Source organism: Pseudopodoces humilis, chromosome 5 (genome assembly GCF_049639895.1).
Source record: "Pseudopodoces humilis isolate 2021_Gansu_Grassland_sample_001 chromosome 5, ASM4963989v1, whole genome shotgun sequence".
Lineage (NCBI taxonomy): Eukaryota > Metazoa > Chordata > Aves > Passeriformes > Paridae > Pseudopodoces > Pseudopodoces humilis.
In genome coordinates, this window is record NC_142204.1 from 49,737,745 (window position 1) to 49,881,923 (window position 144,179).

Below are 144,179 nucleotides of genomic sequence, written 5' to 3' on the forward strand. Positions count from 1 at the left end.
GACTCACATCTTGCATGAAGACAAGCTTCTGCAACCTAAATTGTATCTTCAGGATGTATGCAAATGTCTAAGAATCCACACTCATTTTTCCAGTTCAAAGCAGAGCACTATATCAGCAGGTGGGCTCATGCTTTTAACAGCTTGATGAAAATATTTCTACTGAAGCAGTCTTTTTGCAGAAAATTAGAGCTTTGGTTAATTTTCCAAGGCCTGTTTTTTCATGCTCCATTGATTTTCCTATGAAATATGAAAACCTGGAAGACAAAACATTTTCCCCAAACCTCAAAATTGTATGTTTGGAAATAAAACCAAGTGTCTTGTGAGTTTCACTATCCCATCTTTTCTTGGAATGCTGTCCTGAGAACACCTCCACTGGTGCACTGTTGTCAGGAACTCCAGTGATCAGCAGTATTTAGAAGTAGGTAGATCACCAGATACAGGATAAATGGAGAAACTGGACAAAAAAGAGAATTAATCATTACCTGCAAAATTTAATAAGTCACTGAAAAACTCACAGATTATTTGTGTGCATGTGCCTGTGTATACTTCTTTTGAAAATGTGACTAGCTGTACTTTACCCAAATAGCTTTAAAGATCATCGTTAGATAACACTATCCTATGTAGCTACCTAATGTACTGGGCACACAGCTATTCAAATATGCATGATTAACAGTGGTAATGCAAACTTTTATAGCGAATGCTTCAAATCACAGAAACTAAAGGAACACTTTTCCCCAAATAACTTGGGAAATTTCATCCACTGAAGAGTCAAGCCAGGTAATTCTGCCATACACCATCTGTTACAGATCTAGCTCCTTAGAAAAATATTAGCTGTGCAACTATCCATCAAATAAATGACTCAGTCCTAGAGAAGCCTTCCAAAACCAGTGGGCTCCTCTGGAGTTTGTGCTAGCTTCTAAGAGCTGTCTGGTCCCCAGTGCCACTAATATCTCATGGGGTACTGCAATCACTACTTGCAGGATGCCATCAGCAAATGAGGATCTCTCAGGATTTCATAAAGAAGAGTTCCTTGAATGGGATTCCCTTCCCACTCTTGCATCATACGCACGATGCTTCTGTTTGCATCCCTTGCCTATGACTCTGATGGCTCCACTGTTACCAACTGTCAGATTAGCTGAGGGACCAACAGCAAGAGAAAAAACGAACAGGACAAATAACATTTGCACAGCCCACTTTCTCCTAAAAGGAAGTATCTGACTTTTCACCCCCACTTTAACAATCTATAATTTCATTTTCCCAAACCTCAGGGATGTCACCTCCATAGGAAAGGGGCTTCATGCAACCTTCCCAGGAGGTGTTGTTGCGATGTCTGTGCTGTGCAGGAACTGGCTGGCCCTCAAGGCTTACTTCTGGAGCTCCTCTGAGACCTGACTTGGGCAAAAGAAGGGCAGCTCTCTCAGCTGGATTTGTGGCCAACAGGATCTGCCCATGAGGACCTATCAGACACTAAAGTCTACTTATTTTGGTCCTGACACACCAGGTTCAGGATTTAAAGGGTGCTGGCACAGGGACAGGCTCCTGCAGTTAGACCTGCTCTGTCACACAAGATGAGCTCAAAGTTTTAGGCTGTTCCACTAGGAGGAAGCCTCCAAAAGTTTTGTTGAAAGTCTTATCTTTTCCAAGGCTTAATGCACAATTCTCGCTGGAGGAAACCCCTTTACTATATCAACATGCTGTATGCCTTGTGAAGTCTGTTTAGGGACTTGTAAAGCAAAGAATGCACATAAGTGTAACAAAAAAGTGTTAGCACAGCTGCACGCAGTTGTGAGGCAAAATGAGAGGGAAAAGTCTCCAGGTTGAGGGCACAGTAACTTCGTAACTGAGATATTATCCACAGCATCCTTTAAATAATGAGCCAAATGCTAAAGACTTTATTATAAACACTGCTTATTATTTCCTTTGAAGCCTTATGCACATAGTGTTTAGAATAAAGCATCAGCTGGTAATGTAGGATTTTTCCGACTGTTTGTATACAATTTCCTTTTTGAAACATAAGGAGAAAAGGAAATAAAGGTTTCATGATGAGAACAAACTGAAATACAAGAACTTCTGTGGGAAACTGAAGGAGTAGCAGGATTAAAACCAAAAAATACATGCATCCCACAGACTCCTTTCTTGCCTCCAAGGCCTCTCATTCAAGCACTGAGCAGGACCACTGTGGCTTTGTTTATGGCATCTAACAAGCTCCATGCCTCCAGCAGTAGGACTGCATTAGGCACTTTTTAAAACACTTTTTGAAGCTCTAGGGAACAATAAAATAGTATTAGGAATCAAATTCAGCTTTTTCATGTTTGTCAGCACTCCATCTATACTGTTAATGTATAAGTCAATGTATTTGTAGGCATGGATAGATGTGTGTGTATATATATATGTTGTATGTATATTAAAATACCTTATTTAACTATAACAGAATTGCTGAGATCTTCCATTTATACACCTTAGAGAACTCCAGACAATTTCAGAAGGACATGTGATGTGATGTTTGTATATTCTTGTTTTATAAAAGTGATCAACAAGATATAAATTTTTTTTAAATTACATTTAGCAGTCATTCATAGCATCTTAGCTTAAATGAAATAGCTTTTTTTCCATATTTAAGGGCTGTGGGGGAGTTTTTAAGAATTTGAGGAAGCAAATGGGTTTTTAAGGGTTTTTTTTAGCACTGGAGCTAATAATTTCCCATCAACCTGAAGACCCAAAATTCAGATGGCTTACAGCTGTCAGCTTGCCCTCTAGTGGTATTTCTTTAAAGCCACAGCTGATGAAGAAAACAGATGGACAACAGTATTTTAAATTTATGAAAAATATAAATTGACTTCTGTTGCTGCTGGAGAAGCAAATAGCTGTAAAAATGCCTAACTATTCTAATTTCCCCTAGCACAGAAGGCAAAATAAAACTGTGACACAAACTCTGAAAACTTCACACAAAAGTTTGAAATTGTAGGTTGGGAAACTCAAGTAGTTTGATTCATTTCATTGTTACACAATACCCTGTTTTTTTCAACTTCTTCTCCAGTATTTCAATGTCCTTCATCTCTGATAAGAACATACTACCATTTTATTTCCTGGGCAGGGACTATGGACTTGTTGGATCACTAAATATCACATAGTTTCACAAGGACTGGGAGCAAAAGTTAAAAACCATCTTGACTGCAGGAATTTCTGCCTTTGATTTTCTGCAGGTAACTCTCTGGCTTGCATAGAGACAATGTATGCATAGAGACAATGATAAGATTCAAAACCTGCAGTAGAGTGGAGAGACAGAGGTCTTCCCAGGCTCATGGGGGAAGAGATGGCCAGGTACTGTTAAAGAACTTCTAGTCAGGCTGAGCTGAAGCTGATTCACAGCAAAATAAAGGGATGCAGCATTGATCTAATTTATTTCTTACGTCACATCTGTCACTTATGTTACATGCTTATTAACTTTTTAGTATCTACTTGCACTGTTCTGTAGGTAAGACCAAAGCAGGCTGGGGGCAAAATCAAGAGAAAGGTAAGTTATTCTTGGGCACAGAAGACACTAGAAATGGAAGGTTAAAGCCCATACCCACCTAGGACTTAAATCTTTTTCTTAAGCCTTGTCACATGTTTCTACCTGGTTTTACACTGGAGTAGCATGATCAGGCAGAGGTTTGGAGAGCTGATCTAACTTCAGCCCAACCCAGCAGAAGAGCAGATGACTTCTTTATAACTTAATCAGGTCTTCAATTCACTAGGAAAGTCACAGGTTTGGTTTAAGAGAGGGAAGAGCTTCCCTGAAAATCTGAACTTTGAACAGCTTTACCTGCAAAGCTGCTGACTGCAAAATCTAGCAGGTTTGTGAGAACCAAACTTTCAAGTGTCTACTGGTAAAAGGTATTCTCAGCTTTATAAACTTAAGATAATTAAAGAGTCTGATCTCTACAGTGTACTAAGCATGTATGCTTAGCAATTCTTAAGGCTGGCAACTTAAATCCGTTGAACCATTCTTTAAAGTACTTTACAGTTCTGTCTGGACCTCTGGACCACAACTGAAGTATGTTACCGTTGGAGGCAATGCCAGTGTATGCACTTTAAATATATGTGGACGTACATGCATATCCATGCATAAGGTATACATGCAGATATGATATGATATATGATATATATGATATATGATATACGATATACAATATAGGATATATGATATGTGATATGTGATATATGATATAGATAGATAGATAGATAGATAGATAGATAGATAGATAGATAGATAGATGAACAATTTCTTATGATGAAAGAAAGTTCAGGTTCACCTTTTGTTTCCAAGTAATGGCAGGATAATTAAAACATTTTCAAAGACCTGTCCGAACACCTGTCCCATGATGTAGATGGGACTAGTGGTATAAATGGAGAAAAACAGTTCCTTGTTAAAAAACAGTACAGTTGCTTGTACTTTGATGGAACCTGAGCAGCAACAGTACTACTTATGCTAAGAGAGAGGAAGCTATCATGCATTTATCTACAGGCTCAGAATAAAAAATATTTTTGAACAAATGTGGACACAATCACATATTAACAAAGAGAGAAAAGGAAGGAATGGAAGTACTATGCCTAACATGTGAAAAGCATAAAGGAGATCTACAAAAGTCTGTGGTTATGTATAGCTGATCTTAAGAGACACCCTACTGATGGATGTGTCTTCTCTGCAATAAGCAGGATTTCACTGAAAGTGATTAATATGCTTCCTTTTATCTGAACTGGTACTGTAGGACTACCTCAATTCCAGTAGAACACTAGCAAAGTCACTGTGAAAAGCAAAGCTCCATGGGTTTTGTGACTCTGAAGGTGAAAGCCTACACAAAAGGGAATAATGGTCTTGCTTGGTCTTTGCTGTAGGACAGAAAGGGCAGCAGACTATTACTTACCACCTAGCCTTTGGCTTGGTTTAAAGCTGAGAAGACACCACCAGTCTCTCATGTCCTGGCCTGAGAGGCGGAGACTGATCTAACCTTCAGAAAAGTGAAGCTTTTAGGGACCTTTGTTTCAGTTTTGAGGGCTGTGTTTCTATGAGCAGAGGAAGCCATTATATAGCACAGAAACACAGAACACGTGATTACTGTGTGCCAGATCTGTGGAGAGATGGTGGGAAGCGTTCATCTGCATGTGCTGTAAGAGTTCATCAAACACAGTAAACTGGCTGCAAAATTTGCATAATGGAAAGTCAACATTTCAGTTTCTCCTCTCCATTTGAAAGACACAGAGAACACCAAATGTATCTCAGCAATCATCATCTTAAAGGATTCTGTTCACTACAGGGGAAGTACCTGGTAACACTTCAGAGGGCTAGGCTTTTGCCTTGTGCTCATCAGCTATTCTCAAATGCTTAATTCCAGAAATCAAAACAATATGTTTCTGAACTAGAAGAAAATTACCTTCAAGGTTTTACACAACAAATCTTCACCATTACGTTTGTTCTATGTAACTTATACACTTGTAGAGTCATGTTAGTGCAAGAGAAAATATCAGAACAGCAACCTTCAAAATTGCTATGAAAAAAAATTCAATTGTCAAGAAGCAGGATTTCATTAACAGCATCATACAAAAAAGCTTTGCCATCAAGTTTGGGTGATTTCAGGTTACGTGTCATTTAACATTTGAACTATGTCAGGAAACTGACAGTCTTTCATATTTTCACTCAGTTACTTCCTCCAAGTCCTTAAGTGATTAGCCTTCTCCTGCATGCATTTGCAGTATATAATGTATTTGCAATATATAATTATTTTAAACCAAAAAGAATACTATGGCCTTGTGCATCCAGTCATCTTGGATTTCAGTGAAAATTACTCAGATTGAAAGGGATGTGTTATTGTAACTCACTCCTGTTTTTACACCCCAAAATATCACCCACTGTGGGTGGCGGGGGAACCTCCACCATCATGCTGATTTGTTCTGTTACTACATGTTCTTTGAAATTATCAACAGCCTGCAAAAAATGAATTTGCCATATGTCTATACTCAGCCATTCTCCATTTGGTTGAATGGACAATTCCTATTTTATAGAGATCTGGATTTTACTCTCTTGACTCATGCTGAATGGAGAGACTTAGTACCCAAGTAAATCCAGTGATCTAAAGCTGAGCAGGACAATTACGATTATCTATCTGACCTTCTGCACCACATAAAATTCTATGTAGTTGTAGCTCAGTCAATTTGTGTTTGAGTCAGGCTGCCTATTTTAGGAAGTTATTTGCCCTTTTAGTCAGCTGCAGAGAGCCTGAAAGTAAGGGACAGAGCATCAAATATATTTCTAAAGGAAACGGAACAAGCAGAAGACATAGTTATGCAGTCTCACCCATAGAAAATTACACTTTTAGGTATACTGAGATCAATCAGAGTTTTTGCAATAGTGCATCAGGTTTAGAATATATCCTTAGCTACTGTGCAGTGCTGCTGAAGAATTTCAGGTTCTCTGTGTATCCTCTTCTTTTCTTTCTCTGGCAGTCACATGAAGACATAACATTTCCTATAAAGTAAAGGAAATGACAAGTACAAAAAGGTACAGGCATGTCAATTGAGGGCAGTCAGCTCAGCTGCCTGCAGGAATACTTCTGGTCCCTTCACTAATTTGTTGGGAGGCAGACTCCCTACAGTCATTGTGAGTACCTTTTCTAGTCTGACATATTACATCAAAGCAGAAATACAAATGTGCCTTTATTATCTAAAGGTATGGGATATACCACATTAACTCTTATTTCCTAACAGGTAAGAAAAGTTATAGCCAAATAAGATTGACCAGATCTTAAACACCACCACAGTGGAAAGTCCAGGTTCTGGAACTGTTTCTCAGGGTTTTGTGCCAATCTTTGATGACATGAGATGGGAATCTCCTTTCCCATTGTTTTTTCCTCTCTTTTCCTGTATCACATCCATCACTACATGTAATGCAGAATTAGTTTCTTCTGTCAAATCAGGACATTATCACAGTGTGCCACAGGCAACTATTATCGTTTTTCAATCCCTGCTGGTCACTATGGCACTCAGACCTGCCTTAGTCCAGTCAATATTATCACTAGTCTATTTTCAAGGCAAGTGGTATTCTTTTTTACCACATAAGATTCTCTTTGGTTCCACACTCATGAACTTCCTTAGATGTCGATATTACCTGAATGACAATGCCTGCCCTTGGCCCTATAAACTGCTTTTGTGACTCACAATGTGCAGCAAACCCCTTCAGGAACCTCCACCTAGAACAACTGCTTTTGTGACTCACAATGTGTAGCAAAAGCCCTTCAGGAACCTCCACCTAGAACAACAGACACATGAACTGCAGGCTGCACTTTTGTATGAGCTATGGCCTGTGAGAACAGTGTGTGCTATTTAATGTTGCAAGGTTTACCTTCAATCTTCTCTCTGCTCAACATACAAGATAGAGCCAGCTAGAAGAGAAAAGCAGCTACACCAGCAGAACATCCCCATGGCTGCTGGGGGGAGCCAGGTGCAGAAAAGAGATGGTCTTTCACAAGAGGATGCTATGTGCACTCCAAGCACAGAAGCAAGGATCCACCAAAGACAGGCAATGGTACCTGGAAGGCAGGAAACTTGTGGGAGAAGGATTGTGGGTGCAGAGTTAGTTAAGGAGAGATATGAATAAGCAAGGCAAATCCAGGTACGGGATTCTGGAGGTGAAAAGTAGGACATTCCACATGTGGCCTGACTGGAGTGGAATTTCTGAGGGGTAGAGGGACAGGAAGCATTTTGGCAGAGAGGTGGAAGATAGAGACAGAAGATCTGGCACAGACCAAAGCATATGACCATTTAAACTATCACAGCAAGGAAACATGGGAACTGCTGGTTTAGTTAAATGACAAAAAAGTAAGAATGACCTCTAATCTTAGTTTAAATATTGATTCAATGTATTGCCTTGGGCAAAGAATTGGTTAGATGGAACTAATGACGTCTATCTACCTATTTCAAAGTGCTGCTGCAAGGATTAATTAGTCATTGTTTGCAGATTTCTTTGAAGATTAAAATGTTGAGCTGTACAATTAAATGAAATCATTAGCCATAAGGTTATGTGACTTTGATGTCTTCCAAAAATACATAAATTAATACCATAACATCTACTACTATTTCATTCTTACGCATATTTGTAATCCTGGATAAGAATTAACCTGTAAAACATGTGCCTGTAAAACATTACTGCACAGTGGTAACATGAATGAATTCCATTTTAGAAATAAGGCTACATTGAAATTATAAAGTTTAAATCCGTAAGACTTAGGCTTAGATATAAAGCTTCCTGTTGATATTCAAAGACTTAGTGAATCTGCTGTTTTAAACTGTTTCATCTATAGAAACCAAATTTCTGGTTGCTTTCCAACAGTCAAGAATTGTAGCTGATGTTCCTCACAATAGCAGTGAAAGTCCACTGAAGAGAAAGGAATTACTGATGTACATGTGATAAGGATTACAGTCTAGCCTTGGAGTTGCGCCTCCTAGGGTGACATGATAGCTAATGTGCACATATTTCACTGTCTTCTCCAGGACAAGCTTGGGCCACAGCAGAAGGTGATAGGCCTTGTCTATCTGCCACTTTAAATGAACTCAAAGACAGTGTTACTCTTTTTGGCACACAGCTTCAGAAAGCATCAACTATGAAAGATCTACTAAGTCAAAAGATGCTGCACAATTTTATGTCATCATCTCAGGCCAGATGGGCTAATAGCTCTGACAGAATCACATCTTTGACATTCAGTGAGGTTTTTTTTTGTTCTGCACACCTATTCACACAAGTGTAACAGAAGTTCCTGTATGTTTTTTCAGCATGGTATCAGTGCTATCACCATAACATCACACTGAGTCACTTTATACATATGGAAGTCACAGTTTCTGCTGATATTTGAATTTGTCAATATAAATTACTCTGAAACCACCATGGAAAGCTGCTGTGGAAAGTTTCTAGGCAAGACTTGTTACTAGACTTTACCTTTTTTTATTTAATGGAACTCTATTAAGTGTTTCTGAAAGGACACAACAGCTTCTCCACAGTTTCCTTCATTGTAGGTGTTGCTTAGCATTCATAAAACTATAATGACACAAATAAAGTTTTGTCTTGAATTGGCTGTTTTCCAAACAGCTTTTGTACACTGTTTTATTGAATTTAGTGGGCAGGGAGAAGTGAAAGGGAGTGTTAAGATTCCTTCAGGGTCCAATCATCCTACCTAACTTTTCACACCTCCTGATATCCATACCACCCCCCCAGAGGACCCATCTGCTGGTACGAAATTTTGCCTAGGGCACTATACTTGTCACTTAAAGTTGCTGAATAGAAACAGAAGTTACCTAAAATGGCTGAACAGAAACAAAAGATGACTGTTTTCACTTACCTATCTTTAGATCACATGCAGAGAGCTTCCTTTACTCTATTATGTCAAACAAGTGCTTTGACCATGGAGTTCAGAATTAGGTCCTTATGCAAATCCATCATATCCTATGGAAGCAAATCTAAAGAAGATCTCAGCCAGAGAGCAAGTACTTCCTCCTTGCCTTAGCATCTGTTTGGATTAATTCTCACCTCTACAGCCTCCTTTGTTTTGTCCTTCTCACTCTCACCTTGACTCTTGGTCTCCCATCAAGAAAGGTATTGATTCTTAATTTATTTAGGAGATAGCATCAATATTCACTCCTCTGAAATTTTCATTGCTTCCACCTCATCAAACACATCTTCATAACACAGTTGTGTCATGTTTGTATTTCAAGATTTTTCAGAAAGTCTTGAAATGTGTTTTAAAAATCACTGCCAGGCAAATTCTTTGAAAAGAATTTTCTTAACCAATGTTAATGTGCTGTTTTACCATACCAAATGCATTTTGGATATTAACAATATAATGAAGTTTTATAAAAAGATCTCCATTATTTATGGAAGCTGCTATTCAAGTGACATTGCTCATTTAATCTAAGTAATCACAGCTCCTAGAGTGAAATTGGGAAGTAATATTACACAACATCTGAAATAGATGAGACTATATACATGTAAGAACTTTGCAATTTAATAGCATACTTGCATTTCTAACACAGAGATAATGCTTCCTAGGTACAGAATAGAAATCAGATTCAAATCATCATGGGTTTGTACATGAACATAATGAACACTGAGTATGTTCTTTGAGAAATAAACATAACATCCTCTTGCCAAAAAATAGCAATGCTTTTTAAAATTATTTCCTCTTTAACACAGCCCCTTTTCCATGTGCAGAACAGATCATCTCCTGTTTAAATACCACAATCGTGACTACAAAATACCATAGTCAGCCAATACTAAAAACACTTACAGGCTGTATATGTTCATAATAAAGAACAAAAATATGGAAGCACTTGCAAAAACAGATTGTGCACATTAGCTTCAGAGCAGCAGAGCCTTGCACAGTAACAGCCTTATCTTGATACTGTGATTTAATTTGCAGTAGCCGTTATTGCCTAAGAGTCATCCCTGCCCCATCACTTGACAAAAAAGAATCTCAAACCATTTTTGAAAGATGTATAAACACCTTAATATGTCATGCCAGTCATCACCAGGAATGGCAATGAATATTATTTCCATTCTAATTATTTCTTTCAGATGCCTTTAATTATTTTTTTGTTTGTTTGTTTGTTTATTTAAAGTTAGACAAGGAGGTGGGGCAGATGATAACAGTTACTTACGCCACATGCAGCATCCATATTCCACTCTGGAACCTCTGAGGCTGAAAGAGAATGAAGGTGATTAGCAAAGTACTGAAGTCTCCGGAAAGGACATGAGAAGGGGCAAGATGGGGAATGATCTTACATAGTCTGTATCAAATTATATGCAGAGGGGAAGCAGGAGCCTTCCTCAAAGACTGAAAGGGTGTTGTAAAATAAACTATTAGAAATTGCCTAGAACATAGTTCAGAAATCTGATGGTTTTTTCTACCAGTGGAACACAGCAGCCCTAGGAAAATTACTTTTCTTTGCATTCTGTCTGTAAAATACTATAGAACAAACCAGAATAGATTATTTTCAGGTGGAAGGGAGCTTTAATGATCATGCAGTCTGTCTAACCACTTCCGGGCTGAAGAAAAGTTAAGGCATGTTATTAAGGGCTTCAAAATGGAGACATTAATACCTTCTTCCCTGTGCATTTTCTCTTGACTATTCACTATGCAAAGTACTTGTAGCCAGAACTTTTTCTCTCTCTTCACATACCTGTGTAGATGGTTTACTATAATGAGGCCCTAATATTGACTGATGCCTTTTGGAGTCATTGTAATACCAATATCTAAAATTAGCTAATTTCTATGTTCAGTTACACCACTGAATTCAAAAGAAATTCTGCTATTTCAGTGAACATCTATGTAGTTCAACTTGCAGATTTAGTACATAATTATAATAATATTTATCAATCATTCTGAGACATGGTAATGCTTCACTAAATGGAAAGACTATGTTTAGTCTCTACAATAAACAAAGCATGTAACTCTCCAGAGCATTGTTAGCAGCACCATGCCCAGCAGAAATTGAGTAAAATATTTAAAAAATCATTATTTTTGTAGATTTTATGCCTTCAAGGTGGGTTCAATATTCAGTGACATATATTTTTGTCGATTACTATAAAGGGAGTGCTTATGAATGGTATTTTGCTCATTCCTCTTGCTATTCAATTAGATGTGGCTGATATATTAAGTGTTTTTCAGTAAGAACATAAGACACCAGCATGGATAGCTTTCAAGAGCATTAATCAATAATGCAATAGCACAGCAGATGATGATGAAAAGGCAGAAGTTACCAGTGGTTAGCACTGTGCTGTCTGAGACACTGCTCTTCCCTCAAGTGAGATACTGTGCAATGATGGTAACCCCTCTACACCACAGCCAGGTAAGCACGTATGACTCCAACAGAAGGACACTTCTCAAGGCCTTTTATCATTCACCCCCTCAGCTATTACAGCACTATCCATCTGCAAAACTAACTGGTACTTTCAGGTCAGGCATTATATGTACCAATTCAAATAGCCCAGAAATTTCAGAGTTTATCTGTGCCATCCATCACTCCAGAGTCACAATTAGGCCTTGGACACGTGATCATGGTAACCTGAGAACAAATTTTTTCTGCAATTAAAAGGGGAGAAAGCCCTGTGCATGGTGGAACTTGCTTTGAAGCTGACCTGCCTCAAACAAAAAGTTTTACCCATCACAATATTTCTTCAAACAAGAAGTTACAATAAATTTCCATCTCATCATGATCCAAAGGCCTGGCTTTTTTTTTTTTTGTTTGTTTGATTGTTTATTTACAAAGGTTTTCCCCAATTTAGACCAAATGTACAAACAGAAAGCAAACCAAAAGGTTTTCTTCTGATGTCACTTGCTCTTACATCTATTAATCTCTGTAATCAGAATTCCTCCTACCACTCCAGATAGCCCTGTGCTGGCTGCAGCACAGATTCCAAGATGCAGCATATAGAGTTATCTTCTTCACACCAAAGGCCTCAGTGCTGAGCCTGCCATTGGCATCAGCAGCCCACCTGAGTGAATTATGAGCTACCACATAACACCACCTTGAGCTGGGACAAGAAAGTTCCTCAGCAAAGCTCAAAATATCTCACTGAAGCTGTTTTTTCTCCTCATACGTTAACCAACCTCAGTATCTGAACAATAGCAGCTAAAAAGACTCATCACTAGAAGGTATCTCAAGTGCCAGCAGAAACATGAACCAGAGGACATGAAGACAGTGCCTGAAACTACAAGCACGTACTCTGACAGTGAACAAGGATGCCAGCTGTGATTACCAAGGAGATCCTGGAAGTAATAAGAGAAAATACCCAGTTGAAGCAGTAATTTGAGAAATCCTACGCTAGAAACTATGACAAAACAGACAGCCTGAAGAAAGAATAGCATCTGCCATTCTCGTGTGCCACCTCTCTTCATTCTGCTGGTGCAATTCTGTTCCTTGTGCTTCAAGTCTTGCTTTTCACAGCATAGCCTACTGATAAGAAAAACAGCCTCCTGCTGCCCTTTGGTCTTATGCCTTTTATCAGAAAAAACAAAGTGCCTATTAAAGGAAATCAGGTAGTCCTATTTATCTTTTCCTGTTGATCATTTTTCACTGACATTTCCAACAAGGATTCCAACACCGCTTCTGGGCAGGACAAAATCTGCAGTATAGTCTTTCTCCACTTCCATAATTGGTTTAAAGGTCCTGGTGCCAGAAGACTGCTGTGTGGTACAATAGATAACCTACTTCAAAAAATATAAATTACAAAGCGGAAATATATTGATTTTTTAGTGCAATCTACATTATATCTGGCAGCAGGCAACATGTAAATCACCTCTGAACAGAGCCCTTTGACCATGTGCTGTTCCTTTTACATGGTGATTATGTGCCACAGAGCATATGAAACAAGAGGTGGAATGGGGTCAAATGGGCATCCCTGCAGAGTATTAGGATAAAGGACTTTATAATTAAAACTGGAAGATCTAGTCATCTTAACACAGACTAAAGATTAGGATCAGTGCTTCTACAAGACAATGAATTATACTTTGAAAAGTAGGGAATCTAACAGAAGGAAAAGCCTGCTTCATGAAAGCAATTTAGCAAATGCAATTTCAGCTGCGACTGTAAAAATGATTCTATGATGTATTAGTAAATGTCAGTTACTTGAAGCTTATTATTTATTCTATTTTCAACAGAATTGTCTTTATGCTCTGCTTAGAGCAACTGAAAACAATAATCCATTTGCTCTGTTATTTTGTAGCAGGTACATGACCCATTAGCAAAGGCATTTTTCCTACCAATAGTTCATAACATCCCCTAAAATTATTAGTTAAGAGGATAATGGTGCTGAACTTCTACAGCTATTATCAGTTTCTCTGGTAAAAAAAAAAGAAGGAAAATTGAAAAGAGTTTGTTTTCCTGCCAACAGAAACATCCAAAATTATTTTTATGCTAACACACTAAGTAGGGATATTCTCATTAAGATTGCTATGGTATTTAGCATATTTTAGCAAAAATTGCTGGAGAAAATATGCACTTTCTCATATAAAGGAGAACTTCAAGTAAAAAAAATAAATTTAATGTTTCCCATAGCAGCAGTTGCTATCATAACAAAAATTAGATCAGGTGTTAGTTAATGAATTTCTAAAGATAAATGAAAAGTACTTTGAGACCTCATGCTATAGATTTATTTCTAATGCATTGTAAAACATTCACAATCTACCAACCCTTTTCAGACTGCTAAGTTTCTATGATATTTTCCAGTTGTTTCATTGCAAATCCCTGTCATTTTATACAATAATATACATCTCAGCTTAGACTGCAGCTAGTCATGCATGAGATGAGTGAGATCTTCTTGCTACTTTTCTCCAGCTACCAGAAAAAAAAAAAAAAAAATCTATGTTCTTGCATTGCTGATAATGGGCCCTAAACTCTCTACAGATTTAAAGGAATAAAGCAGAGGTCAAGGGATGTTTCTATTTTTCCTGAACACATAATCAATCGTGTTTAGCCAGCTTGGGTGTGTATAAACTAAAGACAAGCTAAAGGGCTAAGCTCTTTCAGTGAAGTGATATTCTGGGCAAGTAGGTAAGAATCAGATAGATTTAAAATTTTGAGCCCCAGAAAGTATTAGAAAGGATATTGGATTAGTAAATTAAATGTATGGGATTTGGGGATGCTTAGTTTTCTTGTGGAGTACATACTGCCTGATTCTTCTTCTTTGGTATGTACCACTCCATTATTCCCTACCTCAGGTGCTGTTTTATTCTTGAGCAGCAACCAAGGGATGCAATTCTTGTTGAGCAGGCTGACAGATGTTATTAATTTGGGGAGTTTTGTTATATTAAAATCTTTAAAGCTCCTGTTCCAACAGTTATCAGGTGATGATATTAGATTTTCAGCTTCCAAGGAAGCTGGAGGAGTAAGTCTTTCACCTTTCTTGATCTGATCTGACGGGCATGGCTCGACACAGCACAGCACAGCAATAGCAGTCAGGCACCTCTTCTCTCGAGAGCATCACAAAACCATTTCACCTTTCAGTATGGCTGGCTCTATAAAACCTGGCTACTTCTGAGTAACTAAGGAAAGCACAGCCACCAGCAGCTAGCATGGTTTAGGAGATATAAAACTGATGAGCAATATACAGTGACTAGCAACAAAGCATTTAGTCAGCCATTCTACCAGCCTTAGGCTAGAAAACAATTTTGCACACACACCTTCCAACTACCATTGCAGGGTTTCCTTCCTGCCCTGGCTAACTTTAAGGAAGCCGGAAAGTGTGCAGACACTACAGGACATGATCAGTTGGTCACATACTCTGCAGAAAGCATAACACAGAGCAATCATTTGCCACAGCAGCCTTAACGTATGGAGAATTAATTGCAGAAATAAACTGATTTTAATTACAGGAGCAAATGTATTTAGCAAGTAAGCTATATCTGAACAATGGAATAGAAAAGGAGGTTTTTTAAAAGGGTATTTGTTTCTGCAACTGAGAGCTTAATGGGCTTTATTATTACTTAGCATGTTCCCAAGGGCAGCTCTGCAGCACCTGAAGGGAAGGAACGGGCAAAGGGTTGCTAGCTAGTTTTCTGATCCCAAATGTTACCAACGTTATGAGGTCACCAGAAATAAAATGCATCTGGTCTAACTCAAGTGTGAACCTGTGAAATGTCCGTGTCCGAGTCAGTCACAGTAGGCTCGCTTTGTAAGCACTGGAGAAACACGGGCATCTTTAGTGGAAAACGCATCTCATTCTCCGGTAGAAAACTATTTTTCTGTGTGAAAGAGGCCAAGGCGACTCGCTGAGGCCTAAGACGGCGAAGCCAGAGGCGCAGGGCCGCCCCTCGCTCCGCTCCCCTCAGCGCACGGGCTGCGGGCGAGGCGCGCCCCCTGCTGGGCACCTTCCCCCGTGGATCCGTGCGCTTCCCGCACGGGGCACAGCTTCCACACAACTACGAACATTGTGCCCCCTGGTTGTAACTTAGCTTGCCAATCCTTCTTCCTGAAGGGGAGAGGCAGGCAACATATTCCCTCCACCACCCCCCACCTCAAAAAAAAATAAATACGGGTTTAAATTACTTCTCCATTTCCTCTGTCTGTGGCGGTGGTTTGCAAGAAGAGAGAAAGAGGAGTGGCGGCTTCAAACAGAAGACTGACCTCAAGGCTGTGAGAAGGGCCGAGCTGCCTGCCTTCAGGAAGAGCCTAATAACAGATGAAGCCAGGAATTTTCTTTTCCAGAGTTCCTTTATACTGAGGGTGTTAACTGTTTTTAAGCACCTGGTTTGGCAAAGCCCGGGCAGCAGACTTCAGGAGTCTGGCCTTACTCTTTTGGGTTTAAATCCTCCTTCATAAAATAATAATTAAAAAAAACCTAAAAAGCCCTTCTCTGGTTTTCAGGGACGCACTTAATATAAACAGATGGATCAGAGATCCTTGGCATCAAGTATTGTGGCAATGTCCTGCAAGTATTTTAAGATTTCATCCAACATCCTTGTATCCCAGTGATCTGTTCTTGGCCTTTGAGAATGTCTCTTTACTGAGAGAAAGAAGAGTATGAAAAGGAAAATGTCAACACCCCCCCCCCCCAAAAAAAAAACCCAAACCACAACCCTTTAGCCTCTTACATGAAATATAGAAAAATAATTCCAGTCCTGGTGTAACCATTAGTGGCAGATGTTAAGCTTCTTATAATAAAAGCTTAAGAGGATGAGAATTATGTAATGCCCAATTCCAAAAGTATTTTGTTCTCTGATATCTCTTGTCATGTTTCTGATAAAGGCTGAGCCATTAGACAAATTCTTCAGAGACTACTTTGGTGTAGGTACCTTCAGAGGTGCCAGGGAACACCTTTTCTTTTTTCCTGGGTAATTTGCCTTAAAAAATTTAATTTTGCTTTCCCTGTGGCTGACATGGCTATAGTGTGCAAGAAGACAATTGGCATGCTAGGAGAATAAGCAATAGCATTCTCCTTTCCAGAAACTGTATTCCCTGCAGGAATTAAACCATGGGCTGGATACCAAGCCCTAGTTTGGACCTCTTTCCAACTTGTCTCTTTTCCTGCAATAAAAGTAAGTTGGACTAGTACTGACAGGGGTGATCTAAACTTGGAGGCTGGGAGGAGACACAGCCAGGACAGGTGACCCAAACTGACCAAAGGTATTTTCTGTACCATATGACATCATGCTCTGTACATAAAGCGGGGGGAAGGAGAAAGGGAGGATGTTTGGAGTGATGGCATTTGATTTTGCAAGTCACCATATAGGGCTCTGCTTTCCTGGAGATGGCTGAACAGCTGCCTGCTCATGGGAAGCATGGGGATGACTTAACTCCTTATTTTGCTTTGCTTGTGTACAAAGCTTTTGCTTTCCCTATTAAACTGTCTTTATCTTAACCCAAGTTTTTCCAAGCATTTATCCTTCCAAGTCCTTCCCCTATCCCACTGACTGGGAAATGAGCAAGCAGCTGTGTGGGACTTGGTGTGGAAGGTGCCTGTGTGGAAGGGCAGCAGTTAGGCCTCCTTCCTGCCCCCCTCACACTGGCAGCCCACAGGAAACCAAGGGAGCGTTACATGGCTCCTATACTATCAAGGCTCATATGAATTTACAGGTTGGAAGAGATCTTAAAGAGCATCTAATCCCAACCTTTTCTGCAATAGGCAAGGACACCTTCCAGTAGACCAGGCTGCTCAAGGCCTTACCCAACCTGACCTCGAACACTGCCACAGCTGGGGTACCCACAGCCTCTCTGGGGAACCTATTCCAGTATCTCACCACCCTCACAGTGAATAATTTCTTCCTAATATCTACCTTAAATTTCCCCTCTTTCAGTTTGTGCCCATTACCCATTGTCCTGTCACTACAGTTCCTCAAAAAGGGTCCCTCTCTGGCTTCCCTGTAGATCCCGTTTGGATACTGGAAGGTTGCTGTGAGGTGTCCATGCACCCTTCTCTTCTCTAGACTAAACATTCCCAACTGTCACCCTGTCTTCATAAGGAAGGTGCTCCAGACCTCCTATCAACTTTATGACCCTCCTCTGGACTTGTTCCAACAGTTCCATGTCTTCCTTCTGCTGGGAGAACCTGTGACACATGTAGGATCTCACAAGAGGAAAGGATGACAAGCAATTCTCTTGACCTGATGTCCACACTGCTTTTGATGCAGCCCAGGATATGTATGGTTGGCATTCTGGGCTGCAAGTGCATACTGCTGGGTCATGTTGAGTTTTCATCAACCATTACCCCCAGGTGTTTCTCCACAGGGATGCTCTCGATCACCTCTCCACTCAGCCTGTAGGTGTGTCTGGGATTGCCCCAACCCAGGTATAGGACCTTGCACTTGGCCTTGTTGAACTTCATGAGATTCGCATGGGATCATCTCTCAAGCCTATCCAGATCCCTCTGGATGGTATCCGTTCCCTCCATCCTGTCAATGGTACCACACAGCTTGGTGTCATCAGCAATTTTGATGAGAGTGAACTCAATCCCACTGTCCATGTCGCCAGTGCTGGCCCCAGTACTAGTCCCTGGAGGAATACCACTAGTCACTGGTCTCCACCAACCCCTTGACCCCAGCTCTTGGCCTGCTGCCACCGAGAAAAGAAACGCTACACGACGCAGCAGGACCCTGATGCCCGACCCTTGGCAGCCGGGAATGAACCTTCCCGCCTCCCGGGCGTCCCTGCGGGCGGTGCCATGTGCAGCGGAGGGGGCGCCACAGTCCCCCCGCGCGGCTCTCGCCGATCGCTCCTTGGTACGGCCCTCCCGCACCCCTTGCCGCTCCTTGCCCCCGGCGCATGCGCGCCCCCACACTCGCAGTCCTACTACAACCCCGAGCTGTGCACCCGCGCGCCGGGCTTTACGTCAGCGGCGCGCGCCGGACGTGGCGGCGCCCCGCGGTGAGACTCGGCCGCCATGACCTCCGCGCTGGAGAACTACATCAACCGTATCCTCGGCCGGGACTCGCGGCACGGGGGCGGCGGCACCGGCCTCCCCTCACGAGCGGGGCCCTCACGGTGGGCCTGGTCGGGGCAGCGCGGTTCTGGTACTTGGGCCCGTCCCCGTTGGCGGTGTAGGTTTCTTGTCACAGGAGATTGGGCTGGCAGGCCGGAGGTTACCTGGAGAACGGGGTCCCCTACAGCATCCAGTGCTGCCGAGCTGAGCTTTGCCCGTGATGAGCGAGATTCGCGGCGGGCCTGCTCCCTTAAAGGGCTGCTAACGTACGTTTAGATAGCAGCTTCGCATCACTTGGGAAGTTAGTTGGGGTTCTTGCAACCCTTTTGGTGCTAGTTTTATTTTGTGCTTCTTGTAACCCATGGCCATTTTAAGTTTTATTCACAAACAGTAAGACAATAACCCAGAATTAGTCAAGATGACGAATATACGATCAGTATATGAACTGGCATAATCAGATCTTCAGAAAAAAGGGATGCAGAATACTAGGCTCGATATCACCACTGCAGACCTGTGTTTTAAGGACTTGGAGTGTTTATGGAACTGTTGTTTCAGTTTTTGAGGCAGTGCAGTTAGTAATGGGAAGAGAGGTGAGCTCAAATCTTTATTCTGTTTTTAAGGCTTTTCATGTTTGTCTACAACTGCCCATGGTTGGGGAAGAGGAACTTTCAAGGAGATGTTAATGAAAAACACTATATTGTCAACGGTGCTGCTTTAAAAAAAGTGCTGATAGGCTTTTTAGACTCTGAATGGCTCATAAAACCTGTATTACATATGAACATTTTAGAAAATGTTAATGGTTTTATTTCAGATATGAAAATAAAATTTCCTTAATGAAATATCAGGTACTGTTGCAGTAATTACTTCTGATGGAAGAATGATTGTGGTAAGACTTATATTTTTTAACATTTTATTTTCTCCCATGAAGACTTTCCATCATACCTTAAGTGCCACAAAATCCTGTTGTTTTTGATTTATTTCTTTAAATAATCTAGTAAACACAAGGTAATCTCCTTCAAAGAGATAGCACTTAAAATTTCTTGTTAGGAATGGTTTTAGTATTGTTGACCACAAGAATCCAACTTCGCTGTTCTTTGTTTTATTTAATAATGTATTTAATTTCTGGAAACATCCATACAAAAAAACAGTGTAGAAATGGTAAAACTAGTTGTCTAGAGGAACATCATTGATAAAATGAAAAATTTACTTTTTTAATGCTTAAATTTATTGTGTGTTTTAGCATGAACACACAGTAATATGTGTACTTTTCTTGAATTGGTTATTGCTTTTAAAATTTCATTCTTTAGCTGTTTTGTTTAAGCCAAAGAATAAAATCTGAATAGAACATCTCTAGTAGCTTTATTTTGCCACTCTGTTTAAGAGGAAAAGACAGCAAAAAGGAAAAACGTTAAGGGCTTTTTCTTTGTGTTTTTTTCAGGGAACACTCAAAGGTTTTGATCAGACCATAAACTTGATTTTGGACGAAAGCCATGAACGAGTGTTCAGTTCTTCACAAGGAGTTGAGCAAGTAGTGCTGGGCTTATACATCGTAAGAGGTGATAATGTGTAAGTATAGCATGGTCTTGTTTAAATCTTTTCATACAACCTTTGTGTGTGTATGCACATGTGTTTGTGTGTATGTATATTTACATATCCATAATCTGTATAAATCTCGATAGCCTCAGACACCTTTCATCTTTGTGGGTAGCACTGAAAGTATTGTCAAAGCTGACTCACCATCCCTGAAGGTACTAAAAAGATGTGTAGAAGTGATACTTAGGGACATGGTTTAGTGGTGGACTTGGCAGTGTTAGGTTAATGGTTGGACTTGATCTTGCAGGTCTTTCCAAACAAATTACTGTGATTCTGTATTAAATAGCAAACATCTACACTTTTACAGAAGTGATTACATTGTAATGTTCAGATTGAAGATGATCTGACGGCTGGAGCTACAAGGGCAGGCTGAGAGATGATGAAGGAAGAGATAAGCACTAAAAAATGGGATAGAACTTGTGTGCAAGAAGTCAGCAATCTTGTATACAAAATTGATTTTCAACAATTTTTTGGAGTTTTTTTAGAGCAAATGTTCACAGAGAGCACTTTATAATCTGGAAAATCCTTGAAGGTTCTGACTTGACAGTGTAGCAAGTGTTGAAGCCAATGTAGTGACATGTCAAATGTGTGAGTTGGTATTTGATGTAAAATTCCCTTACAAAATGAGGGTAAAAGCTTATTGAGTGCAGAGAAAACTAACAGGTGTGCCAAACCCATGGGAGGGTTACAAGAGAAGTGGAAAGAAGGCCTGGTAAGTGGGCCAGCTAGGAAGATTACTATTGCAGCAGCATTCTGAAACTGATGGCAGAAGTAAGATAATTTTTTTATCACAGCTGGAAAAAGAGTATGTTGTAGTGACCAACACATGAGCCTGGATAAGAATTTTCATCTTCTAATTCTAATGGATACTTCCGTACAACAAAATGACAATGCTTAAATTGATATCTAGGTTAATCTAATTGATATTAGGTTAATCTAACCTAATTGAGAAAGTGGATCATTCTGAATACTTTCATCATTTTCAACTTAAACTTTTAAGAGAAAGTAATTTGACACATGTACAAAGGTGGGACTATGCATGTCACTCTATAAGTAGCTTTTCATTCAGATAATAAAAATGTGTATAAAAGAGCAAATAATTGTTTACTACTTCACTGTTTCATCATACAGTTGAAATGTATGATGAAAGACATCATCATACAGCCACATTACTCAAATATATTCAAAATATACTTCTATGAAATAAAATTTTTTGCTATCTTAATAAACTCAAACATATTTATTGCAAGTAATAATTCTGTATTCATGCAACTCTTCAAGATGCTGAAATTCAGCATCCTTATAGAAAGAAGTAAAAAGAATCAATAGCTAAGTAACAGTAACTTCAAAATAGGGGACTCTTAAGAAATATGGAAGCTGTTGAAAAATAAAAGGAAAGAAACAGTCATGGTACAAAGTACTTGGAGCATTCCAGTGTGCATCACTAGAAGCTTTCATGGAATAAGCAGCATCCATCAGAAGAAGTTGGTATAGTTCAACAGCAAGTAAGGGTTGTTAGAAGATAAAATTCAGCTTCTGTTTTAGAACTGTGTGATTTGATTTCAACAACAAATAAGCTGATTTTTTTAATTTTTTTTTTTCAGTGCTGTGATTGGTGAAATTGATGAAGAGACAGATTCAGCTCTTGACTTGGGAAATATTCGAGCAGAACCTTTAAACTCAGTTGTGCACTGAAAAGATAAAAATGCACGGGGACTTTGTAAATCTTTGGTTGTACAGACCTATTTAGCAATGTGGACAGCTTTTAAAAATTGTGTTTAATTTGTTTAGTCACTAATTTTTTACTATGAATATGTTGTAGTTTTGCATGTAAATTAAAGTTTCTACATTTTGCTAAAGATACTTTCATTGAATTTCTTTTGGGATTTCACACTGCATAATTTCACTGGTAAATGCAATCAGTATCAGTGATGGTCCTGATACTGTATATATATACATCTTGTTCTCAAAATAAGATCTCATTCCTAAAGGTAAACTGATGTTTTTCATGTTAACCCAGGATTATTTGAAGGTAGATGTGTAAGTCAGTTTAACCATCTCTAAACGTAGTTGTGGCTCTAAGTAGAAAACTGTTCTTTGTAAATCTTTCTGTGTATGTGTGTAGTGTAGAAAGGAAGAATGTTAAAAGCTTTCGCAGTCAAATTAATGACTTAATACACATAATACTTAATGCACATAATACTTTTTTTTTTTATGGTGTCAGACTTTGTTGTTGCCCAAGACTACTGGAGGTGCAGGAGTTTGTAATGCCTTAATCCTTGCAGACAAATTGGAGAAACAGACTTTTGAGCAGGAACAAAAAACCCAAAGGCACTCATTTGTTTGAAGCCCATTAAATTCCAGACCAACTTGTTCTCTATCTTCACCTTTTCAGCAGCTGTCGTGTTGCTCAAAATTAGGGTAAGATCTACAGAAACAGAATTGTTTGTTTGCTAATGTGTAACTGTTGTCTTAGAATATAGTTTAGAAGACACAGAAGTACTTTAGGTAGGTAAAGTATTTATTTTGAAAGAAATTTGCCTTAATATTGAATATAAGGATCCCATGTAACAATGATCACATAAAGACCTCTTACACATCAGCCACAGCTAAGCGAAGTGGGACAAGCTCTGCAGTATAGTGTGAGGCCACATCACCATGAAATCAGTACTCTTGAACAAAGCTGTTTCTGTTACTCTCCAGTGTCCCAGAGGTCCAGTATTTTTCCCCTGTATATAGGTGCACTGTCAAAGCAAACAAAAAAGGAATTTTAATGTGTATATTAGGGGGTTATGTACTGATTTTAATTTTAATATTAAGTGGGTATTTTTCATTGCAAGTTCACTATTTGGAAACCAAATATATTGAAGTGAAAACATTTGTTCTCCATAAAATGTGTCTCAATTCTTGTGAATTCTTCAAGCTTCCACCTTGTTTTCTAAGATTGTTCTTGGTGGAGCATGTGAAACCCAGCAAACCTTTTTTTATCTTTATCCATCTTGTGATCTAGTAATGTGTTGTGTTCTGTCCATATTTCTGGGAACTGCTTAGCAGACATTGAGTAAGTCAAATTAGGGTTTTCCTGTGATTACCAGAAGTTAGTACTAACTCTGGCTATAATTCATTATATGAAGAGAATCAGTTTCATTAAACAGTCAACAAAAAAGCCTTTTTGCTACTGAAATGCTGATACCTGCACAAGAGAAAGGACAATATAGGAACTGAATTGTACTGAAAAAGTGGATTATTAAATTAGGTATTTTAGAGCTTAGCAAAAAATGCAGAGGCAAAGAGTGGAGTCAGGATGAGCAGATTTTTAGTGCACTACTTATTGTTGGATGTATTAGGATAGTTATAGTTGAAACACATGGATTGAATACTTCTAGAAGCACTGGAAAAAATACGGAAATATGTTGTCTTATCATTGAGAAGTTAGGTTTGGAGATTAAACATGGAATGCTAATGCATATGGAGATCACCTACCTCAAACACATCATGTGCAATTCAACTCCTTGGTCCTGTCCTTGCTTGAGGATTTAAAATACAAGCTACTGGTGTGAGTTGAAACTGTTTTCTCTGAGCTTGAAGTGCTGATCTCAGATGCAAAGCTGTGGAACAATGACAGTGAAATTGGTCAGTAAAATCAAAGGACTGAGTAGATGAGAATTCCAGTTGTTGAAGCTGGAAAACCTGGATCTGGGATGTGATAGTTTCACTGAGTAAGGTGTTTAAAACACAGACTGCTAACCCTGTCTTTTTTTCCATCAAGTGGGTGACCTCAGTTGCATTTTCTTTTCTGAGCCTGTGTGTGTAGGGTGGTGGAGAGCTACAGCTTCAAGAAAATGTGTCTGACAGGCTGACCTAAACCTAGGGCATTCTCCAGGTGATGAGTAAGAAAGATAAATGCCCTTTTAGAAAAGGATCCTGATAAAAACTTGTGCAAAGCCCAAATGAGTTGATGATACGTGGTTGATTGTAAAATTGACTGTTCTGCAATGGGATAGGCAAAGGATGGCCAGCTCAGGTCTGCTTGGGGTTGTCTCCACCTCTGCCAAGATGGAGCCTGCTCAGAAGCAAAGCTCTGTCTAAAACCTTAAAATTGACACCGTGGAGGTTGCTTACCTTCATGCTTAGCAGCAATGTAAGGCTTTTCAGAGCTGTGATTTTTTTGGCTTATGCTAATGTTTTGTTTCAGTTTCTGCTCCAACATTTCTTTCAGTTTGGTCTCACTGGCTTTGGTCTGGATTTGACCAAAGCCTCTTCTGGATATAATGGTGGAAGTATCAAAGCCAGCAGACTAGTCAGAAGGGATTTCTTGAAATAAAATCTAGGACTTCATAATTATTTTAAAAATTGTAAGATGAAATTAAAGCTTTGTAAACTTTCAGGGACTCTAAGCTACAGTGGCTAACTAGGTACCTGTAAATATATGGTGTAGAGAAATCACTCAGTAAAACAGTATTTAATGCATAAAGTTGAATTACAACCAGTCTGAAAGAGTATTTTCGTTGAATCAAACCTATAGCACAGTCTAGGCTGAAAAACAGATCAGCAATGTGAGTAATGTATGTCATTGTTTTCATAAATGAATAAAGATAGGAAAAATCTGTGTGATTGAAACCACAAAGTGGACATAGAGTGATGGCCTAGTATTAGTGATTCTGAAGAAAGCTAGAGTGTTAGTCTCCAGAGGATGAGTAGGGTGGAAGCTCAGCACATGTAAAGCCTGTGTATGTCTTCATGCCAAGGGAGCTCTGCAGTCAGTGTTGCAAGTGCATTGAAGATGGTAAAAAGGTACAACAGAGGAAGTAAAGTAGTGCTGAACTTTTGAGAGGAAAACTTTACATCTTCAGATGCTGAAGATGTGGGAAAGAGGACTGTATAGAATGAGAAAAGAACACAACAGATAATAGTTCTGTGTTGAGCAGGGGTATGTCAATCGCTATGTGCCGGCTGGCTGGGTTGAAGGTTCTCTCCTGTTTAACACTGATTGCAGAGATGTAGCAAAGCAAATTTCTCGTGGGAGATAAGCAGATAAGTAAGTCTGAAAAAAGTTTTTGCTTTATTCTTCCTGGAGAGAAAATAAGAGTAACTCTCTTTTTGGGGCTGAAGGTGCTCCCTATGAGTTCTGACTGCTGCTGCCTTATGATTGTCAGCTGGTTCCATGGGGGTAGATGAAGAGCCCTGCTGAGATCACAAATAACTTTTTCCTGAAACTGTCTTTCTGCAATGAGCCTAGATTAAAGATTCACTAATATAAATAACAGGTGATATTCAATAAAATCCAGTGAGTCCCTGCAGAGTAATAAATATACTATGCAAAAATGAGAAGGGCAGAGAAAGGTGATACTAAGGCCAAAAGGAAGTAATGCTGAATTGAAGGTAATTGTCATATGCCATTAAATTTCCTGCATTTTCATAGGTTGGTCACTTCCTCCTTTTGTTTGGTTAATAGAGATCTTGGAGTGAAAGGACACCTCTTGACTAGTAGTGGAAAATAATTCTTCCAGTGAAATGAATGACCTGGTTTATAAAGAGATTAAGTAAATTAATTTGGTGTGCATGAAAAGCACAGAAACTATCTTCTGTGGTCCAAGGGCAATTTCTCTAATTGCAATCCACATTAAGTACCTCCATATCCCTTTCACATACTTGCAGTCTTAAGTACTTCAAATATTGTGTGGCTTACAAGCAGGTTACTGGCTGTACTACATTGAAAGAACGTGGACTGTTTTGAGGATGTAATCCAACAGTGGACAATTTCTGTACAACTTGACCTTTGCTATCAACTATAGCCTGTTGTCCTTAGCCCTGGAGGTAGTGTTTATTCTTGAGTCCATTTTATAAGTAAACAGCTGAGATACACATCAAACACTCAGTGCTAGAACTGAAGATAAAGTGCAGGTTGATGGTGTTTATCTCATGATCATTGCCATGCTACTTTCATAGCAAATGTACCAGATCTCTGTGCCTGAGTAGGTGTTTTGTACCCATGGCAGCATAATTCCACCAATTAGCCTCTGCTGCATGCTGCTGCACTCTGCTAAGAATTTTATTCTGCACATTAATACAGAAATTATCCTTAAACACCAGGGTTGTCTCTCCATGCATTGGTATGAAAGGATTTAATTTATTCCATTTGTCATAGTTAACATGACAAATACAAGGTCATGTGCTGTTGCTCCTTTAGGAATTAGATTACAATTACAGTAGCCAGAAAAACTGTCTTATCAATTAGTTTTAGCTTCTCTGATGCTTAAATAATAAGGCATTTTTATTTAATAATAATAATTATAACTTCAAGTATCAGCTATTCATGGACAAGTAACTGTGAAACACAGATGTGCCAGAAGTTCAAGATTCTTGAGGTGAGAGAGGGAAAACTTGTACCAGACCTAGGTTAAAAGTACAATGACAGAAGATAGTAAAGAACCAGGTATTTGTTCTGGAAATCCTGTTCCTGATAGCCTCTCTCAGCGTGCTGTATTTTGCCTTAGGGTCCTTTTCAGGTGCTTTTCTTTCTGTAATTTTTACAATAATGGCAGAAATGCTGAAATTTCTTACATCAGTAGCATTTTCCCTGAAGGAATTAAAAGCTCCACTGACGCAAGTGAAAATCAAAGCTGAAAACACAATAGTATTCAGACTTTTGCCAAAATCTGCTTGGTAGCCCTAAGAGCAGGACTTATATACTTGGTAATGTTCCTTCCTGAAGCCTTGCAACACGTTCCAGGAGCTCTGGAACTCACTTGGAACAATGTGCTGCTGCCGTTCAGCCTTACATCTGTAACTGTGCTGCTGGATGCCAAAAAATTTCACTGAGTGCTCAACTTCTTTCCTGCTACTTGCACTTTTAGATGAAAGGCTTTCATTACTTTAGGGAGGACAAGCACATGGGCATGTACTGCTTTTGTCTGCTCAAACCTCTTTAATGGCTTTCCTGCCATCTTGTTTTATACTCTAGGTTTATTTTATCTTTAGTGTTGAATCCAGCAGTGGATCACAGTGCTCTGTGTAGAAATGGGAATGGTTTATTCAGGTGGAGAAATTAAAAAAGCTGGATCTGAAGTACTCTAATGTATAAAAAATAGAAATAACTAGGATGGAAATCTGTTGAATATGAACAAAGTTGGGCTTTACAGCTGTGGTCATTGTAGCGAAATTCTCTTAAACACAGATACACCTCTATAAATATATATACATATATATATTACCTGTATAAATCATTCATCTTATAAGAAATACTGAGAAATTGTAAGAAAACATTTTCTACTCAGAAATATTTTAAGGCACTGGAATTTTATATGGAAGCTTCCTATCCTAAAATGTTACTTTTTAATTATGGTTATTGCTTTGTATTTTTGTGCTTAAATTTTTGGTAATTCACACTTGTGTAATTTTCAGACTGAAACTCTGTTTATGATGCAGATGGAAACCTGTATGCACATAAATGCTGCCATCTTTCTGCAAACTGGCCCGAGCTGCTGGTGGTGTATGGCTGGGATCTGCAGCATTCACACTGATGAACATGTGTGGGATGTAGAGCCCGTGGATTCAGGGACAGGTTGTCAAGCTTGTATTCAAAGCATCGTGTATGCAAAAGACCAGAAAAAAACATGCAGCAATAAAACCCCTAGCTATCTAGAACCGTTTCAAATTTGGTTTGTAGCATTTCCAATTAATAAAAGCATTTTTTGCCAACTGCCACCTAAGTACCACCTCATCTCTATACCATTTCATGCATACAGACCAAATGTACAGGAGCTCCATTTTGCACCGAGTTACAAGACTGAACAGAAGCCAAGGCAGGAAGTGATTATGGCTAAGGAGCTGATGCTGATTGAAAATGTGTGATGCTGTGGAGGAAATATCAGACAATAGGACCTCAGTCAGTTTGGAAACAGATTTAAAAACCAGCACATTAGGATGTAAACAGTCAATAGGACTGGGGCCAGCCTTTCTCCTAACAATGAGATCATTAGCAGTAGGAGCGTGCAGAATGATTTCCATGATTAAAGTGCAAGTGCAAAATCCATGAACGTGTGTGCTCATCAATGCTGAACGGAAACAGCCTTCTTGCTTTTTGCCATGTTTCTTCTATGGGTTGTCCTAACTCATCCTGGATACAAGAGTCAGGCGTAAGTGCAGTTTAAATCTAGGAAGTACAAATGGTCAAGGACTTGGAAAAGAAAGGCTTAAGGTTATTTTGTGTAACTATAACGTAGGATCACTCTCGGGAATTGCACTTCTGATTCTCAAGACACCTTCTGTGAAAAGTCGTCAGCTCACATTCAATTAAAATTGTTAGGTTCCAAGTAGAAACAGACTCTGATAAGAAATGGAACAGAGCGATTTTTATAATTTAAGTGATGATCATTACATGGGTGAAGGGGACAGCTTCCTGATTTGTCTAGAGACTAGTTTAACTTCTTGCATCATTTATAATATCCATCAAAGTAATTTTGAGTTTTATGCTGCAACTTTTAATTTCACCATTTTACAGAAGTCCAGCCAATGCAGAAAGCAGTAAGAAAGAAAAACATGAATATGTTTGTATGTATCCATTTCATTTATGGATAAGACATGTACAGTGTTTTATAACTACACTGTATGTGTCAATAGTTTTGAGTTTGGTTCTAATTATGCTTTTTCTGAGTTTCAACAGCTAAGTGCAGATGGCAGCAAAATGGTCCTTAGCTAAAAGGGAATTACCAGGTTACCCTACTGTTAATGCCACTCTTCAACACACAAGTGTGCCTGAGCGATGCCCTCCATTGTCTTGGGCCTTTAAGCAGCTGAGCATTAGTTCTGAAAGTACTGAAGTTTCAGTGCTCTCTGCCATGGGCCACCTGAGCCTTAGTAACTTAATGAAGCAAGATACTTCTAAGATGACAAAGCTTCTACTACAGCACCAAAAAAGGCCTAATCAGTGAAGATAATCTAGACAAAGAGAAGTACAGGTGAGTTACAAAAGCCAGTGAGCAATTTCTTTTTCCTGCACTTCTGGTACATATCTGTTTGTTCCTGACTGCATGCCCAGAACATTGACACATCTTGTCTTCTATGTTCAAAATGAAAGTTGTTTTTTCTCACAGTGACTTAGGTCCCAGATGGCAAAATGAAGCTGCAGGATTTTGTTTAAAAATAAAGTTGGAAAGCAATAGAGTAATTTAGAAAAGGAGATTAAATTCAGCCTGTGTTTAAAGTAGCTTCTTCTTTGCCCAAAAAAATTATGGGTAAACATTAAACCCTCTCCCCCAAATATGTCCTTTTCTTAATGGAAGAAGGCTTGGCTTCACTGCGAATACCAAGAAATTAACCAGGTTTTGAAACCCAGCTTCTTCAAAATATTAGTGCATTCCCAGGCTACAGCTCTGCAACTCTTGAGAATTAGAAGACAGCATAAAACAATTTGAGTAAATACAAAGACATTTTGTTGAGTAGGTTGGTTGAAGAATTGTGTGGAAAAGAGAGCTTAAATGTGCCCATGTCATCCAGAATTTCATAGTAAGTAATTTTTGCTGTACCTACCTAGTGAAAGGACTGTTAGCTTTGTACTATGTTACTTTTCCCTTGATGTGCTAAAACTCTGTCAGCCTGATCCCATTTCACGAAAAGCCATTCCAGAGGAGAATTTGAGTTGGATGGTAACTGTGTATCCATTTCTGCAAATTTGAATGTAGTTGTATGCACAGGATTTTGGTAATACAACTGGAGGTAAAAGGTGACTTTTCTCTAAGGCTGCAACAGTCAGCACTTCAGTGGCAAGAAGGGTACTAACAGCTGTGTTCATGTAGGCATCACAAGTGTTTATAAATGTGAATGAGGAATTTTTTTGTTTACAGAGATGCCTAGATCTCCATTTTACATAGAGATGCTGTTATAGATGTCTAGTAATAGGCCACTGAGGTAGGAAGAGATTTTTTACTCTGTTTCTACAGTTAAAAAGAAATTATGAGAAGACAAAAAATGAAAATTGTTCTTGTCATTTGCAAAACACAGCTGTGCTCATAATGCCTTACATGGTCCAACTTAAATTAAGCATGGACTGTGCTCCTTGCTTGTGGAAGTCACTGTCTTTGTGCCAATAGCAGTAATTAAGTAAAAGTAATAATTAATGATCAATAACTCATCACAGGCAATAAATAGTAGAATGGTCAGCTATTCAGTAACTTCAACCCAAGTACTGCTTAAGCTTAGGGGAGTTTTGGGATAAAGAATATTGTCATGTAATGTGGTAGCACACCATTTTCAGGGTGTTGTTTTCAACAAAGACCAAGAATCAGCCATCCACTTTTGAGAAGCTTTTTCACTGCTGAACAAGAAAACAAACAAATCACCTTTCAAGTTAATGAGCTGACTAGACTTTCCCTTACTGATATGCTAGGTGTTAACACTGGCTTTTAGTTTGCTTTGTCCAGCAGACAACCTTCACTTCTCACCAAAAGCCAGCAGTAAAGAAGCATTTACCACTGGCTTTTCCAGGCAAAGGGAACTTGTAGCTTGTTTGGGTTTATTAACAGGTGATTTATCTCTATATCCAGGTAAGGGCAGTGAGAGGTACCTCTAAGGTAAAGAGAAGATGAAAAGAGTTGGTCAGTATGCTGACAGGATACCAGAATTATATTCTCTCTGCAAAGCATTAAAGAGGCAGTTGGAACTGCAGAGGTCAGTGAATTGTAAGCAGATCCTGGATATTTTAGAGGTCAAGGTTCACTTAGTGGATATGTGAGATAGCACTATTCAAACTGCCTTTAATCAATTGTTCAAGCCACTATTCTGCTAACAAATAGCAATGAGAAACTAATTATCTTTTGTGGCCACAATTCAGGGCAATATTTTGAAGACTGGAAAACCCAGAAAACTTCTTACATCATTTGTTGTGAGGAAAAAGCAACTGATACAATGAGATTTTCTGAAACAGAATTATATATTCTATACAATTGTAATACAAATTCTAGTAATTGTCTTGCAGACAGTGATCTGCAAGGGTTTCTAAAATATTTTAGCAAAGAAATTAAGAAACACTGTTGCTTTCTCTTTAGGAAAGTGATCAGAAAGTTCCAAAAATTAAATGTCACTGTTACAGTGCAAGCTAAAGAAAGCATTACTAAAGTAAAGACATGTCCTCTGTCCACTGAATTACTCACATAATCATAGAAGGCTACCAGAGTGGCATGGCACTGTCCCCTTCACAGACCTGTGCCAACTCCTCCCCATCACATTTTTGTCCCTAACATTTTCAGATAAGGCATTCCAGGAGAATGTACTCCATCACCTTCCCAGGCAGTGAGATGAGGCTGACTGGCCTGTTCCCCAGCTCCTGTGTCTTGTCCTTCTTGAAGATGGGGCAGATATTTCCTGTCTTCCAGGTTGTCAGCAGCCTCCCCTGACTACCTTGGCTCCTCTCAGGTCACCAGGCATCCTCACTGGGGCACTGGAGATGGACCTTCAAGAGAAGGTGTGGATTTCTCCTTAGCCCTATGCCCCCCTGTCTACACTGACTTTCTCTTCAGCTGCTCCACCAGCCAAACAACAGCATGCAGCCTGCTACAAACACACTTAAAAACATTTCCTTGTTTGTCCCGACGATAAGCAAAACTTTCTGGGTGGAGAGACACTACAGTGCCCCAAAAGCAGGTTGGAGAAATTTCCTAACACTTTTTCAGGCTACATCTGGGTCAGCTCCCCACAGGCTCCAGACTGGTAGGATGTGCCTGTCTTTCATGGCTGCCAGAAGCTCACTCAGTGCCTTGGCCTTCTGCACAGATCCCAAAGAGGATTCCTCTAAAATGCCTGAAGAGTCTGGGAAACTGTAATTAGTACTAGAGCTCAGCTCGAGCCCATGATTTTGACATGACTGTGCTTCAAGTCCCTTGGAGGAAAGGGACATATTTGGCTGACCCCTGGCTGTTAAGATCTGACCTGTTATTAAAACTATTAAAGAGAAGCCTCTGTCTGACTAAAGGTGCAAGTGAGACCATATGCCAAAGGCAATAGTACAGATTTTTATTTAACAGTAAATGTGAGGTAGAGAGAGGTAGGAAAAAGTGGAGGGAGAGAGGGAGAGAAGGGAGAAAGAGAGACTGAGAAACAGAATAAACTGTTTGAAATATCAGATATATCACCCCATAGGTTCCAATGACAGCCTGTTGGTTGTCTTTTGTCATCTCGGTGGTTGCAGTCCTGTTGATGTGGTGGCTGCAGGCTGTATCCATCAAGTGGGGAGGAAGGAGTCCACAAAACACCATGGGGTTTATATTTTGCTGAGGCTAGGTGGAAACACCTCCTGAAATTCCCCTGGATGATGTATTACTGGATCATGGGACATTCCATGAGTCATTGACACCTTCTAAGATACTGCAGCTGTCTCTTACCCAGTACAGCTCAATCAATCACAGCCCATGAGCCAAGATGAACACCTTCATCCTATTACCACAGGATACTTCAGAGGGGAGTTCTCACAGCTGTGCCATTATGTAAGGGAAGATATTGGCATAGTAAGAAAGACTAGTCCACTTTGCAGGATTTGCCTCTTACTGGCCTCTTCCCTTATCTGGAAACCCAGTTTGTAGCCTCAGGTGTGCACACCACCTGCACTGGGGAGGCCACTCTGTGCATCACTAGCCAAGCACACAGCTGATGGTCCGAGCCAGTCCAGTCTCTTGCAGCACCTGGGCAGTCACTGCAAATGATCAGGTGTTTTGAGTCACTCATCTGTAGCAGGCCAGTCTCTAAGGACAGGCAAGGTGCATTGAGAGCTCTGGAGAGTTCTATGAGCAAGGAAGGGGTGAAAAGCAGTGTCAAGAAGGGGAACAATAAAACAAAGCCATGTTCTAGATTGCAAAATTTATTAAATCTCCAGTTCAATTAAATACAGTGTAATAGCTTCACAAAAATGTATTCATATAAAAAAGGAAAAGTGTCACAGCAGCATTTAATGCTTTTCTCACTATCTGTTAAGTCCTTAAAACAGTGGGTAAAACCCTAAAATTCTTTCGGTCTTGATTCATCTCAGTACAATCATTCTTACTTTTCCAAAACTGGGACTTTGTTCTATACTCTTCTGGTGACTTTTGCAGATGGGAAATGACAACTCATATCATAATTAAGAACTGGTAACTCCCTGATATAGGTAAACCTGCTTATATGGTTACTATCAATTTTCCACCACATCTGGGCTACAGACACCATTATCATCAGCTGCTAAGAGCAACAAAAAGACTGGGTATCCTATCACACAAGTTTTGGAGAGTACTGAGGAAATTTGATAGTATTAATGTTTCTTTTTCCCCTCTCCCACTGGAAGTGTTTTCAGGTGTACCACAAGTGTTTAAGCAAGAGCTGCAAAAGTCTGAAGCTGCAGCACTTTTAAATAAAGAAACAAACACCAATACCATGAGAAATAATGAGTTTGAATAGCCCTCGTGATATTTGAGTGTATTGAGACAGTGACTGATCATGAGGCCAGGTTGCCCATGGAGGCTCTGGAGTCTCCATTTCTGAAGTAATTCAAAAACCAACAAAGATCTGGGAAGCTAGCTAAAGGTGGTCCTCCAGGAACAGGAGGGATGGAACAAATAGCCTCCAGAAGTCCCTTCCAACCTCACTCATTCTGTGATACAAAATAAAAATACCAAAAAGACCATGTAACAAGTCTTGGCACTACTGCACACTCACAGTAATTTTAAATCTACGTCACATAAAGTGACAACAATGTTAAGTGCTCTTTTCTCCAGCTTGAACACCACTATACATTAATTAACAAATTGAATCACTGCATCACTGCATAAATTTAGTCACTGCATCAGGACTGAAACACTGGGCTCAAAGCACATCAAATGATGTCCTGAGCACCGAAATAACACTGAAGAACTTAAAAACACATTGAGTGAAAGGATTAAAGAGAACAAAGGTAACACTTTTGGTAAAACACAGAACATGAGTGGAGCAACATAACACAGCTACTGTAAGAGGAAACATAGACAGTTTTGTCAAGCTCAAGAATGCAGATCAGTCAATCTGCTGGTCAGGAAAAACAGATGTGGGTCTTACTGTGAGTGCAAAAGAAGCCAGCTATGCAGAAAAAAAACCCAATAGATGAGTGCACTGTGCTTGACATCCAATTAAAAGACTTCAGAGTTTATATTTAGACTGCAATGAACAAGTATTCACATCTGAAGCAGGGAGAAGGGAAACCATAGATGTCCTATAAAAGCAAAAATTGTCTATGGTCTTTCCACAACATTTCATTCAAATCATGTAATTTTTGGTTAAAACATCACGGTATTCCTCTATTGCTCTGCAAAGGGGATCCTGATCCACATGAAGGTTTTTTGAAGATCCAGCACATCCAGTTTCAAGTTCAGCAGTGGCTGGGGAGAAATGACACAAGATTCCATATGTTACTTTTACATCAGACAGGGAGAAATAAGGCCCTGTAAGAACATTTTACATAAATCAAGAGTCTGCAAACCTGACCAAGACTTTAAAATTTCCAAGGACACCTAACAAGAGCTGGGCACAAAGGAAGAAACACATTGTGTGCACATGTGCATATCAGTCAACTGCATTTCTAAAGCTAGTGACATTCTGGAGGCTACACACGACTCCAGTGGCCCTCAACAGTGCTTCTTAACACAGCCCCTGCAGAGCTCTTCAACCTCAAGTCTTTGCTTTCCTTCAGTGTTCAAAGCTGTGCTTTATTGGAATTCTGCAACTACACAGCTACAGTCCCTGCAAAGCAGTGACTCTGGAGGACCAACTATCATGAAGCAGGTGGATTTCCTCTTCTGGCCTCAAATTGTAGAGTGTGTTTTATGCTCCACGTTGCAAGCATTGAACTCATTGAACTCAAGCTTGCCTAAACAGTAATGAATGATCTCTCCCTAAAGAGATGTTGTCTTTTATCCCTGATCGTGTTCTTCTTACTTATTCAAAACAGGACTGCAACACCTGAGCTACAAAGACAAGCCATGAATCATAGCAAGAAAAATCAAGATCTAACAGTAGGAACATGTATGGTATAGTTTAGTACTGAATGCAGTCCATGTACATGGAAGGAAGGAGTGGCTGAAGTCTGTAAAGAACTATAAAAATATGAGGGCTTCTTTGATATTTTTGCTGCTAGTGAAGGGCAACTTCGTCTTAAACCAAGTGTTTCTGTGTGGGGCAGTGGGTGAATTTTCTTTTTGCTTGTCTTTTTCTAGCCAAGTGCGTAACATTCTATGCAATATTTTGGGAAGCAGGAATTTTTTCCCTTCAAGTCTAAACTGGAGAGCTAGCAGGAAAAAATCTCTGTGCTTAGCAGGGGAAGTCAAAAATAAAGGCTTGAAAGCTGTTGAGACTTAGAAGCAGTCACCTTTTTCCTTAATAACACTCCTAATGTAATGACACATTACCTTCTTTCAGTTCCTTAGTGATTTTTTCATCCAGTTCCTGTCGTACCTAGAATGATACGTCAAATACACGGTTAAGACATAGTATGACCCAAATGTAACTGCTCAAAGTCCTACAACATTCTTATACCCCACAGACAATGTGATAAAACCTAAGAAACATCATCCCAAATGGAGATGATGGCCTGTGATGGCCAAGAAGATGCCGAAGGCCTTGGACCACATGAGCTATGTGGAAAGGCTGAGAGAGCTGTGACTGTTTCTTTCCACGAGCAGTGAAAGCTCCTTGTCTGTGTGTATTAACTACCAGGTGGGTGGAGTAACAGAGATGGAGCCAAACTCTTCTCAGTGGTGCCAAAAGAACAACTCCCCCCAAGCCTCAAGTGTTTTTCAAATGTGGACAGTAAAATCCTGGAGAAAAGGGACCCCTCCAGAAAATGAAATGAGACATGGGTAGTGGAAGGAAGCAGGAAATCTAAAGCCTAGAGCAAAAGATGGCCTAAAGCAACACTAATCCTAAGCAACACTCTAGTAGTTGAGGTGACAGAAGAAACCACTTTCCCCAGTTTACGAAGCCTTCAGAATGACCAGAAGGTCCACAGGACCCTCTGCAATGGGATGTGCAGATGAATCAGGAGAAGAAAAAGGTCTTGTTTGCCCCTCATTTATTCCAGTAACCTTTTTGTGGTTCTCATCCCTGCCCAAGGAAAGAGAAATAGGTGGAAATAAAGCCAACACATGGATTTCTCTGAAAAGGAATGAAAAGGCCTTTGAATGAAAATACTCCTTTGAGGACTCTGACAGTGTCCCCACTGTTCTCCTGGCCCCCAACCCTCTGGAGAAGGCATCACTGCTGACTAGCCCAAACCTCCTGGGCAGGCACCTCTCACTGCTTAGCTCTTCAGGCAGTAACATACTGGGTGACTTGCAGCAGTCACCATCTCTGTCATTCTGGTTCAGGAAGTGATGTTGACTTTCTGCTTACCCAGGGAGCTTCTTGAGCACAGGGTAAGTTGGATCCTCTAAGACTCCATGAGATGATACTCAGGGTCTAGGAGCTCAACTTTAGAGCAGTACTGCTACTCCACACACAACTGCTGTTGCTACCCAGAACTTTTTGACTGTAAGAACAGGCAAGGGCAGTCAAGAGCCTTCTCCTCTAGTTTAACCAAGTTCCATTAGAAGAGATGAAATCCATACATACGGTGCCATCTTACAGAAGTGGAACTACCACAGAAGCCATAACTTCACAAATACATAAAGCACAGAAGTACTCGGCAGCAGTCACTCTTTCACTCAGGGAAACCAGCAACTTCAAAGTATTTCCAGCGTTAGGCCAATGTGAATGCATCAGCGAGTTTGAATCAAAACCTAACAGCATAAACTGACAAAACATTTGCAGTAGCACCCAAGGTTAAATAGTACAGGCTACAAACCTTGTCACATATCTGGCTGCAGAGAAGAGAGAGAAGATTTTTTGTTAAGGAGCTGAGGAAGAAAGAAAAAGAGCCTTAAGTTCAAAGGTCTTCAGTGAGACACATGAACGTGGCCTACATGTACATGAGGCAAGGAAAAAAGCTCACAATAGAAAGACCACTGAAATTACAAGAGGGCAGTTGGAAAATGAAATCAGAAGGGAAACAGAAGTTGAGAGAGCACAGGGAGCTGACATTCCCTTTCTCACATTATGTAGGGAAACTGATTTCATAAATCCACCAATTCACACTGGCTGCAGCTAGCAGAGTTCGCTATTCTTTTCCATGTCAAGATACCCACATTCATTTGCAGCAGCCTTTGGCACAGCTGTTAGGATGGAAGGTTGTCAGTTTGTAAATATAACAAGTCCCAAAATCTGCTTGCAATACTTGCAGCAGACAGACATTCCCAGCTTTAGGCTATGCACTAAGGCTTCATCTTCCATATTCTGGTACACAGACCACTAACAGTACTTCCTATTTATGACTGTGAAAGGGAAGACCACGTCTTAAGACTTTCCTGAACACACTGAACATTGAGGTACTTGAGGATACAGATGATGCCATGACAGTCTCCATTGTTCCCTAATTGATAATTTCAGGAAGACTTATCACAATAGAATGTGCATCTCAATTTAATATGAGAGAGGATAAATTCACAGCAAGAAATCTGAGTCCCAGAGACCTGCCTTCTGCTTTGATTGAGAGAAATCTGGTATGCTGGGATTTCCATCTTTCTCTTAAGAAAACGTGGTTGAAATGGTAAGAAATAGGTAAGTTTTCTGTGTGTACAGCAGTTGTTTGACTCACCCTTATTCAAGGTAGAAAACTTCAGAGTTTGATACGGTATTAGAGTTCAAAGGGAATCCTAAGAAGACAAACTGTATAGTGAGAGTGAATTATCCTTAGCTCCTCTGGTGACAACAAACTAAAAGTCTCCATAGGTTGTGATCAACAGCAGAGAGAGCTTCAGGGGACTAAGTCCTACCAACAAAACTGCACTAGGAAGGAAAAATGTTAGTATAGAAGAAAGGCTCAAAATAAGAAGCAAATTCCCTCTGGACGTCAGTAATTGAAGACTGGGAAAATGTCATACATAATTGTTCAACAGCTTCCTTGAGAGTATGCTCAAAGCTGTGGGACACACATGCTTTGGAAGAAAACTCTATGGGCGCTGTTGAAGTCAGGACACCAAGAGGGAACAGTATCACCATTCTCAGACCTAATGCAGACTTGTATTGCAATCAGCTCAAATGTTTTTTCACAAGTGGATTTGGAAGCATTTCTCACAAAACATAGAAGAGGCCTATATATAGCAGTTTGAAATGTATTTACAATGCATGTGTATTTATTAGCAGTTGTAGAAAACAATGAGCCACAAAATGGCCTGGATAAATATTTAACTTCTGTAATTAAATTTCCCTACTTAAGGGAAGGCAGAAAGCATGTGGAGGTTTTATCTATCTTGATAATGACAAAACTTTGAGATTGTCAGAGATTCCAGTATCTTCAGGAAAATGAATATGGAAAGCACTACCTGAAAACTGTTGCTGTAATTGAATTTGAAGAAGCACTGAGTACTCTCACTTTCTTTCCTTTTGCTGCCTGTCTTCCTCATTCTTCTCCAAAAAAGGCACAACTGTTAAACCTTTTCTTTTAACCTAGGGCAGCTTTTTTTGCCTAGAAGAGGAATGGTTTCCTCTTTTGCCTTTTTCTTAATATCTTGCTCCCATCTCTCTGTCCTTTCTTTTCCTCTCTTGTTCTGTGCTTCTTACTCCCCCTGGTTGCCTCTTTATTTCCCTTTCACAGCTGGCCCCTGAATTTTCCTTCCTTTCTAGTGCTTGTAGACAGAATAGCCCCTGCAGATGATACAGTACTAATGACCTCATGAGTTCTTCCAGTCATGTCTGTCTGTCCACCTCCCTGTCCTCAAAAGAGTGTTCACAGCTACAGAGAGTTCATCTCTGTAACTGTAAAACTAAGCATTTCCTATGCTGCCTTGGCCCCCTTTGTTGTGGCTTTCTGTGTGTAAAACAGCTGCTCTATGTAGACACATGGTTTAAACGGGTTATTTCCAAAGAAGGGGAACCACCAAACTGAGATGGACTTAAAAGTGAACACATACTTGTCACATTCCCTCGACAAGAGAATACAATGACTCAACAGAGAAGCTTGGCCATGCCTCAATCCCATGGTCTCCCACTGATTGCAACTATTAGTATGGGTTTTCATGGTATAATGGTCAGTGTTCTGTAAGGGATATGCAATCACACTGACTGCTAATTACAGGGCTTACTTGCACCAGAGGTATTGCAGAGGTTGCAGTATTGTTGCAAAATCAGAAAGCTCTGGAAACTTGCCAAAGAGTAGGTAATTCTACTGTTTCATGAAATGACACATGGCAGCAACTACAAGAACAAATGTCTCCTGTATGTAGTATATTTTCTGCAGTGAAGTGTAAGAGCGAGGTTATGCCATCCCATTCATATCACCCTATTTTTGAAGCATGCTTTTGTTGGTATTAGCTTATTAAAGCAAGTTCTGTGAAGAAACTACTGGAGTGAAGATCAAGAAAGAAGAAAAAGGTGTCTCAGATGTCTGATTTGATTTGTCACTCAATGTGATGTTAGCCACTTTAAACAGGTTAGTCAAACCATACATTGGAATTTCATGTTGAGCTTAGCTGGGAACTCCCTTTGCCACTATTCCTTGTCATAGTTTCTCTTGTAAAAGAATGTAATGACAGAGTTCACTGCTTTGACTTAAATACTTTATGGCCTTTGACACTCTTGAAAATTTTACAACCCTGATAACTGAAAGTCTTCAGCCTTACAACGTACAGCTGTGCACTGTTCTGAAGATTAGCAGTTTCTTTGGCCTATCAGACAATGTGGCATGGAATAATAAATGGATTCTAACTTCAGGCTGAAAAGGACAACCTTGCATACAGCTACTCTTCGGCAGCAGTTGAGAATGGTATTTCAAAATGCTTACCTTGGCCACAAAGGCCGCAACCCTGTTTCTTGAGGATAATGTGTTCTCACTTGGGCTGAGGAAGCTTCCTCCTAGACTGAGACTTCTGTTCAGTCCCAAATTGCTGCCAAGATGTCCCAGTGCAGTTGAATACAGAACTGGAGTTGCAGCCAGACCTCCACTGACAATGCTGCTTGTGATTAATGATTTGCTTTTCTGGCGCTCCCGGAGGAGCTTAGCATTGGCTTCTTCAAGTCTCTCATTAGCTCTGAAACATTTGGAAGCACACAAACAATTACCTTTGTAACCAAAGTTACTCTCCAGGTTCTTGACTATTATTTGATTTCTGAGATGAAGAGCCTCCAAAAATAGTCCATCATTTCACCTGAGCTTGTTTGAAGGGCGTGTTTCTAAGACGTCACACTAGGGTGCAAAGAGCAGCAAGTGTCACCAATGCTTAGGACTGCTCAGCACGAGGGCTTCAAAGCCTTTTGTGAAAGCCATGTGTTTACCCAGCTTCTTCTGGAGGGTGTGTCACCTCCATAACAACTCTGGGCTTCCCTTCCCAAGGAAAACTCAGAGCTCAGAGCCACTGCTTAAACAGAAATCAAAAAAGGTAATTTCTATCTTTTCTTCACAGAATAGAAATCTGTTCTCTCAAAGGCCTACCCTTATTCAAACAATAAAGGACATGAAATTAATTTTTTCTGTTGTACAGAAGATGAGATTATACAGACTGGCAAAAAAAACCTGCCAGTTAAAACAGTATCAACTTGAAAAGTATCTTGTTAATTCCATGATCAGTTGTGCACCTGGTGAAAGTCTAAAGAGAAATGAAGGCCTGTTAAACCAGATCTTAAGGTACTTTGCCCACAAACATACCATCATAGGCTTCCAATGCTGGCCAGGTGCAGTAGAGGAATTAACAAGAAATAGGCATGAGAAAAAAGGAGTCTCTTATTACTAGTCCAAAAAAAGCATAGACTTACCTTTCCAGTTTTTTTGCTAGGCATCGTCTAGTTTTCACTTCCTCCTGATACAGCTCCTTGTACTTTTCCACTTCTGCCTGTGCACATTCCTTTGGAAAACTCTCTTGTTGAGTATTTTTTATTTTATCCAATTCACACTCAAGATCTCTAATTCTGTCTTTTAGCTGGTTTCTCAGAGAAGCATGATGACTTGCTCTGATGTGTTCTAGTCTGTCCTGGGAGGCTGCCTGTGCCTGAGAGAGACATTGCACCGTCAACCACCACACACGAAAAGAGAGCTCTCCCCACCTGTCAACTGCACGTAACCAAGGTCATGGGTCCAGCTTGGCTCAGAAGCAGCTGTCTCCTCACTACCATCAGCAATTAAGGCAGAACCCAGGAGCTACCTCAGGATAAATAATTCTCTTCACTCAGGACAAAGCCCAACTCAGTACTACTATTCAAAGCTACTAATGAAAAGGCACAATCTCTGTAGGACGGGGCATGGAGAACAGGATTCCTCAAAGACCTTAGCAGGATGCCTCACGTCCTCCCATTCTCCACACCTGCAATTTCAGTCACTTCTTTTCTGAGCACTCTCCCCTGTACAAGGACAAAACCAGACCTGTAGGTCTGGCTGTGGCAGCTGGAAGGTGCAAAACCTTTTCAAGCACAAACAGTGAGAAGCAGCCCAGTGGACAGAGACAGCCCCAGGCGCTGCAAAATGGAAACCTACCTTGGGCAAGTTTTTGATTCAGGGACCTGCCAGCACATTACACACCATAAGGTCACTCCTGCCCAACCATATGCCCTTTGGTACAGACACAAGTACAACACTAACACATAGAATTGACCACCCAAAGCAAAACACTAAGAAATGGTGGCCACAACCAAAGTCTACAGAGTACCTACAGATATATGTCAGAAAGTCACTCACTTGCAAAAACAGATTGACTTCTTGTAGTTTTTGTCTTATTTCTTGGCCTGCTCGCTCATCAACCTCTCTTTTATATTGCTCTATTTGGCTGTGATCCACCATATTGGTCTCCAAGTGATGCTGGAGTTTTGCCACCTGTTCTTTCAGCTGGCATTTGCTCTTCTCCAGTTTTTCACAGTTCCCTTGCAGGGTAGATAGCTCTTCTCGCAAATCCCGGTTTTGTGCTTCCAGCTGCATGCTTTTTTTAGACTCCATATCCAGCTGCTGGGAAAGTTCAGCAACCTGTACACAAGAAAAAAAAAACCAAAAAACTCAGAGGCATCTAAAGAAAGTGAATTCTGTTAAAATCACTAAAGGAGTTGTCTGTATTTATCATCTGCATACTCATTATTAGAAACTTAGTATTACAAACTTAATGTAACTGGGTTCTTCTTTTCCAACAAGATCAGCTTTCACATCATTTGTGACAGGATGGGAAACTGAGGAATTCTTTCACAGTTCTTCATGCAAAACTGCTATTAGGTTCAGGACTAAAAATGGGTCACTGCAAAGGCAGTAACTGATTTTACAATGATGCCTTCTAAAGCAGAGTGTAACTGTGAATTGTGGCTTCTCTAGCAATGAATGAGTAATGAGCGGAGAAGTACATAAAGTTTATAAATACTACTACTGAACAGCCAGAACAACCTCAAAAACATCTCCAGCAACAATACTTCTGGGTCCCCTTGCCAAGATGGGCTGAAACGGCTACCTATGAGCAATAAGTTACAGCAGTTTTCCTGTGTCACCTCTCATAATCGTACCCTGTGCAACAACAACACTTTTCAGAAAAGCCAAGTCCCAACTGCCTCTGGCTAAACTCGTGCCCAAGACAGGGCTCAAGGGTTGTTCTTGCTGTGTGAGCAATAGCAGTGTTCCTCCCCTCTCTTCCAGAGAAGGAACCCATCTGTCAGACCTAGGTGACGCTGCCACAGCCTCAGCCTGCATCCAGGCCTCAGCTGAGGCCTGCTGCTCTCAGCCCTGATCCTCACCCATGGACACGACATCCTGGTTGTAGAACTGCCCATCCCTAAGGCTGGGTCTGAGGCTCTGCACTCTTGGCTGACCCTGCCTGCTGTCACCACTCCTGTTCTGCTTGGTGAGCACCTGTGGGACCGCTCCCCGGCCCATGAGGTCACGGACCCTGTCAGCCTTGCTGCCACTCTTGGCTTGCCCTTCCTCTGCATGACACTCTGCCCTTCCTGTGCCTTTGCACTTAAGGATTGTATATTTACGCATAATGACAACTACATCAGTATTATTTATAGCCACCTGCTTCTTTAACAGTAGAAGAAGCATTGAGAGAGATCAATCAAATCTTAAATACAGCCAAGGAAAGAAAATCATCAACATAACAAGAAATACAGGGAGAACTTCACACAGGTTCGAAACAAAACAACCAAATAAACCCCAAATTATGCAGAGCTCACCTTTGTTCTCAATCTATCAACTTCACTGACCATTTCAGAATATCTGCTCTTCATTTCTCCCTTCAAATTAAGCTGTGACTCCATTTCTCTCTCCTCATACACCCTTATTTTCTTCGTAGCTCTACTGAGAAGTCTCTTCAACCTAAACATTGTTCGGAAAACAATGAAACAGAGGAATAAGCAATCTTTTCCATATGCTCTCAAGTAAGGAGTGCAGATATAGCTTCATCTTTAACATACTTAACAGCACCAGGAATTTCTGAGAAAAAACCTGCTCTTCCGGTTTGCACAAATCACCTGGTGCATGCAAATTTCAGCTGAAAAGATGGACTGAAGACTTCCTTCCCCACACCTGGAGAACTGCAGGACAACCTGGATTGGCAATTCCTCTTGCAGCTATAAGTATAGGCTCATGTACAGATGTACTTTCCAGGAACTAACATGAGACTTCAGTTTGCTCACAGAGTATGTATACCTATTATTACATTACATTTCAATAAAACTGGACTTCTATTCAGGGATCTCTTCATCATATCAAAATGCCATACCTCTTAAAGTCCTTCTGCAATTCCAAGTTTCTTCTCATTTCTTGGTCCAGACGAAGTTCAACTGGGCGTTTTAACTCTACCAGTTTCTTCACTTTCTTTCTTTCACTCTCACACTTTCAAAACAGAAAAGACACAACACACAAAATGTAAGAATAGCTATGTGCAGTATGTGTCTCTAACAATTTCCACAGAGAAGCTGCAGTCCACCTCCATCTGTTAGCCAAGTTCCACATTCGGTTTCACAGCAAACTGGCCAATATTGAAGAACAAAAACAGATGCCTCCACTGAAACAAAGATGGGAAAGATGCTGGACTACTTTCAGGAGTTCTCAACTCACAGCAAAGATTATGTAGGTATGCTCATCATGGGACAATACAAATCAATCTAAAGGTTTTACAGGATCTTTATTGATCAGCAGGCAGAGGAATTTGGTCTTTGGGAATTTTTTCAATATACAATTCCCTTCCACCTCTTCCTTGTGGCTACTTTCTTATGTGCTAGTTGCTTTGTACTTCCTTTATTCCTCTACAGATGAGGGGGGAAAGATTGGCCTTTTGAAACTGTCAGTCATTTCTTGTTTCTCAAGCACATGTTCATTTCCCCAGAATTCCTTCAGTATGTTTTTCTGCAAGGCTTTTAAGCATACCCTAGTCTTAAAACATGCTGCTGCTCTTCCATGCACTGCACTGGAAAAATTAAATACTTCAACCCTGCACGGAAAAGAAGGGGTCAGAAGATGGCCAGAAGGAATGCAAGAAAGAACTGGGGAACTGAAGCCCTGCTTGATGTGCTCAACTGATGCAAAACCATGCTGGGAACTCTTTCAAAGACAGTTACTCCAGAACTTACACAAGATATCCAGATAGCTTTCATTTGCTTCCTGGATGATCCACAACATATCCAGAGCCTGAATGGCAGGGGTAATAAAAAAATGCTCTTTATGTAAGAACTTGACCAAAAGATTAATGTGGCTCTCTCAGGTACTAGCTTAGGTCTCCAGAGAATTATCTGGATTTACCTGTTCAAAGAGGTCTGCCTTTTCCCTGTCAAGTTGAGCAACACGCTCTTCGAGGTTGGATCTTGACTTAAATTGCTCTTCCCACATGCTCTGCAAGTCCTTTGATGTCAGAGCCAGCACATTCTGCTTTTGCACCTGTAAAAGCAGCAATGGCAGAAGAAGAAACTAAGGTGACCATAAAGAAAACACTGCAACAGAAAGCTGTAACTTAAATGGAAACTCTCTCCTCTCCCCATCCAATGTCTATGGGTAATGTTAATGTGGAATGTAAAACACAGCTTGGGAAACATGACCAAGAATAGAAATTGAAGATGGTAAAAAAGATGAATGCTGTAAGGGTGGTGAGATGAGGTTGAACTTTGGGGAATAACAAACACACACAAAAAATCACCCTGTAGCTTTCTTCCAAAGGTTCTCCAGAGTTCATGACATACTTTCTATTGTACTCATTTCTAGTGCCCACCACAGAATATACCCTACCCTCATGGGTTCTGTAACAGCTGTACATCTGAGAGCAAGAAAACGTTTTGACATTGACAATGGTATTGATGGTTCTGTCTAAAAGGACAAAGATTTGCCTAATAGATGCATTTGAGTTGAACAGAACTTGCTGATTCGGTTCAAGTATGAAGAATGGAAGTTGACTAGATAGCTGCTTTTAGTGGCATTTTTTAAGGAAAAAATAAAAAGAAAATTAAAAAATCAGAAAAGGAAAAAATGATGAGAGAGATGTTTACTGGCTACAGAAAGTGACAAAACAGCACAAAGTCTCGGAAAAAAAAATCCTTAGGTTGTATGACTTTCTCAAGTCCTTACAGAGAAGGTAAAACACTGGTTGTCATGACAAAAACTGACATGGCCTCAAGACAAGCTCTGACAAAATTGCAAAGCTAATATGGATCTGTCAAGTCTGGTCTCCTCTCTCAGCTTTCAACCACAGATCTCCATGCTATCCACAACATCCACTCTATCAGCCATCTGCTATGGTTTAACCCTGGTAGGCAGCGAAGCATTACAGAGCCACTTGCTCACTTCCCTGCAGGTGGGATGGGGAAGAGAATTCATCAGATGGTGATGAACACAACTACCTTGCACACTACAACACATACAAAACACAGCAGTAAGAAAATTAGGACATTTACAGCCTTTTCCCTTGAGAGTGCCTTGCCCTAAAACCAGATGGGTATTTAACAGCTGTGTGATTACACAGTCCACATGATCTTTTTATCCATTACCTATACAGAAAATATTCAAAGACTAAAACAGTCATTCACAGAAGCCCGTCACGTACCTGCTTGTGGTGGTCCTCTGCAGCTGCCTGTGCTGTCTGTAAGCTCATTATCAAGTCTTCCAGGCGGTTATGAACCTATAGAAGCATTACAAGAAGCAAGAAGGCACACTATGACTTTCTAGATTGAAGTTACACCTCACTGACGAAAGTAAGTATTACACAGAACCTCTTCACCTCTTTATTCCTACATTATTTATACCCAGCAACAATGATCAAAAACAGTCTTAGTTTGATGCCACTGTAATATTGTTAGCAATCATCACTTCTGCCATTTGGTGCAGGGAGAGAGAAAAGACCACATGAGATAAAAAGAATTTTCAGTGAAAACAGGCAGAAGTAGCTTTTCTCACCCCCAGTACACTTGAAAATCATGCCTTATTAATCAAAGCTGAAGGATTTGTGACTGCCTTCCCACTTCTCTTGAGAGTACCAGTACATCACAAAGTTTGACTATCACAGGCAGTGATTTTCAAAATACCTTCAGCTATAACTGACAACTACAGTTGTAACAAGAACCCTAGTTCACTGGCTACAATACAAAAAGCAACAACAACAAAAAATCTCTCTTAGTTCAGGCAACTTATCTGAGCTAAAATTAACCACTGTGTAAAAGCAGTGGTAAATTCCAAGCCTCACACTGAGTTCTGCAGATACCACAAGCAGTTCTCTTCACTGTTTCATGAGAACAGACACACAGCAAGTAGCCAAAGGAAAAACAATTCCGCACAGCAAAAGCTCTGGGACGTGTAATTTTTGTTTCAGTCTGATGATGTCAGCCAGGTCTCTGGCATAAAGGGATTGGAATCAATATATCCTGTGGATTTTCCACCAGTTAACTAGATGAATATCTTAAATAAAACACACCAAAGCAGAATTTGATGTTATGAAGGGTCTAAAGCAGACAATAGCAACACCAGTGTATTGCTGTCAAATCCTTACCTTTTAGAGTGTTATGTTTGACTTGCTATAGCACAGGAAAATTTTCAAAGCCGGATGGCTGTGAAGTAGAGCAGGCTGCTTTCTGAGCAGCCTCTATTCAAAAAAATGCAGGAAATGAGCTCCTCTTGGCTCTCCAGAAAATCTCATCATACAATTTCCTCACAGAAATATGTAACTCAGCTCAGGAATCACTAAAAGAGAAATTTATGAGCAGCTTACTGAGGCAGAGGCTTGCAGATCTCTCTGCAGGGCTTCAATCCTGGTGCTTTGTTGCTGGACAGTGGCTTCCAATCTGGTGTTTTCAATTTCAAGGCTTAAAAAGAAATACAGGTCTTATTATAAAAATCTGCCAGAGCACCAATTCCAAAAGAACACTGCAAAATAATAAAAAACAAGAACATCCTTCAAAATCTTAATAATTTGCTGTGATGCAAGAGGACTACCTATGTATGCTGTGGTTTCCAGCCAACCTCTGAAATTGACAGATACCTCACCCCACTGTGTTCTCTTACTGTTGCACATGTTCTTCCAGTTGTTTTATAGTAGTGTTAGTCTCAGAAGATGCCAACAGCTGGTCCTGCAGTTTCAGGGCAGAAGCTGTTGCTTCTCTTTCCTTATCATCCAAGGCAGTCTTCAAGTCACGAACACAACGCTCAGAATTTAGGTATTTTTCTTCCACCTCCTGCAACTGTGAAGTCACAGAAAGAATCCACAGTTGTCATGTAAGCTTTTAGACAGAGGAGTCAGCTGCTGCCCAAGGATTCAGATGCTGCAGGTATCTGCCCTGTGCCCAAAGAACTGTAATCATCTCAAGAACTTTCCACGTTTTGCTTCTACTAGCAAATGTACACAAGCTGTGTTACTTCCTAATCTTCTACAGTGGCCTCTCCCATCCCTCCATGAATTTCCTAGAGCACGGTTCTAAGCACTGACACTGCCGTTCTGACCCTTTTGGTGATTTAGGATGCTCTTTGTAGTCACTTGCTTGCTCCTCTGTGAAAACATGAATTAAGAAGCTCATCTGTATGTAGTGACTCCACAAGGCCCTCATAAGGATCAGGTTTTATATTATTTTCCTTTTAGAACTCCAAGGCTTCTATACATCCATACCTTGGAAAAATACTGTGAAAGGCAGTCCCTAACTCAGAAATAGCTTATATTTCCCTTGCAGGAAAACCACTTAAGGATGGCAAATTACAGCAGGGCCAAAGAGGGGAAAAAATGCAGAATAAGTTACAAAAGCAATCAGAATTTGACGTGTTACCTGGTGACAGGGCAGGGTGGGGGAAGTGGGGGGCAGGGGGAAAGCAGGACAGCATAAAAATGTCCAAACACAGCAGTCCAATACATCTACTGTTCTTCAGAAATCAGATAATCTGCTTGGCTAAACCAAAGGCAAAAAGACATAAATACAGACACAAATTCATTGTGAAAAGCACCTTAGTAAATAAAAAATTCTGTCCAAGTAAGGGCATAATGTCTGCATGTCAAAGACAGGGACCAAGTTTATTAAACATGCAATTGATTCACACATCATTAAATCTATGCTGTTGAGTCTTTTTCCTGCAGTTTTAGGACAACATCCAATCCTGCTTTTAACTGCCACCCTAGGATTTACTCATATAATAACAGACATTATGTACCTTGGTTTTAGCCTTTTCCAATTCCTTTTGCAAGCAAAACTTGTCTTCCTCCAGGTCACTGCGGTAACGTGTAGTAACTTCGAGTGAAGCTTCTGACATAGATTGCTTTTTAAGAGCATCAGCAAGCTCCTGCTGCAGCTGTCTGATCATGCCCTAATGAAACAATTCAATGAGAATGAATAAAGTTGTAAGAACATGAAAAATGCCTTTACTTTGACTTATTTGATGATAGTTAGACTTGTTTTTGGATTGAATGCAAGTGAAATTCTGTCACCAGCAGGGAAGTACACAATCACCTCTCCATCTTTCTCAGCTGAGCACCCCCAAACTGTCAGCAGCTGCTCATGAGGATCTCTGTTTCCTAATAGATAAAAAAGATCCAAGTATCTTGAAACCATGCATAAGCACACAATGCAATCATGGGAATTTTTCTAAGATAATCCAGAGAAATCTGTTGTGATGCAAGAGCCATAATCTGACTGCAGATACTATTTTGTTGACTAAAGGCAGGACTTGGTATCACATCATTCTTTGTTCTATTCCTACATTTTACAAATATAACTAAATGAGTATCTGTATCTAAAAGCTCTTTTTAGATATACTCTAAGAATATGATGAATCACATCCTCTTACAGCTGTCTTAATAAGCATGTTTTAGAATAACACCTACCTTTATACTGATATATTAGATTTACTAAAACCTGGAGAATTCATACAATTATATAAATGTGGTATTTTCAGAGGGAACCTGTTGTTTTGGTATGAAGAATACACAGCAATTCAAAGATTAAAATGACTGACAGTGTTGCTGGAGTACTCTCCCCACACATACCTTACAGTAAATGACAAATGAAGAATAATACAGTTATGTCACACATGCCTATATTATCTCACTCAAAGATTGCGGACTTGTTAGGAAGAAGGAAGTGTAATTTTAAATCACTATTCTATTTTAAATCATTAAAGGAGACAAACTGTATACCAGCACATGTGTCTAAATATTGACTTTAATTAGTTCCTGTTTTCTAGAAAGGGAGATTAAACAAAATGGGTAAGGCAATTTGTAAGCCAATACTCTACCTGAAATTGGCCAGAATACTGTATCATTACAGAATTCCCTACCTACTCCTAGGAACACAGATAACAATTCATTCTCCAGGCAGACCCTTTAGAGCCCCCAGAATATGTATAAATTAATACCAGGACACTATAATACTCTTCAATTTTGACAGCAACTGTAGTGTTTCCTCTGTAGGAATTTAATATTCACTCATCTGCATCTTCATTTCTCAGCTGTCACATACTGGATCATTCTTCCTTTCACATCCCTCTTACTTGTGTCATTAGTGCAATACTTAAAAAAAATCATCAAATACCTAAACCAATTCTATAGAGCAAAAAATGGACTAAGGAAAAGAGATGAAAGAAGCTCTAGAGAAGAATCACCTTTCTTAATCAAAGCAGACTTGGATACCTTTTCTCTGCTATCTGCTTGGATCTGAGCAGTAATATCCCATTTACCAAACCTTCCACAATTTCAAGAGAAACACAACAAACCAGAACAAATAATCATTATCTGGTCCCATGCATATGGCTTATAACTGATACACTTTAGAAACACAAAATGATTTTAAGAACTGGAAAACTTTAAATTGCAGTAAATCTGTATTTTACCTCTCTCTCTATTTTGTCTGTCTCATATTTGAAGACTTGTTCTCTTAAATCAATACACTTGGCATTTAATTCCTTGTTTCTCTCTTCCACTAGGTAAACCTGCTTTTCAGTATCAGCTCTGAGTTTGTTGAAAATATCATTAAACCGATCTTGTACATCATTCACTACTTTTTCTTTGATGATCCCCTTGTTCTGCAGATCTTCCAGTTGCTGACGGAGCAAAAGGTTTTCACTCTGGAGCTGGCCCAAGCGCTCCTGCAAGGATTCCTGCTTTATTGTAAGTTTGTTTACTTGGTCTTTCTCAAGCTGTCGAGCACGATCGTATTCCTTTGCCTGACACTGGCTTTGACTTAATTCTTTTTGTGTCATTTCTAAAAGCAATGTTTTTTCTCTGAGTGTTTGTCTTAACTGGTGAAGCTCATTTTCCAGACTATTAGCTTTGCTTTCAGCTTTACTCAGCTGCTGAGACAAGCTCTTGTTGGCTTCTCGCACGTCTGAAAGGTCATGATTGAGCTTATCTTGCAGGCGAAGCCATTCATCACGTTCTCTCTGAAATGTTCGTTCAGCATCACTTTTTGATGACTGGTGACGCTCAAGTTCTTGAACAGTCGTGTTCAAGCGGGAACGAAACGATTCGATTTCTGTCTCTAGTCTGTCTTTGCTTTCTTTTGTCTGCTCAAGTTTGGAAGTCAGCATTGCAGATTCTGTCTTTAGTAAGTTCAGTTGTCCATTGTACTGAAAAACTGTTTGTGTTAAGGTTTCCTCATTCAGCTTAAGTTCTTTTTGGAGATCTTCGTTTTTTTCTTTCAAGGTCTCATTTTCCTCTAGATATTTTCCTTCTTCCTCCTGGTGCCTAAGTCTTATTTGATCAAGTTCCAGTCTTAGCATGGCAATCTCATCTTGCAGTAACTGATTTTTGTACAACAGATCCTTTTCTCTCTCAGTGTCAGATTCCTGAATGACAAGGAACATGAATAAATATCCAGGTGGGAAATAAATCTACAAAACCACTTCAGCATTAAACCACATTTTTGTTTCTAACATTGCAACATGACTTCAAAGATGAGAACGAAATTTCAGGTAAGACATAAGCTACTCTATGAGCCACTGCATGTGTCTCATAGACAGGCATAGAATGAAAGCGTAACATAGCCATAAATAAACATGCCAAATACATAATGCCTTTTTTCCCATAAACCAGCAACTAAATAATAAAATTATTTAAAATATTGCAGATATAAAGGTTATAAAATGACAGTGCTTCCTTGTGTGTGCATGCCTTTAAAATATTCCCTTTTTGATTAATTTAGCTGTGTTACCAATCTGGTAAAATCTCTGTTTACCAGAGGTAAAAATGGTATTTTCCTTTTAAAATGTCTTCTTAACGCTTTTTTTAAAATTACTGGAAGTTTGCTATACAGCTGAATCGTCCCTTGGATACAGGAGTCCTGTATAGTGCCTGTTTTATTATACAATTTTTTTTCCATGTAAATACAGTCACCCTATATTTATTGGGCAGCACAGTCAAGAACAAATAATTCTTCCAAGAATTTAATATTCTTAGTAAATTCAGTGAACTTTTCAAGACTTCTTTTTTTTTGGTAGTGCTCATGATTCCTTATTCTCCATCAATTATTTTAACTAGTATAGAGAGTTTAATTCATTGCTGACCTTCCTTCATAAAACTTTAATATGTGGAGGTGGAAAAGAACTTGATACTTCAAGTTTGATAAGGGAATCAATAATTTAAAAAAACCCCAAGTAAGGAGAACCAAGAATTAGTGTCAAACAACTTCCTTCCTGGTCAGTCTGGATGTAGGTAGCTAGCTATGTGTTTCACAGCTAGAAATCTTACAATTGATGATAAAATGTCAAGGAAATAAAAACAAGACAGTTGAAAAAACAGCATAAATAGTGTTTTCTTTTAGCTTTCTACTTGTACATGCAGTGTAAGTACATACAGCACTGATACTTCTTTCCAGAACTTTTAAAGACGTAAAGGAAAACAGAAGAGGTATTTGCACAGTAAAATTACATTGATAAACTGTAAATAATCCATCAAGAAGCAGAAAAAAATATGTAAGTTTTATTAGAACTTTAGAACAAACATGACAAAATTTAATTAATTAGAAAAAAAATCTGCTTACATCTGAACTTTTTCCTATTGTTCTTCTTGTCTCTTCTTCTAATTCCTTTTGTCTCCAAAGGTGGTTGCTCAAAATGCCTTCTTGCAGGGCTCTGGCACTCTTTTCCTGAGACAGCTGTCTCTGTGTTTCATCACGCTCATCTTCAACCTAAAATAAAACAATTAATTTACCTGCACCTTCAGAAAAATCAAAGCTAGCAGTATCATTCCACTCTCCCTTTTATTCTTTTAAATATTTTTGCTTTCCACAGTTACGATAATCCCTCTAAAAATTTTAGTTTTCTTCTGAAAAATTAAGAAGAAATACAGAATGTTTTATAATAATTTAGAAAAATAACTCAAAGTTGGGCTTTGAATTACAAACAAAAGAAAAGGGAACAGACTACTTGGAAACTAGTAGAAATCTGGCAATAGTCACCCAATGCCTCTTCCATGAACAAAGTGCCTCTTCTTTAGGCATACTGGAATACAACACCAATTAAAAAGAAGCAGAAAATAAGAAGGTAAGTGTTTAAGTCATTATCTAATATACCTGTTTGAAGAGCTTCCTCAATGTTACTAACTCCATTTCTAAATTCCTTGATTGTAACTCAAGTTGTTGTTTCTCCTCTATCTCTTTACAATATTGCTCTTCTTTCCTTCTGAGTTTTTCTCTTGTTTTCTCATATAGTGTTTCTACTCTGAGCCTCTTTTCTTCTTCTTGCTTCAAAGTGAACCTGGGATTTAACAGTACAGTTGAAAAACTAAAGCACTGATATAAAAATTAGATAGTCTACACTATGAACTTGCAGAAACAACTCAAACCATAAAAAGGTTAAATATTTTCAGATTTTATATTTTTACTCTAATTTTTAACTTTTTAAAAATTCTATTATCATTCCATTATCCATGGTATCAGTTTTACAAAATATGGAAATAAACCATTGACTGTTTTATCACTTTTTAGTTTATCTAGGCAAATATACTGAAGTATGCACATTTCTGCTACTTTTGAAGACTTATTACAGACACTTGAATCAAGAAGAATTTGTTTTCTTAGCAAAGCAACATAAACTTTTGTCTATGATTAATATACATTTTCTTAATATGATGAGCATTGCCTGCATATTATGGATTCAGTAACTGCAAGTAATGCTGATGAAGCAGCACATCACTTATCTCTCTGACAGACCCATCAATTTTTTAACAAGCCTTTTGTAAGTCTTAAACAATGGCTGACCATAGGAAAAGCATAGGAAAGTTTCTATTTGCTCAGGAACAAGATCAATTTTCAAAAATTTATTTAGAAATGTAGAGGGCTTAAGTTTAATGTGTTTAAAAATAGTTTTAAACCTCTAAGGATCTACATCTGGAAGAAACAACAGCAATTTGACTTTGATGATAATCTACAGAGAAATCCTTAGGGAATGTCAACTTCTTTACTAACTGAGGCAAATAGCAGTAAGCACCAACATAGTAAGAAATGGTCCATAGTGTCCCCACAGTACCCAAATAAAAAAGCAGTTTTCTGATTCATAATTATTTTGAGTATTTTTTCTCAAATCCTTGCAACAGTCAACAGGAAAAAAAAATAGTATTAACATAACGACAGAGCTGGCAAGTGAAAATCTGCTTTAGAATTCTGCAAAAACAAGTATCAGCAGTCTCTAATAAATAATTTGAAAGACTGACAGTAAGATTTGTATTTCAATGATTTATGCTGCAAGGAAGAAAGCTTTACCTATAATTTTTAGGGTAATTTCACAAAAAAAAAAATAAAGCTTCTATAAGTGTAAGGCTAGCATAATGCAATTGCTTTCATAATTTATTAAGAATGAAAATAATTATTCACACTTGTTAGATACTTGGGAATTTTGAAAAACACTGGCTAGGGTAAAGTAACTTTTCTTTACATGGAGTTGTGTTTTGAATTTGTGCTGAAAACAGTTGATATTATAGATGGTTTTGTTGTTGCTGAGCAACATCTGCACACCAACAAGGCATTTTCTGCTTCTCTTACTGCCCTACCAGCGAGGGGGTTGTGGGTGCACAAGAAGCTGGGAGGGGAGACAGCTGGGACAGGTGGACCCAGCCGACACAAGCGATTTCCCAAACCATATGACATCATGCTCAGTATATAAAGTGGGCAAAAGGAAGAAGGGGGGGATATTCAGAGTGATGGCTTTTGTCTTCCCAAGTAATTGTTCCATGTGATGGAGCCCTGCTCTCCTAGGGATGGATCCACACCTGCCTCCCCATGGGTAGTGGCAAACAGACTCCTTGTTTTGCTTTGCTCATGTGCACAGCTATTGATTTCCTTATTACACTGTCTTTATCTCAACCCACGAGCTTTCTCACTTTTCTCCTTCTGATTCTCTTCTTGCCATCCCACTGGATGGTAGAGAAGTGAGTGAGCACCTGCATGGGGTGTAGTTGCCAGCTGGGCTTCAACCATGACACACTGCTAGAGTCCAACTGAGGTAAAGCTGGGACTAGCTTCCTCATAATCCTCTTTCACATACCAGGAGGCACAACCCAAAGCTCAGCTCCCTCAGCCTCTCCTCACAGGGCTGGTGTTCCTGCTCCCTGACCAGCTTGCTAGTTCTCTTCTGAACTCACACACAACAACTAAGATCCCTCTGGTACTAGAAGGCCAAAAACTGGACACAGTGCTCTAGATGCCATTCAGTAAGTGCTGAATAGGGGCAGATAATCACTCCCTTCCATCTCCCAATCTGCTGCCACTGGCCTTCTCAGCTGCCAGCTCATAGTGGTTCATATTCATCTTGCTCTGGCAAGACCACCAAGGTCCTCTCAGCAAGCTCTCTGGCCAGGCCATCCTCAGGATATCATCACAAGAGGATCTTCCTTCCCAAGAGCAAGGCTCTGCATTTATTCTTGCTGCGTTTCCTATGGTGTGTGCCAGCTACTCATGTCTGAAGTGATGCAAACAGTGGTTAAAATCCTCACATCGTCCAAGCCTAGCTCAGGATTATAGAGAATGGGACAGCCCTGAATTTGACTTTTCAAATAAGCAAACATGCAAGCAAATAAGCACTCCATGCTTCTCTAAACATTTCTGAGTTTCACGATGTGGAGTTACCTGAATTTCTAATACTATACATCAACAGAAACAGCAAAGACAAAAACATACACATCTCATTTAAATCACCTCTCTTGTAAATCTCATTTTCCCATAAAACTCTGTTGTTCTCTTCTCTTGCTGTTAAAAAAAAGTAGAAAATCCAGATGATTTTAGATGGCACTAATATCCAGGTGATTTTTCCTGACATTACATCCTTCCTTTATAGCATAACTTTCCCATGGGATTCAAAATACAGAAAATCAAAAGTCTACAAGCTTTTCATCCATCACATCTATCATCAGCACCTTCTGGCACATTAACACTGACAAGGTAACATGTTATCAGAACAAAAGATTACATACTTAAGGCTTTGGATATCACTTTTCCATTCCACTTCTTGATGAGCCAATATGGATTTCAAATCTTGATTCTCTTCCGCTCTTAATTTTGATTCCTCCTTTTCACTTTCCAATCTTTTTACTTCTCTCCAGACTGCTGCATACCGATTTTTTTCATGCTCTATTATTTGTTCATATTTAAGAAGTATGTTTTGAATTTTCAGTAAAATAGCAGAACCTATTTTCAGACAGAAAAGACAAAGAGGAACATATACTATATTTAGGAGAAGACAAAGCCACCACTCAGGCAAAGAAAACAAATAGGAAAAACAGCTGCTCTGTATACACACAGGTCAGTGACAAAAGGGGAGGTGTTATCTTAAATATAAATAAACGAAGATACCTAGGACTGCACACAAAGAAACCATGTTTTAGAAGAGAAACTTCAAATATCTGAGGAAAAACTGACTTAAGAACATACCTGTATGATCCACAGTAAGCTGTTCTAAGAGCAACACAGCCTCTTTGTAGGTGGATGTTGGCAATTTGACATCCTCTGATGTTGTTTCAGATGAGTGAGTTAAATCAAGGTCATCAGTTACATCCATTTGTATGCTGACCTACAAACAATACAGTATTTTCTGTATACAACTGTGTAATATTACAGATGCATGAATAACTCATTATTTTATTCACAGTCCATATCTGATTGATCCCATCAGAGTGATTAAAAGCTGATAAGATTGTTTATCAAGAAACTTATTTTACAGTACCTTGTTTTTTTCACTTGCTTTTTTTGCTGCGGTTCTGGAAAACAGAAATATATTTCAGTTCTGCAATGTGTATCTTGCATTAAGAACAATATCTAAAGTTGTTTTGAAAACCTAATTTCAGTAGGAATTAAAGCAAACTTTAATACAATATTTTTTTTTAGATTTAGGCGAATACTGGGAAAAAATTTTTGTTATTGGAAGATTATTTTTTTCACAAGATATTAAGCAAATGGTTGAAATAACTGTTCACTCAAAGTGATAGGAATCATACAGCTACAGACGGAGATATACATAGTTATGTGCACTCCCTGTTTAATACTACAGGTTTAGTTCTTTTTGGTATTTAAACTCTTTCCCTTATGGGTCAAAGAACTGTAATTTTTGATTCTCTAGTGTACTTAGGCTGACAGGAATGGAGTTAAATTTTTTCAGAACAGCCCACACAATGCTGTGTGTTAGATTTCTGACCAAAACAGTGTTGACAACACACCAGTGTTTTAGCTATTGCTAAACAGTGCCTGTACCCTGTCAACAATTTCTGTTTCTCGTTTTGCCCCCTACAGTTAAGCTCAAGGTAGGCAAGAAGTCAAGAGCTGAAGAAAAAACATAAAAAGTAAAAAGACTCAAACCCTATGGTGCAGGTGATAAAACAGCAACTTTGTTCTTGTGTCTCTCCCTCCCCCTTTTTAAAAATACATTTTCACATATACACTGACCTTAAGCTAATTTTTCAGCACTTGTGCACACTGTCTTTATAATGAACTTGGCTAAGATGTTCAAAGCACATTAAGCAAAAAAGATGTGTTTTGGAAAACAAAAAGCATCATGTCATATTGTCACATGAAGGAACAAAAACCACTGTGCACAGCATGTTTACAGAAATCTTACCTTTAGCTTTAGGTCAATTTTTATCATTAAGTAAGTTTTAATTATAACATTCCTTTACTCAGTACCTTCCTTCTTCTTGAGATGCTTCACTGGAAGTGCTATCATCTGGTACTCGAAAATTATTCCCACTGGAAGAGCTCATCTGCTGATTAGCCTTCTGCTTCGAAGTCTGTCCTTTATTTTTCTTTGCAACATCATGATTCAAAGCAAATTCACTACATTGAACAGAAAGAAAAAGAAATTACCAAGTGAGTAACTTTACAGAAAATATTTATTTGAAACAGACATACTTAAGATGATGCCCAGAAATAACTGAGATGAAAAATATCTCTGATAAAACACAGACTTAACTCAAAGGATTGTTATTTAAAAATAATAAAACAATTAAAAAGAATTATTTAAAAAATCTTGCCCTAGGAATGAGGGGAGAATGTGGAACCTCAACTAGATTCAGGCAATATCTTACATCCACATTAGAAGAAGTATTAAAAACAGAGATTCCTTTGAAGGACAGACAGAAGAACATTCCCTAGTTCTGAAACTAAGGAGTGAATCTAAGAACTCCTTACTTCTTAGTTTTATGAAATCCTGCTTAGGATTTCATAAACATATCAATGGCTCCTTCAAACTTTTGAGATTCATTTGATAATATCTTTTCCCTCTTCCTAAAAAAAATGTGTTTTTCTTAAATGTTTGTGAAGCAGTGGACTACTCAGTATTGCTTTCAGCATTAATGAAATTGCTTCAACTAGTAGAATATTAGAAAACCTAAAAGACTTGCGTAATCCTACAAATAAGAATTAGAGATCATGTCTTTAGTTTATACTTTCATTGGCATTTTAATAATTTCTGACCTCTCCTCAGGTAAAAAATTCTTGTTGACTTTTTCTTCTGTAGTGTTTTCATCCTCCATTTTCAAACAGCCTTTGTTCCTTAGTGTAAGCTTTTCTTTCATTTGCTGATTAGTAATGTTGCCTGGTTGTGTACTTAATTTATCAACATTTTCCTCTTCTGACATTGTCTGGGTATTGAAACATCTTTCTTTGCTTTTTTCCTTCTCAACCTACAAGAAGAAAGTTAAGTTCCAAGTATTAATCAGTATTTCCATAAAAGAGAAACACAGTATGCAAGACTGAATAATTCAGGGTTTACCTCTGAAAACGTGTAAAATGAAAAAAAAATATAGACAAGTATTTTCACAAAAAATAAATTACAAGGTGTATTGTCATTGAAAGTACTTTGAATTCACTCAAGATTCTGTGATGTAACAGAAACACAGTCCTTAGAAAGAAAACAACAGTGTATCTTAAATCATGAACAACAAAAATGTAAAAGCATTACTGATGGATTAAAGAGTTAGAAGGACTGTACAATGTTAGTTATAAAAACAGAAATAAAAAAAATCAAATGAAAGTGTGCTTGGTTACTGCTTCCTCCACCAAGAGCAGGTAGGGTAGCAGGGAAGAAGATTCCAAACCCACAAGTAGAAACAACTCCACTCACAGCAAACAGGAATTTAAGTGAAGGGCAATGAAGACACATCATGCAGAAATCACAGCAAATGGAAAATTCAGTCAAGACCCTGTTCAGAAGCTATTTTTCATTCTTTGTTTCAGAATCAAAACTGATTTAATGTGTGCACTTCTTTTTATGTCAATGAAGTAATAACTTTGTACACTAGAATTGAGTACCATGTACTGTTAAACTGGAACAACAGTGTGTTCTGTGTTTTCTGAAAAAGGGGGGAAAGGCAACTCTCCACTGCTCTCTTTATTCAAAAGTATTGTATTTTCATTCAAACAACTAATTTGCACAAAGCATCTTCATTTAATGATGAATAGCTGAAGTGAACAGGACCATTGATATGGAGAAAGACTAAAGAATAAGGAGTAGCTGGTGAACTACCTCTTTTTGCAGCTGTACCTTTTCTTTCTCCAAAGCCAGGAACACTATTTGCAGCATTCCTATCTTACTCTTAAATCTTTCCATATCTTGTTTTAGCTCTTCATCAAGACTCCTTTCCAGCATGCCACATGATTCCTGAGCACTAGCAAAAAGACTTTCTGTTTCTCCTATATTACTGTTGATAAGGCAGTCCTTGGAAACATCATCATTAAAACCAGAGTATTTCTTAAGTTTCATTTCTGTTACAGAATGCGCATTTTCATCACTTGTACAAACAGGTCTTATTTTAGGAAGACTATTAGAAATATCACCCAAAATACATGATTTTAAGCTACGTCTCAGGGAACATGCAGGACCTTCCTCTGCATTTTTACTATTTCCATTATCATTCTCTTCTGTTTTCATACTGGGAAAATTTTCCATTTTCTTTTTCTCTCCTTCACTCTTCATTTCCTTCTTTCCTTCCTCTTCTTCATCTGTATTCCAGGTATCTTCTACATTTGTCTTTAAGCTATTTTGATCAGGAAGAACACCAATACCTGGAAATACAATTTCCATTTTGGGTACTTTTCCACCTAACCTAAGTTTAATATCTCCAAATTCACCTTGGCTTTCTAACTTACTACTTGATTCTGTCACAGGAGATGAAATAATATGAGAGCTTTTCAATTCTTCACCAAAGCCATCTTCTGATATTTCTTCCACAAGGGAAGCAGTTTCCCCAGCTTCATTTTCACCAAACAACTGCTTCAGCTCTGCTGTAATGTTTTTAAAATTTGTTTTCAGTTCCCTTTTCTCCTTTTCAACCCACATTCTTTCATATCTTTCTTCCCAAGGTTTTAGATTTAACTCCTTGTCAGCACTGTGCAATTCCTCATTTTTTGTTAGGGTTTCCCGATGTGAAGCTTCTGTTTTGTCAGTCTCATTTTCATGTGCTGTTTTTTCTATCAAGTTGGTAGGTTCTAAAATATATTTATCCTTAAGTGAATGGTACAGACAAAAAGATTACCAAGAAAAAGGAAGTTACAATTAATCTAGGTAATTTCCATTGCAAATTCATCCTATCATGTATCAGAAATAAGAGCATCAATATATTTTGAAAGCAATTTTTACAATACAAATCAAGGGATACTAAATTAAAGGTTCACTTACCTTTTTCTTAAAAATAAAGCCTTTTTTTCTTCAGAATTACTCACTACTAAGACTTACTCGAGACAACAGTTTTTCTAGGATTGGAGCTGTCTAGATGAGGGTTATTTTTGTCCTTAGGCCTGCCTGCTTTCTGTAGCCAATGGCCTTTGTTAGAAAGCAATTATTTATTTTTTCATGTTTTACTGCTTTAATATAATTTTTCTTTGGAACTGCCCATGTTGCCTCACCTTCCCTCCTCCACTGTTCTACTCTTCGGCATTTTATAATCCCCTGCCAGCTAATACAGTGTTAATGAACACAACAACCTTTTTATTGTCTACCACATGGATAACTAGGTCTGTTTCTTCACCCAAGATGCAGAAATGTTAAATTCTACTCCAAGCTCCAAAGAAAAGCATTTATTAGGGAAATCAGCCCATTCCTTCCCTCATCCCAAAAGTCAGGAACTCAAACTTATGTGAAAACCATACCATGCCTCACTCAACCTGCCCTTATCTCCCTCATGTCCCTGACCCCATACCCTGCTCCTCAACACTTCTGAGTGCTTCCATCATGTGTCTCATTTCTCCCAACATGCTCCTTCCCCAAAAGCTTCCTAGTGCCTTCCATACAGGCCTGCAGCCTTAGTCCCAATGGGCTAAGACCATCCAACTCCTCTCTCTCGTTATCCAAGCCCTCCTCTCTCTTCAAAAATTCCTGCTTTCAGAAGGGGGAAGGAACACCTCAGCCAGCTGCCATCTGTCCCAGCCTTTTCATTCCCTAAGTTCGCTGCCCAACCACTACCACCTTCAAGCAGGCCTAAGTTCCATGCTCTGCCTCTTGATATTAAGCATGTTCCTCTTTCATTGTACCTGGGTGTGGGGTAAAAGTAATTTGCTCCACTGTCCCTTGAGGTGCTACAGAAGACTCCAGATCCCTCTAACCAGCCCTCTCCCTCTCCTGCTGTAGGCCCAACACAAATAGGATGCCTGCCTTATTCCTGTCTAAAATGTCCTCTAAAAGAAACCTTTTCAAGCACTTCCTAACATGGCCAAACAAGCACATATTTTGCAGAGGCAGGGAAAGCACTGAGAAGGTCACAAAATTTAACTTTTTTTGTTTCTTCTCTTGAAAAGTGGAAGACCAGTCATACTTTATAAAATAGATCAGCATACAGACAAACTTCCTTCTTTACTTGAATGTGCATTTTGCATAGGGAAAAAAAAAGAATTTGACTGCACTGTTTTTCAGCACCATGCCAAAGGAAGAACACTGAACAAAGTCTAAGCAAACCAGCTGGAAACAAATTAGTGTAACAGCAAGTATTCAATAGAATGATCAGGATTTTTCCCCACCCTAAGAGGATTGCATCTCATTTTACTTCAGGCTGTTATACAACCTTTATCCACAGGATTCTCCAGAATTATTCATTGCCTGATAAGTTTCCTTTACTTTACATGTGTATAGTACAATTTTGTGATTCAGATTCTTATTTCAAAATCTTTGGTGTTACGTACCCACACTCCATAGTTTTCAATGGCATCCTTATCTTCTTTTTCAGCTGCTGATGACATATGGAAAGTAGATCCTAAGTACTCACCTACAGTGAGAAAACTGTATTTTGATAACCAGCATGACCTAATACTACTTATTTATGTTTAGAGTGCATTTTGAATCACATTTATGAGAAAAATCTTAACATAAAATAATGCATCCTCTCTAATTTGTGACCTCTTAGAGAAAAAAAATTACCATAAAACTGACTGAAGATGCATCTGTGCACACTGCTTTCTTACAAGGCATTTAAAGGAAATTTGGTGAAAATTGCTGTAAGTGGTCATAAATCAACCAATCCTGTTTCCTAAAGGTGTTATCTTGATCTCTGTCTTTAAAATGCTGTGTGCCATACAGTAACTAGTTACATGGCTCCAGCAACTGTAATTTCCCTATGTGCATATATGCAGTACACAAAAAAATGGAAAAAAAAAAATAACAGCTTTGATTTTAAGGCCCCAGCTTTACTCTATGCATGAAACAAATCTGTCTCCAGACATTGTTCCGGACTCAGTATTTCAACTTATCTACCTTATCTGCTGCCTTATCTGTTGCAGAAGACACAGATGGGAACTGAAAGACAAACTTGTGCAATGCTGAGAAACAATCCATGATCTGAACACTTCATTCATACTGTTGAAAAACAGATTCCACTCTTCCCTCTCAGAATTTCTATATAACATGGGCATGCCACAAACTTCTCAGATGCATTCACTCAGCCTCGCAGCCTACCCTGAATCTCTGTTACACCAGAAAATTGGACTCCAGATAATCCCAAATGCAGTCTAGAAGCAGCACCTCACCGTCACTGTTCTTGTGGAAGGCACATTGTACACTTTCAAGTGACAAGTTTTCAGAAAGAAACAAGTCTTAGCAACTCAAGTGAGGCATCTAAAAACTAAAGATGGAGGCTTTTCACCATTATCATTCTGCACCTCCTGTCTTGCTCAACAATGCCATGGATTCTACACAATAGCCCTTCTATACACAAAGTTTCACTGCTAAAGAGGGACACAGTATCCTTCCAACAAGAAAAGTGAGTAAGATTGAGAAAAATAGGTAGGTAGCATCATATAAAAAATACAAAAGGCTCCAGCCAACAGTAAAAACAGACAGATGTGGTGGTGGCTGAGGAACATTTGTAGGTAGCACCACAGAAATTACTGCAGAATGTGTCCTAGGTTATCCCTACCAAGACTGCTGTAATCAAACTCAAACTTCTATTTAGTCTTGCTCATCAGAGAAGTTTTCAACAGCAGCTATGTTAAGTTTTAAGTTTCAGTTTTCAAGTAAGGTTTTAGGATCTTTGGAGCCCAGAAGATCTATTTAATATAGTGCTTAATCAATATTGAAATTTCTGTGTAACCAGCAGAGAACAAGGGAAAAGGCAGGAAAGACACAAGGCAACAGTGTTCTTTCATCTTGAGGACTGTCTGAAAAGGGGAGAAGACAACATGTATGCTGGAGGAAGCCAACATCATGGAAAGGTAGACTATAGGAGGGAACAAACATGTACAGGTGCATATTTCAATAGTCTTTCTGTTTCCAGGACACCTTGTTAGAACCATTAATTTAAAATTAGGGAAAGATACGCAATAACAACGTGTCTGTCCATGAAAGAACATGAAAAAGAGACGGTCATGAATACCTTCAATATCCTCAACATCTTCTAAATCAAATTCCTGCAATAGATCTGCAAAACATAAAGCAGATGCCTTATTAAATACTCCTAAAAGATTATGAAGCTAAACCCAGAACCACTTAAAGCAAGTACTACCTGATTTCTGCTGCCTATTTTTAGGAGATGTTTCATTCATTTCCAAAGCAGATATGGGAGTATTCAGCTATGAAAGAAAATTCAATGATAAAACACCAAATTCGAAGTGAGTACAAACTATTTAATGAGAAACATAAGTAGTCAGTCTGACATGAACAAGTACTTACCTGTGAATTGCTGGGTTTCTCCAAGAAGCCTGGAAGTAAAAAATATTTTGGGAAATGTTATTTTTTTAAATTGTGGGTACCTTTTACTCCATTCAACATCAGCAGTTTCTACAACTAAGTATTAGTCACAACCATTATTTCATCAAGAGAACAATACTGAACATTCTATTCACCTCATCATGCAGCATGTGTCTTAGTACACAAGAAAAGAACAGTGCATACTTCCCACCATGCGCCTTGGATTTAAAAAATAATTATCACAGAACTAGAACAATACAGGTGAAGCAGTAAGGTCATGCTTGTTAACAGAGCAAGATTAAAATATTTATTCCTTTTGAGGAGCTGAAGGATTATTTCAAAAGCCAAAGCTGGTCTGCTGTAATGAATGATCATAAACCAGCATTATGACTGTGATTATTCTATAAGTGCTTAGTACTGAAGAGCATTTTCATTTCCATTGATGAGACTAAGAAAGCATGGGTACAGACACAGAAATCTCATAGGTATCTAACAAGGTAGAATCAAGGCAGTGTTCATCAAATTATTGTGGTTTAGCTTGCAGGGGAACAACAGAAAAAAATGCTGTTTGGTTTTAATCTACATTTGTAACATAGTTCCAAATATGTTTTTTATATTTTGTCCAAAGTTAAATCATTTCCAAACCCACACAATCTCACCTATATTTCTCAAATCTTCTACTTAAGTCATCTTACACTTTGAGTTCTCTCAATAGATAAGGATATGAAAGAATACTTAAAATTATTAAGAATGGCTCCATGCCAAAAATGTTGTATTTAAATATTTTTTTAAATATTTTATATCAAAAATAACCCAAACCAACATTACAAAACCAAACAGTATTCAATTTCAGTAAACCTGGTGGTCCAGCAGTGTGGAAAGACCTTAGAAATACTACCACAACCACCTTTTACCATCTTTTCACATTGATCCTAAACTTGTCTTAGTAGAATTCTTGTCTAAGCAGAATTCCATGACAAATAGTTAACAACTACATTTGAAGCTCCTGGAAGCTTGTAAAGTTTTGCTCACGATGCTCAAGTGACAGTGTCACAAACTACAGGCATAAATCCTCAGCAAAAACCCCTGTACTTGGAGTCAAAGCACAACATAAAGCTATCCACATGCTACCAAAGGTTAAACTAGGGGGGATGAAAATGCTAAGCCACATTACAGCTGTCTTCTGCTGCATTATCATCTAAGAACGTTAAATGTTGAGAAAGGTCAGTCCTAACAGACATGCACTGTCATCACTATGAAACAAGAACCTGAACCAAGAAAACTGGATACTCATTTGAAGAACAGAAATAATACTAAGAACTTCCTTTACAAAGTGGCCAGCAAGTGCTGTCATTACTGGTGTTAATTAACAAACAGTAAGAACTTCATTGGTGTAGTTTGCACTTGCACCATGACAGCATTTCTAAGACAGACACTGACAAAAATTTACTTTTGCCTATAAATGCTTACAGACAAGCATTAGCCCACCAGGAAGTTACCATTGTCACTTTCCCCTGACACAATCTGGGAGCGTGCTCCATGTCTCTCTGCAGCTGGGAGCAGCACACCACATGGTATTTTTCTTGGCACTTCAGAATCTGCCTGTGTAACCTAAAACACATGAATGAGAATTGGTACAAATGCATTTTCAACTCATTTCTATACAAAAAATAATTCATGTAACATGGTATCAATTATATTCTAGCTACAAAAACATTTTCTAAGGCTCTTGGCAAGAATCCATCAAAACACAGTATATTGGAAAATCACAGCATTTGTGTTTGTTTTCAGATCTTAGGCAAAAAATTCACACCACTATTCTGCCATGCTGACAAAACTTGACAAACTGGACAACCAAAGAATTAACATGGTAACTCAAGACACAGGTTATGAACCAACATCTGCATGTCTGCAGTGGTCCAACATTTGTTCTTATCTGACACTCAAGTTGGTACTGACATGCCCTAGGCATATATCCTGCGGTAGTGAATGAACACAGTGCTGCTCCCAATTACAAGAGCCATTTGGGTTGAACAAAGATTAGCAAGGCAGAGCTTACAACTACTTTAAAACTAACAACATTTTAGCCTTGTATTTTTAAGGGGTAGGAAGAGCTCTCTTTTTCTCACAAGAACAAGAGGGACTTAGCTGCAGACCTTCCTCATTGCCACAGACAGAGAGAATGAAAAAGGCAAACAAGGCCAGCATGTGCAGTGTCTCTGTTGAACATGACTTTAAAGAGGGCCAGAGACCTCAAGGGCAAACAGCCAACCAGGTCAGCAGACTAGGGCTGTATAGTGAAAAAGCAACAATCCTGTCAGCCTCTCTAAAAAGGTCAGAATATTTTAAGCAGCAAGGAACTTCACTGTTTCAGTACTATACTAGAAACCGAACTCAAAGGCCATTTGCAGAGACCCAAGCCATTAGCTCAACCTAACTTCATCCAAATCCTAACCGAGCAGCTGGCCTAGAGAGGAAGTATTTCAAGGGTCCCCAGTTACAAACATGGGAAAAGGAAGAAAAGAGGAAATAAGCCTTATCAACAGTAGTGTCCAAATCAAAAGGAAGCTCTCAAGTGATTCTGGATCTTGCTACTACTTCCTGCAGTGGAAACCCTTGTGTCCTTCACAAAAAAGTACCTCAGAATCCCAGGGAGATTCAGCATCTTCTTCCTCTTGCTCTGCTCCCACTGCTGGAAGGGCACCTGAAAATAAGGTAAGAAGATTAAGGTAATAAGGTAAGATGCTTGAGTGTTTGTACATCCAAAGATGCAGGTCCCATTGATGAAACCAAATAAAGAAGCAAGTTTTATTCATGCATTTCTTCCCACCCAGACACATCATGTTATCTCCTTTACACTTCCAGCTGCTTTTGCTCCCTTTCTATCAGAAGACAGCTATGCACAATAGCTGACAAAGCTACAGGTAATATCCAATGCACGTGGGTAACATTCAGGAAGATACTCCAGTGTCCTGCAGTTCTGTTATAGACAGAGTCAAGGTTTCTCCAGCCTACAGCTCCAAAATTTGGCATCTACCATCACTTTCCACTGTACAGGGGGTACCACAGAAACATTATCCAAAATCTCCTCACACTAACATCCAAGAAGTCACCAAAAAACAATGCTCCCTTTGTGCTACTAGGAAAGATCTCCCCTGACAAAATTGTTATCCAGCCCCTCCCCAGAAGCTAGACCCCTAAGCATTGCCATTTAAAAATATAGGCTCACACCTCAAACAGTTAACTCAAACACTCAAAAGCCATTTCTATCTTGAGGGGGGAGGATTAAAATTCAAACCTCTTCTCTACCGCACGATTTTAAGATTCAGTCTCAGGGAGTTCCTAGACAGATTTTACTATTGTATTTCTATTTTAAGCTATGTCAGGGAAGTATTAAAGTGCTCTACTCTCAATAGGCTGGTAATGTTTTCAAGCACCCCCATGTGGTGCTGAAGAGACCTTCTACATTTTAAAACTGGACAAGGTGAGATACTGGAACAGCTTTCTCTCTCTCAGCTTGACCCAAATCTTTCCCTGACTTCAGTCAAGAGCCATCAGAGCCTTTCAATGTTACAGGACTCATGATAAAAGGGAATACTGTTGTCACTCAAGACACTCTAGTCCTCCTCTTTTTCATCTGTGCTTTTTGTTCAGATCACTTTGGGGAGAACACAGCAACAAATTAAGAATGGCACTTACTTCATATCACATTGCTTGATATACAATACTGCAATTTCAGTTCTTTAAGAATGAATGAAAAGCAACCCAATCTGCTTTCCTTCTCTGCCAATGCCCACTAAGACTCACAAGCAAGAGAAAATTTTGCTATCATAGGAGCTATCATATCAATCACCATTTTAGTTTATTTTCTATGCATTAATAATTGTAGAGGAAGAACTTGGGTCTGGATTTACAAAGTAATTTGTCTCACCAGAATTGTCCTTTGAAGCTTTGTGGACTTCATGCCTATCATTACAAACAGAATTTTTCACATCCTCAGCAGCTGTAGCCTGTAACTTTTTGCCAGCACCCTCCTCTTGTTCTTTGTGTTTAGATGATTCTTCCTAAAAGAGATCAACCAAAACAGCTGAAAAGAACAAATCAAATAAACATCATCTTTGCTGTTCCTCTGTAAGCAGCTCCTCATGTCAGTCTAACTCTAGCTTCATTTAAGTTACAACATTCCAGAGCATACTTCTTTTTTTCCTCTACTTTGCTCCACAGAAAATCATTAGCTTCCTGCTCTCAATCTCATGCAAAATTCTTTTTGTTTCCTCACTTTCAGCTATCACACCATGAATTTTCGTAAGTGGTAGTAAAACTTCACGGATAAAAACTGTAACATAGAACTGAGAAAAATCTAACCAATTCCAGAGTCTACTGCCTATTCTTTTCCCATACTATAATGTATTACCATATCATAGCAAAGAAACTTTTGACTCCAAGTAAGACAGTAACATCAAAAATGCACGATCAAACAATGGACATATGTGAAAAATAAGTACTAAGAGAAATCCAGTTTACTATGTGTTTCTTACCTATCTGAAAATGCCCTTGTGACTGTCATCCTTGTATACTTACTTCGGTGCTTGAATGGAATGCTGCTCTCCAATTTTCTTCTTGCTTATTTAAGTGCAAGTTTTCACTTTCTTGTTTCAATAGTTTACAGATTTTATCATCTACTCCTTCATACTCCTCTTCTTCAGTATCTTCATCATCCACATGTTCAAGTATGACAGAGGCTGGTCTTTCACCTTCAGGTCCTGGAGTTTTTTCTGCTAACCAAGAATTACTGCTACTTTCAAAGCCATCACTGATGTTTGACTCTTTCTCCTTAACACCAGAACTATCTAAGAGAGGCTGAGGTATCTCTTTTTTCCAGTCTGTCATTTCAGAGTCTGAAAAACAGGAGTCAGCATTTCTGTGAAACTTCTCCTCAATCATGCTTTTCCTGTTCCAGCTTTCTTGCATATCTTGCAGATTATTTAGATTTTGAAAGACAGCTTGTTTCGGTACTGACTTGCATGATATTTCATTATTCATTATCTTTGGAGACACTGTTGTTTTATTTTCTTGAGATCTTTCACTAGACCCAGCTATGAAAGACACCGGAGTATCAAAAGATTCCTCCACGTTTTCATCATGTTCTTTACTTATTTCATCATAATCACAGACATCTCCAGTTCCACATTGAGCATCCCCTTCATACTTTGTTTTACTGAAATACTCTAATTGCTGATTAATTTCTCCTTTAGGTTCTGTTTTCTCCTCTGCCAGTATTTCATTAGACTGAGTTTCTTCATCTTCCAGCTCTTCCTCCTCCTTTTCATCTTCAGTAAAATCTTCATCATCCTCCTCCTCATAATCTTCATCACCATCTCCACTGTCATTTTCATCCTCCTCTTCTTCTTCCTCCTCCCCCTCGTCCTCCTCCAATTCTTCATCGAGGTTGCTCGCAGCTGGGACACCTTGATTAAACAGTTCTTCACTGTCTCCTTTGTTCACATTTGCACCTGATGGGATTCTTTGTTTGAGACTTTTCTTTGGTGACTTAGGACTTTCAATACTAGAACCATCACCATCATCTTAAAGTACAAAAAAAAGAAAAATGCATGTGAACAGAAGGACTTAAGTAAACAGTAACAGGCACGTTATCAGATTAATGTACAAGAGAGGAGCCATTTGGGAATGTCACAAAATGGAGAGGTGAGGTTGGGCAGGATGGAGGATGAAACTGGTGAAGGAAAACGGCTTAAGAGGGGATTAATATATTCATTTTAATGACTTATTTTATTCTGAATTATTAAGTGCTGTGTTTACAAAATGCTGCATTTCTTACTTCCTATTTAAAAAGAAAACCCCAAACCAACCACAAAACCTACTTAGCAAGTATACTTTATATATACTTTATAAATATATATATAGTTTGACATATATATATATATATATGCAGATTTTATATATATAAAGTATATATCCTCCATATATATTTATATATATATAGTATATCATGCAACCTTTTGCAAATAACTTACTGTTTTTCCTGAACTGCTGTGAAGCATTCATTAATAGTGTCAGGTTTGGCTTCTGCAGCTTCTGTAAATAAAGATTTATTTAAGAAATTTTTTTAACAGTAACAACAACAAATCCTTTGTTCACATCAAATCTTGAACAGTAAATATATTCAGACTGTCCTTATGATAGTGTTGGCTCCATCCTATACCTTTAACTATACAAACACTCCTCTCATAACCCATTCAGTAAGGTCTTTCACACTGTGCAGGCACCCTTCTGCAAATTGTTTCCAAAAATGTTTGCGTGCATAATCACTCTAAAAATCTGTTTCTAATATCTGCAATACTTAAGTAAAATTCAATTATATTTAAAAGTGCATTTTCAGGATGCTTACTTGCAAGTGTGCACAAGGTAAGTAACTATTAAGATCCTCATACTTAATGCATAAATTAGACTCTGCAAGTACACTTAAAAAATACTCCTAAATTTCAAAATCATGGCAGAAAAATATATCATTTCTATTTAAATCAGTGCAAGGAAATGAAATCAAGTTAAAACTAAACATGCTTACATCTCCAGCATTAGAGTGGGTTGAACTAATACACTCAGGCTCTAGATCACTGCACAATGCCAGTGCAACAGAGTTGATGCTCCAGACATCACTCTGAAGTGATAATTCTACAGATCATTAGTAAAAACAGTAGGCATGAGAGCTTGTAACTAACAAAAGAGTACTACCCGAGCATTCAAAAACAAAAGAGGAAAAACAGGCAGTGAGATCACATGCAAGTACTGAATGTCATCTTATATAAGAAAATTATATAAGATATTGATAAATGATGTAAGAAAATGATCCATTTGACTAACTCATCTGTTCACTGAGCACTCTTGAGGAACCTTCTGAGGAAAGGAGAAATAAGTGATGAAGGATTTTTGTAGATCTTGATAAATAAATGTCCTTTATCACTTAGGAATCTAACCCCAAATTTACAGAAAACAATAACAATGATTGAAGAAGAACAGGATAGGCTATAATAACTTACAAATTTTTGAAGTCTGCAAATCTGACTTATATGAACAAGAAAAAAACCAAAAACTATGTGGTTATCTTGTCACCTACTGCTTTTTGGCTCCAGATTATAAATCTACTGCATACTCTGTTACAGCTACAGATTGTTTAGGAAAAACTCACAGCACAAGGAAGGCTGGCTGGCCAGAGATTGCTTTAAAGAGAAAACAATATTGGCTGGAGCTGCAGATTCTTTCAGTTACAAAGAAAATTTGCCTGCACACCCCTTATTTTTACAGGATATTTTTCCTGTAAATGCACATACCTTGGGGGTAAAATCAAGTTCCTCTTCCTCAGAGGTATGCCAACTGTCATCACTCCCCTCTTTCTCAGAGCTTCTTAAAAGCAAAGCAAAATGAGTATCGTGTCTCTCAAGTCATTCTTCAGGTAAGTGTTATGTATTTTTAAAGTCTCACCTTATTGAGTCTCCTTGGGAAAAGTCATCTATTGCTGTTCAAAGATTAATTGACATGTTGAAATTAAATTTAGCATGCTAAGAATTAACCATTTAAAAATTAAACATTTAAAATGGACAATTCTACACATCATAATAGAACGATACTTTGTGTAGTAAATTCACTACAAGTGGCATAAATTACTTCATTTCCAAATCAGTACTGCATCTTCAAACAACACTGAATTAAAAAAAAAAAAAAGGAAATAAAAAGACTAGTGCTTTCTTTTGGACTCTTATACCTAGAAGTTTAAAAAACATAGAAACACCTAAACTAAAAAAATTAAATAAATAAAGTATAATATTAACATCCTACATTAGTAAACAATTAACAAAATGGTGGTGGTTTAGCAAGACATTAAGTACTTCCAAAGTACTCATCTTACACACAAGTACACATCACATGCAGAGATTTATTATTTTTTGCAGCATTATAACATTACACTAGATATTACACTATCTGCTGCTCTACCCAGTTACAGTTTATTTTGCAAAGGTAATGAAAATCAAAAAGCAATCAAACTCTAAAGTTCAAGTAGAAGGATCACCAACAGTTCTGTACACTGCATCAAAAAGGGCATTCAACAAACAAAAGTGGCAATCCCAGGGCATTCTATAGCACACTCCAAGCTTTCACCAGTGTTACAAACGTGACTTGCACGTAGGATAATACGATAAATCAGGTCAGAAGGAACCTCAGGAAGTCTCTTAGCTAGTCTTCTCAAAGCGGGTTCAGTTATGAGGTCAGATAAGGTTGTTCAAGGCTTTATCCAGTCTGGTCTTAAACACCTCCAAGGAGGGAGACTGTACAACCTTTCTGTTTCACTGTTCCTACATCCAATTAGAAACTATTTTGTTGCCACTTACGCCTCTTATATCTCCACCTCCTGTCATGTACCACTGGGAAGCACCTGGCTTTTTCTTCTCACATGTACCAGAAGCTGCTGCTAGGTCCCCTGAAAATTCACTTCTCTAGGCTGAAAAATCCCAGTTTCCTCAACCTGTCCTCAAAGGGCAAATATTCTTGTCCCTGATCAATCTGATGGACTTCTACTGAACTTGTGCACTGTTGAAAGACATCTCTCTTGCACCGGAGGCTCAAATTACACCCACAGCACTGGACACAATCCAGAGAGTGCAAAGTAGAGGTGGATAATCACTTTCCTCAATCTCTTGGCTATGCTGCTCTTAATACAACTCGGGACACTGCTGCCAGGGCACCCTGCTGCTGGCTTATTCTCAGCTCACTCTGCCAAGACCCGTCAGGCTTCCTCAGCAAGGCATCTCTCCTGCCAGGCAGTGCCAGCATGCTTTGTAGCAAGGGGTTGTACCTTTCTGTGTGCAAACTTTGCACTTGCCCTGGCTGAATTTTGCTAGGCAGGCCTGATAGTTCATTTACACATCCTGTCAGAGTAAATGCCTCTGAATGCCAGCACTGCCCTGAAGTGCATCTACTGATCCTCCCAACTTAGGGCTATTTGCAGTCTTGATGGGAGTGTACTCTAGCACATCACTGATCTACTAAAGAAACCTGAAGTCTAGGACTCCAGCTTCAAGAGGGCTAGAACTTCTCAACTAACAGCAGCTAAGATGAAATAAAGGGCTCTTCAATTCCCAAAACAGAAGGGGAAAACAAACACAATTTCCACATAGTAGCTATTTCAGCATTACTCAAGTTCTTGGTAACTAATTCTTGTTAGCTATCATAACAACCAATCCAAGGTCTTTGGTAGAATCATTAAAAGGAAAAGAAAAGAAAGGCATATCATGCCTGAAGACATCTCTGCTAGCATGAAACACAAAGAGCATGGAAATTTTGTCTGTTCTAAACACAGGGTACATGTGGGAATTTTGATGAGTACATCTCCTGACCTACAACTGGGCTTTTGGACAATGAAATATAGTGTGCACGTCATGTAGAGAAAACCTAGAAGCTGAAACAAGGACAAGCTAACAAGTAAAATACCAACACAGTCTCTAATTTTTACCGTTTCCTATTACAAACACACAATATTTAAACAGTATTATTTAGTTGTACATACAACAGTTTCCTGTTAACTCAATTAGTACCAGCAGCCTAACCTACCTGCTGATGTCCCAAGGTGAATAACAATATTTCCACCAGTGTGGAGCAGTCAGTTATCACTCTTGATGGGTGACTTCAGTTATATTTTCAATTAGTACAGTTAATCAAAAGAGCTGAGTCAGTTTTATGAAATTTTGCTTCCAATGAATAGACGGGGTCAGTTGGGTAGAGCATGGTGCTAATAACACCAAGTTTGTGGGTTCAATCCCTTTAAGGGCCATTCACTTAAGAGCTGGACTTGATGATCTTTGTGGGTCCCTTCTAACTCCAAATATTGGGTCATTCTGTGAATAGTAACTTTAAGCAACGATCAAGACCAGGTCACATTGTCCTTTAGAAGGCAAGAGGGAAAGTTCATGAGCTACCTTTCAGACAGAGCTCTGATTACAGGAGAAATGAGATCTAGAAAAGCAGTCTCTGGGGGTTGCTTGTTTCTACTTTAATTCAAGCCCATTTCCGTTTCAGAGTAACAGAAGGGCTTATTTAAAAATAAAATTATTTACTATCACCAGTGACACAAAGCAAACGCCAAATTCAAAAGAACCAAGGCAAAACATGCAAACAAACAAAAATCACTCAAAGCCTACTCTCAAATGCAGTTCATAAAACCAGTACCATCAAAATAGGGACCTCCAGGATAATAAACATTATAGATGTGTTGATATTTGTATACTCTACAACATGTTTCATATTTTTAAATGCTACTGTATAAAATACCTTTCCTTGATTTTCCTGTTCTTGATGTCTGGTTAGGAGACTGTTGCATTCCTATATCCATTTAGGAAAAGGCATGGAAAGGACAGATGGAACAATGACATCAGAATAAACTGGAGTTTCCAGAAACTTGGAGAACATAAGCAGTACATCAAAACAGCTACAGCAATGGCGGAACATACTGCGACTATCAGCCTATTCTACAGTTAGAAGTGCTGGAAACAACCCAACCACAATCTACAGAACCCAGCTCTCAAGGGACAATGTCAAACAGTAACTTAATGTACTCGCTCCATGTAAAACATCCATATTTCAGTATTTTGAAACAGTGAAACAGATTAACAGAAATATACTCTCCTGACAATTTTGTATTTCCCTCAACTTGACTATTCCTTGTCTAGCAGAGATGCAAATTAAATTCCTTCATGACTATAGAGTGCTTTACACATACGGCGCACAAAATTCCTTATTCTAAGCATCTCAAAAATCCATGTGTCAAGAACCAAACTTTGGAGACTATCCAGAAGTTTCAAGGAAAGCTTGACTCCCTGTACTCAGACCAGCATGCAACTTTGAGACATTATGTTATTTACACTCACTCAAGTTACAGTTTTAGCATGTTTGTTATGCTTCACTAAAAAAGAAACCCAGTAACTTGTTGCCTCAAACCAGCTCATCTTAAAAGTTGTGTCAGCTGGTGCCGGATACAAACACAGGTCACTTCTACCTCAGTTTGAAGAGTCATCTGAGTTTGAAGAGTTCATTTGACCATGCTGAACCACTCACATACAAAAGCTGTGCCAATAGCCAGAACACAGACACGAGAGGGCAGCATGTTCCCCCAGGGCTATAGAGCAGGCCACAACGACTGAAACCAGTGCGTTGACTGGTGTACCATGCAGGTGTGCTTGTGTGTGTACATGTCTCTGTGCTGTGGAACACAACTTCAGAATATAAATCACTACGCATCTGCTGTACCCATCCCACTAAGCAAAATTTTTATTTTAAGGCAACTAATCATTCTGTTATTGCAGCTGACACCAAATTTCTTCATGATGTAACATTTGTCTCAGAGCAGAATGGAGTCCTGCTCACACTGGATTTTACCACACAGTATAAATACGGCAAAATCACTTGTATCAAAACAAGATACATTTAAAGAGTTAAGAAAGGACCTCATGATGGCTTCTCATCCTTTCTACATTTCTCAGTTTTCTGAAGTGATAATACAGGACAGCTTTTACGGACCTTGGGAGAGAGAAATCACTGAAGCACTAAATCCTTTTCTAAGGACTCTATGATGGAAACCAAACAGTTTCTGTAGGGACCCAGGAACATGAAAGGAACAATAAATCATACAGTAAATATTCAAATAAACAAAAGCCAACTTATGAAGTAGGCTGAATTGTTCATTAGAGCAGAATATTTTGAAAAATATTCAGCAAATGCAAAAGCAGCAAAAGGAACAAGGACAACACTGAAGATCCCAGAAAAATTGTATAGAAGAACAACAGAAACAAAAATAATTCCAAAATGTGTTTCTCTGCTCTCCTGAGATCATTCCAACCTTTCCTCTAACAAAAGCTTCAAAGTCTGTTACTGCAGCCTATCAGAAGGACTCTCACGATACAGGACCTGTACTTGCATGCAAGCTAGAGACTGCAGAATTAATGCAGGTAAATATTTTCTCTATATTACTAATCTCTCAGAGACCGTAACAGTGTACACCGTTCAGGCAAAAGCAACATCTTCCTGATTAAACCACCTGTACCGAACTTTTAAAAAAGAAAAAAAATTCTGCAATCTATCAAGAAACTTTCCAAATCTCTGACTAGGTCAAATCAAGAGTTCCTAAGTCAAAGGAATGAAGTGTGACTCTAAATTAAATTCCTGTTATCTAGGAAAAGTCAGTGAGGAAAAATATCACATATTTTGCTCTATTTTCTTGACATATTTAAAAATGGTGTAAAAAACTGTATTTAAAAGAATAACAAACTGTGTTTGAGCACTGTCTTCTACCCATTTGCCACACAGTTTCGGAGTAACACCCTTAAAAATTCAGAAATAATAAAATCTCCTACTTGAGATGTAACGTACAAGACAAACTATTTTGTTTACGCTAAGGTATTCATTTTCTAAGACTCCTCTAGAACTCTGCACTCATAACCATAGACTGGATTTTTAAAACTCATTGAAGGAGTTAATTTTTTGATCACAAGGCAATTTAATTGTTTTTCTGGATCACAAGGTAATAATTATTTTCTAAAAAAATTTATAAAAACTACTGAAAGTGGAAGAAAAGCATTATTTTTATTGTAAATCAAACTATGTTCAAGCCAATACAGCATACACAGACACTGCAATATTATTGCCAACAAAGTTACTTTTCCAATATGTTTGCTAAGTATGTCTCTACAGCACCTAAATGGAAACAGTTATAATCGATTTTGAGAAATAGAACACACAAAAAGGACCATAGTGCAGATGGAACTATTAAAATTAAAATGATGACACAAGCTCCATGAAAATCAACAAGACATGTACCTTTCTGCTGCTTTCTCTGTTGCCTTCCAACTACAGAAAGAGGAACAACTACTCAGGTGGAACCCACTGCTTTTGTAATTGGATTTTCACAATCTGAGTTGCTATCTCTAGGTAGAAGGACACACTTGAAAAGTAAAACCACTTTTGCCTAGTTCCTTCCCTATCCTCCTTCTCTCTCTCTCGGAAAACCCATATAGATGGGTTCTGTTCTGACAGACAGAAAGTAACAACCCTAAGAAGTGAACACAGAACACAAATCAAATGTTTTCACAGGCTGACAAGCAGCACTTCCAACTATCATCAAATAAGCACTTACACAAAGCTTGTGCTACTGTATCTGATGCCTCCACTAAAACCAACGTGAACACAGTAAGCACTGACAACACAAACCCACTAAGAAAAGGTCACACTGATTCTCCTTGTGAGCTACTCTGTGGTTAAGGGTCTTACCTCCTCTGTCCACAGCAGGTGCACCCAATGTAAAGCCAGCAGCTGCTGCCCGGTGTGGAGTGCCAAGTGCTGTGATACCTCGTGCACCGCCGCCTGTAGAAGCTTCTCCAGCATTTTCCCAGTCTGCATATTCTGCCAGTTGTTTGCTAAGACTGCACAGAGAAAGAGAGGAAATACATTTGGTAAAAAATAATCACACACCTGCATACACCATTTAATAGAAGAGTTAACAGCCACTTCCTATCCAGCCTATTCTTATCCTATCCTTATCCTACCCATAGCCATATAGGTTTATATACTTATATGCACATACTGCATGACTATTACACATTTCAATATTCACTACAGTCATGTTCACTCTATAGTCATATTCAAACCTATGAAGGTATTAACTCCTGCTGGGTACCTGTCAAGTTTCACCTCTGGAGAACTGTAGGATACAGACATATTTTAGGGTTTATATTGAGCATATGTGAGTTTAGCAATAAAACTTGAAATCTAACAGAGAACGCTAGGTAAAAATTTTCCTTGACTCCCAAGTTAACACTAGACAATGGAATGATACATATCAGAAGATAAGAAGAAATGGCCACAAGTTGTGTTAGGGAAGGTTAAACTGGATATTAGGAAAAATTACTTCAGTGAAAGGCTTGTCAGGCATTAAAACAGACTGACCAGTGAAGCTGTTGAGTCACCAGCCCTGGAGGTATTTGAAAGATGTTGTAGATTGGCACTTAGGGACGTGATTTAGTGGTGAGCTTGGCAGTGTTAGGTTGATTCTTAGAAGCCTTTTCAATCTAAATGATTCTATGAAGACATCACTGGGCACACCTTCAACCCAAGTCTCAGCACACTATTAAATCTCGGTGCTGTTATCAAAAATTTTTAGAATACCACACTGACAACTTGCTATAATGATACAGTTTAAAATTTACCTAGAATATCCATGAATAACAGCATAATCCTCAGCTGTCCATCCATTAGTGTCTTTATGGGAAACATCAGCACCATACCGAAGAAGAACCTTTATCAGATTAAGCTCTCCACCAGAAGCAGCAGTCATAAGCGGGGTTCTGAAGGATCCAAGAAATATGATACGAAATAGATTGTTTTATACAGTCACTGTTATTATTTTTGTTTCTGTTTGCCCTCAAAAAAATATTACTTTAAAATGAACAAAAGAAAAAGCATTTTCATTAAGAAAAACAATAATATGGGAGAGGGTCTCAAAACAATTAAATGATTAATCTTAAAGCTTCCACACAGACAACACTTAAAAATTCTACTACTGCGCAGGAGATTTTCAATTTGAGGGAATGCTGCTGAGCTAGTAGCAGGCTTCCTGCCAGGAAGGCCATCACAGACAGTAACATTTTGCAATTCTCAATGTGGAAAGCATGGAATGAGGTATGATCATCTCTCACAAGTCACACAGAAGTAACTGCTTCAGTGTGGCTCCTTGTTCTGTATTTCTTCAGACCTCATTCCCATGCCTCTCTCAAGCTAACCTGAAGAATATTAAAGAGACCCATGCAAAGTTTTGATAGCCCCTCACCTTTCACATTGATCTCGAGCATGCACGTCAGCTCCTTTTTTAAGGAGAAACTCCACTATTTCTTCATGATGTTCAGAGACAGCAAGAATAAGAGGAGTAAATCCCTCCTGAAACGGCAGATAAAGTTAAAAATCGAAGTTAAAAAACCAAAACAACCAAGCAAACAAAACTTCAAGAAGAATATGAATACAACTTTTGGAAAGCACGTCAATAACAAATATAAAAATTTACCTTATTTTGGGCATCAATATTGGCATTATGCTCAAGTAACAGCCCTGCTACAGTAGTATTACCAGGCAGGACAGCCAGGTGAAGGGCAGTGTTGCCATCAGCATCTGCCAGATTTGGGTCAGCACCACGTTCTAGCAGAATAGCCACACATTTTTCTTGCTGGCACTGTACTGCCTGGAAACAAAACACAAAAAACTTCCAGCATTTACATTTCACTTTGTTGCAATTCCTCTATCTTCCCAATACTGGGAATTAAGAGCACCTTCAAAGATTAGCTAGCATATGCCCATTCCCCACCAATCACAATTTGTGTGATTTTACAAAGGTCTCCATAAAGAATACCAAAAAATACATAATTTAGTTCATAATAAGTAAACCTCACTTGCAAGAACATACCATAGTCCACGTACCTTCATCAGTGGCGTTCTGTTATCATTGTCAAAAAGATTTAGCTTACACTTGTTTTCTACTAGATACATAACTACATCCACATGGCCATTTGCACAAGCAAGATGCAGAGCTGTCCTAAAAATTAAATAAATTGAGTTAGCACAGCCAGGGATAATTTCAGGCTTTTTTAATAAACAGATACGACTGCAAGTTTCACTGTGCAAATCTCAAGATTAAGAACCCACTTCATTACCAGTATCTGCACACCAAATGCTTGGGACTTGCTAGCAAAAAACCTCCACAGCATCTGCTTAGTAAGGGGACATTTCCTTCACCGGAGAACTGATCTGCAGAGATTCCTGTGCCCAGACATTGGCTATTGCACTCAGTGGGACTACATACGTAGCACAGAAACAGAGACCAAAGCTAGGGAATTTGAGGACTATGGCAAGTCAACTTCTAAGTTTTTCTTTGATCATTCATGGGCCAGAAGTGTATTGGAGATGTAGGACATGGGTTTAACTGCAAGAATATTAGTTTCCCTGCACTTTGAGTATTTCTACATTTTCTCTAGATTTTTACTACTGAAGCACCTCTAACAACATGTAGCAAACCAGAGAGCAGAACACTGATCCTGACTATAGGAAAGTAGTTTTTGACTTTCCTGTAATGTTTAACTATCATAGTCATAAAAAGCCTAGTACAGAGGAAGTCTTCTCCAAGGAGGCAATACCGTGTTTCTACACTATATAATGAGCATAGGAAAATTGAACTTTTTTCTTCAATTTAAAGCCTTGCCAGAAAGAAATGCAGTTCTTCAAACCACAACATCTTAGGTCTGATGTCAATTAACCAGTCTACTTGTACACAAAGACACAATCACTGAGGAAGTCATTGCATGTGTTTCCTTCTAGAAATCTAGGTGTTTTCAGGGCAATAAAACAAAATTAGTTTTATTGCTGCCAGAAGTCCAGCCTTCTCGACAGCCAGCCTAGGAAGCTGAGCTACTCTGCTAAAACCAGCATTTCTTCAGAGTATCACAAAGGATTGGACTCTGAGCCTTTTCAGGAGAGGTGATTCCCTTATGCTCATGATAGATTCACTAAGAACTCTGCTGTATCCCAGGGCTTCTCCTTGAGGTACAACTGTTAAAGTGTCTGCTGTGCTTGACTCAAACCCCTGTACGACAACACCTGTAGAAGCAACAGCTGCTTCTTCAAGTCACTGACCAGATCTTCCAGTCCAAGGTTGTTATTAGCCTCAGAACAAAAACCTGCCACCTAAAACCACACTGTGGCTTAGGTTGCCACATCACACTCACAAAAGACAACTATGCATGCAGCATCAATAAACAACGCGTTTATTTTGCGTTAAATCCTTCCTAACTGCAGTGTCCACCTGTTTTTTAAGCTGCTCCCAGCTGAGGCAGTGCATCCTTCGGGCTTAACTACGGAACCTGCACGCTGAGCCCTCAGAGACGCATAGCAATTACACTCAGACTTCAAACCCTGCCTGGAGAATGGCCACGAGGTTCCTCTTCCAACTCCCCTCTGCCAGGCTAAGGGCTCGCTTCCACCCTTGCACCAGGACATACAGGACATACGACTCCGGGAATGAGGACACTGAGGAGGCCGGGCCAAAAATGTTAAGGCGACTGACGGCCGAATTCAAGGGGTTTTTGGCGGCAGAAGCCTGATTCCCACAGTCAGCCAAAGGCTGCGCTGGGTTCCGGCGCCAGCACTCCCACTCCTCACAGCGACGCTGCCGCTCCACTCCTGCGCCGGGGAGCTCCGGGGGCTGCTACAGCTGCACCTGCGGCTCCCGCCCTTACCGCTCCGCCTTGTCCCGCCCGTCGATGCCGTATTTCCTCAGTCCCTGCCGCACCTGGGCCAGGTCGCCGCTGGCGGCCGCGCGGTGTAGCTTGCTCAGGTCCTTCTGCCGAAGCTCGTAGGCACCGGCAGGGCAGGGAAGGGAGGCGCTGCCGGGCGGCGGTTGCCCCTTCCTCTTCCTCCCGAACCCGAAGATCCTCTTCATCCCGCAGCAGGAACGCAGGCACAGTCCCGTCTAAGTAGAGCGACGGCGAGAAGCACCGGCTGTATCGTGCCTCAGACAGGGACAGGGGAGGGGAGCTCCCGCCAGCGACCTCGACTCGAAGTGCGTCCTGCAAAGCGAACCCTGGGCGCAGCAGGAGTCCCGGACAGAGATCACTCCCGCTACCCCTCCACAGCCCCGACCCCCACCCCACTCGCGGCGAGCCCCGCGCAGGCGCGGGAGGGCAGCGGCGGGCGGGCCTGCGCAGGCGCGGCCGCGGGGGGCGGGGAGTTACGGACGGAATTAATGTCCCAGGGCATTTAATGCTGCGTGGGTGCCGCTATGGGGTTAGGCGAGCGGGTGCCAGGAATAGAGAGCAAGGATTAATGCAGGAGGAAAGGAGATGGAGCGGCGCTTCAGACATCACCTAGTAACGAGCCTGACCAGATGCAGAGGAATACTTATGGTCCAGGTAGCTGGGGTCGCAAGCGCCGATTGAGATGCAGGTTAAGCTTTGGATGCGAGCCCGAGACAAGAGGCCAAGAGTGAGCTGCTAACGTTCGGGATATCCAAGGGCGCGAAAGTGGGTGGCGCTAGTCAGGTGAACAGACTGAGAGACTGCAGGAGCCTGGAATTACTGACTTCTTGGGTAAAAAGGAGGTGAAGACCGGTGGCGCCAGCGAAGTCTATAGACATGGGGAGTGAGACAAGAGCCGAAGACTCGGGCGGAAGAGCAAGGCTGGTTCAGAGGGCGACTGTGAGGCTGTGGAAGCCCACAGGTTCTCTATGGAGGTGCTCTCGTCAGAGGCACCAGCTCGAGCTGTTTCTGTGTTATTGCACAGGAATAAATTGCTTTATGGAACGAGGTATCTGAGGCTCTGCTATGGGAAATGTGCGGTCTAATCGGTAAGGAAACCTGGTGTGACTGTGCGAGAGGAGGGTGTGGGGAGATGTTCAAGCTGGGCGCCCCGCACCTCCCTGGAGCCGCCCGCCGCGCGGGGGCTGCGCCTCCGGCCCTGAAAGCCTTTGGGCCTGCGTGTGTGACTAGCAGAGTTTGCTGAAGGGTCTCACTGGGAAGCTTCCGAGCACCCGTGACAGAATCACAAAGTTACATTCTGGTAAATGAGGCTAAGTTGGCACCGACATGGAGGAATACAAACATGCATGCGGACGGCCTGTATGAGAACGTAGTACAGAAAGCAAAATATTTGGTAAGTTTGGCATAATTCTCAATATTGTACTGCTACAGTGATACCACTGGGTAGTTCAGATACCATGTAATTTGGGGGTGATGCCATGGTACTGTATACCCTAGGGTATCTGGCTAATGGAACACTCCTTATCTTTAGAAACTGCTTTTTGCATGCGAATTTCTGAAAAACAGATGGCAAACAAAACCTAAGTCAAACAGAGGAACACATTTAATTATGCTTATAAGTAAAAATATTTATTGCAATGGGACAGGAATATAGTACCGCTTTTTGGGGAGGTGATTCAGCACTTGGAAATACTTTCTTTTCCTTCATCTCTAAGAATGGTATGTACATTAAAATCTTTTTTTTTCCTTTCCAGAATGATTCTTCATGGCTTTATCAAATGTTTGCTTTTGGCAGTATTTTCTTGTACTGAGGTGACTGATGTACAGTGACTTTCATTAGTTGATTCTCAGTATATTAGCAGTGTTCTGTTTTTTCAGACCTGATCTCTAGAAAGAAGAGCCAAAATAACAATAATTAAAAAAAGATGAAAATATACTCTTTTGCTGAAACCACAGCTAAGCAGGTTCAGGTTGCAAAACCTAAATTTCTATGAGTATTAGGAAATTACTATTAGTAACCATTTTGAGAGTATCTCTATAGTCAGTCTGACCATTTAATGGAAAAATGGAGAGCAAAATGCATTTTTTTAACTGGATATATTTGTTTTCTTCCAGCCATCTTAGAAGAAAGGCAAGTTTTTATTTACAAGATGGCAACATGGGGTAACCACGAGTCATCTCTATGTTCTTCATGAGAAAGTATTTAATCTCAACTTCTTTTCAAGTGGACACGTGCTCAGCCACAAACAGTATTGTTCTTACAGTTTACTCCCCAGCTTAAGACCAGGACACCGTAATACCATGTCAAATATTTCAGGATGGTATCAATAAAAAATCCTGTGATTACAATGCCAGTTTTAGTTGGTGACTTTGATAACTGAATGGGCTAAAATTTGGTTTCATGCTTTTAAAGATAAGGGGATGCTGATGGAGTCATAGAGCCATATGGGTACAACAGGAACTGTTCCTTCCTTACTAGCCAAAAAAGATGCAAGAGAAATAGCTAGTCTCTGTCACTAAAGCAATTGGCAGCGTTTTGTATCAATCTTTGTTCATACTATTTCTTTAACTGTGCTGTTGAAGATATCAAAGTGCTTGTTTTTAGTTTTGATCCATTTCAATTTTTAATTTCATTTTTATAGCTCATTTCTGGATTTAGGTTTGGGTGGTTTTTTTTTAATTTTGGTATTTCCTATTCTGTTGCTTTTTCTGTTCAGTGTTCTCTATGCTTCTCTGTAGTTTTCTCAGTATCATCTAATAGCAGCTGTTTCTTTTTCTGGCTATGTGAAATGTTTCATTCCTGTTCCTGAATTCTTGTTTCATTACAAGACTTGTGTACCAGAGGAAGATTTCCAAACAGGGCTTAAGTGTGACTTAAGTGTTGCATAAGCACTGGTATTTGGATTAGTCTGCTATAGGTACACCTTGCCTTTAGCTCAGCTGAGGTATAAAATGGAAGTCTGAAATTCCCCTTTGCCAATATGGCTAATTCCCCTATTAGACCACCTGGTGTATGTTTACCAGGAAGGAAAAGTGTCAGTAAAGACATGGGCTAGTAACAATATACTGCTAAGCATCTGGCTTAGTACACCTGCTTTGCAGCTGCTGTATTTATAGGAGTGGTACAACTTAGAAAAGCTGTGAGGATTGCGTGTCTTGGTAGTGCCAACTGTGAGGCTCTAGGGGACAGGGTAATTAGCACACATCCTGCAGACAGTGACTTCAGCAGCTTTTGCCCTGAGAGCTGCTGCTGTGGGGGTGCTTCTGGTGTGCTGCCTCTGGAGCCTTCTACAGTCATTGAGTAGTCACCGAGTCAAGTGGGGGCAGTTTGACTTGTTCCCAGTCCAGCCTGACACACCATATTCCATGCACACAGTAGGATTAACACCTAGCTTTCCATTCAGAATGTAGAAGGGATTTCTTTTGGCTTCCACTATGTGATAAACAAGACATTTTATTTTCATTATAGTAAAAGGGCTACTCTATGAGATTGGCTCAGTTGGTCAGAGAATGGTGCTAACACCACCAAGGTTATGGATTCAATCCATTTATGGGCCGTTCACGTAAGAGTTGGACTTGATCCACCCTTGTAGGTCCCTTCCAACTCAGAATCTTCTGTGATACTGTGATTCAGAAGAGGCTTCCTAGTATATTCAGAACCACACATACTGGCTCACAGTTTTTGGGATACCAATATAGGTATCATGGAAATGAAGTCTGTTGTTGTGGAGTTGTATGGATGCTAACTCTGAAGCAGGCAGCACAGTGCCTGTAGAAATTGCAGGCCACATAGCTTTCTCAGTCTTGCCTGAGAAAGTGGCCTGGGAAATCATGGGGAGGAATTGAAACAATCCTCAGAGACAGAAAACAGCCTTGCAGGTGCTGTTTGTCTATTCCTTGTTTTCTTGCAGGAGAAGGTCGAGGGGTGGTCAGCCCCACTCATCAATGATGGTGATATGTTAGTTTACTAACCAATAAGAGTTTCTTTTCTGTACTTTTCACGTATCAGTCTATAAAAAAGATCTGAAGCAATAAACCGAGATAAATTCTCCTGATCGACTCCCTAGAGAGTCTGTGTCGTTCTTCTCACCGTTCCTAATAGAGCGTCAGAGTCGGGTAGGTCATAATTGGATTTGTGAGGTTTGTTTCATTTTAGTTGAGAAAAATGCAAAATAAGATCTTTGCCTTCTTTTTATTAAGCTACTTGGAAATTATAAACCATAAGAAAGGGAGAAATGTTTGCTGACAGTAGGCCTGCAATGCACTGAGAACTTACTTTGATTCCCAAATGCTGTGGCTTAACCCCAGACACAAACTGAGGTACCACACAGCTGTGTGATCACTACTCCCTGCATACACACTACCACCTCCCCTGCCACAGTGGGATGGGGAAGAGAATTAGAAAAATAACAAAAAACCCCTGACTTGTGTGTTTAGATAAGAACAGTTTATTAATTGATACAAACAAAATTATATGAATTGTAATTTTTAAAAAAGGAAAAACTAAATCCATAAGAAACAAGTGATCCACAACACAGTTGCTCACCACCCACCAATTGATGCCCATCCTGTCTGACTAAGCCTGGTTTCTATGGTGTGGAATATCCCTTTGGCCAGGTCCTGTCCCAGTTTTTTGTGCATCTCCCCGCTGTCTCAGACATGAAACATTGAAAACTCCTTGACTTCTGATAAGCACTGCTCAGCAACAGCCAAAACATCAGTGTGTTATTGTGCTGGTTTGGGCTGTGGTAGAGTTAATTTTCTTCACAGTGACTGGTCTGATGCTGTGTTTTGCATTTGTTCTGAACAGCGATGATAGCATAGAGTTGGTTTTGTTATTTTTGAGTAGTGTTGTTGGGTCCCAAGAGTGCAGTCCTCGACCACCTGCTCTGGGATAGCCACAAAATGTCAGGTCCTGGGAGCACAGTCCTGGACTGTCTACTCAGGTAGATGATATTTGGGATACCCCTGGGCTAAATTAGACAGAACAATGCCAAACAATCAAGTAGAAAGTTTTATTATGGCAACAGTGATGGCAGAACTAATCTTTCTTTCCAATCTTACTCATATGCTGAAAAGTGCTGAATATTCAGAATCCAACTGCATCAAGGCTGTATGTTCTTCTTCAATGGAGAGTCTTATCAGTGATTCCAGTAATGGTAGTGAAATAATTTGAGCTAAAATGCATTATAGGGTTAGACCTATGGTTGGGTTTGGTGCATCCATACAGTGAACTTAACATATCAATTATTCTGAGGCTACAGTGCACCTATCAGCCCTGTCCAGAGGTGTGCTTGAGTACAGAGAACATGTGAGAAACATTCTGATGAAGAGGTATGGGAGCCTTCATCCTTCCAGCAGCAAACAATTATACAAGTAAGAGAGTAGGCAGAAAGTGAATGATGACATAATTCACTCTGTTGTTGGATAAAATGTTCTGTTGTGCTTAGTGTTTGTGCCAGCTGTGTTTGAGATATTGATAAATTTTAGTTTGGAATAGGCTTAGACATGGTTTTCAACAGACACTGAGGGAAAGAACCATGACTGTTCCCAGAAAAGTCCCCTGAAAGCTTCAGTTGGTAAACAGTTTTTCTCTGACCTTCACATAATGATTATTAGCTTTTTTCCCAAGTTAAAGCTAGTTGCAATTTCTTGGAAGACGGAGACTTTCTGAAATAATTATACATACTTGATGTTTAAAATCAAACCAGCATCAAAAAGAAATCAGTGCTAAATCAAAATACAGATGCAAGTGATTTGCTTATATTGCATAGTCTTTGATCAAACTGCTAAGCATCTAGATTTCATTGGCTTACATGGCATCACAGAGTTTATTGCTTTTTACATCATTTGCCTTTACTTGGAGTTCACAGTACTGTTGCTCCTTAGCAAAGGTGTCATTCTCAATTATGTGAAGAACTTGTGCAATGTACTGTTTAATTAAATTTGTTGGCTTCCAAAGGGCATTTAGGACTTACACCCCCTACATTCGCTCTATATATGTAACTTTGAAGGGGATCACCCAGAGAGGAGGTGGAACATTATTTTAATGCACTTTTTGCCTGTACTTTGGTGTATGTATGGAGAGTGATGTGTCAAAGTTCTAATGCCTGCCTTTATGCATTTGAGAAGATGAGGACTGGTTAGGTGGACTTCCATAAATGTCTACTTCCCAGCAAGACCTGGGAGTGGTGTTTCTTCTCGACTGCCAGGTCTCAAACATGTTTCTAAGTATGAAAATAACATTGAAAACATTCCAAACACATTAAATGAAAAGACAAGCAAGAATAAAGGGAATGCTTTTGTTAAAACACAGAACATGAGTGGAGCAACATAATGCAGCTACTCTAAGAGGAAACATTTCTGACAGTTTTGTCAAGCTCAAGAATGCAGATCAGTCAATCTGCTGGTCCGGGAAAAACAGATGTGGGTCTTACTGTGAGTGCAAAAGAAGCCAGCTATGCAGGAAAAACCCAACAGAGAAGTGTACTGTGCTTGACATCCAATTAAAAGACTTCAGAGTTTATATTCAAACTAAAATAAACAAGTTTTCACATCTGAAGCAGGGAGAAGGGAAACCATAGATGTCCTATAAAAGCAAGACACGTCCAGAGCCTTTCCATAGCAATTCATTTAATTAGGTAAGTTTTGGTTAGAACATTACAGTACTTATCTATTGCTCTGCAACAGGGATCCTGATCCACATGAAGGTTTTTTGAAGATCCAGCACATCCAGTTTCAAGTTCAGCAGTGGCTGAGGAGAAATAACACAAGATTCCTTATGTTACTTTTACATCAGACAGGGAGAAATAAGGCCCTGTAAGAACATTTTACACAACTCAAGAGTCTGCAAACCTGACCAAGACTTTAAAATTTCCAAGGACACCTAACAAGAGCTGGGCACAAAGGAAGAAACACATTGTGTGCACATGTGCATATCAGTCAACTGCATTTCTAAAGCTAGTGACATTCTGGAGGCTACACACGACTCCAGTGGCCCTCAACAGTGCTTCTTAACACAGCCCCTGCAGAGCTCTTCAACCTCAAGTCTTTGCTTTCCTTCAGTGTTCAAAGCTGTGCTTTATTGGAATTCTACAACTACACAGCTACAGTCCCTGCAAAGCAGTGACTCTGGAGGACCAACTATCATGAAGCAGGTGGATTTCCTCTTCTGGCCTCAAATTGTAGAGTGTGTTTTATGCTCCACGTTGCAAGCATTGAACTCATTGAACTCAAGCTTGCCTAAACAGTAATGAATGATCTCTCCCTAAAGAGATGTTGTCTTTTATCCCTGATCGTGTTCTTCTTACTTATTCAAAACAGGACTGCAACACCTGAGCTACAAAGACAAGCCATGAATCATAGCAAGAAAAATCAAGATCTAACAGTAGGAACATGTATGGTATAGTTTAGTACTGAATGCAGTCCATGTACATGGAAGGAAGGAGTGGCTGAAGTCTGTAAAGAACTATAAAAATTTGGGGGCTTCTTTGATATTTTTGCTGCTAGTGAAGGGCAACTTCGTCTTAAACCAAGTGTTTCTGTGTGGGGCAGTGGGTGAATTTTCTTTTTGCTTGTTTTTTTCTAGCCAAGTGCGTAACATTCTATGCAATATTTTGGGAAGCAGGAATTTTTTCCCTTCAAGTCTAAACTGGAGAGCTAGCAGGAAAAAATCTCTGTGCTTAGCAGAGGAAGTCAAAAATAAAGGCTTGAAAGCTGTTGAGACTTAGAAGCAGTCACCTTTTTCCTTAATAACACTCCTAATGTAATGACACATTACCTTCTTTCAGTTCCTTAGTGATTTTTTCATCCAGTTCCTGTCGTACCTAGAATGATACGTCAAATACATGGTTAAGACATAGTATGACCCAAATGTAACTGCTCAAAGTCCTACAACATTCTTATACCCCACAGACAATGTGATAAAACCTAAGAAACATCATCCCAAATGGAGATGATGGCCTGTGATGGCCAAGAAGATGCCGAAGGCCTTGGACCACATGAGCTATGTGGAAAGGCTGAGAGAGCTGTGACTGTTTCTTTCCACGAGCAGTGAAAGCTCCTTGTCTGTGTGTATTAACTACCAGGTGGGTGGAGTAACAGAGATGGAGCCAAACTCTTCTCAGTGGTGCCAAAAGAACAACTCCCCCCAAGCCTCAAGTGTTTTTCAAATGTGGACAGTAAAATCCTGGAGAAAAGGGACCCCTCCAGAAAATGAAATGAGACATGGGTAGTGGAAGGAAGCAGGAAATCTAAGGCCTAGAGCAAAAGATGGCCTAAAGCAACACTAATCCTAAGCAACACTGTAGTAGTTGAGGTGACAGAAGAAACCACTTTCCCCAGTTTACGAAGCCTTCAGAATGACCAGAAGGTCCACAGGACCCTCTGCAATGGGATGTGCAGATGAATCAGGAGAAGAAAAAGGTCTTGTTTGCCCCTCATTTATTCCAGTAACCTTTTTGTGATTCTCATCCCTGCCCAAGGAAAGAGAAATAGGTGGAAATAAAGCCAACACATGGATTTCTCTGAAAAGGAATGAAAAGGCCTTTGAATGAAAATACTCCTTTGAGGACTCTGACAGTGTCCCCACTGTTCTCCTGGCCCCCAACCCTCTGGAGAAGGCATCACTGCTGACTAGCCCAAACCTCCTGGGCAGGCACCTCTCACTGCTTAGCTCTTCAGGCAGTAACATACTGGGTGACTTGCAGCAGTCACCATCTCTGTCATTCTGGTTCAGGAAGTGATGTTGACTTTCTGCTTACCCAGGGAGCTTCTTGAGCACAGGGTAAGTTGGATCCTCTAAGACTCCATGAGATGATACTCAGGGTCTAGGAGCTCAACTTTAGAGCAGTACTGCTACTCCACACACAACTGCTGTTGCTACCCAGAACTTTTTGACTGTAAGAACAGGCAAGGGCAGTCAAGAGCCTTCTCCTCTAGTTTAACCAAGTTCCATTAGAAGAGATGAAATCCATACATACGGTGCCATCTTACAGAAGTGGAACTACCACAGAAGCCATAACTTCACAAATACATAAAGCACAGAAGTACTCGGCAGCAGTCACTCTTTCACTCAGGGAAACCAGCAACTTCAAAGTATTTCCAGCGTTAGGCCAATGTGAATGCATCAGCAAGTTTGAATCAAAACCTAACAGCATAAATTGACAAAACATTTGCAGTAGCACTGAGAGAGAAGATTTTTGGTTAAGGAGCTGAGGAAGAAAGAAAGAGAGCCTTAAGTTCAAAGGTCTTCAGTGAGACACAAGAACGTGGCCTACATGTACATGAGGCAAGGAAAAAAACTCACAGTAGAAAGACCACTAAAATACAAGAGGGCAGTTGGAAAACGAAATCAGAAAAGGAACAGAAGTTGAGAGAGCACAGGGAGCTGACATTCCCTTTCTCACATTATGTAGGGAAACTGATTTCATAAATCCACCAATTCACACTGGCTGCAGCTAGCAGAGTTCGCTATTCTTTTCCATGTCAAGATACCCACATTCATTTGCAGCAGCCTTTGGCACAGCTGTTAGGATGGAATGTCAGTTTGTAAATATAACAAGCGGCCTTGAGTCCCAAAATCTTCTTGCAGCATTTGCAATACTTGTAGCAGATAGCAAGACATTCCTAGCCTTGGGCTATGCACTAAGGCTTCATTTTCCATATTCTGGTACACAGACCACTAACAGTACTTCCTATTTATGACTGTGAGAGGGAAGACCAGATTTTAAGACTTTAAATTTTTACAACCCTGATGACCAAAAATCTTCAGCCTTACAATGTAGTACTGTGCACTGTTCTGAAGATTAGCAGTTTCTTTGGCCTATCAGACAATGTGGCATGGAACAATAAATGGATTCTAACTTCAGGCTGAAAAGGACAGCCTTGCATACAGCTACTCTTCGGCAGCAGTTGAGAATGGTATTTCAAAATGCTTACCTTGGCCACAGAGGCTGCAAGCCTCTTTCTTGACAATAAGATCTTCTCATATTGGCTTAGGAAGCTTCGTCCTAAACTGAGACTTCTGTTCAGTCCTAAACTGTTGCCATGATGTCCCAGGGCAGTTGAATACAGAACTGGAGTTGCAGCCAGACCTCCACTGACAATGCTGCTTGTGATTAATGATTTGCTTTTCTGGCGCTCCCGGAGGAGCTTAGCATTGGCTTCTTCAAGTCTCTCATTAGCTCTGAAACATTTGGAAGCACACAAACAATTACCTTTGTAACCAAAGTTACTCTCCAGGTTCTTGACTATTATTTGATTTCTGAGATGAAGAGCCTCCAAAAATAGTCCATCATTTCACCTGAGCTTGTTTGGAGGGCGTGTTTCTAAGACGTCACACTAGGGTGCAAAGAGCAGCAAGTGTCACCAATGCTTAGGACTGCTCAGCACGAGGGCTTCAAAGCCTTTTGTGAAAGCCATGTGTTTACCCAGCTTCTTCTGGAGGGTGTGTCACCTCCATAACAACTCTGGGCTTCCCTTCCCAAGGAAAACTCAGAGCCACTGCTTAAACAGAAATCAAAAAAGATAATTTCTGTTTTTCCTTCACAGAATCCAGTTCTGTTCTCTGAGGGGCCTATTCATACACAGAGAGTAATGGACATGAAATTAATCTTTTGTGTGGTATGCCAGATGAAGAGATTATAGAGATTGTTAAAAAAGCTGCCAGTTAAAACAGTATCCACTTGTAAAGTATGGTGTTAATGCCATAATGTTGCTACTGTGGTGTTGCTGCTGAAACACTAAAAAAAAATTAAGAGAAGTCTGGTGAAGGGTAAGGGTATTTCACCAGAATTACACCATCTCATGCTTCTACACCTGACACTGAGCATGTGGAGAAGAGCGATTTGGAAGGAAGGTGCATGAGGAAACAGGAGTCACTGTTATTATTACCACTCAAAAAAATATGGACATGCCTTTCCAGTTCCTTTGCTTGGCATTTGCTAATTTTCACTTCCTCCAGATATAGCTCCTTGTACTTTTCCACTTCTGCCTGTGTACATTGTTTTTGTAAAGTGCTCTCTTGTTGAGTATTTTTTATTTTATCCAATTCACACTCAAGATCTCTAATTCTGTCTTTTAGCTGGTTGGTCTGTGAGTCATGATGACTGGCTCTGCTTTGTTTTATGAAGTCTTGAATGGCTGCCTGTTCCTGAAAGAGACATTTCACCTTCAACTACCACAAAGAAAAAGAATTCTCCCCACTTGTCAATTACATCTATCCAAGTTCAAGGGCCTAGCTTGGCTCAGAGGCTGCTGTGCCTCCTCACTACCATCAGCAATTAAGGCAGAACTCTGGAGCTTCTGTAGTATAGTAAATAATTCTTTTCACTCAGGACGAAGCCCAAATCAGTATTACTATTCAAAGCTACTAATGAAAGGGCACTATCTCTGTAGGACAGGGCATGAAGAACACTCAAAGGCCACTTGCTGTAACAGACTGGTAGATCCTCAGCTGCATTCTCAGGAGGCTCTATTCAGCAGAATGCAGAAACTGAGCTCCCCTTTACTCCCCAGGAAAACTGCACCATAAAATTTCCCCATACATATATATGTAATTAGGCTCAGGAGTCATCAAAAGGTAAATTTATGAGCAGCTTACTGAGGTAGTGGCTTGCAGTTCTCTCTGCAGGGCTTCAATCTTGTTCCTTTGTTGCTGGACAGTGGCTTCCAAACTGGTCTTTTCAAATCCAAGGCTTAAAAAGAAATACAGGTCTTATTATAGAAATCTCCTAGAGCACCAATTCCAAAAGAACAGAGTAAAATATTTAAAACCAAGAGCATCATTCAAAACCATAATGATTTGCTGTGATGCAACAAGGCTATGTATCTATCCTGTGGTTTCTAATGAGCTTCTGCGAGCAACAGACACTTCATCCCACTGTGGTCTTATCTTACTGTTGCATGTGTTTTTCCAGTTGTTTCACAGTCTCCAAATGTACCGCCAGTTGGTCCTGCAGTTTCAGGGCAGTAGCTGTTGTTTCTCTTTCCTTCTTATCCAAGGTAGCCACCAAGTTCTGAACACAACGCTCAGAATTTAGGTATTTTTCTTCCACTTCCCGCAACTGTAAAATCACAGAAAGAATCCACAGTTGTCACATGAGCATTTAGACGGAGGAGTCAGCTGCTGCCCAAGGATTCAGATGCTGCAGGTATCTGCCCTGTGCCCAAAGAACTGTAATCATCTCAAGTACCTTCAAAGCTTTGCTTCTACTAGCAAACGTACACAAACTATGTTACTTCCTAATCCTCTACAGTGGCCTGTCCCATCCTTCCACAGATTTCCTAGAGCACGGTTCTAAGCACTAACACTGCTGCTTCAGCTCTTTTGGGGACCTGTGATGATGCTCTTTGTATTCACTTTATTTGCTACTGCATGAAAGCATGGACTGAATTGCTTTTATTCCTAAAGAAGGAAGAAGTCTTGGAAGTGTCAGAGGAAAACTGCTGCAGCAGACCTGCTCTGGAGCACAGCATGGTGCCAGGGGGAGTTTTCTGAAGTGGCAGAGACCTCAAATGCAGCATTGAGAGAGGTATCCAGTTCCCCCTGAGTGGGAGGTGACAGCAGATATATCCTGGTGAGCACCATTTCAGAAAAAGGTCTGAACCGTGCCGTCAGACCTGCTCTGGAGTTGGGAATTGCACCAGGGTGCTTGGGGAGTGTTCCTGAACCAGGAAGACTTCAAATGTAGAGCAGAGAGAGGAAGCCCCATGCCCCTGACTGAGGAGTGGGGAAACCCTGAGGAGAGGCAGCTAGTGGGGGGCAGAGGCAGGAGGGACTGAGGAAGATCAAAGCCCGATATAACCACCACTTCCTTAGACTTCTCCTGCTTCCTGGGATACTGTCTTGTTCTTTTTCAGGATGTATTGGAAGAGACAGGCACCCAAAGCTTGATTCTGAAGGCACAGGCTTTCCCTTACTCTGCTAAAACCCCAGACAATTCCTTAGGCAAGTACAGGTTGCCTTTCTCCAGGTCAGCCTTTTGGCTTGTAGTAACTGCTAGTGAAGCTTTGGATGTAGATTGCTCTAGAACTGCATTGGCAACCTTCTGCTGCAGCTGTGGAGCCCTAGGGAAATGGTGTTACACAAGCATGAAGTTTTCACTGGGCATATTATGGGTGCTTTTATTTATTCAGTTGCAGAATTAGGCCTGTTTTCAGCGTGAATTCAAACAAAGAAATGCTGCTGGCCACCAGAAGGTAGCCAAAAAATCGTAGTGAACTCTTCCTTCTCCTTTTCCAGCAGCCTGATGCTGCCAGGGGGAAGCAGAGAAAACTTCACTGCTTCTATTCAAGACTAGAAATGCCACTCAAAGGCCACTTGCTGTGAAAGCAAGGTAGGTCCTCAGCTGATTTCTGAGCAGTCTGTATTCAGCAAAATGCAGGAATCAAGCTCCCCTTGGCTCTTCAGGAAAACCTCACCATAAAATGTGCCCACAGAATTAGGTAACTAGGCATAGGAGTCATGAAAGGGGGAATTCATGAGCAGCTTACTGAGGCAGAAGCTTGCAGGTCTCTCAGCAGGGCTTCAATCTTGTCACTTTGTTCGTGAACAGTGGCTTCCAATTTGGTATTTTGAATTTCAAGGCTTAAAAAAAATTGGAGGTCTTATTGCCATAAAATCCACCAGAACAAGCACTAATCCCAGATAAACAGCATTGAAGTTACAGAACTGAAAGCAAGAATCTCCTTCAAAATCAGAGTATCTATCCTGTGGCTTCCACCCAGCCCCTGCAAGCAACAGACACATCTTCCTACTGCGTTGTTCCCTTACCATTGCACATGTTCTTCAAGTTGTTTCACAGTAGTCTGGTTCTGAAAACATGCTGACAGCTGGTCCTGCAGTTCCTGGGCAGCAGCTAGCTCTTCTCTATCCTTCTTATCCAAGGCAGCCATCAAGTTCTGAACACAATGCTCAGAATTAAGATATTTTTCTTCTACTTCCTGCAACTGTAAAATCACAGAAAGAATCCACAGTTGTCGTGTGAGCTTTGAGACAGAGGAGTCAGCTGCTGCCCAAGGGTTCACATGCTGCAGGTATCTGCCCATACCCTGTGCCCAAAGAACTGTAATCATCTCAAGTACCTTCAAAGCTTTGCTTCTACTAGAAAATGTAAAAAGTAACACAATGTACAAAATGTAAAAATAACACAAACTGTGTTACTTCCTAATCTTCTACAGTGGCCTGTCCCATCCTTCCACAGATTTCCTAGAGCACGGTTCTAAGCACTAACACTGCTGCTTCAGCTCTTTTGGGGACCTGTGATGATGCTCTTTGTATTCACTTTATTTGCTACTGCATGAAAGCATGGACTGAATTGCTTTTATTCCTAAAGAAGGAAGAAGTCTTGGAAGTGTCAGAGGAAAACTGCTGCAGCAGACCTGCTCTGGAGCACAGCATGGTGCCAGGGGGAGTTTTCTGAAGTGGCAGAGACCTCAAATGCAGCATTGAGAGAGGTATCCAGTTCCCCCTGAGTGGGAGGTGACAGCAGATATATCCTGGTGAGCACCATTTCAGAAAAAGGTCTGAACCGTGCCGTCAGACCTGCTCTGGAGTTGGGAATTGCACCAGGGTGCTTGGGGAGTGTTCCTGAACCAGGAAGACCTCAAATGTAGAGCAGAGAGAGGAAGCCCCATGCCCCTGACTGAGGAGTGGGGAAACCCTGAGGAGAGGCAACTCTACCTCAGCATGGTGAGGCGTGAAGGCAGGAAGGACTGAGGAAGATCAAAGCCCGATATAACCACCACTTCCTTACATCTCTCTCCTTCTGGCTCCCAGGATACTCTTTTGTCCTTTTTCATGATGGACAGGAAAGCATCAAACACCCCATGATTTAATCCTGTAGGGACAGGCTTTGCATACCTCCATTTCAATCCTCTCCAACTCCTCTCGCAAGTGCAGATTGTCTTCGTCCGTATCAGCTTCATTGCTTGTAGTAACTGCAAGAGCAGTCCTAAAGCATCCAAAATTTGACAGGAACCATGTCCAGTTTGGCATAGTTTTTTTCCCTGCTTGCTGCCAAATCAACTCTTTCCCCCTTTCCTACAAGCACAGTGAAAGGAAAGCCAAGTACATGGAATCTTGGGGAATTCAGCTTAGAAGGGACCTTAGGATGTCTCCAGTCCCACCGCCTCCCCAGTGCAGCTTCGACTATGAGGTGAGGTCATGCTGTTTAGGGCTCCTTCCACTACTCTTCAAAATCCCCCTGGATGCAGCTGCACGAACTCCTGGGGCAAACTGTTCAACTGCCCGGCCATCTACACAGCAAGATGTTTTCTCTTTATGTTGGAACTCACCCTGTCCCCTTGGACAAGCTGCTTCTCTTTCTCCCAATGCTCCCATTCATACCACTTAATAAACCAACTGTTCCTTTGCTTAAACCCCCCTTTCCTGAAGAATGACATTGCTGCTGAGCTAATGGCAAGTTTCCCAGTTAGTCTGGGTCTGTGTGGGGAGAGCACACCACAGACAACACTTTCTGGCACTTCTCAGTGGACAAAATACAAGAGTACTGAAGGTCTGAGGGCAGCCAAGAGCAGACCTGCATTTATCAGTAACATAGGGATGTCCTTTCATGTGGCTCTTCTTTTTTTAAACTCATTCCCACACCTCTCCTCGGTCACACTTGCTGACAACTGAGGAGGCCTAAGGAAACCACTTACCTTTCACATTGCTCTGCAGCATACTGGTCAGCTGCTTTTTTTAGAAGACACTCCAGCATCTCTTCATGTTGTTTCGAGACTGCAAGATTTAAGGGGGTATATCCCCCCTGAAAGGAGAAAGAATCTCCATTAGAAAAACATAGACAAGTTTGGCAGCTGTTCAAAAGAGCAGCTTTACCTACATGCCAAAGTTACCTGGTTCTGACCATCACTACTGGCATTATGCTCAAGTAACAGCCCTGCTACAGTAGTATTACCAGGCAGGACAGCCAGGTGAAGGGCAGTGTTGCTGTCAGCATCTGCTAGATTTGGGTCATCCCCATGTTCTAGCAGAATAGCCACATGTTTTTCTTGCTGGCACTGTACTGCCTGGGAACAACCCACAAAAAGGGGGGGAAGACTTTGAACATTTTTGTCTCACTCTTGTCACAACTCACTCATCTCCTGAATGCTGAGTTTGAAGGACATCTGCAAAGACAGAGGCCTAAGCCACTCAGATAACAACATGCATGTTCCTAGTTCTGTGTAAGGAATCCTGCCAGACACCTCTTCTGTAATGCACTGTCAATAGGCTCCACTTCCAATATGAGAACACAATCCAGTTACCTTCATCAGCAGAGTTCCTTTTAAGTCATCAGCCAGGTTCAGCTGGCAGTTCTTTCCTGCTATATGTCTAACTACATCTGCACGGCCATTTGCAGAAGCGAGATGCAGAGGTGTCCTAAAATTTAAACAGATGGTCTCAACACAGAGGAAAGATGAAAAAATTTGTTTCCTTATGCAGCCCTGGGGACCCGGCCCGGTCTCTGTTCCTCCCACTTGCTGCTGCTGCAATCCTGCGCTGATGAGCCAGCCACAGGGCAGAAGGGAATGGGTGAGGTCAGAGCCGAAGAGCCCTGCAGAGAGACCACGGCAAAGCGGCAGGGCGGCAGCACGCATTCCCACAGTGCTCGAGCCAACCAGGCAGCTCCAAGCCATTAAAAACTCTAGAGTTCACTCTCCCAGCCGACAAGGCAAATTTCGCTTTTCAAGACGCTGTTCTGTCGCTTAAATGCGATCCTACACACGGCCTTAAGGGCGGGTGTTTCCACACGGCATCCAAAGCTGCTGGGGGGGTTGGTCGCACCATGCTGATGCTCTCGTTCTGCCCTTTCCTTAAGCCTGCCGAGGACTAGTGGAGCTTGGCTCAGAAAATGCCGCGGCAGGACCTGCCAGAAGCAGCCAAGGTATCCCATCAGTGGCCCACAGAACTGACCGCCTCTGCTGGTCTCGCGGGTCGATGCCGACTCTCTTGAAATACCAGCGCCTCAGGTCGCCGCGGGCAGCAGCGCGGTGCAGCTCGCCCTGGACCTTGCCGCTGAGCTTGGAGGCACCGGCGGCACTGGGCTGCCCAGACGGGCTGCTGGATGGCCGCTGCTGTCGCCTACTGCTGAAGAGCCACCCGACCGTCTTCTGCAGGGCGTGCAACGACATGGCCCTGCTGGGGGCGATCAGCAGCAGGACGCACCCGGCGGGCTGGTCGGTCCCGGGTATGGATGGGGATGACGGACAGGACGAGGATGAGGGAGAGGACTAGGACGAGGGACCGGGAAACGAGGAGGACCACAACAGGCGGTCGGCACAAGGCCGAAGAGGTCGCCCCGCGCAGTGGCGGCGGCCAGGAGCCTTCGAGGCGGCAGCAGGGACGCGCAGTGCTCCCGGAGCGGAACGCGCTGCTACTCCCGGAGGGGGTTGGGCAGCTCAGGGCACCGGCTCCGGGCACCAATAGTGCCGTGGCCACCCCACGCCTGCGGCGCCACAGTGGCCGGTGGCGCATGCGGGGATTTACCGGGGGCGTCATAGAGGCCGCGGCGCGGGAGGAGAAGGCGGCACTGGGCGGGTGACGGCGGGGCTGAAGGCGGCCTCGGCGGGCGGCCGGGAAGGAGGTGGCCAGCGGCGTGTGAGGTTGCCGGCGGCACCGAGCGCTACCTCCCCTCGGGCTGCCCCGGGGCACTGCCTAGGCTGTGCCGGCCGGGCCAGAGGCTGTGGCAGGCGCTCGAGCAGCTCTCGCCTCACCCTCTCTGGGTTCTTCCCTCAGCGCATGGCCACGGTGCCGCTGGGCACACGTCGCCGAAATGAAGCTTAGGGTGGGGTCCGACCCCAATCCGACCGGGCAGGGGCCACCGGAGCACTCAAGAGATGATCGCTCCAAGGCTGCAATGCCGGAGTTCCAGGACAAATCCCCAGCTTTTCTGTCTTGTCCCTCTTGAAGACCAGGTAGACTCCTTCGCCCGTTACACCATCGTAACTGCCGGCACTTGCTGCTGTGCCAGCTGCCAACGCTGATTGTGTGTTCTTTGCTCCACCAGCCTAGCGCAGCCCGCTGCACACACGCTTGAAAACACGTCCCTCTTTGTCCCAATCACAACAGAAAGTGAAGGCCCAGAGGTTCTGCAATTGCTTTCTGAGCGGCTTCAGTTTGCACTTTCTTGAGTTACTGTGCTTTGCAAGGTGTTGTGAAGTCTTTTAAACTGAACAAGTATTGGAAGGGGGGTTTTGATGTGAAGAAAGTTAGTAGATGCAGCAAGGGGGTGAATAGGCTCTGTGCCAGAATAAATGAAACTTGCCTTTGTAGCAGACCTGCCAGGATGTACAGCACAAGTCCTTGCTGCCATATTAACCTGAGGCCCTTGCAGTCATTCAGCTTTCGGTTTGTGTTCACAGAGCTGCAGTGACAGTACGAGTCACTTCTCAGCCTGGTATTAAAAGGAGATGATGCTGTATAGATGGGGGAATTATGTTGGGAGATCTGTTCTCCAGTGTGTTTGGAAAAGAAAACAGACACCACTGTCATTGTAATTAGTGTTCGGTGCCAGTGTTTTCCCAAGTGACTCCCACAGTGTTGCCTGTCCCCAGGCCTAGTGTAGGTGAGATCATTTTGCATTATTTCAGTCTCTGTTCACATCATGTGGTGTGTCCCATAATCACCTCACAAGTCAACAAGAAGACTTCTTGAGTAAATCCTTTCAAATGGCTAAGGATTTTCCTATGTTCCCTCCTCTCTCTTGCACCCAGATTTCTGAACTGTATTGTGCACTGTCTTCAAGGCTTCCCTGAGCTGCAACTTTTTTTTTTTTTTTTTTTTTTTTTGGTAGCTAGACAGCATTGGGATAAAATGCATCTTTTCAAAAGGCTCAGTATGTACTCAGGAAGGGTTTTTGAGCTGTCCTGTTGCCTTCCTACCTCTGTTTTCCCTATGAAGGAGTAAACCCCCCCGAGTGAAGAGACCATTAGTTGTGCTCTCAGAAACGCGTTATTGCTTTTCATGGGCACTTCTTGCCATCTAGTGGCAGCAACGTCTTTGTGTACTCTTTGCCTTACAAATTCGAATACAAACCTCGTTTGTTTTCAGACGAATTGTGGTGTTAGACTACTTGGGAAAAATCTCCTTTCCTTTGTTTTGTATACAGGATACAAGCAAACAAACAAAAAAATCCCAACAAAAATGAAATTCCATGTTGTGATAATTCTAATTCATCAAGGATCAAATTCAGACAAGAATATTTTTCTCTTTGTTCCAAGAGGTGATAAATAAGGATTGAAAGAAGAATATTTTCTTATGTAAAAGGCAAAGAGATATATTTGGAGTGCCTTGTTTGTCATACGTGTAATATCACGTATCAGAAGGCTTTCGTCTGCACCTAGCAGCTATGTGCAACTTTAGAGTGAGTTGGTCAGTAGTGAATACTGGTGCTGCTCCCAGAGATCTGATGGATATTGCCAACCTCTTTAGCAGGCTGCTTTTGTTTGTTCTTGGGAAAAGACGTTATGGAGATTTTCATTCTACTTAATCTCAGTAATACATCTCTAGTCTTGACCACAGTGAAAAAAAAGAGTGTCATTGTTACTGTCACTGTCCTCTAGTGACAGCTTACCTGTCTTGTTCAGCACTTTGTCTGCAAGAGGCTGTGGCTTAGTTGTGTCCCACCCTAGCAATCAGAATGCTAGCTAGGTAGCTGAATTCCCTCAGTTCCCACTGGAGATTTTTATTTGTATATTGTGCAGTCTGTTGTTTTCGGAAGTTTTGGTGAGCTCCAGGTATGGATGAACATGAGTGTTTACTGAAGAACCACTAGATTTCCATATTATTTGGCATTATCTTTATGCATCTTTATATTTCCTGTTGTTTTACTCTGCTGGCCATTTTTTCTTTCTCACAGAAGTCCAACATGCAGGCCTCAGTAGAGTATGCAAATTCAATTATTTCTTCCTAATTCATTTTTTTTGCAGAGATCCCCAGGGTCTGTCATCTACCACTGAACTACTAGCTGTGCTATGTCTCTCAAACAGCTCTGGAGTAATGGTTTATGGTGAGATAAAAATAATCTGCTGTATAGCAGATTATTTAAGGTAAATAATACTGGCCTCTAATTTCTTGTATATTCAAGTTTAGTTCAGTGGCAACACGAATTAGCAGGTGCACTGATGTGAAAATAGCAGACAAAAACAGGTATAAAGAATGAAAGAGAGGAAATTACATAGAGGGATGGCTACTCAAAAGAAAAATGTTTAAAAGAGACCAGTAAATGCAGTCTGTAAAATGTTCATTATTTGGATCACTCTTCACTGCAAAGATGGGGAACAGAGTGTGTTTCCACACAGAGCAGACCTGTTCTGAATTTTAAGGGAACAGCAGCCAAAGTTCTTCATGGTTGACTGCTTTTGAAGTAAAACCTCAGGCACCTCAGGCACACAGCAAGTGGATGAATGGGGACTTCAAAAGTCCTCGAGTCAGGGGACCTGAGTCCACTGATTCAAGGACCATAATTAATATGTCTAGGTCAGTCAATAGCAGAGTAAAAAGTCACTGTCCATAGACCCAGAAGCAATAACTAATGGGGTTACTCTTGTCCCCACAGTACCTGAGATCTAAGAGACAGGCTACCCATCCAGTTTGCATTGAGATATTTGGGTAATAGGTCTCTATGTTCTGGTATTGGTTGACATGCCTAAATAGTAAATCCTCCAAATCAGCACTAGCATCTTCTCTTTCTCCAAGACTGTCACCTGTCTACTGTAGACAGTACCTCTGATATGAACACAGGAAGACAATCTCCTTGGTCACCTGGTGATGACTAAACTTTTCACTTGCTGCAGTCATGCTTTCTGCTTCCAGAAGGCAGTGCCACCTGTGAAGCCCAGCAAGGCTCCACTTCCCCCTTCAGTTCAGCAGCACCCTTCTCTCCCTCAAAAAACCTTCAGTCATGATTGTAAGATGTATAACATCACTGAACAAAATGCCACTCACAACACAGCAGTCTATGTAATCTCCAATCTCTTCTGTCTTTTCTCCATCTAAAAACAGGGAAGAAGAGTTACAAGAACTCCTATGTCAGCTTTGCAAGGAGGGTCTTGTTCATAATACAGAACAGTCCATGGAAGAGCACTGACTTTCTAACAAAACAGTTATTTTAAGAAACTTCCTGACCATTTCCACAAGTCATTAGTCCAAATCTGCAGATTGGAGGTTTTGTCCAGGACAAAAAACCTGTGTCTTTTCTTATGTATGGGGAGAACTGTCTTATCTTGAGAAGATTATTTGTAACACAAGTTTGGAACCGTTTTCACAGCTGCTTTATTGAATAATGTTAAAAGGTGCTTAGAGGCAGACAGCTATTCTGGGACCTGCATCACCCATTACCTGTGAATATTTAGAAATCTCTGCAACCTTAACCTAGGGTTACTAGAAAGACAAACCTGCATTTATTCAAGGTGTTTCATTGGAGCACTGTGACAGAATTTCCGTGTGAATAATAATGACCAAGAGTTAAATCTTCTTGAGTAGACTGTTGCTAGCAGGAGGCTGGGCTCTGTCACTGAGCTGGTAATTTTCCCCAAACATGTGATAAAGGCTGAGATCTCATCTCTGACCCTTTAGCTCAGTTTTTTGAAGATCTCAGATAGTTAATTTTAAGTCCTTTCTGCATCAGTAGATCCCATAATGTCTCGTGCAGTGACTAGTGGTAAACTATAGAAAAGTTGCTCCACAAACCTATTCCTTGTAGCCAGATAAAAGGGAGGATGGCCACAACTGATCAATTGGAAGGTGAGAGAGGTTAATTATTTTTGCCTGTTTGCTCAATACCAGCCTTTTCGGGCCTCTGGAAGGGGAGGCTTTAGAAAATTAAGTGACACAGAAAATAATTTCCCTGGTGAATTAGTTTATTTGCACTCTGTGCATATGCTCTGTAACGAAGAGAGAGGGGTGAGGCTCAGGGGCACTGCTTCATCTCTGTTGGAACACTGTGAAGCCTTGTCCATAGGAGCTCTTTTCTCAGGCTGGGGAGCACCACTGGGTAGACATGTGAGCCCAGGCAAAGCATGACTTTTGCTAACACAGTGCTGTCACCAATAGAGAAATCCCTGGCAGAAGGTGTAAGCCAAGCCAGCCTGGGGCATCATTCCTGTGTAGAGTGACATAGCCATGTCTGTTCCCACTGCCCACAGCTCTACATTTTACGAATACTGTTGTGTGGTTCCTGGGATGAACCTGTTCATGGCTCAGTGGTAGGGCATGGGAGGGAGAAGCTCAAGACAAGTCCATCCATCTGTGTAGACATCCCCCCTGGGCTTAACCTCCACGGGCTCAACTTCCACTGCAATTTTCCCCTTTTTTGGTGTTTTTCTATAAGTCAGCATAGAGTTATGTTAGAACTGCTAGAAGAACAGGAAAATTCAGTGGTCCATTTCCTTTACAGAGAGTTACACAGTGATCATAGGAGCTCAACATTCTTATTTAATTAGCAGCTTTTGGATTCCTATTTTATATGTATAATCTCTGTTTTGCCTTTTTGTTGTCCTGGCAGATTATCAATCATATTTTGGGAAGAAGTATTAAAGCAAAATTTTACAAACTTGCATTTTACTAACTTGCATTTTTTACATAAGTTTTATTCTAGATTTCCTTCCTATTCAAATCCCTCTGGAAGATATATTTCCAATAAATACACTGTCTGAAAGGTAACACAGATGCCTGATGCCAGATGGGAGCTGTTGCCTGCTCCAATATATCCTTCACTATCCAGCTGGTAACGTTAGGGATACTCCTAAGGGAGAAATGTAGAACACAGCCACATTAAGAAAATTCAGGTTTTCTACAATAGTAACCTTTAGTTTGAATTTTAGGGCTTAAGTGAAGGTGATTGTTGTAACACATCATGCACTGCATTTCCCGAAATTCTATAATTTAATTAATTAAACAAAAAAGGAGTTAATTTTAAACAATTTCTATGGAAAATAGAATTAGACTAAATTTTTTTAGTTTAGAGAAATGATAAGTAGTTCCTCTCCTAATTTTACAGTGGATGAAACAGTCCTGATCAGCCCTATGGACAGTACATGGGGCCAAAATAGATATGAGGAAATACTGCCATCATTATGCATACACAGTTTCAGTAAGGGGATGCAGGAGATGCTTGCAGGCCTTCCCTAATCTCTGCTGGAGACTTGATTAAGAGCTGCCAGGCTGCTGGGTGTCTCTTGGCATGAGAATGTACAGGACAAGGCTTTTTTGAACCAGCCAGGCTGAAAACCTGACTCTCGAAAAGTAAGGCACTCAGCATTGTTTGGGCTAATGTGCATGAGCTGAGGTTTGAGTAAATATGGGCTGGGTACTGCGTATGGGACCCAAGCTAAAATCTTTATAACACTGACCTCTGCTCTGTGGGAACACCAGTTTATCTGGAGATAGACTCAGTGGTTTTGCCTGACACTAGTTTGAACAAAGCAATTTAACATCTGGTAGGGTGCCAAAGAGATAAGGGGGTGTACACCTTTTCTCTGTAAATGTTTTTCTTGCATTGAGATGTTACTACGGAATGCCTCAGATTTAACAAAATGGCATTTGCCACAGGGAAAGTATTTTTTCAAATAAATAAAAATAATTATAAAAAGAAAGGGTTGTAATTGAGTCTAATCATAAATCATTGCATTAGAAATGAATGAAACTGTTCTGAACAAACATTAACAGACTTCTGTTGCTACATTGCCTTGCCTTGTTATGTATTCATCCATTACTCACTAATTTGATCCTCCTAATAATCAGTGTTAATTAACGAGGTGTGGCTGTTCAGTGGGAGATTTTAACTATTTATAATTGGTGAACTACTACAGGATATTTTCAGCAATACTGAAGCTCTACTTTTATAGAATCATATCATCAGAATATCCAGAATCCACTATCACAGCAATAGGCTATACTGTCTTGTCTTCTTTTTATGCCAAAACGCAATGACACAAGTCATGCAGGCTTTTTACCACAGATGATGTGAATGGGAGTGGAATTTTTTCTGGCTTTTAAGTCATTAAGAAGAGCAGTTTTATAACTTGATCATAGCAAATAAGTGGTTTTTGAGACAGAAAAGGAAAACAGAAGATAAGCATGATGTTTTTCTGCATCTCTCTTTTGGGCAGTTGGATATCAGCTACTGTTCTATAGTAAGCAAAATTCTATGCCTACTTTCTCTTCTTCTTGGTATGTTCCCATAGTAGTTATTCAGTTGGATTTTCATTATTTCAGGTTATGAAAAGGAGGTAAGATAAAGATGAAGACCTTGATGTTAATATTTCTGATGCTGTAAGCAATTTGGTTGCATAGTAAAGGAAATGCCAAGTTCTTTGCTAATGTAGGAGGACTCTAATCAGAATTGAGTTCTTCAGAATTTCAGTCCTTTTTTCAGAAGGCATATGAGTGGAAGTTCTCAGATTATCTGTTCAACTTCAATAACTTGCAAATAACTCCCGAGAACATTGTAATGTCTTACACAAAAATTGATGGATAAAGGACACAAGGAAGGCTTTAACAGAGGTAAGGAAAGTGCCAATGGGAAGACAGTGGGGGCCAGGCAAGACCAGTATCTGAGATTTCAGGAAGTTTACCTCCAGAGGATATTTTTAAGGTAACAGAGTAATTTACTTGAGAACGGAGACACTTTAGGATTTGCTAATATTGGGAGTGATTAATTTTACAATAATTTTTTCTATTTATTTTATTTATTTTTATTAATTTTTCAGACTGCTTCTTACATTGATGCAGTTAAATGTTTTGATTCTTGTTAAATAGCCCTACTCAGTATTAGTTATCCCTTTTATTTCAAGCTATAAAAGCATAATGTGGAACATATGCCCACAGAATGATTTCCTAAGATGGAGAACAAGACTATATTATGTACCCTTCAAAATTCTGTAGTGATGTCATCTATGATACAAATTAGATTATTTGTAGTATTCTAATAGCAATAATAATATTAATAAAGATTCTTATTGTTACCTTCTAGTGAGCAACTTTTCTTTCTTTACAAATAAAATCTTCTGCATAGATAATTTTTTTCTGATTTCGCAGACAAATAATAGAATTCTCTTCCTTCTTTACTCATGCTGCATGTAAACTATTAACTCTAGCACTATAGAAGGGCAGATTTTTTGTGTTTATTACTCAGTTGCAGCCTGAAAATAGTATTAATCAAGACAAAGTATGATATCACTCCTTCCAAATGTATGCATTTTGTGGGCTGTATTGTTGAGATTAGGATCATACTGGGATAGAGCTTCTCTATTAATGTTGCATCATCTTCTGTATTTCATGAGATTATGAATAAACTCACTGAAGTCAGGCAGAGAACATGGTTTACATGTGCTTCACTGTGGTGCAGAAAGAATTTTAGCTCTCTTATTAGCCCTCGGTCCTCATTTTTCACCTGACCCAACCTTTTCTGCCCCTCATGGTGGGCCTTTTCTTTAGCTTCTCTTATGTGGATATGCGTAAGTGGATGGCATGGCCCTCCTTTGCTGGGGCTGCTTCTGCCCCTGCATCCCAGTGAAAGTGAGGAAGGGACCATGTGCAGTGCAAGAGATGGGTACTTGGGGAGGGTTGCAGGATTGATAGGCTTCTATATAAAAGAAGGATGATGTAGACCTAGTTAAACCCACTCAAGCTTCTCCCTTTCCCCCTCCCCTTCTGATAATGGAGGAACACTAGGAGACATTATGAATTTGAACAAAAATTTACTGAAAATCGCAATAACCACAACAATATTAGTAACAAAAATGTACAAAAGAGACAGGGTGTTTTACCCACAAAAGGATATTCACCACCATGCAAACAAGAGCATTTCCCAAAGATAGTGCCCTGTGTGGTTTTCCAGACAAAGGCAATATGGCAACTGGCTCTGCACCAGGGCCACATGGTATTTGGGAGAACAGAAGCAATATGGCTAATGAGAGTTTCCACAGCTTAATGCTCCCATGACCCTGTCTAACAAAACAATGGAGATCTAGGGCAAAAAACCCACTCAGAAACTAGATTGTCTGCACTCTGCCTTGCTGCCACCTCAGACTGCTCTGGGCACCTGCCTCCAGCACTGGTGTCACTCCACTGGGGCTCGTGCTCTGCATGGCTTGGCCCTGCACTGCCACCACTTCTCCCTTTTTCTTTTGCTTGGGGCAGCGTTTCAGGTTCATTATCATGCAAATGCTATGTATAGATCATATTAAAGCAAAACTAGCTTGGAGGTTAAGTAAGGGCAGTAAGTGTTGTGAAAAAGTCTGTATGTTTCAGAAATACATTTCTCAATTCAGTTGTCTTATGTCAGGATAATACATTATATTGTACCAACTTTTGGAAGATGGGTAAATATCACAAGAATCCATACCTCTTAGTCATGACAAGTTAATTGCATGAGCTACAGGGCAGATTAATTAGTTTAATTGGTATTTTTGAGGAAGTCCAAGTAATAACCAGATATAGGTATAGCAGCAGGGATGAGGCTTTATTCTTTCCATTAGGATCAGCTGACACAAAACATATTTTTCCATTGATGTCTGTGCTGTGCAGCTGCATAGCTGCCCCCTCCCCACTCTCTCCCCCTGTTTGGATCAGGACTCTTTTCATCCCGGTTATTATGCTGCAGGCTGCCATGGCCTCTGCCTTGACTTAGAAGTTAAGAACATCCTGGCATCAAGTGTGAGAAATAGTTGAGGATGCTGTCAGATATATTTAATTTAAGACATTAGTGTTATCTGTGGGAGCTCAGGACTTCTGAACAGTGAATGAATATGACTACGCAGAAGCTGTTAATTGTATACATTATGCACTTGTTTGTAGATTCTAAAACTATTGCACACACTGATCACGCATTTTTTTATAGGTGTCTTTATTCTGTCTGTGTGTTCAGCACTCACTTCTCAGGATATGTGATTAGTTACACTCCAGGTGTTTGACTGCCTCTTGTTACCTGGTTCTTGTGGTCTTGTTTTTTTGTTTCTCAGCTTTTTCTTTCTTGTTTTAGAATAATTTATGTTTTAGAAACTTTGACAAATTCTAGAAGGTCTGATAAGAAATTTTACAGTTTGGCTGGGACATACTATGGATTAAGTTGTTCAGATACTTTGCTACAATTATCCATTGCCATTAGTATTATCCAATCAATCTGCTAGATTGTTTTTTGTTATGCTGCAGCTTGTTTGCTGCTTTTATTGACTGGCCTAGCATAACACTGGATTTGGTGCAGGTGCAGAGCCCTGCTGCATTTCCTTCACTACACCACTCTGACATAAAATGATGAATGGCTTCAAGGACATTTTAAACAGCTGGGAAAAGGCAACTGCTATTGCAGTTGAGGAGATATAAATGGGAGAAAGGGCTCAAAATATAATACTCTTCTGTGAGATGGGGGAGGAAAGGAGATACTGTAAATTGAAAGTAGTCAGGGAATTTTAAACAGTATATTTAAGCTGGTAGGCTGCTGTTAATGAAAAAAACTATAGCGGAGGAGACGGGAAAATTTTAAAGCTATTATGAAGTATTATCTATCAAAAGTGATAAAAATTAGGGAAGCAAGTACTTTAATATGCTATCAAACATCAGTGACAATTTCTAGGTTCAGCAGAACTCTTGCTGATTCACAAATTAGGCCACTGAGAAATTTGATGTCAGTGATTTGCATGAGCTTGAAGCAGATCAATTCACCAAAGTGATTTTTTCTTGTTGATTCCTTCAGCTGAATCAGACAGAGTAATACACTGAAACAGGCAATTGAATGAAATTAGATCACCAAGTTATGTACAAATAGGACTATTGTGGAGCTAACAGATTTAGAATAAATTAGTTTTAATAACACTATATTTCAGTTACAATACAAACAATTTTGGTCTCTTGTAACTGTTTTGGGGCCAGGAAGTGACAACAATATTCTTCCACAGATTTTCATATTGCAATTACAGGATGCTCATACATCTGAAATATTACACCCATGCACTGCAAAGCTTCAGGCTACCTTGAAGCTTAAGTGAGGGAAGAGGAATAAAAAAATCCAAAACTTATCACAATTTGTTCACACAAATTAACACAGGTCTTCTTTTCTGAAAACTCTTTCTCCTAAACTACTGATATTAATCACAACCCTTCACTTGATGCTGCGCTCTTCCTGGGATCCAGGGGTTGCAGGAAGACTCAGCTAAGCGTGATCACCTCCCTCCTGGGAAGGGCTCCCTGAGCTACCTCTGAAAACTTTTGCTCAGATTTTGCCCAGTGCCCCTGTCTGGCTTGATTTATTCTGTCAGTGCTTAGATCAGTTTTAGATTTAAGTTGCACTTAGGAAGTTTACTAACAGAGGTTCTAGGTGACATATATAATAGTGGTGGGCAAGTGCTTTCAAGAGACAAAAGGAAGAATGTTAAATTCCTCAGCTTCTTTATTAGAGACTGTCTGGATCTCAAAGAGTCGGCAAGCATGTATTTGCAATGTTGAAAGAGGAGGATGGGTTTATATATTCAGGGCAGATAGAAGTCCTTTTTCCAACACACAGGACTCAGAGGATTTAAGTACACAGCTCTGTGGCTTCTTTTCCCAGGGCCAATAGCAAATGCCATAATAAGACTTTGTGTCATTGACAAAACATCATTTCAGTCTGAGGTCCTTATTCCTATCTATACTAATGATGGGCATTTTTCCCCAGAAGTAGTCCCAGGAAGGCTTTCACGGACACAAGAGGCCTTTTTTCCCAACTAAAGGCATTAGGCCCAGCACCATATAACCAAAGCACAGCTGTGCTTCAGCAGCCTTGCGTTTCATGCTGCAGTTTGTTTCCTTTGCCTCTAATGGCTCTAAGCTGTGTGCTTGCTGCACCAGCTGCATCAGGATGAAAGAAGTAAAAAAAAGCTTCTGCTGAACCTACCTCTTCCCAGACTTGCTTTGGGGAAGGTGCTTGTGTATTTTCAGGACACGTGCACTCAGCAGCATGTATGAGTCATTGTAGTCTTACCCCATTTTACTGTTGTGCAGATACCTTGATTTCAGTACTTAAATGGGTTTTATTCTGTTTCAGGCCTAGAACTTCTGTTCACCAGTGAGGCTCTGATGTATATGCCAATGACCTGCGGAAGAGAAGATGTTGGTCTGCTGTAACATAGTTTGTGAACTCATCAGGCATGCATATGCCCACATCAAACTGATGCTACCAAAGCACTGCCCTGCTTTCCTTCTTCATCAGTGAGTTTGAGAGGTCAGAAGTCATTAAATTGACTGGAGCATTTGTAGCTCAGACTTAAACTGTAGAGGAGCAGGAAGTTGTTCTTTGATCCTGAAAAAAAATGGTTTAAAATACTTGTGCCTCATTCCACCCACCTGTGAGAATAGGAGCAATGCTATTTCTCAGACCCCAAGATTTTAAGAATATGTTACTCAGATTAGAAACTATGTCAGTAGGAGACAGTAAGTATGATAAATAGATACTGAAGAGATTGGACTAATAAAGGGCTGGTGAACCCAAGACCTGTGCTGGCAGCTCTGCATTTTTCTGGCATAAATATAATCTTCCTTCCCTACAGGAGACAGTCCCAAGACTTACTTCTTCTCAATGGGTGACACATAAATCATATAAAAGAATGCTTTTTGAATAAGCCAAATTACCAAATCAGCTCTACTGATCTGAATAATGCTGACCTGAGGGGCACATTTCTCCTATGCATTTAATGTTGAGTTATCAAACTGAATTTGCAGGGTACAGTATAACTTGGATGCATATATCTTGTTTTCTATAGCTGTGTCATCTATTTCACATGTATTTGTGAAAAGGGGTGGTTGCTTCATGTAAGTATATGTTCTTTCACTAGCAATAAAAACCTCAGTGGGGTGAGACTGGATGATGGAGAAGAATACAGAAAAGAAAAGGAAAAATTTTTAAGAGTGCAAATGCAGTCATTACAGACTTTCTTGAATATAAAATTTCAGATAGCAATAAATGGAAGAATTCAGTAGATGAACCTGAATGAGTCATAAAAAGCAATCTCAGTGACAGGAATGCATTAAAAAACCTTTATAAAAGTAATCAGTTACTTACCCTTTCACAAGATAAAGAAAAACTAAGATGCATGAAGAGCATTTAGTTTCATCTAACCATGATTCCAAGACAAAAGAAGGAAAAAGGAATTATTGGATTTGCTTAGTTTTTATCAAACCCGTGTATATTGTTCTATTTTATTTTTTTCTGGTACTTGTTTTATAGTTTAGTCGAAGTACTGGGCAGCTAGAAAAAAGGAAGCAGCATGTAATACTTGAAACATTCTTGGTAGCATGCATTCCTTTGTTCTAATGCTTTCTGTCACAAAGGACTGCAAATACCTTTTATGTTTTATTAAATTTTCTAAAGATTAAAATAAACATCTTGCTGGAACAGCTCATTGTCCCATTGCAAGTGAGGTTGAGATCTGCATGTTTCAATAGCTCAGCTGGGAGAACATTAGACTGAACAAAAAGAAATACATGCTACATGCTTCTTTCAGCATGACAAATGTAAAACTGAGTTCTCATCTAAATGAGTTGATTCATGTCAATTTTGTTTTTATAACTTAGTATTTTATTATTTTATTGAATTTATATTTTTGTTAGCATTTGTTGGTTGGGTTTATGACCTTGATGTGGTAAGTAGCTATTTAAATATTCAATGATCTTTTCAAAGTTACTTGGACTGCTTGCAAACTTTAGATTAAGAGGAAGAAACGCTTGGGCTTGTCATAGCCCTGTCCCAGCACAGTCATTCCTCAACTTATATGGAAAGAATAACTAGATTACTGTTTGCATTTTCTTTCCAAAGCACTAAAGGTTAAATACTGCAAAATGCCTACGTTTCCAGTTGTAAAGCTAGAGCTGATGTTAAATTAAAACTTTACATGTTCATTGAAAAAGGCATACAGAAAAGTTGCTGTTTGTACATTTCCATGCTTTATTTTTTTCCTCATGGTTTTTATGGTGCATGATATTCTGAACTATTAAGTGGAAGTTCATACAAAGTACTTCCATTATATTAGAATTATTTTAAGATGCTTTATGGGTATTATTACTTTTGTTTTTACCGTTATTGCTTTTTCCTGAGTATTTACTCTGCTGTCTCTCACCGGTGCCTAAGAAGACCTGTAACCAGCTATTTAATATTTGTTGCACCCTAACAAGAAAGTTGTCAGAAGTTAAATTCATGATAGCTACAGCCTGAAATTTGTCTTGTCACTATCATAGGAAGAAAGACTAATGCAGATGTCTTCACTAGATTTATAAACTTGTGTTAATCTTTCTCACTAGTGTTCTAAGATATCTAGGAATATAATACTTCCCTGATAACCAGAGAGTGGTTACTGCCTGTCACAGTTTGTACTTAAACACACTCCATTATTGCCTGTCATAGTCTGTACTTCAAATACATTTAGTTAAATACTATAACCAGCGAATGATAACACAGAGAGATAGACCCTAAACGCAACTCATCAGGTAATGAAATACAGCATCATCTCAGCAGTGTTATGATTAAGTGTGAGTTCTTGTTAAAGCCATGACTTTACCAAACATGTGTGTTTCAAATTGTCAGTATAGTTTGTGGCCAGCTTGTAGATCTGTGTGCTGGTTTTACCACCACTAGGGAAATTAAACTCCAGCTAAGCCATTCCCTCTGCCCCTTTTTTGTAAGGAAGGGACAATAAATGAGATTGTGAGTTGAAATAACAATTTACTAAAACCACAATAACAACATCAGAATCATTAAGTGTACTTGTACTCCACACACCAAGTGATGATTTTGCTTGAAGATAAAATTTCCCTACGTGATGAAAGGTAATGCTGTGTTGTATACACAGTAAAGACTAAAAAACAATTTCCATTATAAAGCTTCACACTAAAAAATATTTTTCAAGGAAGTAATTTAGGCAGATGGAGAATTAAATGTACAAAAAAGGCCAGATTCCTATTTAAAAAAAAAATCCTATTTTATATAACTCATAGTTTAAAAGAAAAAATTGTGCATGTGTTTCTGGACGTTCAACTGGTAACTAATTGGGATGGAAGCTGCAGTGTAATGTCATCTACTTGCAGAGTTTCTGGTCCCTACAATTGCTTGCCCATTTCTGAAAATACTGTGAAATATTTATGACTTAATATCTGTATTCAGTAATGCCTAGTTAGTCACTGTTGCAGAAAAGATCATCCACTGTTCATAAAGATAACAAAGAAAGTGCATTTCATTCCTTCCAGGCACAAATCTTCCCAGGAAAAAGTCCCTTTCATTCAGTTCTATGTATGTGGATGGGCCACGTTACAAGGGAGATGAAAGGGACAGAAATGAAAAACGGTATGGAATTTATAAAATCAAGCAGTATGTCCCCATCACTGTATTGCCCTTGGGACTAACATTACATCTTCTGGAAAACCTGATAATAATATTTTGGATTTCAGTTAGAAAATCCATTTACCTGCCTCAGATTTTGTGTACTTCTATCACTTGAGTATCAGAGTGCCTCCCAGGGATTTAAGAGTAGTAATGGCAATGATCGACTGACTTTCCCAGCCTCAAGAAAAAAGTGCTGAGTTAACTGATGTCATGGTTTAACCCATGCCAGCACCCAAGTACCATGCAGCCACTAGCATACCCCACTGCACATCCCTTCTGCCCCAGTGGGATGGGGTGGAGAATTGGAAGAAAAGTAAAGCCTGTGGTTTGAGATAAGAACAGTTTAATAATTCAAATAATATTTATATTTCTATGAATATTAATAATAACAAAAACAATAATAATTATAATGTACTGAAAAGGGAGACAAAAAAAGATAGAAATATATTGTTACGATTTGGAATGGCAAAATAATGATATGAGACTCTGAGCCTTCATTGGAGGGCATATAGTGAAGGTTTATTAGAAACACGCTCTTTGTATACAGCAGTTCAGTACAATGAATAGGATTGGTCATTTAGAACACCCCTTGACTGTTATTTCCAAGTAAATAACCAGTTAGGAAAACACCACCTGCTAATGGTTTTTCACCTTCCAAGGATTGTTTGGATTCCTCCTTATGATTTCCCAGGCCAGAGTGAGAATGTTGAGAACTTGACTTTCCCAGAGGCTCAAGATAGTGCCTGAAGCCTGAAAGTCTCTAATTTGGCTACTGTCAGTTCTCACAGAAATAAAGTAAAATTGATGAACCATACTATTGCTCACCACCTGGTGATGCATGCCCGGCTTGTCCTTGAGCAGAAATCCTTGAGCCAGCTTCCCCCCCTTTATATACTGAGCATGATGCTTTGTGGTGTGGAATATCCCTTTGTCATGGCCATGCTCCTTCCCAGCTTCTCGTGCAGCTCCTCACTGGCAGAGCACAAGAAATGTCCCTGACTTAGAGTAGCTACTACTCAGCAACACCTAAAACATTTGTGTATTATCAACATTATTCTCATACTACATACAAAACATAGCACTGTACCAGATACAAGAGAATAAAGAAGAAAGTTAACCCTATCCCAGCTGAAACCTGCACATCTGATGAGTTTATTTTATTTTAATTACAATGATGCTGAAGTAGATGCATCCTCGGACCTTTAAAGGTCATCTAGTCCCATCAGCCCTGCAATGAGCAGGGATATCTTCAACTAGATCAGTTGCAGATCAGTTGCTCAGAGCCCTGACCTTGAATGTTTCCAAGGATGGGATATTCACCACCTCTCTGGGCAGCCTGTGCCAGTGTTTAACCACCGTCATTTCTTTCTTACATTTGGTCTGATGTATGCACATAGATAAACTCAGGAGACTTCAGCTGTTTTGGAGTTCACACACTATTATTACAATATCATTAGAGCTATGTTCAAATTTTCAGAGTCTTCTTTTAAATTTGATTATTTAGCTTATGTGGGAGGACAGATAGAGATAGTGCTGAAGGCAATCTTGTCCTTGATAAATTTCAGCTGTGTTAATTACCAAAGAGTGGGAGCAGCCTTGTCCTCACAGCTGTGTCCAATAAGGATGTGAGTTATAAAAGAGTTGGTTAGCTGGCCGAGAGCTAGTTGGAGTCTGCTGGCTGTGCTGGGAGGAGGAAGGGTCAGGTGGTTTTGTGAGGGACAGAAAGGGTAAGATGTCATACAAGGGACAGGAAGGAGTTAGCTAGTCCTGCAAAAGGAGAAGAAGGAAAGAAAGAGCCAATGCTGCGTGGAGCTGCCCATGGCAAGGTTACAAAGGAAAGATATGCGAGCTTTTAGATAACAAAGGGCTGATGCTTGAAGCTGTTCTCAGTGTCAGTTGTCTGTCCTCTGTTAAGCTTAAACTGGATTCACATTCAAATCCTAATATTATTACTTTCTATGATTGTAAAGCATAATTCTTTGACTATAAGTGGAGACAGTTTCTCTTTATTGTCTAGTGTGACTCAGTAAACCAAAAGGGAACCACAAAAATTTGTGAAGCCAACAGGAATTCTCTGTATCCATACTGATAGCTCAAATCTCAAGAGCATATTATGAGAAAATGTGTATTCCCTACTGCAGATTCTGTACCATGTAATGTTTAGCATGGTGCATTACAACTATGAATGCAACTTGTATTCTAGAAGCAAAAATAGAGATTGAAGTAATTATGTGAGGCCAATACCAGGTGCATCTCTGAGGAACTGAATGGATCTTATAAATAATCCTGCAGTAATGTTTTTCCCATCGAAGATATGTGCCAGTCTACTACTACGCACCAAAGTGTATTTTGCTTTTAATGGCATGATGCAACGGTAAAAGTATACGTGCCACTAGTTCCTGCAGAAAAGGCTTTAAAGTCCAGTGCATACTACAGTATGGCACCTATATATGATCTGCTGGATGGCAGCCAAGAGGAACTTGGGAAAAAATGGTAAGAAGTGTGCTTTAGAATAGTTCAGTGAAAGTTGTCTCCTTTGTAGGAAGATAAACCTTTTCAATTATGTTGGTAGCTGTAACAGTTTACCATGAGCCCCAGTGGTGAGATTTTGTTCCAGAGCTTGGTGCAATAGAAAAGTTCCTATTTTTAAAAAAAATGTTCTGCTTTCTCCTCCTTCACCTGCACTAAGGACTGGAGTTTTTTTCCAGTTGGAACATTAGCAATTTACATAGCAATAAATGTGAAAAAACCCCTGAGATTTAAATCTCAGTTAGTGCTGATTCTGTAATAAAAGCATAGAAACATTTCTAAAAGGCAATTTCTTCACTTATTTGATTTTCTCTTCGGTAACTGCATTGCAGTGATGACTTTACCAATTCTTATGTTCATTGTGACTTCATATTCACTGAAAAAACTTTCTCCTGTTGTACTTTTCTTTGTCATTGTTTTTACCTTCTTGTTAGTATTATACACTGTCTTGACTGGACATTTGTGGTTGGGTTCTTTTCCCCCTTGAACTGACACTGATGAGAGAGAGGCAGTTTTCTCTTGTTTGGACTTGGTTGTTTATTCTTGTATCTTCATTACATGCATACAAGGTACAAGGAGCTGGGTAGACTAAGGTAGAAAGGTGCAAAATGGCTAACAAAGATCTTCTTCAAGGTCTTTTATATGTCTGTTAACCCAATTAACAAATGCCAAGTAAATTATTTTTCTTAGTGACCCAATGACCTAACACCTGTGTGCTGCACTGCAGCATTCTTTATCTAATCACCTACTACAACCCAAAAACCTCTAGGAGAAGAAAGAAGGACACGAGACAATACCCTAAATCCTTCATCTTGCCTCTTATTTCTTAAACTAGCTTAAACCTTTAATCAAAGCCAAACATACACCTAAGCAAAATGTCCTATTGTTGTTTGATGTTTCTCACCCAGTGGCTTAAGAAAACTCTAATTTACACACTTGCACTCCTAGTTTTTCTATTTAACTTCAACAGTTGTTTTCATTATGTTATATGAAATTCAGTGCTTTCTTGGATGTCAGAGCCAGGTATCAGAGATAAGGGCACACTCTCTGTGGCTCTGACTCCAACAACATGTAACATTTGATAGTAACCTACATCCTCTTCAAATTGACATAGATGATTGCAGTGTTTCCTGTGCGGTTCCCTGTACTAACACCCCTGTGTCATTCACCTTCTTTTGGATGGTATGCCAGTTTTTATTGTTGCCTTCTTCTCTGAATTGTTTGCAGTAACTAGACTCTCACAGGGACTGCAAGTTTATGAATTGCTTTTTCAGAAGGGCTGTGTGTGACCTACGAGGTTTCGTGTTACCTGAGGATTTATAACATCTCTGTTGAGAACTGAATCAAGAATTGTAACTTCAGACCAGTAATGACCAATTTGGTTTCATGAAATAGAGCTTTGGTGTAGTGGGTACTAGCATAATTGCATTAAACAGACAATTTGCAATTAGACATCAAAGAGATAAGTGTTGGTGACAGAAGAAATGAAGGAGAGTGGGAGACATGATCAGAGTTCCTTTTAAAAATTACACAAAAGTACAGTGTGACCTATTTCCATAGCTCAGCACAGTAAACTTGTGACTAGTCTATTTGTTTAATACATTGCTTGTCACATTTGATGTAGTATGCCAAGTTTTTTCACAATCAGGCTCTCAATTTTTGATATTGGTATAGCCAAGAATATTGTGTTAGAGTCCATTTGTTTCTTCACAGAGTCTACCACTCTAGTGTAATCAAAGCCAAACATACACCTAAGCAAAATGTCCTATTGTTTTTTGATGTATTTGTCTAGTCTTGTCTGGATTCTGTTCCCACTGTATAAAAGTAAAATCTCAGTGACGTCATTGGTGTGTTGGTGATTGAAACTTGATGGTCCATGTAACATGGAAAAGTATAGTTATAGTTCAAAATCCACTAATTTTTCTATTTTTTGGAACATACATAGGTAAGATATATAGTAACTGAAACATTTTCAGCCTTCTTTCCTAAAGAAGAAAAAAACCAGCTGTCTTTTCTATATGTTCTCTTCCTTCCTAGTAGTTTTTCAAATTTTTGACCAAGGCTCACATTTCTGAGAAGAACTGAGATCCTGAGCATGTCCAAGTTCTTAAAAATCTGGTTATGACTCCTAAATAGAGGAGAGCGATCTCCATTACTGAGAAAAAGGCTGGCAACTTCTGTCTGGCAGCCCATGGGCAGCTTAAGGCTTAACCTACATGAGCCAGTGGGCATGTAATAATGTCATGATGTCTGTGGAAGGTGGCATGGGAAAGGCTGGAGATGCACAGAACCGTAAGAGACCATGGTTTGATGTACTCACTTCTTAGAGGGATTTTCTTTTTTTCACGTTTCTTTCCAGTAGCCTCTTTAAATTTGGCTATAATCCTGATTCAGTGACATCTAAGGGCTACAAACTGTGATGGTTGTTTCCAGCTGAATTGCCTTCTGATCAAATGCATAACCTATGAGTCCTCAACGGTGGCACTCTGGAGCCCAGCTGAAACATCAGGTCATCTCCTGAGTTAATGAGGCACACAGGATGAGGTCAGCCACTGCCTGCCATGGCTGGAAATAGAGTCACAGCAGTTGTAGGGTAGCTGATGCAGCTTAATTTCTTGTCTGAGGATATAGCATAGAGATACCAACTCATTGTGAAGTTAATATTTAATTCTCATCTCTCTGGATGAAGAAAATTCATAAGAGGAGATGCTATACCAAAGATCAGTCCTCAGTCCCAGCATTGGCAAGTTGGCTGTAGCTTGTGCCCTATAAGCATGGTCCACAGCTAGTTGGTTTGAAAACACTGATACAGGAAGGACAAAATTTCTCCTGAAAATTCAGCTGGTAAAAAACAGTAATCCAGTGAAAAGTTCAGGCTGGGAAAAGTTCATATTTTAGGTTTATCATTTTCATAAAAGAAATAACCTGAGGAAACAAAAGAGAGTTGAGAACAACTATCTTCAAAACTGTTAAAATTTGGAAACAGGAAAAGCAAACACATAAGGAGGAGAAAAATTACCTAATTTTGTCATACTTTAATATCTCACTTAGGAAAATTAATTAATCAATCTTGTTGAAGAATGCCTAATTGAGCAGTACACCTTTTAAAACAAAACCTGTGCTCTTTTATGCCTTGGTTTGAAGATATGCCTTGCAGCTAAATCCTCAGTTAATATCCATCACTCTGCAATGACAACTTGATGGGTGGGTACCCATTTGCACAGAGCTGCAACTCAGGGTGCAAGTGAAAAATAAGGAAAGAATCTAAGTGCTGGGTTTTGGTTCAATATAAATGTAGCTTGGAGTTTGCAACAACAGTGCTGACAAAGCCTTGAAAATAACTGTGGTAATGGCTCTAAATCAAGAGCTATAATAAATGTCAGGACAAACCTCATTAGTTTCAGGGAATGAGTATAGAAAATAGGAAGAAAAACTCTCTGGTAACAGATTAGAACTATGGGCACAATCTTAGTTCCGGTTTTTAGTACTTCCCAAGTCTGGAGGGGAACTCTGCACCAGCTTCTTATATATAACCATGATATGCTCAGCTGTGAGAGAACTCAGGCCACCACCTTCACTATTCCATGAATTCTCATCTTCAAAATAATCTGTAAGTTATATCAGTGCATGCTCCACACAAAGCCCCCAAAATGGTACAAACTTTTAACACTGGAAATGGGTTTTCTAATGCAGACTTTGTGAGGCATTCCTTGGAAGTTTCTTCCCCTTGCACAATTCTGTACCTGTGGGGTAATGTAAGTGATTTTATTTGGCAATGTAGGGACTGCCAAGTGTCTTAGCTCCAAGAAGGAAATAGCTTTGACACAGATTATCTGTGTAATTTTTCTTCTTGGTAGCAGCATGCCTTATAATGAAAGTATTTCCAAGCAGAGTTAGGAATAGATTTATATTTTTGAAAAATACTGTAATACCCTATGGAAACCCTGAAAAGAGAATTCAAGTTATGAGCATAATTGTTGTACTACTCAGTAGTTAATACTTTAAAGGTAGTGGAAAAAGGTTATTTTTACTATTGCTAACTAAATGTTACATTTTCTTCCCAGATTCAATTCAATAGTAATAAATAATTATTTTGAATGATCCAACACATTATATATATATGTATACATACAAATAAAAATCCTTTCCTAGAAATTGTTTGCAAATAGAAAGAATTCTAAGGCTATCCTGTCCTTGCAGTATAAGGGAAGTGGTATCTTCTGAAATTTTTGAGGCTAGCTGTGATAAGACTTAGATATAAGCACATAGGTACATAGAAGCAATATATCTAAAGGTATTGATTTGTTGGTTTGTTTTTGCAAAACAAATGAACTTAGAATGGACATAGTATTTTAGAAAATGTTCATGTTAGGTCTTGTAGTCAAATAATCACTAATTTAATGAAGCTCAAGGACTTGCGTTTTCTATTTGTAGTACCATCTCTGTTATCTATTGTATGTTGAATATGGAAAGAAAATCAGGGTTCTTGCTTCACAGATAGTGACAAAAGTACTCCTGAAGGCTGATGTTAAGAGATTTCCAATAATGAATGGCAAGGAAATACAAAACCCCCTACATGTGATATCTGCCAATTCAGATGGCAAAAGAGATGTTTGGGGTTTTTTGCTTCTAGTTTGTGAACTTCAGAGTAGTGATTAGCTCTGTGCTTCAAAGGCATATTAAAATTACCAGAGCTGTTTATTTCTGCTTATACATATTGGAAAGCCAAACATCACAATCTTTCTCTAAGGTAAAAAATGAAATAGATACTTTTTCCAAGCAAACATTAGTAGCCCCTGTTTAAATTTCATAGTGCTGTGGGTGTTAAGGGTGAGAATATGCATTTTGTGGGGTAATGCATTGCTGAAAGTCATGGTGTGAGCATGAAATTTTTTCTAATTTTTAAACTTTAAAGTTGTAGAACCCTGGCCTTGAAAAAAAGCAGAAGTTAACTATAAGTGATTTGCAAATCACAGCATATAAATTGCACTCCATGAAGAGTGGGATTATGCAAATCTATAAACACCAATATCAAATAAATAAGCAGAGTTCTCACCTGTTCTAGCAGTTTCTTGTTTACATCATACCAGATTCATTTTCAGGGATATAACTGGAACAAAACAAGTCTATGGCATCTCTAATTTAGTTGTTTTTCCTGGTATTAGATCTCTTTCCTCCCTGGTGCCTAATTGCTGTTAGAATAAGAAGGCATGATACATAATGAGGTGTTGGATAATAGCTCCTCTGAGCTTTGCTAAAGATTCTATTATTTATTGAAATATGCTTTGTTTTCTAAGTTATGTAAAAGTATCTTAGAAAGTACCTAGCCTCTGTACCACTGCATACTGAATGAGTTTTACCTTGTAGAAGTACCCGTGGAGTCTGTTAATGAATGCATTATTGCTCTAAGCACAATTTAAAAGGAAGATTCAAAAATAGCATCCATCTTCACCTGGAGTGACAGCTTTAATATTCAAGCCCTTTTTCTTCAACCTCACACTATTCTGTTTATGCCACTGTTAATGTATGGGCTTTATACCCTCTGGAAAACTAACAGCAATGCTTTAAACTGTTTAAGTTTAGGAACACTTACCATATACCATAAAATAAATCATTGGCCTTGTTATTTGAAATGAACTATTGTACATTAGTTGAACACTATTGTTTCTGGAGCCCTGAAAAACCTTTAAAGATATCTTTCCTTAATTTTATGCTTAGTACTTCAAATATAAAATAGCACTGAAAATAAGGTTTTTTATAAATCAAAAGAAATTTATCCTTCCTCTTTGAGGAAGGTTTTATATTCTTAGGGATACACTTCCTGTAATTTCAATTCCTTCCCTGAGAAATGTGTTTCCAGAAAGATGGTTTAAATGGTAGACAGCAAATATTTTTTTAAAAAATATGGACTAATTAGTTCTTTGTCCTAGATATTCAGCTACTGCTCTCTACAGAGTGACATGCTTACAGGAATATTGCTGAATTTACAGTCTGGTGTTAAAAAAAAAAAGCCTTTAAAACAAGAGTTTGGATTATTTAGAAAGATACTTTAATTCATCAAAAATTAATGTTCCTTTAATTTCTTAGGGGAGAACACAAACCATGTTCCCAGGCTGGGCACTGATGGTTCTAGTCACATGTAGAAAAAGGGCTGTATGCTACAGTGATCTGTGGGTGGTTCTCAGTTGTTCTGAAGTAGAAACTACATTGCTGTATCTTTCTTCTTGCTTTCCCTCTTCTGTGAGAAGTACAGTAGAAAGTCAACAGCCAAACTGAATTTTTCTTATTTTACTTTAGTTTTGCTTCATTTCAGGCCCATGAGGTCTCTCCAAACATGTGTACATTTCCCTTGAGAGGTCATTATCTTGCTGAGCAATAGGCACCAGACTTCATTAAACATGTGTAACATTTGCCTAGCAGTAAAGAGCCCTAGAGGGCTCTCAGGAACTGTTGTTTGCTGTCTAACAGAGTAGGCTCATAGGATAAACTAGGATCATACGGTTGCATGCTACGGATACCCTTTCTTAATATTTTTGTTCCTGCATTCACAGATCTTATAGGAACTGGGACTCTCCTTTAGTCAGGATACTGTGTAACACTTTGTTTGTGCTGCAGCTCATTAGCAGTGAAAGAAAAAGGGGCAAAGGTACACAACAACACTTGAAGTCAAGTTTGCACATCTAACCATCACCAGGCTAGTTTGATGCTTAATTCAGTATCTTGCTGGCTAAAGTGCTTTATACAGAACAATTTATGTAATACAAAATATTGCAGAATTTTGGTTACGTGGTGAGGGGTTGCAGTAATTCTATTTTTTCCTTCCAGTACATCAGCATTTTGTATAGACTTAAACCCTAAAATGGGCAATTTGGGGCCACTGAAAGTAAGCCCTTAGAATGTCTCCCATCTTGAATACATCCCTGGTTCCCATGAAATATTTACAGATTTCATTGATTCTATTTGGCAATAACAAAGTCCATTAGACTGAATTATTTGCCATCTTTCTTTATTTTTTCAGTCTATCCAGGCAGAGTTTTTATTAAATAGCATGTTTTTCAAGCTCTTTATCAATCAAACTAAATCAGGATCTGAACTGAACATGCAAATGCAAGTGATGGGGAAAAATATTCAGTTTGAGCTTGGATCTGAACATATCAATTCAGTTCTTGCTTACAGCTTGAAAAAACAGCCCACTGTCTGAAGTCATGCCCAATAGATCTAGGGCAAGAGGATGAAGCTGCTTCCTTTCCACCCTCTTTCTTCCTTTCTCCTTCTACTGGATAAAGAACTTTATGGTCCTTGATTTGCTCACTCTTACCAACTGGCAAGAAAGATGGATTCAGATATAAGCAAAGTATGTGCTTCAATGGCTGACCTGCTATCTTCCAGCTCTTGGTCTCTACTTATGCTCTTTCTGAAGTTCAGTTGCAGGATGAAGCAGCCACACCAATTTTCTCGAGTGTCCATGATCAGAACGGATGAATTCAGGATGAGACTTTGCGGTGAGGTACGCATCTTAAAAAAAATCTTATCTTTTGTGAGGTTGCTCAAAGTGAAAGATATACAAAACTGTTCCAGGAATGAGTGGGGATGAATAATGCTAAAGAAGGGAAGGATGATTTTAGAAATATAGTATTTTATAATTTCAGGATATTTGAATTATTTTAGGCCTTACAAAGCAGTCTTCAAATTATGTAATATATGTGAACAATATTCCAGAAGAAAAAGTGTGTGAAATAAATTCCAAATTTATCACCTATATCCCTGTAAGTCTCCTGTCAGACAAACAAGGAAATGGATATTACAAAAGAAAAATACATTCTTGAATATTCAGTACTGTCTCTATAACAGCAAATGAAAATTAATTTTATTCTAAGTTAGGAATTCTGCCATCCCTAACAAAGTCACCTATCCCATCCTTTGTTAATAGGGGAAGCACTAGCCCAACACATTTATATCTCATGTCTTCAGTCCTTTGGACTCTATTGTCAAGGTAAACAGTTGTGTTTAACCACAAAGTAAGCTTCCCTGAAACAAGAAAAATGCACATTGCAATGGGCTGCCTGCCCTGTCTCCCCTGCCTTCCCCTTTTTTATTTCACTTTGTAATATTTCTTTTTTTAAAATTAATTTTATCATTTTTTTTCCAAGTTTGAGAGGTGAATAAAAAACAAAATATCAACCAGAGTGTGGGGCTATAACATTATTAATTTAGATCAATCTTTTTTAAAGTATTTGACACTCAACACTATGTTACTTTTCTGATGGTGTACATAGATTCTTGAGTATATAGGATAGGAGGCCAGATATTTGGGTACTTGTAACAGGCAGTTGTGCTACAGGAACTCAGAAAGGTTCATTGTTTTTCATTCATGGAATGCCCTTAGTTTTAGCTTTTAATTTAGAAAATAGTAAATGTATTACTTTTAAGTAAAATGTATCATTTGAACCTCCACATGTTAATTCAATATACCCGTGGATGAGGTTTTGACATTACAGTATAAGAGCTGTGCTGAACTTGAGGGCTTGTGGAACATGGATATTGTCAAAGTTTAACCTGATTTGTGTATAGTGAGTGTCCACCAGTACTTCACTGGTGGAGCTTTTAAGCAGCACTGCAGTTTTATGCTTGTTTGCTATTACCCCAGAGAGCCCTTGCTTCTGTGCTTCCTACTCTTCAGCATGTTTCCTCTCTTTAATATGACCTGCCAAGTTTTCCTTTTTCTACTTCGCTTTTACCATTTTCTGTGATTAAATTTTTGTGTTTTCCTTATAGAGCGTTCCTTGTTCCTCCCTAATTTCTGTGTCTTGCAACATATGCCAGGAATAGCTCAATCAAATACTCATAGGGATCTGTTTTTCTTTGAAATGTCCTTGGAATTTTTACCTTGTAAGTCCAAGAAAGCTCACTTGTGTTCTGTATTTTAGCTGCCAGTTCCATTGAGATATCTAAAGTACTATAGAGTGTCTCAAATAGCACTAAATGCCTCTCTTTCAGGAACTGAATTGTACTTGCTATTTCTTTTTCATCTTGCTGTGATTTCACCACTGTATTCTCCTTCTCTCCTAATCTTTCCCAATTTTTTCCATCTCCTACAGTCCCAGCTTAAATTGTCTCAGCCTCTTCCTCAAAGCACTCCTCCTAGCAGAAGTGTATCCCTCAGGACCTCATCTTGGACTTCTGCTAACAGTATTTGTGTGAAGAACCATTATCTCAAACTTCTTCCTTTCTCAGACATTCCCTCAGTAATCATCATAGCTGTGTGCTCCCTCAAACTTGTCTCCGTGAAACTGGAGACAAATATAGGACAGAGAAGATTAAGATTTTGTTCCAAGTACAGAGGAAGCTGAGTTTTTTAAAAAAATTTAGCATATGGAAAAACATGAGGATGCTAAGTGAAAGAGTAATCTTTAATTACACAGCCATGCCCACTTGATAATTCTCTTTTGAAGTATGACTGGAAAAAAGAAGATTCTTCAAGGAAATTCAGACAAGCAGCCTGAAATAGCAGAGCTGCTGGGGAATAGGAAGCAGACAACCGGTTGTTTGCTTTAGGAAGGAATCGACCAGAATGAAAGACAATCAAGATGGATACTGAGAACAGCAAACTGAAAACACATTGTACCTCCTCTCCTCCAGGGATTAACTGCCCTTGGCTGATAAGGAAAAGAAGCCTGTAAACGCTTTAGGCCTAAATGTACACAGCACTTCTCTACACTTTGGGAGCACTGAGCAATCAATGAAATCTGCTAAATGCAGCTGTTGTCCGTATTTAGCATACATAAGGGGGTAATTCATACAAGTAGAGTTATGGTTTCCACAGTGCTTAATGAATGAATGAATTGCTAGTAATGGGATGTTTCAGTCTAAAAAAACCCCAAACATATTTTGCAGTATGCAACTCTGCTGTTAAGAGGAACCAGATCATCTTCATGAGGAAAAGATTATGCATTTACTACCTTTTCCAACATTTCTTTCCTACAATGATGCTTTTGTAATTTTCCATTTAGGTCAGTGCAACACTTCTGGGTAATCAAGGGAGGTGTTGAGGAGGAAATTTTAGCACAGACATTTGGGGGGAAATAAATTTTAATTTCACACAATTTTAATTGCAAGACTGGGTATGCCAGATATACAAAGAATGTAAACCAGAAGTAAATACCTTGGCTGTCTTAGTGTATCCATGGAAAGTATACAAACGGAACACTTACATGCCTTCATGTTGCATCTGGTCTTAAGCAGTTTTCCAACAACTTTCGTTAGCAATTTTTAAGAAGGTTTACCTGCAACATAAGAACAGAGTTGTTAGGTCATGGCTGGGCCTTGTAATGAGTCTGCCCAAGACTCACTTGTACTATGCCACAAACTCATAGCTCAGAGCAGAGACTCCAGTGCGTTATTGCAACCAAAGCTAAAGATAATGCTGTGAGTAGCTGTACTGAGTATGGTGCAAAAATTACTCATTTTTGGAAGTAAAAGGCACCTTGATTGCTTGGTGTTCAACCGCATCTGAGTCCAACTTGCCTGCATAATTGAATGTTCTTTTTATTTGCAGTCACCAAATTAGCAGTCTGTGCATTAAATTTTAAAACTTTATTCCCAGGATCATTTTTTTAACTGCTATGTTTGTTATGTGTTTTTACAGTGTGAAATACACAAGTCAACTAATAGCATAGTTCTTAATCTCTATCAGCCTGTTCTAAATCCTGCAATGTATGAACTTTGTCATAATTAATTAAAAATGTAATTATTTCTCAGAATATGTCATCATTATATAATAAAGAGAAATTTTTACTTGACTATGAAAGAGAAATGAAAGATACTAGGTGTAATCCTGCAAATTTTAATACAACACTTATTCTGCTTGGCAACATGCTTCCAGCAGATAACTTTGCATTGCATGTATATAAATAATTCTCTTCTAACTCATTCATATGACCTTGTATCCCCTGCTCATACCCATAATAAAAGGAACGAGAAGTTAGGCTTTGCAAACTGTTTCAGTTACTTTTAAATCCTAATGCACATCAAAACTCACAAAAAGTTCCCACTAACTTCAACATCGTGTGACTTCATTCTGGTGGCCTTTTACTTCACGTAATTACTTTTCTTAGCAGGGCTTGTTAGGGAGAATAAGGGTTTGTATATTCTGAGCTGGGCTGGCTTCTGTGGATCAACTGTGGTGTTGATGCTCTGTATTAGTACAGTGGTTGGCATTGGTGCATGGATGTCCAAGCACAGAGCTGCCATTGGCTTTGTACCAGTGGTGGACTAATTCTATGCACAAATTGTTAAACAGAAACATACAATAAGAAAATTGTCTGATAATAATGGAAAGTTTCCATTTGTGATTAGTAGGAAGAAAATATGGAAAACTGACTGAAACATTTTGCTGTCTAAATTATTTCTCTAAAAATTTTGTATGCTTATGTCCCTCATGATTCTTCTGGCAGGCGGCTTACTTAAAAGCATTTGAGACTTTTAAATTCTTAGTTTATGCCAGCACTTCAGACAGCAACCATAAGTAATTATGTTCACATACATGGATGAAGGCAATTGCCAGTCCTATTAGTGTCAGACAGCGATGCAGGTTTGAAAGTAAATGGCACTTCAGTTCATCTCATTTATGCCACTGACAAACTGAGAAGTTAATGGCTCCTGGGAAGTATTATGAGACGTGAGAGCTCTACCATGCTTTGGGTAATATTATTATTACTGTTGTTAGCATTAATTATAGTAGTAAAAACCATAACAGCAGCCAGTCAGGAGGAATGGCAGTATTGACTAAGCAGGGAGTCTGTTGGATCCCTCTCCAGAATGCCTGTGCTCATGCCTAATAAGAAACATAATTTATTGCAGATGTCTTGTGGTTTGCAGGTGTTCTAACTCTGAAAGCATCAGATTCCAGTTTTAGAGAGATGACCCTCAAACCTCTATTTTGTCTCTTCCAATTCCTCCAGTGCATCTGAGATATTTCAAAGAATAGTAAGAGAAAGGCAGTTGATATGAGAAATGTACTACTACTGCTAGCTAATTGAGGTACTCAAAAAACAAGACTGAGCCTGCTGACCTAAAGGAGGCAAAACTGATGTTCAGGTTCTTAACAACACATGGAAAAGAGAAAAAAAAGTTGCTAGAAAACATTTTGTTATGTGGGGAGTAATAGGTTCTCTATCCATCATGGTAGGGAAAGTATTTTTGGATGGAAGAGGGAGCTCTCAGTTTTGGGTTGTGGTAAGATCTCTAGGTGAAACCTTTAACCAACCAGATGTGGATATCTTATGTTCTTACTAGCTCTTTGTTCCCAGACTTTTATCTGTACTTTTACTTCCTGGCTGAGGGAAGGCAGAAGGTAGTGTGGATCTCATAATTTGTCACGGAATTAGGAGAATTTTAGCTAGGAATTGATTACAGGTGTGAATGTGTTTGCATGTTTCTGTCTGCATGTGGAACTCAGAGATGTGGTTTAGTGCACTTGGCAGAGTTAGGTTAACAGTTGGATTTGATGATCTTAAAAGTCTTTTCCTACCTAAAAGATTTTATGATTCTACAGTCTGTTTTTCTTTGTATTCCTGATTTTTTGTTATGTTGCATGAGCACATCCATGGCAGTGATGAGGAAGATAGCTCTTCTGGTCTGGGATCTTTTGGTACAGTGTCTGTACTCACTTTCCAGGTGAGTTTCCTTTAGGCACAAAAACAAACAGGAGGAGAGATCTTGCATTAATATCAGTGTGTGGAGATGGATACCTGCTGAGTGTGCCTGGAATTTTTCTGGCACCCTGCATGGAAAGGAGTGGAACAGCTGACACCAGGAGTGGTGCACTAGGATTAACTTGAAAACTTTAGATCCTTCTCACCAACTCATGTTACTGATTTTGGCCCAAGAGTATTTGTATTATTAAAGACCAGTGAGCTGCGCAGTTCCTAGCTTTTGTTGGCTGGTGTCACTGAGGTTACTGAAGGCAACTTCAGTATGTGTTTCTTGCGTGCCTTTCCAACTGTGGCCTCCTCTTGACTTTCTTCTTTAGAGAATCCCTGTCTTCATACCATCCTCTTCCTCAAGTCTGGGGAATCTCTCTGGCCCCTCACCCCCAGCTGCAAACCCCAGGGACATGATGTTTGACTCTCTGTGGCCGTGTTTCTCTTTTGACTGTGTTGTTCCCCATGTCCATTGCTTCTTGTCCTCCCCTTGTATCCTTCTCAGCCTCTCCCTCTTGTCTTTCCACCGTGCATCCCTTGTCAGCCCTGTATGTGACACTGTGCAATTACACTGTTTCTCCTGCTAGGAGAGGATGTTCCTGAGATGCTGGTCCTAGTGTTGGTCTTCATCTTACTGTCTGCCATGAATGCAGGAGGCTGTACCATGATTGGGAAGACATTCAGAGCAATGGCTGGAGGCTGTGACAGCTGCAGTCCTTTCTATGGAGCATGCTGTGGTGGTCATGGAACATGCAGCTGGCAGAGGCTTGTGGGGTGAGATGCATAATATGAGTAACCTGTTTACTATGTGGCATATGTGATGAAAGGCTGAGTGGACATGATTCCTGCATTGCAAAGGCTCAAGCCCTTTTCTGTGTGCGTGCCACTAGAGCATGCCAATGTTTCTTTGGACAGGTATACCTGTGCAGGTTTTGCTGCTACAGACACAAATAGCTTTTGTGAGTACCTATGGATGCTGAAAGCAGGCAAGAGGCATAGTGCCTGTGTGAAACTAAGTCACTCTGGCCTGGGAAAGCATAAGGAGGAATCTAAACAGTCCTTGGAGAAGGACAACAACCTTTTGCAGGCATTGTGTAGGATCCTTGTTTTTTACTTGCAAGAAACAGTCAAGGGGTGGTGTTCCACTTAACCAATGATGTGTAAGTTTAATGACCGATGAGAGTTTTACCTCTTGGACCTTGTCAGACCTGTCTATAAGAGATGATTGAGAATAATAAACTTACTCTCTTGGACAACCCAGCAAGTGAGTCAGTGTTGTACTTTCTGCTGTTCCTAATATAGTGTGACAAGTACCCAGTTTTCCGTCTCATGTTTTTTCAGCTATAGCCACAAAAAATGAGATTTAGCTGGTCATTCCCTGCATTTTTGACACTGATCAGACATAACTTTCAAAAGTTATTGTTTAATGAAGAAATTAAAATACACATTAGACAGAATGGAGCACCTTCCCTCACCCAGTTGGTAATAAATCAGTGTATGCTCCAGATAACATTGCTGACTGACACAGTATTTGACATCTCAGACCACTGTTTTTGCCAGAATAATCATCGCTTTTTATTCTTGTCATGTGCAGTACAATGCCAGTATGACTCATTGCAGTTTTTCTTTGAACATTTTTGAACAGAGTGTTTAGAAAGTATCAGATGGCCATATTTTCCCCAGAAGTGATAGTGCATATAAATTGTAAAATGATTTTATCATTTCTGCTAGAGGTGAGGAATATGATCTCTTTTGATGCTTGAGGAATTTTGTCAGCATTAATTAAGGAGATTTTAATTGGATTTTTAGGAATTACTTCAAGCTATAAGAAAAATGTAATTTCCTGATTAAATTTTGCATAATTAAGTTATATTTTGCAAATCTTTGTAACCTACACCTTTTTACTTGTAAGCTAAAAGCATGGAGGAATTGTACAAATCAGAAGCTGAATTTGCTGTAGAAATGCTCTTACTAGTTTTGAATATCTAGGAGCCTGAAAGTACTGTACCAAATGTAAAGTCTAATCCAAAATGTATTCTGTTTTGTGCCAAAAGTCATTATGCTGCTTTGGGGAATAAATTAATCAATTCTGAAGAGCTAGTCAAGAGAAATTAAATGGCAAAAGGATTATTAATGTAACATGAAGACAATGTGATTCAGTATACACAGCACAAAGAAGAATTAACTTTATTATACTTGCATATAGTAATTCAATCAAAAGTAATTTTAGTGACGTCTTGAGAGGTACAAATAAATGTAAGAACTCAAATTTTTGTGGGCATCAAATGGAAGTTAACCACATCAAGACCCCTTTGTTTTTGAAAGATTCCCACAATCTTATGGACAAATCTGGTATCAGGAAGCAATATAAGATGGGAAAAGCTGAATGGGTGTAGCAGTAGATAACATAACCATTTCTCCTGCATCACTCCATGTGACCCTGGTTTTGTGGATGTACGGCCTATATACCTATCTGTCCCCCCAAGTAAGACTGAAGTTTTCTCTGTCTTTGGGACATTATACTGTATCTATCATTGTCATAATTTGAAGATGCATGTCTGGAAGCCCTGAGTATTTCATTTTCATATTGTGTCTGGCAGATACTTGTGCTAAGTTGACTTTGACTGCACTATTTTTGGAAGGACTCAGCAGTGGTTGTTCTCTGAAACTGTTCATCCTGAGTGCTGCCTCTGAAGTAGGATGGTGTCCTTGGCTGCTAGCAGGAAGTAAAATCTTCCCTCTCAAGCAGTACAAGAACCAGAACTGTATTTGTACTTGAAATAATAACTTAGAATTTCATTTAAATAGTCATTTACATAACCTGTTCACACTGTAACCCTCTCTGTAGCCTTCCCCCTGGCCCAGGCTGGCATTGGTGATATCTGAGGATCCTTGGCTCTACTTTGCATGGGCCAGATGCATAACCCTGGTTCACATTGCTAAAGAAATTGCCTTATGGGGAGAGCCAGCTATGAGAAGTCTACAGAAAGATAAGGAATGTGAAATTGCGATCAGATGTAGGGTTGTTGAGGCAGAGATTGAGAAGAAAATAAAAGCCATTTTGAAAAGATATAAAATCTCAGAGAAGAAGAATACAGCAAAGTTTTATGCTATTTTTGGGTCAATAAACAATTCCTTTTTAGGTTAAACAAGGTATGTGCTTGCAGGGTCTCTGCGTGTGGCTAAAGGTGTTGGTTGGCCTGAATGGGAGTGCTAACACTTAGGAGCTGTGACTTTTGCTGATAGTCTGGGTACCTCAAGCCCTTCTTCCCATGAATCACTTGCTGTGACTTTTGCTGATAGTCTGGGTACCTCAAGCCCTTCTTCCCATGAATCACTTCCAAAATGTTTCCATCGGTAGGCACTCTTACTATTAATCTTGGAACTTGGCACTGACATCAAGCAATATTGTTACTCTTTCTCATTTGAACACCTGAAATTTTTAGGGAGCAAATGGATTATGAGTAGATGGATTACTAAAAGCAAGTACTGTATAAAGAAGAGTGAGTATTCTTTGTTATGTGCAAGTTTGTTTTGTTAGCTTTGGTGAGCATTTGCTAGTGAAAAGTCTATCACATTATTTCTGAAAAAATTTGCCCAGTCTGAGCTCATGCAGGCTAACATTTGCTTGAGACTAAGAGTGCAGCCTCTGGAGTTGACACAGAAGTTTGAAATAACTTTCTGATTGTATCATTCTCAGTCTCTTCCATTCCTTGCAGAATGAATAGTAGTAGTCCTTATGAATGCTATCAGGGCATCTGTATACTGATATGATTGCTGTAACTCAGTCCAGAAGTTTCAAGTCATATCTATCTCTGATTTTTTCTAAGCATGAAAAATTCCTATAAGAGGAATCCATAAATATGATATGAAAAAGTTATATTTACTCCAGACCTTTACTAATATAGAATTGTATTTTATGTGGAAATGCTTAGATTTCTTTGCTGAATTCTGAGTTTATAACAGTAGTGATGATAAAAAGGGGATTTAACTTCTAAGGGGATATCATATGTGACTTAATTAGCCCAGACATATATTAATCAAAATGAAGTGTCAAAATTAAAGATTTTCACATAGCGAACTTACAGTCAGCTAGGTCACCATTTCTGCAGTGAAATGCCACCTTTAGTGAATAAATATATCAGTGTAATATTGTGACACAGGTATAATGATGCCAGCATTTCTTTACTTGGAGGGTGTAAAAGCAAAGAGAGTTTGTGTGTACCCATTGAGAGAATTGGGAACATCTATCCTCTTCACTGACAGATTTGTTTCTGTATGTATCCATTCCACTAAACTGTGTATGCTGAAGTATGATATTTTCCCAGATGTGCAACAGATGTTTTAAAACATCAACTAGAGTTTTATAAATTATGCAGATCAATTCTAAGTCATGTTAGAAGTACTATTACTGCAGTGCTAAAAATGATTTTAGGAGTAAATAGTCCAGGAGTAAATAATTAATAGAACAGTTGATACACAGGGAAGATTACACTGGTCAAAGGTACACGAGAGACAATACCAAACAAAACTTTTCCTGTAGACTTTGTGTTGAGCACCTTCAAAGGCTGTAAGGGTGAATTGGTTCTTGGTTTAGCTCTTAATTTTCAATTATATCTACTTGTCTTCTAACAAGTCGCCTCTGTTGAGTAGACATGAAAGCTACATCATTAAATTGAAAATATTGGGAGCCAGCTGAGTCGGTGCCTGGCACAGGATTTATTCCCCTTTCAGAAATATGACTTTATTTTGTTGTGATTCCACCTACAAGGCAGGGTTTGTATAGTCTAACTTGAGAATGTACACAAAAATACCTCAGCTAAAAGAAGTATTAAAGCGTAACTAGTGTAAAGCATTGATGCAGATCTGTTTCTAGCCTGTTTCCTCCACTCTTATCTCAAACTCATTCATGCTACTGGAATTCACTACAGGAAGAGACTACTCTTGAGACAAACTAATTGACATAGTTTTTCTTCTTCTCTATTTCTGTCACATCAACATATGTAAGAGTCTCACTGAAAAGCTTTCTGTTCTGTGGAATGTTAGATAGAGGGCAGACGTAGTGCTGTCTTTACTACTCAAGCTGTCTTTTATTGATTGGCTTTGGAACAAAGTGTTCCATCATGGTTACAAAAAAGACAGGACAGCTCATTGAAAACATAAGTTGTTGAGCTGCTCTTCTCAGGAGGCAGCTGTAATAGGTCTTGTTTGCTCAACCAAGTGTTTAACTTGCGCAGAAGTTATTATTCAGGTAGTGCAATTTGCATGCAATACTCGTTAGAACCTCTGCTCATTTAAAAGTTGTGAATAATTAAAATAAGTTTAGATAGTGGACAAAGCTAGCAGGTATATGGTGCTCAATACAAATTCTGTCTGCATCCTAGCTGTAAAAAGGAAATAATTTTTGGGATACATCCAGTCATAATCTAAAGCTTTTGATAAGTTTTACCTATAATACTTTTACTTTAGACAGTTGTAACACAGGAATTAAGAATTTCTTTTTGAGAAATAAGGTTTGGACATATTTTTACCAGTGAAAGTGATTGATGATTTAATGAGCAATTTTCAGCAAAATACCTGTCCTATGAAATAAAAAGCAAAGTTAATCTGACCTGTTTTGTCTGCCTTCATTCACCATAATTTAAACAGTTAAAAAGAGTTATTAAAAGTAGCTCAAATAACAAAGATGTGGACTGGACAGTCCCATTCCCCCCACCCCCCTTTTTTTTCTGTCATTCAAATGTTATTCAAAATGGACATATCTCTGAGGAGAAGTTTTCCCTTAAGTGTTTGGTAATACTACATGCCAAGAAATCCACCATATAAAAACATAGCATCATGCATATCAGTGAATGGCCTGTCAGACAAACTGTTCTTGGTTATAGGACAGATTACATTACACATTGTACATATGTTCCCTATGCATCAGTTGTTTCTCAGCATTTACAGCAGCAGCAATGGCTTCTTTGTCTTTGTGCAGAATGAGTCCATTTTATAAGACTTAACTTTATCCCTCCCAAAATAAGTGGTCACTTATGATGTGAATGGCTACTCATGTCAAAAGATCTGTCAGGCTCTTTGATATATGCTGGTGGCCTCATACAACAGTGTATGTAACCTTCTGATAGCTTGATTCCACACTGTACCTTTTATGGATAAAACCAAATGGAATTTTGTAGCTTCAATCTATCACATCTGTCCTCCATTAAAAGTGCTCAATTAAATTACTGTCTATTTTCCAGTTAATGAGAGATGAGAAGAGAGGTAAAGATGGCCTGTTTGTTTTATCATTTCATTCATAGACAGTGGATCAGTACACCTTCAATGTAGAAAAAGAATGTCATTCTCTTTCCTGTGATCCTTTGCTTGGAAATTTAATGACTAGTTCAATGGGAGAGGCAGAAATCTTCATGCAGTGCAGTAGTTCACTATGTAATTGAAAAATGTCATACTATGCAGACATAAGGGGAAGAAGGTACTGTTGCCAAAATAATTTCAGTTCTAGTATTCTTTAGCTATTCCATGCCTGATTTTACCCTTCTCACCCCAGTCTGCTCAAAGGATCAACATACTTCTTTAACCCATTACTTTAAAAATTGTTTCTTCTATGTGTGAAATTTCTAAATTTCTGGGTTTATAATGGAGTATTATTGGAAAGTGAGCAACCTCTCCAACCTTTATTATTCATTTAGCCTCACTGGATTCTTCCTGGAATTGATGGAATGAAGTGGTCTCCTGAATCTAAAATTAATATCTTTGAGTACTGTCATTATATCCATGTAATTTTATTAAAATATTTTTAATATTTGTCTTTGTCAGTTTCTTTTAACTGGAACGTGTGGGTATAAAATTCAAGTCAGGAATTAAGTGAAAATAAGCTTGTTTTTTGAGTACAGAGGCAGTAATGAAACATCGAAGTACTTTATTTAAGACTAAATAATGTGATATAGCTGTGTGGGTATCAAAATGGCAAAAATGCTGATACACACGTTTTAAATAAAATTTCTTGCAATTTCAGAATAATCTTTAAGAATATTTAGTTAACTCATTTCAGCATGTTTGTAACTCTAATTGTTCCTTCTGCTCTAAGTGAGGTACCAGCTATGTTCTTTTGAGATTAAGAAAATTGCTGTTGCAGACAACACAGACAGATGACTTCCCATTGTGTACTATTTTCACTGTGCTACTTAAGTTTCATCATAATTTGATATCATAGTTCAACCATGTCACTTTTTGTTAAAGAAACAGGAACAACTATTCATCTTCAACCCTCACCATATGGTGGTGATATTGATATGCAAGGAGCCATTAGTCAAATTAGCATTTTGCAAACCATGCTCATCTGTGTAACTGATTCAATAATTGAATGTGTTCTTTCTTCTCTGCAATGAAACTTATTATCCTTGCTAATTGAAAAGGGCTAGGCTCCTTTTGGCAAATCCATGAACTCTGATTAATTCAGTTTTGGAAAGAAGTTTTCAGGTTTTTCTTCACATTTTTTGCTGATGATGGCTTTTTTTGGAGAGAGAGAAATGTCCGTTAGTATAATACTAATATTATATCTTACTATACAATGATAAAGAACTTTTTCTTACTCTTTGTACAATGAAGGCTTCTTACTATTTTAATACATCTGTTCAAGGATGGGGCTATTGTTAAAACCAGGAGTTTGTTTTTCTTTCAGGCTTACCCTTGAAGCATTTTTACATTCTTATGTTTAGAATGGAATAAACCCACTTTATTTAAATATTTTGCATATTTTGCCATTCTTAATTTTTGTGGTTTTTTCTTTGAGTTCTTTGTTTTGTTTTTTAAAACTAGCATCTTTTGAGCAGTCTATCTTATGATGTGTGTGGCTACATGATGGATGAATGACTTTTACACAGTTAACTTGTTACTCCATTCATCAAAATGATTTTATAACTTTCCATGGCAAATACTGTCCTTCTTTTGAAAATTTCTGCTTTTGCTCCTACAATCCCAAAATTATCATCAGGATTGTGGTCTGAAGCACACAGCCAGCAACTGAAACATTGCTAGGTTAGTTCTGCTATTGTATGTCAAAAAGTTCTCAGCTCTTTGTCATTACTAAAAAATGTTTTGGATTTCTTTTAAACAATTTTTTTTTCTGTGAAGATGGTCAAGTGTCTGTCATCTTGGGTCCAAGCCTCACATTTAGCAACGCTCAGCATTTATTGAATATTAGTGTTTGCAGAAACTAGTTCTGCCCTGAGAAGGCCCGGATCCTACAGGGCTCCAGGGAGACCCCAGACTGTCAGCACTCAGGTGTCTTATGGAGACATAAGACTCCAGTCTCTTGGAGATGCCTCATACTCCCCAGCCTATGGGCTATGGATGATCTTCAGCTGTTTCTGACATTTAGCTAGGATGAATCTAGGTCTGAGTTGATGTGGTTTTCAATGCCCTAGATACATTATCTTTGTTAGTTTTCTACCTTTTTATTTATGATTCTGATTCTAATGCACAGTAATTAACAAAACCTGGGTATTTTAATGCATATTTTATGCTTACATACACAGTAAGACTGATGGCCACCAGCTGCAGAGAATCTATGGGTGGTACTGTAAATTAGAGACACATGAAGACACCATTCCCTCTGCTTTTGGAGTTGATGGTTTCAGGCTCATGTAGGGACAAGATTGACAGAATAATGCTGGCTCCTCCATGAATGGTCCCAAGGAAGATGGACACATTCTCTTTTGCTCTGATCTCTTGACTCTAAGGTAGTGGGTGGAAACTGCTATGTGTCTAGGTAGTCAGTTTATTTTGCTTTCTCTTCTGAGCTAGCCATAAGGTAGGAAATATAGGCAAACCAGAAGGTGAGCCAAAGAGGATTCACAAACCTACAGGAGCATACAATATAATTTGAAAAGATACCACTCTAGAAAGAAAATCTGCAGTCCGAAGTGTGGGGAGTTTCTCAGTCTTGTGCTGCCATTTGAGGAATTTTAACTCTCCTTGCCTCCAAATGCCAGAATTTTGTATTGCCCTTTAGTCTCCTGCCCAATAATCTCAGAAATTTACAGACTCCTTAAATATGTTTGATGCTGAAGTCTATTTCGCAAATATAGCTTTCCTGCTCTGGGATTGTGGTGACTTTTAAAATTTTGTGAATGCTTTTTTTCTGCAGCCTTGCTGTGACTATCTGTAGTCTGTGGCTGGCTGAATGTGCAAAAGTAAAGCCCACTTGGATATACCTTATTCTTCTTAGTAACAAATTCCTCAGTTTCCCTCTCATTTATATTTGGTCCTAATATCTTGTAGTCCTTCCTTAAATGAATGATTCCATTTAAAGGCAGAATACAACATAAAATATAGCAGTCCATTAGAGCCTTACCGCTTTGCTACAGATTTATCTAAGCTGTTTAGTTTCTATTATAATTCCACTCAGGAGCTTCACGTGCCCTGTTTCTCCTCCCTTATCCCACTTATCTTTTGAGAACATGAAGCACAAAATGATAATTTACTTGCCTGCTGTCTGCCTCCTTCTAGGCTGTCCCTCTAGGGTGTACCCTTAATGTCTCAAAGAAATTCAGTGGTCAATTGCATTTATTAATGTATACACATAGCAATCATATTCTTTTCCTGCAAAACACTGGGTATTGAATTCATTGCAGCAGTTACACAAATATATGCATAAGGCAAGTTATGGATCAGGCTGTGCCTCAGTGCCTGCCCTGCCCAGGACAGAGCAGTGCTGGGAGCAGTCTTGCTGAGTTGGCTGTTGGGAAATGTCTGAAGGTCTGTTATCAGATGATAATGCTACTTTGGGGTGATAGGTTGCCCGGCCCCTCCCTACCACTGCTTCTCCTAACTGCAGGGCACTGTGCTGCTGTCTGCCTGCAGTTTTGGAGGGGAATGCAGGAGAACCATCTCCTCCTGCCCTCGGCTCTGTTCCCCTTCTGTCTCCTTTCCCCAGGAGAAAGGACTTCTGATGTTTGTTTGGCAGCCCAGTGTTGCCCCTTTTATACAGCATCCTTTACCACCTGTCTGTCCCTTGTTGTGAAGACCCTTCTCCATGTGTACCTCACCTTGTCTGCTCCCCAGCCCTCTCCTAGGAAACTCCATTGTAGACCACAGGAGAGCAGCAGTGCACAGCCACCTGATTCCCTAGCTGGTGTTCACTTAAATTGTACGTAACTGAAGGATCTCATTTCCAGGCAGTGCTGAATAGTCAAAGCTCCTGGGATAGTCAACATGACTTAAACCTCAGGAAAAGTCACATGCATAATGATGGAGGGCATTCTTTAATTCTCAAACTGGAGGTAGTTTTTATTATCTGTAGTAAACTGTGGCATACAATCAGAGCTGAAAGCATATTTACCTTAATGGAAAATGAAAAATGTACTCTTTCCTCTGTTGATTAAATCTCTTGTGTGCTACAAACCTTTCTTTCCATGGCAGTTGCCCACTATTATTGTCATTACAGTTCAGGTGCTCTAGGACAATTAAAGTAAGATCAGGAGGTGTCTGCAAATCAAGCAGTTCTATAAACAACTTCTTCTATATCAAGTCAGCTACTCCTGACATTCAGTCAAGCAACTAACAGCTGCAATGTGTAGCAAGGCTTAGTCCCCTTTCAAATAAAAGAAACTTCTGGCAGTAATGGTTATAGCCCAGGGCTCTGAAATTGAGAAGACAGTACTTTCAGGTCCAGTTGTAGATAACAGGAAACTTAACAGATATAGCAGTAAATCAACAACAACAAAAAATTAACCATCAGTGTACTTTTGGGTGAGAAAATCCTGTTCATCTTTCTTAGTTCTGTGTATCTAGAGCGCCTCATCCACAAAATTTTCCTCTCCATCAAGAAAGATAATAGGTAGGAATTTGGTGGTGGGTGTGGGTGAGCTAAGAAGGTGGCTGCTTAGCATTTATGCATTGAATGAAAAAAAAAGTGATTTGAAACCTGCTGATTTTCAGTATGCTCTGGGGGCTATGGTGGAAGGACTGACTGCTCTGGAGGTCTGCTGCTGCAGTGAGACTGCATCAGCCCAGAGACAATGAGGGCATGCAACACCAGGGGACATTTATCCTGCACCCCAACAATAACAACAGTCCAGGGAACAGCAATCTTGTATCTTATGGTACAAAATCCCTGTGGTGTGACCTGCATGTGTCCTATATAGGCAAGCTGCTGCTGCTGAGTTTTGACATGGAGGCTGGGATTATTTCTGTGCATCAAACACACCACCAGTTTTCATCCAGACTGTAACTGAGCTTTACATCCTTGGGGCTGGAGATTGCATTGCTGGCTGGAGAGCTGCATGCTTGGTTGTGAACAGCTGCACGGAAATAACAGCAGGTCTGTGGTAATGCTGTCACTCTCTGAAAGCCCAGGAGACTCCTCTATCCCATAGATAAATCACCTCTCAAATCACCAGAGATTAATAGATCCCCAGACTTTAGACAGTTGATTTTACCATGAAATCTGGGAAGAAATGTAAATAAAGAGACAAGAGAAGAATTTGAATAAATTAAATGATATTAATAAAAAAAATGGAAAAATTCTGAAACAGATTGAAAACAATGAAAGCAAATGGGATGACAAGAAGTGCGGGGAAATGGACCTAAGCTTGCCCAATTAATCCTCACTGAAGTTGCAAAATTTCATTTCCATTCAGGAAAGGGAATGAAATCTTGAAATCAGAGAACAAAGTATAACAAATACTAGGGAAAGGAGATATGATTTGAAAAATGGAAATGAAAAAAACCAGAAAATTTGGGACTGCAGTGACTACAACAAAATGGAGGGAGATGACATGAGGTGCAGTGAAAACGACACAAACTTTCCAAAATTACTTCAGTTTAAATATGGTCATCACTATAGGACAAGAACACTTCTATTTTGCTTTGCAAATATATTTCTTGCCAATTAATAGACAGTCGATTTTGTGTCTTTACTATTTATTATCCTTGAATTTGGGTAATCTTCCATCATCTCAAATACTGCCCTTATTGTGATTATGAAAGCTTACCATATTCCTCTTCTAGGATAAGTAGATAAGTTACTTTACTTGTATCATAAGATGTATTAAGGGTTCTCAAAAATTCTCTATTCCCATAATCATTGTGATGGTGCTTGGGTCTGTTCCCATTTGAATTCTTTTGTAAGCATAAAAGAAGGGATATCTTGACTTTATAGAGGATTTTGTCTTTTCCTTATATCACTGTGAAATTGAATGTTTCTTTTTTCTCAGCTACTGTTCTGCTCTTTCTTCTTGTTTTTTCCTCTTTTTTAGTGCTATTTTGACTTCTTCTGTGTCTGTAATGATGTATCCTGTAGTTCTGGGGTGACTTTATGATGCTTGTATCCTCAGCTGTTTGATCTGTTTATGCTGGATATAAAGTTCCGCATCTTTAAGACTGGTTCTGAGAGTGAAGAGCGGGGCAGAAGAAGCGTGTAGTTTGTGTTCAGAAATGGCACTCACTGCCCCGTGTGCTTCTCTGGACTGTGGTGTCTGCAGCATGGACAGACAGCAGGACAGAGCTCTCCTCTGCTTTTAATTACTTTTTAGGTAACTGAGGCAGAGAAGTTCCCCAGGCTGTTTTTTTTTCTTTTTCCTTGGATCTGTTCAAACCTGCTCTGGACTGAAAACCCAGAAAACACCAGCAGCTCATGCCTGTGGCCCATCAGGGCCTGGGCTTGGCACTTTCCAGTGCCAGAGGGACTAATAAGAGACTGAGCAAGCCAAGATACAACCCATGGCAAGGACTTTACTCGATTTGCCATCTCTTTGAACAGTGAGACGTTTTATTGTTTAATATTATTAATTTTTTATGCTTGTAGATACTTTGCTTGTTAAATAAACAGTTTTTTCCACTTATCTCCAAAGAAATCTTTTCCCAAACCAGTTGGGGGAAGGGCTGCTTAAATTTGCTATCTGGAGGGGCCCCATTCGGAGGCTTTCTCTCAAATTTGCCCTAAGCCACAACACTTATTCTGCTCCCTCTCTTTTTAATGTGAGGCATAAGAAAAGCATCCTATTTTGGGAAAATACTGCTGTAAAAAGTAAGAAAAAAAAAGAAAAAATATATCAAAGTACTTATTTTTGTCTTTGTCATACCTGCAGTGACAGAATTAGGACGAAAGTGAACAATTTCAAGCTTTTTTCACATTTTGAAAGCAACCTGAGGCATTTTGTTTTGACATAGAACATCTAATGAGTATTGTCATGGTAACTATTTGAAGAGACTACATCATGTGTCGTTCAGTTTTACTGGTATCACTTCAATGCAGTGATAACAAAAATAGTGAAAAGTCTACCCTCATTGCAAAACTTGAATCACTTTGAATGATTCATGATGGAATCTGGAAATAGATTCTTTGCTTGCTGATCTCCACATGCTTCCACTGAGAAGAGCAATGGTCTAGATGTGGGTGCTGTCCTCAGCTGCCTGGGGATCTAGATGGCCTCCCATTTTTGACTTTCTGACTGTTTATTAACGAGCCATCATGTAAGTCTGCAGAAGGTCTAGTGTAATAACAAGATTAAGATTTTGCATTCTATCATAGAAGAAAGTATCCTGGTGGTGACATACCCCTCATCTAATGCCTAAAACACAGACAGAGGCAGAACAAGAGAGTTCAGAATCATTCCTAATTTCTGACTGAGCTCAGCTTACAGGCAAATTGGCCCAAGTGGGAGGTGGCATGGCAGGAAGTGTGGTCAGAAATAACAAAAGCAGCAGATGGAGTGTGGAAAGAGGTAGCAGTGTGAGTCCATGTATTTTGACAGGTATGAATTTATATGTTTTGAAAGTTATCAGCCTACTAACTTTGATAAAGGCCTTGGAGAGATTAAGTACAGAGTGGGAAGGTATAAAAGTCATGGGCTTGCATCAGATGAGATATGCTTAAATGTCATACCCCAAATTTTTGCAAAAAATGCACAGAGGAATTTAAAGGTCCACTGATTTTTCTGATCAGTGATTTTGTATGATGGGAAATTATAAGAAGGTATGAATCCTTGGCTACATCCTTCAAAAGTCAGGTGCACATGGTGTCATAAACTCCAGAAATTTGATATAAATCAATTACTTGCACAGATTTGCAGGGTTGTGTCTTCATACAAATCAAAGTTTCATGTCAGATTTGCACAAATATGGACAATATTGTCATCAGGCATTGTTTTCTGCATCACAGAACTGTTTTTCAGGCTTCTTTTATGTTTCATGATATCAGAAATTTCTTTGATAGTTTGACAGCTAATATTAAAGCAATGTTAATTTGTTTTCCTTTTCTTGAGAATAAGATTATACTTGCTATAATATAAAAATATTTAAAATGTTTCAAGCTCAAATTCATTGTTGTAACTTTCTTGTTTTATCCCTGGCAGGTGTAGGTTTCTTTATTTATTATCTGCTTCAGGCTCAGATGATGTGAGCTGGGGATTATTGTATATATGAATGACAGTAACAGATTGGGTTTTATGGGTGTGTTTGTCTGACAGGCTAGGTAAAATTAAAATAAAAAATGGGGCTTTGGTAATTTTTAGTAATAAAGAAGAGTTAGAGTCTAGTTCAGCATTATACTAAAGTAGGTGCTTAATTTCAAGTATGTAAGAAGTTCCATAAAACTTGATTGCATGA

General features: G+C 39.6%; 2 protein-coding genes and 1 long non-coding RNA gene across 8 annotated transcripts; 2 read left to right on the plus strand and 1 right to left on the minus strand.

Annotated features, from left to right (window-relative positions):
- The first annotated feature begins 18,810 nt into the window (after window positions 1-18,810).
- Window positions 18,811-22,392, plus strand: LSM8 (LSM8 homolog, U6 small nuclear RNA associated). Its single transcript, XM_005519240.3, has 4 exons — window positions 18,811-18,932; window positions 19,786-19,826; window positions 20,379-20,506; window positions 22,138-22,392. Exons 1-4 carry the CDS (start codon window positions 18,902-18,904, stop codon window positions 22,226-22,228), a joined length of 291 nt encoding a protein of 96 aa, XP_005519297.1. The 5' UTR covers window positions 18,811-18,901; the 3' UTR covers window positions 22,229-22,392.
- Window positions 22,393-33,367: 10,975 nt separating this feature from the next.
- Window positions 33,368-82,367, minus strand: ANKRD26 (ankyrin repeat domain 26). 5 transcript variants are annotated; one of them, XM_088055293.1, is made up of 38 exons: window positions 81,968-82,367; window positions 80,157-80,271; window positions 79,747-79,920; window positions 79,516-79,622; window positions 78,896-79,033; window positions 77,961-78,112; window positions 72,129-72,162; window positions 71,978-72,047; window positions 70,664-70,724; window positions 69,210-70,213; window positions 68,560-68,692; window positions 67,268-67,332; window positions 66,128-66,239; window positions 64,611-64,639; window positions 64,444-64,510; window positions 64,315-64,359; window positions 62,630-62,712; window positions 59,982-60,959; window positions 58,931-59,139; window positions 58,142-58,291; window positions 57,189-57,222; window positions 56,897-57,035; window positions 56,440-56,653; window positions 53,546-53,729; window positions 53,015-53,161; window positions 50,868-51,821; window positions 49,194-49,346; window positions 48,063-48,238; window positions 47,770-47,863; window positions 46,612-46,686; window positions 45,321-45,455; window positions 44,302-44,414; window positions 43,754-43,895; window positions 42,285-42,566; window positions 41,369-41,601; window positions 40,401-40,647; window positions 35,935-35,980; window positions 33,368-34,908 (listed from the first exon to the last, which is right to left on the minus strand). In XM_088055293.1, the coding sequence occupies exons 1-38, from the start codon at window positions 82,168-82,170 to the stop codon at window positions 34,787-34,789; spliced, it is 7,419 nt and encodes a 2,472-aa protein (XP_087911419.1). In that variant the 5' UTR covers window positions 82,171-82,367; the 3' UTR covers window positions 33,368-34,786. The 5 variants fall into 5 exon arrangements, with proteins under 5 accessions (XP_087911419.1, XP_087911420.1, XP_087911418.1 ...); XM_088055294.1 differs by having other exon boundaries at window positions 60,000-60,959; window positions 71,978-72,050; XM_088055292.1 differs by having other exon boundaries at window positions 71,978-72,050.
- A 33,653-nt stretch (window positions 82,368-116,020) lies between these two features.
- On the plus strand, window positions 116,021-127,895 carry LOC148184346 (uncharacterized). Of its 2 annotated transcripts, none has more exons than XR_015772531.1 (3): window positions 116,021-116,829; window positions 124,286-124,372; window positions 125,964-127,895. It is a non-coding gene; the product is annotated as an uncharacterized LOC148184346 (long non-coding RNA). The 2 variants fall into 2 exon arrangements; XR_015772532.1 differs by having other exon boundaries at window positions 124,291-124,372.
- The last annotated feature ends 16,284 nt before the right edge of the window (window positions 127,896-144,179 follow it).

Bases quoted from the DNA above. Each gene is read 5' to 3' on its own strand.
- LSM8 (XM_005519240.3), top strand. From the start codon at position 18,902: ATGACCTCCGCGCTGGAGAACTACATCAACC. The intron at 18,933-19,785 runs GTATCCTCGGCC...ATGAAATATCAG, and splicing joins GCTGGAGAACTACATCAACC to GTACTGTTGCAGTAATTACT. The intron at 20,507-22,137 runs GTAAGTATAGCA...TTTTTTTTTCAG, and splicing joins ATCGTAAGAGGTGATAATGT to TGCTGTGATTGGTGAAATTG.
- ANKRD26 (XM_088055292.1), bottom strand. From the start codon at position 82,170: ATGAAGAGGATCTTCGGGTTCGGGAGGAAGAGGAAGGGGCAACCGCCG. The intron at 79,034-79,515 runs GTGAGGGGCTAT...TGGATCCTTCAG, and splicing joins GCTCGAGATCAATGTGAAAG to AACCCCGCTTATGACTGCTG. The intron at 40,648-41,368 runs GTAAGTCTATGC...CAAATGTTTCAG, and splicing joins CTAGCAAAAAAACTGGAAAG to AGCTAATGAGAGACTTGAAG.